Below are 144,179 nucleotides of genomic sequence, written 5' to 3'. Positions count from 1 at the left end.
CGGAGAAGCGCCCCCGCCCCCGCGCCGGGGCTCTCGCCTTTGTTGTGCTGAGCCCGGCACCGGCGAAGGCGCCGCTAAATGAATGGTAAATTGTCTTTAAAAGGCGCTGGCGGGCGATGCCCGGTCCCCGGCGAGCCGGCGGCGGGGGCGGGGGGGCGGCCAATGCCTGGCGCTGGGACACAAGAGGCATATTGGGGAGGTTTCAGACACCTCTTTCCCCATTTAATCCCCTCTCACCCTGTCGTGACCGGTTCCCCGACACAAGGAGTGCCGAGTGAGCCGGACACATAGGGTAGGCAAGGGCGCATGTGTGTAATTAATAAAGTAAATTAAAGGGTTTTAAAAATTAATTCTACTCATTTAGTCACGAATCTGTTAATGAGGCATGGAAAGCCCCCGGGATCGATAGTCGGGAGTAAAACCGAAGTAGGTAAAGGAGGTGCCTGCTGAATGGTACAAGGTTTATAGAGGAAGTATCCGTATCTCAGGCGACATAAATATATATAAAAGGATGTGTATAAATCTTTGCCTGCTCTGGCGGGGTCTGGATTCCATCGGCACGATGGAGGCAGCCGCCGTCTCCCTAGTTTATGGGGCTCCGAACTTTCCCTTCGCCGGTACCGCGGGGCTGCAACCTTTGCTCCTCCGCATCCTCCCAGCCACAGGAGCCTCTGGCTCCTACCATAAATATTAATACTCTGCTCTAGTGCGAGGCATAATTATCTCCCCTTAATTGCAAATTCAACCAAAAATTGAGCCTGCTGTCATTCAGGCACCTCTAAATTATTGTAATTAGGGCTTTTTTTTATGTCAAGTAAATCCCTGGGCTGAATGTTAGTCCTTGTATGCAGTAGTGCAACATGTAAACCATATGCTGTGCCGCTGCTCGGGAAACCCCACCGCCGGGAGAAGCCGCCCCTCGCCCCCGCTCCCGGGAACCGGCTCGGCTCGAGGCAGGGAGTCCGGGCGGAGCGGAGCAGCCCTCGCGGAGTCCCGCGGGGTCTGCCGGCCGCGGCAGCGCCGTCCGGCACCGGGGGCGATGCGGGGGCGATGCTCCGCACCGGCACCCACAGCTGCCGCCCCATTTCGGAACCGGCGTCGCGTCCCCCGCGGCCGCCGGGAAATCCCCTCTCGGAGAACCGACCCGCTCCCGCTGCTCGCCCCGGCCCTTTGTTCAGGGGTCGGAGGGGCCTGGGATGGGCTCTTGGAGCCAGGCAGGACGGGCTGGGCGAGCGCCGGTTCCTCAGTTGGGTGTTGAGCCACCTTCCAGCGCCGGTGTGGGGGCTGCCGTCTGCAGGTGCTGCCCAGACTCGTGTCTGTTCCCATCGTCTTTTGGGAGTGAGAGAACGAGTCGGTCTCCAACACAGACCCCTTGAGTGGCCTGGCCCCCTGTCGCTGAGCCAGAAGCAAGGCTACCGGAGGGCACAGCGCAGCGCCCGGGTTGCAGATAGTGTTCCAGCCACGCCTCTTTCCTCACTCAACCAGCCCTCTGAGCAGTGGGCAGAGCGCTACTCCTGCGGCCTGCAGCCCTTCCCAAGGCACCTGGGTTCTAGGGCCTTCTTCAGCCTCGGGAGATAAGCTTTGTCTTTCTCCCCAGTGCGGTGGTAACTGGGGACTCTATTCCTGACCAAGGACATGCATCATTCTGTGTGAAGCTGGGGTGCTGTGCCGAAAGGAATACCAGGTTTGTTGGGCCAGCAAGACAGACAATAAGAAGGGAGCCCAAATTCCATGCTGAGGACCTTCTGCCAGGATGAAGGGAGCCTAGGTCTCTCTCCCTTATGAGATTTATGCACTTCATGCAGTAATTCTCATACAAAATACATAAGGAACCTTTATGTCAGATGCTGGAGTTGTCCACTTGCATGTGATCTGCTAGTGCTAGTGTTCGCGAGTCTTATATCCTGCCTTCCAAGCTGAAAGGCTGAAAACTAATAATTTGTATGGAAACACAGCATCAAGCTTTCAGAAAACTGCTTAAAACCACAAGTTTTTAAATTAGGGCTCAGGAAATGATGTACCACAGCACTAGGTGCAAGAGCCATGTGAGTACAAAGTGTTGTTAACCAGACAGGAGATGCTGCTGGCTCTGGTTGTGATCTCATGTTTGGTGGCAAGGCTGTGTAAGGAGCTCTTCCTCCCTTATCTCCAGTTTATTCATTCCTGTCCTTGTGCTGCCTGCTGTGCTGGACTTCCAGAGCTATTTGTGTGGCCATGAGCAATGAAGACTGAAGGATTGTTATGGCTATATTTTATTTCCCCCCCAGTTCTAATAACTCGGAATTCTACTGGGAAATTGTGCACCTCCCTTTCCTAGGCACATTCCTAAAATGTGCCTTCATTAGCACAAGTCACTCAGGACTCATCTGCAGCTTCTGATTTTCCAAGCCATGTGATGGAGTGCAGGATAGATGGAATTATAATCAGTGAAAAGTTTACTTTTCGTGATGTGTAGTGTTCTCAGTGGAAGGGTTTTTTCTGAGTAAGAAATTCACACAAGAGAATTCACATCAAAAGAAACAGTGCATCGAATGGAGCATTCAAAAGTAGGAAATGACAGGATGAAGCTTTTCCCTGTGAGTTACTATGGCCTTACTATAAAGGGCTTTTGGTCCATTTAGATTTTGAAATTTTACCTTATCTTTGCTGCAAGACTCTCTCATTTAATGCAGAAGATGCCACCTGCCCTGCAAGTGAGTCCAGACTGAGTTTCAATCTTTGTCCTGCCCTGGCAGGGGCTGCAGTGTTGGGCGGGGAACAGGAGCAGGCAGTGCTTTTCCTGAGGGGAAGCCCCACAGGCAGCAGCTTTGCCTCTGATGAGACAGCTCATCTGTCACCTGAGCTGGCCCCTGCCACAAACTTTTCTGAGATGGTTTTTCTGTCCTGGGCTTAGTTCTGGCCCTTAAGGAGCAGCTGAGACCTGAACTGAAGGGGATCTGATTTGGAAAAAGCTTCTGCTTAAGCCGTTGAGAGCTATGCTGTGAATCCACGAAGTACTACAAAACATGAAAATATCACAAGACTCAGCTCTGAGGGTTTCCAGTTTGAAGATCCAAAACTCAAGGCACTGACATGTCTCACTGTGCCTCACCTGGGGCCTCCCTGACCCTGCCCATGGCCCAGACCCCGTGCCAGCCCAGCCTGTGGCCGTTGGTCCCTGCCCCTGCCCTGCTGGCCCCAAGGGAGCAGCCAGCCCTTACTGCTCCCTAAAGAAAATAATTTGAGAGATCTGATGTTTCAGCTTTAATTTTTTCCTTTCATTTTATGTCTTGCATATACAACTAAGAGAATAATGCCACCTTGCCTCTCAGTGATGTAGTGCAAATACATTAGTATTTCTAAAAAAATGAGCTGGCAAGGTGGGAAGGCCAGAGAAGGCCCCACAGAGAAAGTGGTGGCAAAGTGAGTGCCTGGAAAGCCCCCACTGGAACACAGCTACAGCAGCTTCCATCTTAAGGCAACCACATGGGAGTGAAGAAATGGATACTTCTCATTTCATTCTTTCTTGTTGTCGTGAGCAGCTAAATTTCTTAAAAACAAAAAGGTCTTTTGAAAGTTACCAGACATATTAGCTGCTCTGTAAATAGCAAAATAATGTTATGCTGTGGTATTTTTCAGTCTGTGGCCTGTTACTTGCCTCCTCCCAAAATTTTACTTGCTGGAGTGGTTTACAGTGACAGAGGTGACCCTGTTCTGGCCCTGTTGAAGTCAATGGGAATTTCTCCCTGATTCATGAGTGCTAGTATTTCCCATAGGGCAAAAAAATTTGCATTCCTTTGCCTCCTTAAATTCAGCCAAGGTCAGTGCAGATTTGGTGAATCCTAAGTGTTACAGAAAGCTCTTTCCTTGAGCCTGCAGATACTGCCCCTGTTTGAGGTAAACTGAGTTGTGTTTTAAGTTCCAATTTTAGAAACAAACACAGATGTTAGAATTACCACCTATGAGCAGGAAACCAAGACGGTGTAAATGGGTCAAAATGCTGCCTAGGCTTGAGCCAGAGAAGTGTTTTATTTATGTAACAGAAACCATAGTTTGTTTAGAAGGGAAGTTTTAGATTAAATCATAGTCCTTTAGAAACCGGGATAGTCAGTGACGCCTGTGTTGTTGTTAGTTCTCAGTAATTCTGCAGAGTTAACATCTGCTGTGTATTTTATTTGTACTGTGTATTATTTGCAACAGTGTTAATAACATTGTTTGCAATACTAATAATACCGATTTCTGTGAACTTGTGCTGAACTGTGTGCAAGAAAATTATTTTGGATGGTACTCGTGGGGCCAGTAACATATCACCTGTGAATTTGCAGTTATTAATTAGCAGGCTTGGTTGGAAAGGCCACCATGCAGTTATAATGCCCTCAGCATTAAAGCTCAGCCTGAGCTTTGTCCCGGGGGCAGCATCCCACCCCGATGGGCAGGCGCCACAGCAGGAGGGATCCCGGAGGAGTGGTGGTGGCTCTGCGGTGCCTGAAGTCGGTCTGACAGCATGGAAATGGCACTCAGATGTCTCTGGCCTGCTTGGTAATGGAGGAGGATGTGAGAAGAAAGAGAACGTTTCCAGAAGAAAGAGGACGTTTTTCCGGAGAATATATTTCTGTGCTGATGAAGAATTTCCGCTGAGTACCTTCGCAGCAAAGAAAAGCGGTTAATGAGATGCAGAGCTCCTCTTTGCCCAAGCTCTCACAGTGCGCTCCTTGCCAGGATCCAGCCCTTGCTAGCTGTTCTAACTTAGTCTCAACCCAGATTTTCTTTGTGCCCCCCAAAAAAAAACAATTTTGGGAAGCAAGCCTTGTGCCCCGCAGCTCAGGAGAGGAAGGCAAGAGAGGGACCGTATCCCATGGAAACTGCAGGGGGCACAGTGTCATTACTAGAGGGCCGGGATAATTAGATGCTGTTAACTTGCCTACCCTAGCGACGAGCAGAGTGGGGCAGTGAGTGGCAGAAAACCAAGCCCCGGCTCTGATTACCCAGCCCTGTACAGCTGCCGTGGTGTGATGCGAAGCCAGAGCAGCGCCGAAGCCGCTGCGGACCCGAGGCAGCTCCTTGGCACGGCTGCACAGTGGCAGCGAGGCCTGTCGAGATGCCCCGTGTCACGTCGGGGACACAGCCCGTGTCATCCCGTAACACAGCGCTCGCTCCTGCCTGCAGCAAAAGGGACGCCGTTCAGGAGGATGTGCTCAACACCCAGCACTGAAAATTGAAGGGAATAGGTTTGCCTCACCTTTCCAGAAATGTTAAAAAGCACTGAATATAAAAGAATTCTTGTTAACAGCATGCTTTCTGCTAATACAGAAATTGTTTTATCTTTGAAATATATTTGTTTGGAAGCCGAATACATTCACTCTTACTTTTGGTGTATTTTTCTTGCACGCAGCTGTGAGGGCACAGATCCCTCTCACCTGTTCTGGGTCAGCAGGATGAGGCATTTTCTTTTAGTGTGGGGACATAGATAGGGCCATTCGAATGTATCTTGTGGCTTTTTTTTCCTCTGCAGAAATGCCTTGTATAGCTGACATCACCAGTTCAGCAATCTACAGTGCTGAATAATCGTAAACATGTTTGTCCTACTTATTGCCCTGGAGGATTTTTCCACCTAAGATATTTAAAGGAATATATTGCTGTGACATAGGTCTATTTCAGAAATACCGTCAGATTATAGTACTGTTAAAGTTCATGGATTTAGTAATTGTGTTCCCACAATTAAAACCCAAAAGGTTTTGCCTGTAGATACAGAACTCTTTACCAGCTGAAAATGCTAGAGCTGTCTAAGCAGAAACATTTATTTTATTTCTATAAAAACATCCTCTCATATTAAATATGTATATGTGAAGTGACTGTTTTGTGGTCTTAGAACTGACAAATCAGCTCTAGAAACATTTGTTTCTCTGGTGTGGCATCTCTGTGAAATATAGCTGGGTACATAAGGAATTTGATACCGCTTGAGCACTTGCTCTTTCTATACCCTCGGGATAGTGTTAGATTTTCTAAATTTTCTCCCTCTAATATTTGTCTCAAGGGATCAGAACAAAAAGTACAAGCTGTTTTTTTTTCAAATTATGTCCATGAAAATCACAGTTAAACAAGAGAAAAATACTAACAAATTTAAAAAATATAAGGATTGCTTACTCTTATGTAAACTTAATCTTTAGGAAAACAGAGGAAAAGAAAAAATTATTGGGGAAATAGTGTTTCCAGAGCTTCTAGGAAGTGCTGTTAATAGTTTATTAGAATTTTTTGTAGTAATTCATAGAATTTCAACAAAAGCATTAATATTATTTAGTAATAATTATAGAATTATTAGTAATTATTAATTTTAGTTATTTCCTTGTTTTGTTTTTATCTGATACCAGTGTTATTTGCAGATTACCAGCCAAATAGAGCATTATAATTTATTCAGATACTTTACTACAAAGCTAGTTAATTAAGGAAGTTTATGAAATGTTATCCAAAATACCCTGTTCATAACAGTACAGTGAGTTGGACCATATATCCTCCTAGTAAAAAAAAATGTATCTAGTAGTTCTGCATATATTTAACACTAGAAGGATTCATTTAAGTCATATATTTAGGTGACTGCATTTTTAGCTAGTAAAGGAGTCAAGCAGAGAAGAACCTGCCAACTGCTTTCATAGATGGAATTAGGAAAGGAGTCCAATGGAGAAGAATCTGCTGAGTACTTTTCATACATGGAGTTACTTATAATCCGTTTTCCAGCTCAGCAGGTTCCTGTGATGAAAGGGAATTGATTAGAGAAGATATGGGCGGGGGATTCCTGCAGGTGAGGCACGGCTCAGCTGCAGGGAAGATGAACCTTCCCCACGGTTTCTTCCCTCTGCCATGGCAGCACCACCTTGCCCTGACCTGGCCTGCTCTGCCCTGGTTGTCCTGGAGCAGTCGTGCCAGGCACATCTTGGAGGGACAGCTTTCTTCCCCTCCCTTGACTTCTGGCCTGTCAGCACCTTTCTGCATCTGGGGCTAAGCTCTGCTATTTCTGAGGGGAACCAGAACAAATAATTCTGCCCATCTGCCTTCACCCCTTCCAGCACTTCCTACAGATTTGTGTTTTGCGATTGATCCTGGGTTCCTAATGGAACTTTACTGTGAGTAAATATTCACGTGGTGTATTAGTGCCTGTTACCTTGGGGGATTGTACTTCCACTTTTCCTTGTGCAGGGTGCTTAGACCCCCTCTTCTACCTGAACTCCTGTTCCTCTGAAGATGTATAGGAACTTCATAGCTCAAAGCAGTCTGTACCTCCCTGTTACATTTGGTTAAAGCTGACCAGAGAATCTGCATGAGAACTGGATCATACACATACAGAGACACATGGTGCCTTTGCATCTCGGTTTCCTTAGGAAACGAAGTTAAAAAGAACATCCGTATTTTTCCTAAGATCAGAAGCCAAATTAATACATCTGTGTCCATGGGGAAATCCTTCCTTTGTGACTCCTGTACTTAATAGCAGAAAACTTAAATGCGATACTTGAAGAAAATAATAGCTGGCTTCATGAGAGGCTACAAAACTTACAGGTCTGGCCAGTGTCCATGAAAGAGTTGGGTGGAAAACTTATTCCAGGGTCAGGAAGGAGAACAACTATCCAGCCCAACCTAGGCATGCAGTTAGTTGTTCCTTGGTTCACACTTTTATGACTTGTTTTCCAAATTTTTATCACTTTTGTACAGCTTTCTATAAGGAAGCTGAGAGATTTAGAAAAGTGGGCATCAGAATTGCACATAGTAGTGGTCTTGGGAATGAATTGTACTGTAGCAAAATCAATTCCTTTCACTCAATATTTCCATTTGCACCTTATGCCACAGGCTGGTGTTCTGGATGGCCTTTTCAACTTCCCTCTGAAAAACTGATTTTCAACATAGTCTTCTGTTCTTCCAGCATCCCCTGCATTTCTGATTTCCATTAGACTTTTCTGAAATATCCTGTAGGGCATTTATCAGAGCCTTATGAGCTCTGGTAAATGTCCTGTGTCCATTTATCAGAGCTCATAAGAACAACATGTTCCCTTCACTACTTTCTGCAGACCTTGGTTTTAGTGCCATGCACAAGCTCTTAGTGACCAAGCTCTTATGACATTGAGTAGACCATTGATGAATAGATGCAAAGGCTGAGAACTACTCCCAGGAGAAGCCCATTCAGATATTTTCTAATTAAATGTCATCTTACATTTTGATATTCTTCATTAAGATAGTTTTTAATCTCTATGTGCCTTATTATCTTTATATAAAGTATCACCTATTGTGTGGTTCCAAGTCAGACACCTAGGGGAGATCCAGCTGTACCAGCACAGCCTCCTTCTGCTTTCTACTCAGCTGTCCACTGATGTCAGGCAAAATGGTCCATACCTTCTGAGTAATTTTTCCGTGTTTTAAAACAAGGAGGCACAATTTGGCATTTGCTGTACTTTTAAGGGAACCAGGCTGTCCAGGCAGAGAGGTGAGAAGCTTGGTGTAGGTACAAGGGCTGTGGGTGGGCCTGAAATGCAGAGTGGAGGATGGGGCAGAAAGGGGTCAATCCCAAAGAGAAAGGCTGGAAGTCTGTGTTGATTTTTAAAGCAGGGATGGGATCTATGGTTCCTAAATCTTTTTCAACCACAAAATAGCTGAGTTTTCTGGTGAGTTGTGCCTTATGTTCCCTTCTAGTGCTGGTCCATGCAGATGTAACAACATATTCCTGCTGCCAGCTGCTTTCTCACCTCAGGTGGCAGATGTGTTTGTGGTGAACTTAAGGATGCCAGCCCCAGGGGTGGTGAGCCCTGTGGTTCAGCATCCATCCATCTAATACAATTGCTGCTTTTGGGGGGTTTTGCCTTCAGTAAAATTTCTTCATTTGCCGTAGAGGTGGAATAGCCATTGTTTAATGATTAAAGCAGCCAAATGATGGTCTGGGAAACAGGGGCCTATCCTTGCCACTGCTGCAGGGCTCTACATTTTCCTGATGATATTATTATTTAAGCCAAATCTTCTCTAGGCAATCACTGTTTTCATGTTTGTGAAATAAGACCTGTGGTAATGCAAGATACTCAGAGGTGGAGTTGGTATGATGAGAGCTGTGCTTTGAATCTATGAAGTTCTATATAATGTCCAGTGCTTTGAAAATAGGTCACAGGCATCACAAAATCATTATTTATCTTTTTTTCCCCTAACCTGTCTCCAGTTCATGGTCTATAAAATGGGAGTAATAACCATGTCTCACATCTAATGTAGGAGAAAAATAACACAAAATTAGAGAAATTATACATTTGATGCAGTGATGAATGTCCATAGGGAAATGAGTAATTCCTTTAGGATAGTACAGTTTCAATAGCATGTACAAATAAAGTCTTGAATTATACCTTGAATAACAGGAAGAAAACAGAATTCTGGTCTTGTGTTTGTTAAATTAACACCGTCTTCTCTGCATGGAATAACATAAAGACCTTGTGGTTGAACAGTGTGCAATCATGTAATCAGAGATCATGTATTAAAATCTGATAAACAGATAAGCATCTGGAGGCAAATCAAAGTTGCCCAGATCTTTAGTTCTATTGTTTTCCCAAATCCAGTGTCAGAAATCCACTAAAGTGTTAAATATTTTATTTCAATAGACTGCCTGAAAGATTATTTATCAGAAGAACAATATAAAGAACATCACGAGCTGTTTTGTGTGTCCGTCTCCCCATACTCCCTCCCTGCCTGTTGCCTTATACATGTCGTAAATCCTCTACATTGTTGCTCTCTAAGGAACTGTGCAACTGGTTCATTGTTCGTTTGTCAGTTTGCATATGCAAATGGCACAGCGCCATACATTTCAGCAGCAGAAAAAGCTGTTTCTATAATCAGGAAAACTAGCAATTAATGAGGTGGGAGTACGAGCAGATATTGCTATAGGCAGGAACAGCAGGCTTTTGTGCCGCTCCTCCATGACTTTCTGTGTCTCCGCCTGGGTTTTAAAACTGTTACGTAGTCGAGACAGCTCCTGGTCGTTGTCTTTCCAGTCAGTTCTGCCTTCCAAGGGCTCAGCACTATGTAAACAAGCAATTGAAAACTCATTCCCTCTGAGAATGAATTTGAAGGTGAGGAGACTCGATTAGAAAAAACTGACGTAACTGAATTGCTTTTAGAAATGTCGTTTCCTCAGCAGTGTGTTGCTCCCTGGGCTGCCTTACCACTGAAGGTGGGAAAATAAGAAACTGCAACAATTGAGGCAAACAACGACCAGAGATGAGCATGTGTGTGAGGGCTAGGAGACCCTGCCTGGAGGGACTGTGGACAGGAGATGCTTCATTCTGGACATTTGCTCTGCCATATCTTCTGTGTATACTTCCACATTACCCCTGTATTTATCTAGTAGCACTCTACTCTGGTATAAACTGACATATTTTACAAATGGTTTGGATTGTAGCATGGTATTTAAAAGGAAACACAGATGTTAGAGAGTAATTCAGAGAGGAAATGAAAAGAGGAAGAGCATCTGGAGACTTGAGTCTGGGCTGGAGCTCTGGTTGTTGGTTGATTTAGTACTCTGGGGTCTTTGCAATCAGATCTCTCCTTTCTGCTTTTAAGTAGGTGCTCTGAAGTATTCCCCAGCATACCTGACTTTGTTCTGGGTATGGGACTGTGCACTGTGCGAGTTTGAGGCTCTGGATAAAGCACAGACAGAGGAATTACTTTGATACCAACTCCAGTTGCAATAGTCACAGCCACAAGTTTTAGATCCCTTTCAGATCTTATCAACCTTCTAGTAACACTGGTGTCCACAAACAGTTGTCTGTTTTAGGAAAACTTTGGCAAAGGACAATCACCCAAAGAGAAGAGATTCTGGGGACTCTACCTAAGGGTTTTGTGTTTCAGTCACTGCCCTGAGTCCAGGTAAAGCTAGCAAGCCCACTTCTTTCATAGGTTTAATAGACAGGCATGTGAGCATCTGCACAACAAACTGTTACACCACCTGTGGCGATGATAAATATTTTATACTGTGCAGAATTTGTGTCTTGGTTACAATTGCTTGCATGTTTCTGTTGTGCTTGTGTCTGTTTGCTGAGTTTGTGCAGATGGTATCTGTGCATCTGAACAGGCTTGACAGAAAATTCTTGTGTTATTCATCTTCTCTCAGGCTGAGAAATAGAGAGTTCAGGAACAGTTTTATGTTGGAAATGTAGTGGTGCAATGTTATCATAATTCCCTGGTATTTGTTGGGAGAGGTGTTTCCTTAACATCCCCACAGCCCTGTACTTGCTCTCCCTCAACCTCTCTTTGTCCTCAATGAAATGTGAGATTTAGTGAATTCTAAGGCATATACAAAGCCAGTCTCTTTACTCAGTTAATTTTATTATTTAAATAAATATTTTTATATTTTGTACCCTTCTGTTGACTTTGTCAATGCATAGCCCTGGAAATACTGAGTGATTTATCTTTTACTATCAGGGATGTAGTTTATGTCTCCTAATAAGTAATATAGCTGTTATCTGTGTTTAATGTAGAAATTTCTTTCTTTCCTTGAGCTTTGGTGCTGTATATTATATGCTATCTAAATCTAGTCAGACTTAAAAGCATCATACAAGACATTGGATGGAGATCAACCTTAGGGTCAGTTCTTTGTTATCTTTGGAGTTTGCCTGGAACAGTGTGAAGGAAAAAGTAGAATCAGTGAGATGAGGAAATGCAGGTTTTTTTTCTGCAGACTTTTTTTCCAATTTATATTTAAACTTACCAAAAAGAAAATTCTAAAGACAAAAATTCATTTTTTCTTTCTTTTTTTTTTTGAGATATTTCTTCCTTCCGTTTTATTTTTTGTTGGGGGAATATTTTGTTCTGCTCTGGGGTATTGACCATTTTAATCCTCTAAACATGATATTCAAGCCTCCTGGATGTTTCTGCCAGTGCAGCTAATTCAGGCTCCTAGGACTGCAGTGAGAGAAAAGTATGAGAATACATACAACACTTGTGGAGGCCAAAGGTATTAAGGGGTTCAGAGCCGGGTGGGTCCACTGAGGGCTATTAAACATAATGGCCCAGATGCGACTGTGGTGTTGGTGGAGATGGGGACTCTAAACACAAACTCTTTGGTTAGATCAGAAGATTTTGTAGTGTTATATATGTGGCTTTGGAAATATTTTTATTTAGTGTGTGTCTGTTTTCTAGATAACTAAATCATGTATGAGTGTTGCAAGTCTATCAGGGTTTTTATTTCTCAGAGATAGAAAAGAAAATGTACCCTTTACGTAGCTTCCTTTAAATAATATAACATATAGGAAAGTATAATAGATTCAGCTCTAGGCAGGCTACACAATACTTGTTTTTGAGGCACTTGTTCTGTTCTTTTTGGAAATCCAGTGGAATATTATCAACATGAATAGGATTGAACCATAAATGCTTAAAACTATCAAAGCTAAATATGTGCAATTTAGCTAGCCACAAATTACATACAGTAATGAAAATACCACCAGCAGAACTTGTAAAGGAGTGTACATATGGGTTATGGTGAGCTTCAGCATTTAGAGGAAAAATGATGAAAAGAAAGAAGAAAAGCAAGCTGCTTATGGAAATCATTTTCTGGCTATCCTGGGTCATAAATAATCTGTGCCAAAATGCACAAAAAGCACTAAAAATATTTCTTCAATGCAGGTTTGACTGTTCTAGTATTTAAGTTTGCACAACTGCACAACTGCTGTGTGTGTAAGTTGCCTAATTTTTTAAATTGTTGTTATCCCTTCTGGTGTAATGAAGTCTCTATAGCTAGGACACAGAAAAGTTTGCAGCCTTGAACCTTTTACAGAGTTAAAAATAAACTTCATACATAAAAAAAATCTTAATTTCTTTTTAAAACCAAATGACACCATTGTTGATTTTAAGTGAACAGGAACTTGTAGGTTGTTTTTACCCCACATTCATTGTCTTTTAAAGATAATGCAAGTTTTGATGGTGCCTTTATGCTCCATCATTCTCTTCATATTGTGAAAAATGCTTTCATGTTTCTGATAGGGAAATGATAATTTGCAATCTTGAAGAGATTGTCACATAAAGGAGACTGCATGTACGGAGCTGCATATGCTGCACAGATGAGGTAATGTCTGTGGTGCACACTTGAGATTAACCTGTTTGAAGCACAGAATACCATTTTAATGATGAACTAAAAACCAAAGGGGGGGTGTGTGTGTGAACATATTACTTTGGGCAAAAAGGTTAAGAAGGTTAAACGTGAAAGAAAAACACCATGCTGCAGAAATGAGCTGGAGAATTAATGCATTGTCAGAGGAAGTTTGGAGGAAAAAAAAGTATCTTCCCAAGATGACATATGACTTAATGAGGGGCTGAAGAAATGTAGTGGAGGTGTAGAGGGAAAATAGATAAAAATAATTCCTGTTTCCTCTTACCATCAGACTTCCAGGTGTTACATGTTTTCTTTGCCTCTTGAGTCTAATAAAAGACTTGTGGGAGTCAACGAAAATATTTTTGCCTCTGTATTCTATTTTCCCCAATAATAGATATTCTGAGAAAAAAAAGGAAACACCATGATAGTCTGAAAGCCATTCCTTTAGATGACATAGATTGCAAATTATTTTCTTCAGGACAAGCAGTGCAATCTTGGGTCGTAGTTCAGCTTTTAAACCAGTTTTGATCAATTTTCACAAAACCAAGGCTTTAAGAAAAGTATTGCCAGACAGCTTCAAAATCTACTTACAATTGCAAGTGATATGTTGAAACATAACTTTTTGAAAATAATTGAGATATCATCAGTCCATATACTACCTGAAATAAACTGTTTTATATACAAAGAGGGGGAAGAGCATGTTTCATAAACTACTACACTGAAGCTTTAGAAATGCAGCACAGTATTGAATATCTAGATAGATTTAGTAATTGATGAGGCTTTGTAGCCTAATGATTGAGAGATTTTTCATTTTCCAGATGTTAGGAATTTTAGCCTCTGTTGTGCAAAGAAAGTTCTTGCTTTAATTATTGTATTTCTTTTAAACTGGAATTGTAAGCTGCTTCGCTAACATGCTGCATTTATCGTGACAGTTGTAAGAGTACACCTTCAAAAATGGATTTTGTGTAATTGCAAAAGTGGATAATAACAAATGTCAGCAAAACTTCAATTGTTTGTTGATGTCCCATTGCCATTAGTTACAATAATATACATTATATTTACAGGACAATTATATGAATATAGAAGTCCTTAGATAATTTTTTTATAATTGTAGAATCTAATTTTTGATAAACAAGTGGAAGAAACACCTATAATTAAACAACTGTACATAATGTTCATTAAACAACTGTACATAATGTTAATGGTTTTATGCCAACCAGCAAGAATCTTTCCCCTGGGAAGGCAGCCAGAATACCAGCAGAAGCATGATGAAGGTCAGTGGATTTTAATTCAAGGATTAATGACATGAAGTGTGTCAGGGGGGGTTTAGGCTGGATATCAGGGAAAAAAGGTTCTTCCACTGGAGGGTGGTTGGGCCCTGGAACAGCTCCCCAGGGAAGTGGTCACAGCACCAAGCCTGACAGAGTTCAAAGAAACATTTGGACAATATTCTCAGTCACACGGTGTGACTCTTGGGGATGGTTCTGTGCAGGGCCAGGAGTTGAACTCGATGATCCTGGTGGATCCCTTCCAACTCAGCAGATTCTATGATTCTTTGCTGCTTCCAGTGAAACTGCAGCTGCAAGTGGTGATTTCATTCAGTGCACCTTCCTGTACTGCACCTAGAGGAGTGGAGGGAGGAGTGCATTTGCTTCATATTACATATATTTCCTGGATTTGCTTCATATTACACTGTGGAACAGGGATTGGTGTCCTTGTGTCTCGCAGGCCCGGCACCACCAGCAACGCAGCGGCTGCGCCGTGTTCACTCAAACCACGGAGCGAAGGCTGCCGTGCCATGCCATGCCCATGGGGCTCTCCACACAAAACTGCTACACTTTTGTTGTGCTTAGCCTGTGCAGTGAGCCTGAAGCTTCTGGAAAGTGTTGGATCCACTGTAAATGTGCAATAAATTTAGCACTTGGAAGTATTTTGGGCTTACTGTGGGTGTGTGAATCAGCTGTGCATTGTTAATGTTAAATTGTGCAGCCTGTTAATGGCACATCTGAAGCTTCCAGGCAGTGTCTGACCCATGGTGTGTAAATGTGCAGTCAGAATCACAGGTGGGGTTGGCTTGGGAGGGACCTTTGAAGACCAGCCAGTCCAACCCTGATGTCTTGGGCAGGGTCACCTTTCACTAGGACCAGGCTGCTCAGAGTCCCCTCTGGCCTGGCTTCAACCATTTCCAGGGATGGGGCACCCTCAACTTCTCTGGACAACACGTTCACCTCCCTCACTGTAAAAAATTTATTTTTTATTCCTAATCTAAATGTTCCCTCTTTAGATTAAAGCCCTCACCCTTGGCCCTATCACAGTTGATCTGGACAAAAACTTCAGGAAATGCTTTTCATTTCCAAATGACAAGTAGCTGGAAAAGGGGCCTTGTTTGGGAAAATCTGGGCTAAGGCAGTCTAGTGCAGATTGCTGCAGAGCTGGTCAGTGCCTTCTGACAATCAGGGAGACTTCAGCCTTGTCTTAGGTTTGTTGTTCCTTTAAGAGGGTTGTGTAATGCCAGAAAAAAATTTAAAAAGTGGGGTTTTTTCATTATGGCTTTGCACTGTCTTCCCATAAGCTGTGTATGAGGCAGTGATGGAGTGGAGAATGTGGAGCTTCTGGAGACAAAGTATTTTGGGGAAACAGGTACAGGTGTGCATCCAAGAAAGCAAAGTGTGCTCTGCCTGTTTCAATGAATCAGCTGAAGAATGGATTTTTTTTTTTCTTTTTTTTTAATCTCATTGGAAATAATTTTGCTTTCTAGTCTTGAACTTGGAGGCTATTTTTAATTTTAAGAGGATTTCTCTCTTGATGAGGTGATAACCTAAAACGGCACAGGAGGGTCTAACTCAGCTCTGTTTTACAGTCAAGCCTAGTAATACAAAAAGGAAGCTTGAAAAGAAATTGTTAACTTTACACATCCAAAGTTGTTCACTTTTCTGCATGTGTATTTATGGTTTTGAACATTACACTACAACTTACATGCCAAAGAAATACTTGGATCCCATGCAGTCCTCCAACTGCTTATCTATATCCAGAATGTTGCTGTATATGTAGAAATACACATATTGCATAAAAACCATCTTGGAGAAGAAGCAAGGAAAAACTGCCCAGCAAAGGACAGGAGGGGATCTGAGGATGGACTCCTAAAAACAATGAAGAAAATCATCGAATCATAGAATTGTTTAGGTTGGAAAAGACCTTTTAGATCATTGAGTCCAACCATTAACCCAGCACTGCTAAGTCCACCGCTAAACCATGTCCATAAGTGCCACATCTACATGTCTTTAAATACCTCCAGGGATGGAGAGTTGTAAAAGACTGAACTGTTAAGTGATAATGGCTCAAAACATTCCCCTATTTGTGGAGTGTGTAAGGGTGCTTTGTTGAGATGGAGGTGAGCTTTTGGGCATATAATAGCTACACCTCCGATCTGGTAAAACAGAGGGTGAAAGAATGAGGGCTTTGAGCAAGATAGGAGATGGATCCTGTGGAGACAGATTGTGCCTCTCCTCATGCTAAATTGTCCTCCCTTGCACAAACCACTGGGTTGTGGGGCTGCCCCTTCCTGCCCCTGGGGAAATACTGGGACACTGGCTGTGGCCTGGGGTACTCATCTCTGCTGATGGGCCGTAAAAGACTCCACGGCCGCTGATGCAATGGGCAGCTGTGCTGTCTTAGAAGGTGTCAAGGGCTCCAAGCATCCCATCATCAACACTATTGCATCAAGCTCCCCGCTGGAGGAGGTACCTGGGCATTCCCACCTGAACCTGAGTGGATATAATCTCAGCAGATGGTGTGTTCCAGAGATTTTTCCCCACCACTTCTTCAGGACTTCCTCCTCCACCCGATGGATCTGCTCTGTGACCAGGACTACAAGCAGCCAAATCTTGTTGTGGGGCCTGTGGGTGATGAGATCTTCACTCTGTTCCTGTCTCTCTTCCTTTATTCTGTGCTTCACGCTCTTGTCCCTTCTCTCTCTTTTCCCTTGCACATGTCCTTGGATGATGTTGTTGCACTTTCATGTGGCAATGCTTTTATGTTGTTATATTACTATAGAAAATAATAACCAAAATGGCTACACACCTGCTTTCCTTTGCAACCAAACTGTTCTACAACAAATCCTATGTAGGTATGTTCACAGACACAGATCACTCAGGGTCGTTTCACTCTAATCTGCCCAAAGGGATCTATTAACAAGAACCTGGGTTACCCTCACCTTCTGTGGTGGGATGTAACAGGACTCCATCAATGCCCTGGGCAGCCTGTTCCAATGCTTGATAACCCTGTTGGTGAAGATTTTCTTCCTATTAGCCAATATATAAACTGCCCCTGATGCAACTTCAGGCCATTTCCTCTTGTCCTATCACGTATTACTTGGGAATAGAGACCAACTCCCACATTTTAAGTTGAAGTACCTCAGGAGAACCATGACTAGCACCTGCAGGACTTGTCCCAGTTGTTTATAGAATTTTTCATCTGCCTCTTCAGCCTGGTTGGCAGGTCTGTAACAGACCCCATCATGATACCTGCCAGGTTCTTAATCATAAAGACAATGCCAGTGGTACCAGCATTAAGCTCCAGTCAAAACTGCCCCTAATATACAGGGTTTCCCCACTTTCTCTCCTTCCTTCCATATCCATCCTGAAGAGTTTGGACCCCTCCATTGCAGCTCTCCAGTTGTGTGAGCCATCCCACCACTTCTGTCATGGCAAATATGTCACAGTTTTCCTGCTGAGCAATGGCTTCCAGCTGCTCCTATGCGTTGCACTGGTGCAGATAGATTTGCACTGGTCACAAGGTTGAAGCCTGAACAAAAGCCAGAGGGCAGAAGGAATGTCACCACGTTGGGAAATATGCACTCACAGCTAATACTGTTGCTGCAGATGGATTTTTCAGGCACAATAGCTGGTAGCTGTCCCAGAACCAGCACAATTGGTACTTCTGCCCTAGAAGCAGCTGATTGTGGGTGTTGAAATTGCTGCCTTAAAATCAAGTCAGGCCATGAACACCCCTTTTCTTTGTCCTTACTGTTTCTGTCTAGAGTGACTTCCAGGGCATCTTTAGTAACATTTCCCAGGCGCATCCACCAAAGGTATCTACTTTTTTCATTTTGTTACCACAACAGCTGCATATTTCCCCGTTTGCAGCCCCCACCCTTGCCCTGAGGACATGATAGTAGGCTGTGAACTTCTGGAGTCAAGGATCAGTCCTTTAACTGCCATAAAAAGTAAAAAAAAATCAATCTCAATGAACCTTGGCATATTTTTCTAATTGATGTGAATGAGATGAAAGGGATAGCTGACTTCTGTGACCTCTGGAGGATAATTGTGTATCATGTGTTGCATGAATAAAGAGGTGTGCCATAGCTGCAAAAATGGGAATTGACACCATTCTGCTCTTTAACAACATCCACTGGTGTGTGACATCCAAGAACATTAACAGCTGTCACCCTTCATTTCTCTTCTGCTCACCTCCCACATACTTTGTTCATTTGCATGATGAAACTTGGTGAGTGAAAGAGTTTTATGCTTACAATTATTGAGATTCTTGTTCCAACTTATTTTCATAAATGCAACTGTAATTATTAGTCTGCTGGTACTCTTTCCATCTTCACCAGAGCAAGACAGCAGGAAAGTCAGCAGAACATCTGGGCAGGTTCTTCTGTATCTTGCTGTATTGGAACTTGGAGGAGGAGTCCCTTGACATAAGTCCACATTACAGGTAAGATACTTATCAAAGGAATAGGTTCTTCAGTGGTGCAAACTGACACGTACATTGTTAGGACTAAAATTGCTCTCCCAGGTTTTTTTTCCAATAAAATTATTTTGAGTTGATTTTGTGGTATTTCTTTCTCGGTCAAAAATGAGTAATATTGAAAAGGTTTTGAGAAAAATTGCTTCATATTATACATTTGTGAAAGAAACACTGCATTAAAGCTTTTGTGTCTGGCTGTAAACCAAGCTTCTGTTATGTCTTACTTCCCATGCAAGGTTTCAGAGCAACTAAAGCTGAAGAGCATCATCTTACTACACCATTTCAGTCAACTTAGAGTTGAAATGGTCATGCTTGTGTTTTAAATTATGTATTTAAGCATCTTTTGGAATTGAGAAGGTCTAACACAGACAGAGTGAGCTTGCTTTCCCTTCCCTTGGTTAGGATAGAGAGTTCTCCTGTTGCATTGAGAAGCTGCACGGTACTAATTACACTGTAGGAAAACTAGCACATACTCTGTGTGTGTGCTGGAGCTGGATTTGTTCTGCTCTCATCTGGTCTGTGGGAATTTATTTAACAGTTGAAAGGATGTTTGAGCTGGCTGTTAAGTACTACAGGAGCATTAGGCAAATGGGACTGAAGATTCTGTTCAGGAGAAGGTCTGCTCAAACATCTGTCTTGATAACTAATTATACTCAATATAGTTATAGTCAGTAAACCTTTTGGTGAGAAGTTTGACTCTCCTTTTAAAGCTGCAGTTATGCTGTAAAGCTTTTAGTACAAGAACAGTCATACTTCTTATGCTGGTACAAAGCAGAATAACTTCAATAAGCATCCTAAGGAAATACTGGGACGTGGGCTAACAACGTAAGTACTTTTACCAAGATGTATCTAGATCCATGGTAACAAAGATTGGAAATACGAGTTTATGCTGGCACTGTTAAAACAGCAACACCTTTTAGTTTCACAGGGACTAATTTGTGTGAGTCATGGATGATGAAAAGGTTATGCTTGAAGAACCTGGTTCAATAACTATTGAATTTAGATGCAGACTTTTCTGGGCTTTGGATCAAGTTATAATTTCCAACTCAAGTTATTTGTAAGTTAGAAAATATTTCAAATGCCTCTGGATTTCTTTTGATGTGTTGAATGTGTTCCAAAGTGAATAATGGTTTGAAGGAATAACATGTGCTTGACAGAGGGAACTTCAGAAATAGTACAACTTGCTTTTTACCACGGTAAATCTTTGCTATAGGGAAGTCATAGCTAAAGCCAGACCTGATTGTGACTGCACAGGGGGCAGTGCAAAGGAAGCTGATGAGACCATTTTCTATTACTCTGATTAAAAACCAGACCAGTGCACTCCAGGCTGTGAATTAGTTTGGAAGGTAACATTTTGATTTGTGGAATAAACAAGAAGGGGCTAAAGCAGTTATTGTGAGCAGCTTGCTTGAAAACCACATTAAGCTACACAGGAGGTCTGTTTAAAATTACTTCATTTAGCAAAAAAGCAACAATTACAATTAGAAACAGTTTGGCTGTTAACATCTAAAACTAATTTCCTAGCTGAGACTTCATGGAAATATCTGTATGATATGAAAGACCTAAACCCAAACATTGGTCAAAAAATCCTGAGAATATCTGGAAATATGTTTGTATGTGATCCTTGCCTGGTTTCTCTGAACTATCTAAACTTTTCCACCTTTTATTTTCAGGAGAAACTGTGAAATGTAGCCCTCTGGTTATGCTTGGTTGTGAAATTAGATTTCTAGGAGCTGGCAAGTCCGCTAGCTCTCTTATGAAAACTCTCTTCTTTAGTTGCTCCATGTAATGAGAGAATGTACGTTTGGAAACATAACAACAGTTTTTCCAACCGCTCCTTTCTCCCAGACACAGCCTCTGTATTTATGTGGGCTGTGGCTGCAAAAGCTACGCCTGCCCGGGTGCCCACAAGGTCCAGCAAGCACAATTCTCTCTGAGCAGGGTTTCAGCAGGGTTTCTGTTCTACTCACAGCTTGTGTAACTCATTTACTCCCTGACTTTGGTTACTCTGATCCTATTATGTCCCAGCTGCATTCTTTACACTGTCTGCCTATAAAGCACAGATTAATTTAAGCTGATAATTTTGATCTATAAAGCATTTAACAGCATAATGCTTGGCTGTTTGCAGATCATCTTCAGCCATCACTTTCTGGGTATCTGTGTATGTTTCCCACCCTCTTGCACAATATTAGAGATCTATACTCCTCCTTACCAGGGTGCAACCTGCTTTGTTTCTCACCTGTTTGAAAAAGCTTATTTTTTAGTGTTAATATGTAAAGGAATTTGACTAGTAACAACAGTTCTGTAACTTCTTTCTCCTCTTCTGTGAAGCCATGTTTGTCAAGAATCCAACAAATGCTGTTTCAGTAATAATCTTGGCAGTAAATGCACAGCTGCTCAGTGGTAATGTAGGGCACTGTGCCTTTGGAGAGGGTCTGGGTAATGAGCCCTGTTCACCAGCACAAGAAAATATATGACAGTGATGCCATGAAGATTTTTTGCCTTTTCTTTTATACCCCTGTTACACCTTTTCTACAACTTCTGTATTCTTAGTGCTTTTTGCCTACATTCTTGGACTTATTTGCCAAGCTAAGAGACTAAACATTTTAGAAGCTTCGTAGCTAGGGATCAGTGTGCCTCAGACCCCAAGGTCCTCTCCAGAACACATTCTGTGAACCAAGATAGAACCATCCAGGGGAAGGCTCCTTGGGGAGGGGGGCTCACTTGAGCCTCTCATTGGGGAATCTTTGATAGATATGCTAATTAGTAAGACCTATAATGTTATACCAAATCTTTTGGGGTGTGCATTGGGGTGCATTCCACCTGGATGTGGTGTACCTAAGGATCCTTAAAATAAATACCAAGGTAAAATCCCATTTCCCCTTCTATTTGACTCTTGATTTTAAGACCAGGAAAAGGCATCAACAGCAGCTCATCTCTGGATGGTTTTAAGTACAGAACCCCATTTTGGGAAAGCATTTTGTATTTAAAACATTTGTATTCCAATTCTTCAGAATAACCATACATTTAAAACATGAGCCTTCAACTGCAATGGATATTATCAGACTGAGTGACTTCTAGGATATTAGTTGTGACCTGCTCTTCCACTGCAGCATCATGTAATGAATTGATGAGAGACACTTGATGCACCTTCCCCAAGAGGGCAAGTTAGAGCCCTGCTTGATAACTTAAAGGCTGAACTGAGGGTTCAAAGCAAACCCCCAATACTTGAGAAGGAAGAGCTGCTCCATAGTGGACCTTAACAGAATGAGAGTGTTTTCACACCCATCTTCTCATCTGAAGAGCCTGTTCCTTTTATCAGCTCTCCCTTGCCCAAATGTGCCCATGAAAACAATCGTGTTAGGCCAGACAACTCAGCACTCTGAATGGAGCCACAAGGTGTGCTTGTGGGGACTGTGTCTGATGAAGAGGCTGAGTTAGAACGGTGGGAGATACAGGCTACACAGTGCTTGAGGAAATGTTTCTGTCAGAAGAATATCCCATCCAAACAAAGTGTTTCCACAGACTGGTTTGGGTCACAGAAAAAGCTTATTTTGATGATGGAAATGTTTCACGTGGCCATCTTCCTGCTCAGTCTTTTCTGTATTAGCATACTATCATATGATACAAGTCCAGCAGTTTAATTATGTTTTACAGGGTTATCTCCTTGAAGCTTTTACTGCCTTGCTTTCAAATATGCTGTGGGGTTGGTTTTTTTTTTGTTTTGGGTGGGTTTTTTTGTTTGTTTGTTTTTTAGGGTTGCTATTGTCTACTTTCTAGGCTGATCAGTTCTCTCTGATTTGTTCCACTGCTCTACTTCCAATCCTACATCATAGCACTTCTCCCATTATTTCAGGTGAGAAGGGAACTATTGTAAAATGCTTTTATGGTGTTGTCAACATAATATCTTATGCCTTTCCTTTTGCATTATAATCTTTATGGTCTGAGATTTTTCTCTGCTCCCATATGGGATTGTCCTCCCTGACCCCAGAGCAGATGCAGATGATGCCAAACCCAGGGAGTATGTTCTCTGTAGCTTCTTTGTGTTTTGTTTCTCATTCTCAGCTTTATTTATTTACTGGCCTCAGTACTGTCTCTTCCTTGCTGCTTTAGAAAAGGTTTTTTGGTTTGTGCTCTCCTCTTACCCAAAATCCTTGTTACCACAATCTGTGGAACCCCACTAATGACAGGCCTCCACTCCAGTCTGATGTCACCCCATTCACTGTAACCCTTTGTGCCCAACCCATGAGCCAGTTGCTCACCCCCCACATGATGTGTTTATCCACATGTGAGCTGGACATCTTGTGCAGAAGGACACTGTGAGAGACAGCATGGAAAGCTTTACTGAAATCCAAAAAAAGATCACATCAACTGGCTCCCCTTGATCAGCTAGGTGGGTTACCTTGTCACAAAAGGAAATCACATCTGATTAGCAGGACTTTCCCCTCATGAAGCCATGCTGGCTGTGACCAGTGACTGTATTGTACAGAAAGCACGTTTTTCTCCCTCCAGACCAGGACCTCCAAAAGCACCATTGTACTGCTGGGTCCAGTTTCAAGGTCACAAATGCACTCAGCTTTCTCCCTTCCAACTGACTCAGTGCCATCCCACTCTCCTGCATCCTGGGGTGAAAGAGCAGCCCAGCACAGTGATGCGGCAGCTTGTGGCATGTGAAACACAACTTGCAAACTTCTGCTCCAGAGCACTTCACAGTGTTATCAGATCAAATACTGTAATTCCTTCCACACAGATCTTTGCTGACTGAAGCAGCAGAGCAGTACTAAGCAGCCCAGCATGCATGTCACTGCTTAACTAAAGGCAGATTCTCTCCATTCTACCCTATGAAGAGATGATCATCATTGCACAGTACGACTTGATATTTTAACACCTTAAATACAAAGTCTTTGGTGCAGCTGATGTATCAATAAATTTCTATCTAAGACTTACTTCGGAACTAAGAGAAAAGAGTAAAGCCCTTCAAGGCATAAAATATTTAGTTTTGTTATGCAATTCCACAGTGTGAAGGAAGATAGGGCCCTGACCCAGAGTGTAAAGTTCAGTTTAGCCTGGTTAAAGTAGGCGCTAATCAATCAGACCTACTTGGCAGAAAGGATTCTTATGCATCACTCAAATCCAAGGTGCTGGGATAAACAGGCACATCTCGGGAACACAGGACTTTCTCCTAACCAGAATCAAACATGACCCTGTTATCCTCAGGTGGTGGAAGACAAACTAGAATTGTTGTCAGCCCAGCAACTGGAGCCAGCCCTTCTCTCTGCCCTGGTACGACAAATGCACTCTAGACATTATAGCGACTGAGATATCCTCATAACAAAATAGCTTTATGCATCCACTTAAAAATACATAAAATGGAAAAGAAAGCAGAGTGCTTTGGCCTTGGGCAAGGTGAAATACCAGAAATGCAATGAGTTAAATTACCTTCCAGGCTTGTGTGGAAGTGCTAAACGTCTTCAAAACAGAAGGTTCTTACACAAACACCATTTATTCCAACAGGACATACATTGCTAAATAAAACGAGTCACTACGAATGAATCAGATCAAGTTGGAACAAAGTAGAAGCTTTTTATAAGCTCAAAGCATATTGGGCAATAACTAAAATGCCTACAAATATTAAGAGCACTGGGTAAGAATGAATTTATGCCGCCTTGCAACAAGTATTTTTTGTATCTTAATACCTATGGCCAAATAATTATTTTATTTGATTGTCACTAATGGAGATGAGACAAGAAGCTGTGAAAAGGGAATATGATGAGAAAAGCTAAGATCATGATATTATTTACTTTGGGAAAAAAGAAAAGCAGTATAGTTGCAGTTATAGCAACAACCACAGCCAAGCATTAGCTGTGCTCATTTTGAAACTGCATTTCGTGCAAACAGCAATTATGATAATTATTTTTTATTAGATGGTAAACGAATGGCTAAGAAATTCTCAAAACAGAAATTCAAGAAGCACCATTTTACCTTTTTCTTTTTTTTAAATTAGGCATTACAGAAAATGGAATAGGCCATTCTGCCTTGCTCAAAGCATTTTGATAATTTTGTTAAATAAGAGAAGGAATGTTCAATTTAATATGTGCAAAAGCTAATATTTACATTGTTCACTACATAGAGGCAGGATCACATTAAGAGAAACTGGAAGAGAATAAACTGTTCTTAGGGTCCACTGTAGACAGAACAAATATTAATGAGCTTAAAGCATAGTAATGTAGTCAGGTAAGATTTTAGAAAAAAATCTTCATAATGATAGAGCTAGTGAGGCATGGGAAGAGATAGCACAGGGAAGTCATGGAACTACCCTCCCTGCAAAAGATTAACCTGATTTTCACCAATGTTTATTTACAGCTGAACTGCTCTGGGACACACTACAACTACCTTTTCAAGTCCTCTCCAGACCTGTTTTTTAACAGTTTTAATAAAGCAATTGTTAATGATTTCATCTCACACAAATGGCCTTTGTCACTTGGCATTGTAAGGGATATGCTGATTGCCAGAAACAATTCCTGCCATAGAGACATCAGGACAGACAGAGATGAAACAGATTTCTCCTCTAAGTTTACTGCTCTCTATTTTTGTATTTTTTCCCCCCATTAAATATATGAGTTTGAGAGAAACCAAAAGGACAGCACATAGAGAGAGCAGACACTGGATAAAGGTAGGCTTTGAGACCATCAGAATGCAATCGTCCCACTTCATGCAGGGACTTGCCAACTAGTATTACTTTGGAAAAGAAGTGTGCACAAGGGAAGGAGCTGGAAATTCAGATTATATGTTTAGGTTATATAGTTGACATAGAAAATTATTGTTTCCAAGAATTTTTCATTTTTCTTTTGTTGCTGTTGCAGTCTTGCATTAACAAGCCAGCTTGATCTCCTACGTGGAATATCATCACTGCCTTCAGGAAAGATAACCTTTCCTTACACACTGCTATATACACACTTCTGCTAAAGACAGGGTCCTGCAGCTGCTTGCTGCCCCCCGTGGCTAATGGTCCACGTAACCTGAGCAGCATTCCTTGAGCACCATGCTCACACTAAACCCTCAACAGCTGGAGCAGCTGTGTGAAGTGCAACCCTCGATTACTACAGACATCATTAAGTGAGTAATTAAGAAGCTGAATCTCTCCACTCTCTATCATTTCACCTACTTTTAATAGAATAGCTCCTCAGCCACCTCGTCTTTGGGGTATATCTATCATTAATTCAGTCACGTATTTTACGGGTAATACTGCTGAAAATATTTTTTTGCTACATCTGTGCAATAAATTGAAAAGACCAGAAAGTGACAAATGTATTAAAAGAATTAAAAGTTAAGACAGAATAAAGACAAAAAGACACTTTTCTGCCATTTGCCCACGATGTGCAGCAGAGACTGTCTCACGCACTGAAAGCCCCGACAATCAAAGTCTTGAAATTCTAGACCAAAAATCCCTGCCGCCTTCCCATGAAAGTTTGGACTTACTCCCAAATACTTTTAAAATAATTGTTTTAGCATAAGATCACAGATAGCACAGTTCTGCCAATCCTTCTATTAATTAACTGTTGTGGATGATCTTCCTGTTTTGTTGTTATTACTAGGATTTAGTCCACAGATTTGCCAATTACAAACCTCAGTATTCACTCTCAGAGGCAGTCTCAGCCCAAAACCCCAGAGACTAAATGTTTCAAGCCCCTTAAAATAAGCATGGAAGAAGCATGTTAAAATCTAGTGAAAACCTTCAAGTTTATGTTTTGTCTTACTTTTTTTCCTTTGTTATACAGGCATTTAACATCCAAAATTCACCTGTAAGCAATCAAAACCATAGGTGAAACACAAGAACAAAGGATTTACCTAGTGAGTCATCAAAGTGCTTTATTTTATAAAGCCTTGCTCATGTTTGGAGTGTAATCTAAGCACTAACATACACAATAATGAGTCTTCCTTGCCCCGTCCAAATAAACAGTTTATCAACAAGAATGAGTGACAAAAATGTTACACAGACAAAAGGAATGCTTTGCTGTAAATGTCTAAATGGTTTAAAAATGTACACTCATTGGCCGCAATTAAATATGTACTCCAAGTACCTTATTTTTATTCCAAGGTCTCCCTGTGGCCTCATACCTTCAGAAGCTTCAGAAAACGAAACTTGGGTGAGAATGTAGACAACCAGGGTGTTTAGGGAGAGGACAAAAAAAAAAAATCAAGCCGCAGTACCAACTTATTTAAATACATACAATACAAAAGTATACACATACATTACAGTGCTGCAGACATCACTAAGTCAAACATAACAAAAAATCCTGTGGGAAAGGTCAGGGAAAGGAAAAAAAATTAGTACACAGCAACAGGAATAGTATTGCCTTTGGCCGCTGAAGAGAGTGTAATTAAGGGGTTGCTGTTGTATGGGCTCGTCTGAAGTGAACCACAACACAGGTTATGCACAGTTGCAGCTGAGCAGCACTGACATTAGTTATGGAGAAGGCATGCTGGCACTCCTGATCCCAGTTAGAAATGATGAGAGAGAGGTTTGACTTCTCTTACGTTGCCTACAAAATCTAACAATTTCAATAAAGAAATTTTAAAGGCACAGCTTTAGCACAGTGTATAAGTAGATAAACTTTTAAGCATATGTAAATTTGTCTCTTTCAAGCATGGAGTCTTTCAGGGAAAATACAAGAGGAGAAGGAATACAATGTTTAAAAATTTTAAACAAGTTAAACATGATCAGCACAGTTTCAGGCAATGTACTATACAATCAAAATTGAGTAAATGGTAGGACAGGTCATTTTGATGCTGAAAGACAACCTTGGGAAAAATCCCTCTGAAATATCCTTTCGCATTTTATCGTGAAAGAGTCTATGATGGAGGTGAGCGAGACATTCACTTTAGTACACTACTGCACATTACCTCTTGGAAGATGACAAACATTACTTCATTTGTACTGCAAAATAACTTTACATGTAAACTCAAAAGTCATATATTGTACACGGCTCTGAAATTCAGAAATATCCCTGCTTTCCTAATAATGTAAACAGTAAAATTCAGGGTTCATTTTTCAAGGGATAATCTATAATAAAATACCGCTGTTTTAACAGTACAACATAAGCATTTAAACTTCAAATTCCCAGTAAATTACAAGGGAATGGAATTTCTATCAGTGTGCACATCTTTCAGGATGGGTAGCAGATGGAGCTACTATTGCCCAAAACTATGCGTTTCTTCAGATAAGCTTTTTTTTACACTTGCAACCTTATTAGCTCCTATATTGCAAGAATATAAAACAAATGAAAACTTCAGGTAACAAAGTGAAATAAGCAAAGTTTTCCCTTAATATAAGTTTACCATAGCAAAAATGTACACATAGCATGAATTACGTTAGCTCTTTGTAAGGTAAGAGATGCCAGCTCTCAGACGTCTGAGAGGCTGAACTTCCTGACGCAATGTGCTGAAAAAGAAGACAAAAACGGGAGAGGGAGGAAAGAAAAGGAAAAAACCCAACTGCTAAACCAAATGGGAAAAGCCTCTGGCACCAGATACTTTTTTTAAGGAGTGCCAGTGTGCAGGGTGTAAGTGTAACATTCGCAGTAAGGTCTTCATTATTATCGTCATCATCATCATGAAGAATACTGTCATGTATCTTTTTTCAAAAAATAAACTGATCCACAGTTTACAATTTGATATCAATATTGTAGATTTAACATGCATTTACTCTTCCCCACCCCCACCCCACGCCTCTTTACTCATTTATTCCACTTCAGCTGGTAGCATCAGAGTATTACTGTCACAGTGCACTCTGAGTAAGCTGTTCTATTTATTTAAATTATTTAAAATTTTTTTTTGCACACACAAAAGAGTCAGAAATAGCTAGAACTATGCTGGGAATATCAGGCAGCTGTTAAAGCGAGTACTCCACCCCACTTCAGTCATCTTTGCCAGCAGATGTAAACAAAGGGGTTTCTTTCTGTAAGATGAGCGCTTCTCTGAGTTCCATTTTTTCCCTACACTTGTAGCCACTGCTGCTCTCCCCAGGTCTCGTGTCTGTCCTATGTAACATGATAGGTTACGTCAAGATGTTGGCAATAAAGTCCAAGAAGCGCTTTGAATACTGTTCAGGATTAACAGTTGAAATTTCTGCACCAGCCTATACAGAGAATTGGGAGGAGAGAAGAAAGAAGGAAGAAGCAGTGTTTTATTTCATGCTTTTGTCACTGAGGATGTTACTCAATAAATTTCATATGCAGTTTCAGAAGCAAAGACTGGAAACACAGATTGTAATGGCCCTCAAGCAGAATCTTACTGGTGCCTTTTTAGGCTTCACAGGAGGACACTGATAGCCAGTACTCACCACTGCAACAGCTATCTTCCATTTCTGAAATATGCTCTTTTTACTTTCCATACTTCTCTCTACTTTTATTGTACTTCAGTCCTCTATATGAATTTTTACAGTACAATTAGCCATGCTACCCACTGATTCACCAGCAGATTCTGGTTTCTTGAGCAGCAGTGCCTTCATACAGAGAAGACTGAATTGCCATACTTAGATCTGGCATGTCAACACTTGTGTAACATGTACTGTTATCTGAATGCTAAATAGCCTGGTTTGAAATACATGGTAACACTAACACTTTTTCAACGTTTATGCATTTAAATCTGGACTCACTGAATAAACCATACAATTGTTATCTCAATGAAGTCATTATTTCATTCATATTTTTACTCGAGTTTTTCAGAGCCTTACCCACATTTTTATTTATATTTTTCCTGTTTTACAAAAGAGGAAAGTTGCATGCATGCAATTCATGAATTAACTTCAGTGTCATGTGGCTCAGGATGAGACAGTGAAATAAACAAAATGGATATCTGAAAGTAATGTTCTGTAATAAGTTCTAATCGCAATCAGTTTCAATAATCATAGCTGTTGCTCACAACGTATTTCTATCCATTATTTAAGCCAGAAGTGTGAGTTTTTAAAGTCTGCTACTTTCAAAGTTCAATAATAATTGCCAGATAATGGCTGCATATGGTCTGCATCAACTTTCAGCTGCCCAGAGAGCAGAGAGAGTAATGAAAGCATTGCTTTAGAGAGACAAAAAAATACCTCCTACAGGCCTTTGCAGGTCACATCATTCTCTACTGTAATTAAAAAGCCCTGAGCCCTTTGCATAAAACTTCCCACAATGCCCTGACTCTTTAGATACTTAGACACAGGAGGGATTTTAGCCTCATGAATGAATATGCTCTCTTTAAAAAGTTTATGAAATTTGAACCTTAAATCACCACAGGAGTGATAATGGTAGATATAAATCATAAATCTGGAAGACTGGGCTGTTTCACCATGGTTCTTTGCTGTCTGCTGCTAAGCAGCAATTTCGGTCAAAATTAAATAATGGCAGTCAAACAGAAGCCTTCACTGAACAGTCTCTGAATATTTAATATGTACATTTTATTTTTATGTCTAATTTTGCAAATTGTACTTTTTTTTTCTGAAGAAGTCTTCTAGAGTGAGCCACATTATATGTTGAAGAACTAACTTTCAGCAGGCTGTACCAAATAACGAAACCATCATTAGGACCTGCACCTGAAATTAGATTCATGACAGCTTTCATAGAGCAGTGAACAGCTCTGTTTGCAAGAATAAGGTGCATGTCACAAATTTAGGACAAAATCTTAAAAAGCATCTCACTAGAGCTCTTTGTGGGTGAGAAAGCTGTGCATACAGCTGAAAAAGGAGTTCCACTCTCAGCATGTCATGTGTAGCAGTTACTCTGTACATTTTTATTGCACATTAAACTTGAAAAGAATTCTGATCTACTTCCCCTTTCCCTAGATTTACTGAACTGTCCCGTAAGCAAAATTGCATGAATATAAATGGAGTAAGAGGAAGAAACCAACCCAGATACTTACCCCATGCTTTACTGTCTTTGCAGCATGGGCAGCTTTCTTTTTGGCATCATAATGAGTAAGAATGTCAATAATGGCCATAAAGTACACTTCCTTCCTGGGTGCATCTGCAAAGGCAAACACAGGGCAGTAAGAATGACTTCTGAAAACAACAAGTCCTCCTCCTAACAAAGGAGACTTGGCGAGACACAATCAGCAGCTAAGACAGGTCAATGTCACTCATGATGAAGATCGGTAAAAACCATAGGCTCAAGCTCTCCTTAACTGAGAGTTTAACTGCACTCATATATAACGCAAAACCCCCTAAATGAGTGTAAAAGAAAAAAATAGCATACAGAAATAGGAATTATTGCTCAGTTAAAGTAATGTGGATTACATCTTTCTTTGTGGAAAAATTATGAAGTGTTATATGAAAGGTAATGCTTCTGTGTCAACAAAAAGATCATATTCTCTTTATGAATAAAACCATGTATATATCTGTGTCAGTGCTCATGGAAAAAAACCACGTAACTCTCCTGTCTTAAACAGCCACAGGTAACTAGTTATACTTAGTTTTACACACTAATATCAAACTCAGTTTCAGGCTTCTTACACACTTCTTATGATGACGTTCTTAGCTGGAGCATAGAAATTGGGTATGAGTGCACAAATTTTCAAAAAGCAACCAAAAAAGTGAAATATAATCTGGAATGCTTCTTTTCTCATTCATTTTAGACTGTGTTTAACAGTGTTATCTGCCAGAAAAGACCAATTATAGATACTAGACTTCCTGAAAGGGATTAAAACCCCATGAATTAACTGCTGAAAACTGGTGAACCTGAACAGCTAAGCATTACAGAAATCTTCTCCTTTCTGCTGCACCAAAGAGCAAGTTTCCTTTTCCACAGAGTAAACTTCTATTTTCCAGTTTACATTTGCCTTTATATGGGTGTGAGGGCTTTAGGATTCTGATGCAAGAATCAAACCACCTTTACATAAAAATATTTTTTTTACTGCTTACTTTCATGGGATTTTATTCCATAAACATCAATAGCTGGATCAAATTCCCCTGGAGCCAAAGGCAGTGAGCTGTTCAGTGTATTTCCTGGACTGTCTGGAGGGGTTCCAATGGGGTGGGTCCCATCACTTTCACCTTCCTCTTCTCCATCATTCTCTTCACACTCTATTTCTTCCTGTTCAGCTCTTTCAACATCATGAATTCCAACCAGCAAGCTGTAGTCCATGAGTTTTAACTGAGCAAGGAACTAGAAAGTGATAATAAGCAATCTATCAATATTGCTGAAAAGCATAACCTCCACTTACAAACAGAAGTTACACAAAGGTGTCACCAGTTGAGGAAAACTTCTAAGGCATTTCTGACAGAGAGCAAAAGGGAAGATTAAGTGATAAAGCTGGCAAAGAGATACTTGATTTTATTAAAACGTAGTAACAGCACACAAATGACTTTAAACTTATACTGTAGCCCACTCCTCCAAAATCCTCAGGGAAAAAAAATTGTGTGTAGTGAAGAGCAGTGTGCTTGCAAACCAATGACTGTTACTCCTGTCTTGTGTTTCAGTTAAATTACAGAGTCACAAAATACCATGAGTTGGAAGCGACCCCCAAGGATCATCGAGTCCAACTCTTGGCCCTGCTGCACAGAAACATCCCCAAGAGTCACACCATGTGCTTAAGAATATTGTCCAAATGCTTCTTGAACTCTGTCAGGCTTGGTGCCGTGACCACTCCTCATATGGCTTCCCCTCAAGGCCCTGCACCATCCTCTCAGCCCTCCTCTGGACAGCTTTATATCTTTGTTATGTTGTGGTGCCCAAGACCACACACAGTACTTGAGGTGGGGACTGCTCTGCCACTGCTCAGTGCCCAGACCAGCTTCTGTGCTATCAGGTGCACAGTGTGCTATGATCTGGTGCTGAACGTATCCTCTCAATCCCTTACAAGTCTTATTAAAGAATAATGAAAAAGTGTTCAATTATTCTTGCAGCGGAAAGCTGAGAAGTTTTACACCCTGAAGACATGAGATGATGTTGTATTCTCTTCACAGTGACAGGCTCATGATTTACATCACTTAAGCAAAACATGTATGTGAATGAAAGGGTGGTTTTGAATAAAGAATAAGGATCGGAGATTTTAGAAAATTAAAAGATGAATACACTTGTGTACAAAATTATTTTAGTTGAGGAGAACAGAATGAGGCAGAAAGAGGAGGATGGAAATAAGGAAGGTATAAAAGCAGAAAGATGGGATAAACAGCTCAAGGGGGTGAGGGATAGGCAGGAGAGAGCTGTGCTGCAGCTTAAAAGCAGTACTGTGATTTCAGACTTGTGAAGTCCATGCTTATGGTATGCAGAGAAAGTGGCTGAAAATAAAAATTGCTTCAGTTTTTATAAACTCTAAATGGTTATAAAAAGGAAGTTACAGCAGACCAGGGAAGAAGGCATTTAAGCTAGACTTCGGCACAGAGATAGTGATGGTGATGAAAAAAGTGAGTATAAAATACTAGGTAATGAGAAACTCCAGTTTGTCAAAATCTGATTTTGAGAAAAGAGGTGAGCTGGAGACAGCTGTAAATTCAAGTGCTAGAAGAAATACTGTGAGATTGAGAAGAGGTTTTAAGAAGAAGAAACTGTTTTTTAATGATTTCAATATAATACAACAATAGACTCTTCACAAGACTAGAAGGGATCTAAATTTGAAGAGATGATGCACAACAATATACAAGACAAACAGATGAGACTAGCCAAAGGTGATGGAGTGAAAGAACTCCAGGCATATTATTCACTACTTGCTAAATACAGGGGAAAAAAATCTACCAATAATAATACAGAACAGCATGAAAGAGAGTGGGCTCTTGGGAAAAAATGGCAAGCTACAGATTAGAAGAGAATGGCTCTTGGAAAAAAGTGTGCTGCTGCTAACAAAAAGACTTAGGGAGATCAGCACAAGGAAAAAAAAATCTGATTTTAGATGGAAAAAATATGTAGTCCATGGACACCTGCAATGGAGTAAGGAGATGGGAAAATAGACAAGGGGACACCAAAACAGCAGTAATAATTTGTGTTTTCACACAGAAAGGGGACATATGACTTGATTAGGAGAGAAATATAGAAACGAAACTTACTGAAAAACAAAAACAGATATAAAGCCTTATAACTCAGAATGGTACTCCATAATACGTTTAACTATAAATACTGTCTGATAGGATAATCATATACTAAGTGTTGCTGCATTTCTTTTCATTGTAGTGAAATGTGAGCATTTATACATTGGTTACAAAGTGTGTCTATCGGTTATCTAATAAGGGCAAAAGAACCAGCAGAAGAAAAGCAAGGTTAAAGAACAGCTTGCCATTGTCAAAATCAGGAGCCAGATCACTTCACACCAGTGGTTTACATGGATATTAAACAATTCTCTGTGTAAACTTCAAACCCATAAAAACAGCCTCTCAAGACATAATCTGGAATCTACCGTTATATTCCCAGTCTGGTAAATGATACAGATCATACACTATCCACTTTTTGGGGTAAGAAAGTATCTTCCACATTCCTTCCACACACTTAAGATATCATCTGCAACATACTTACTGTAAAAGCAGTAGTCAGCAACAGCAGTACATGTTAAAAGAGCACAAAATTTTAACCCAAATAAACTTATCTCTAGAGCTGTGATATCAGTAGAGCACAGTATTTTAAATATAAAATAAACACACACTGATATTTCACAAAATATTTACGTTTTCATCATCCTCACCACCATAAATTTCCCATTGTTACTATGATGGGAAATTAGATTTCCTCAGAAGCAAATTACTGGGTAAATTCTAAAGTAACAGTATTTTGTTTTGTGCAACTAATGAGACACAGATCTGAAGAATTCGAAAAGTCAATTCACAGAGCTCTTTTGATATAAATAGCTGAAAGTCTTACTAAGTCACAGACACATTTTCCTACCAAGTCTCTTCCAAGTCTCTGCCTTTTCACTTGAAAACAGATTTTAGGCTTTGAGTATAAAGCTGCAAAATACTCTGTTTAGGAAAAATATTTTCGATTATGCAAACTAAAGGCAAGTTGTGTGAACAAGTTAGTCTGATATTTATTTTATTAGCTGAATAAAATCAGTAAAAATAATACATTAAACTCATACATTAACACTTTTCTTTCAAGTATTTACAATATTCAGCAAATTACAAATTTATATGAAAGACTACATTTAGATAATGAGAATCCAATTGCTGTATTCAGATTACTGAAGCACTCTACTGTTGTGATACTAAGAATGATTTAAAACTGGATTATTAATATGAAACAAAAAGGACATGCACAGCTGTGAGTGGGGGAGAAGCCCCTCCTCTCTTATGGACTACAGTCTGTATTTGGCCTTAGCCCTGGTGGACCTCCACCTGTAAAATACAACCCACAATACTCACCTCTCTCTCAGGGGCATTTGGAAGCACTAGGCTTGTAAAGCATTTAAGTACTAAGCAGTGCCATCATTTTAACATCACATCATCAAGGCAGGAACAATGTATGGCAACCAGCTATGGCAGCAAGCCATTTATCACATCAGCAAAGCAGTGATCAACTCCTGAAAGTTTAAATTGTGTTTCATTTAAAACAGTCAGTGCTTACAGTCTTATAAACAAGAATTTTCATTAATGAATCACAGGTATGATTTCCTGGGATATCTGTAATTTGCCACACGTTTTAATCACATGCAACTGAACAGGCACATTCTTACCTCAACATCCTTTTTGAGTTTCTCAAGGAACATCTTTTTGTTACTCTCATCAATATGAATCTTTTGGCCATCATTAATAAAATCATTGTCTTTGAACGTCGGCAGATCTTTGGCCTGAAACAAATAAAAATTCCTGTAAGAGCAGGATTGCAAAGAGGAGTGTGGTGAAGCCGCTGCCCCGGCGCAGCCCCAGCTGGCAGCAGGGCCTCCAGAGATCCCTGGTACCTGAGAGGGCACCCCCAAGCTGCCTCTCCTTCACGGCATGAAGCTCTCCATAACTGCACCCACGGAGCTCTTTCCTTAGTTTATCCCTCCTGGAAACAGCCTAGAAGATATCTATTTACTGGGCAGCAAATGCAGCTACGACAAAATCTCCAACTCAGTACTGGATTTGCATTGAACACTGATTTGCAACAAGTTTCTTCTAAGATGTCATTTGTCAAAGTGACTGGCAATAAATGAAGTCAAAACACAATCTATACCTCATAAAGAGCCTACATCAGATCTTATAGATTGGATTGCATTTTGCACAACTACTGTGAATGTTTACAAGTGATTAATACCAAATAATTATTGAAAAGCATCAAATGAACATGAATTATGAAATTCTGCTTAAAAGTAGCAAATGCCAGAGAAGACCACTGCCTCTTCAATATGTAATTAAATATTCTTGATGTTGGAGCAACTTGATCATCTTCAATTCCCCCATGAAGTGATTTGCAACAGCACTAAGGAAAGTCAGAGTAACCACTGGATTCAGTACTAACACAGCTCCGATGGGCTCAGTTTTTAAAGGGTAGTGACTGGAAGTTTACTCAAAAAACCACAGTGAACCAACAAACAAAAGAGCAGCTCCTTCAGGGCATTTGGTCGAGCAAACTAGTGGCAATAGTAACTCCTGCAATCAGAGCTTTTAAAAAATTGGCCCATTAAGAGCAATGAACAGCCTTTCTCCCCACCCCAGCTTCAATCAATAGTATGGAAGAACAGGTTTTCTTTACAAAGAAAACGTTAAGGAACAACCAGTGCTGCAATTCCTATGAACTGTCAGTGGCCATGAACTAGTAAGTATCCCGAATAAGTAATTTCCCCTTAATCTGAAAGTCCTTCTGCTAGGAATTAAAGGCAGCTAACATCAGTTTACAGAAATGTCCTCCAGAAGTTCAACTAGTCAGACATTGCTTATAATCTTACTAGAGATGGTATTTTTCATAAAGTTTATTTTCTTCTTATGACATAGTAAGGAAAAGAATCTGAGAGGTTCTTTCCTCTGCTCCAATATATATTGGAAAGTACAGTATTAAAATGCGAGCACCACAGCAGACTCTGAAAGGCCCTTATAGATCTTCACAGTGGCCAAACGTTCTTTTTGCTGTTGGGCTGTGTGCACTGAGGTGGCCAAAATACTCAGTTCCCTGTCTGAATTCATTCTTTGGACCTGGAATTTGTGAATTGCTTGAGATCCCACAATGCTACTCTTGTTTTGAAAAGTGATCCTTTTTTTCCAATAACTGTTCAAAACCACTTAAGAAATTAGTAACATTGTAATAGTTATGAATCATTTATTAAATCAATGGCATCCTAATACCTAAGAAGTTTGGAAAAAAATAAGGTCCTAGTCTGGCTGCTCTGAATTATTATTGTCTTCCATCTAGAACATTCTGATACATTAAAATACCCTCTAATAGAGATCCTCTATTTATATTTGAGACAAAAGGAAAACAAACACCCAAGCAGCTGAGATGGAGCTATAACCATTCATTCATCCCAGACTCCACCTCCATGGAGGAGTAGTTCAGCAGTTCTCTCCTGCTTTACTCAAAAACAATGCTGGACACTTTTAGAAGCTCACAATGAATTGTTTACCACAATATGACTGCACATCACGCATTGATTTTCTTTCTGGCCTACTCAGTAAGAGGTTTAGGACACAAACAAGCAGGGGTAACATCAGATATGCATTCCAGGCTAACAGCCGTAGAGATTATCATACTCAAACTAGCATACTGTCCCACGGACAGGGATAATTCTGCAGAGGCAGGACTGTGGATCCCGGGATGTTGCCAACACCGGAGGATGGAATCCAGTGCGTGGGATGCTTGAGAATGGAGAGGAGATTTGGATGAAATAATTTAAGATGAAGCAATAACAAAAAGAATGCAGGAAACCAAGCTTCCTTCATTTTTAGCCCAAAATCACTAAACATCCCCCCCCGCCCCCCAGCTTATTTTTCCACCGAGTATATCCAAGTTATTGATTAAATTAGGCAGAGGTTAAAGTGAAACAAACCCATTAACACAGGAAAAGAACCCTACTAGTGTCGTTTAAAGCTGGGGGGTGAGCACAGAGGAAGGATGTGCCTGTGGTTAAGGTGCTGAGACGTTTTTTTGCCTCTAGGCTCTGCCTCAGGCTTCCCGCAGAGCACAGCACCAGTCACCGGCGGGGGGTGTGAGGGGAAGCTGCCTCGCCACTGAGAACAGCCCTACAGTAGTAAAAATAAACTTAAATTACAAGCAGTGTCTTTTTTGGAAGATGCTAGGGATGGTAAGCCAGTTGTGCAGGTGCCATACTTCACTTTAACCTTGTCTCTGATCTATTTTTAATAAAAGTGAGCTCGCAAAGCTGACAGTGCTGCAGTTCTTGCCTGCCATCACAAGACCCAAGGGGTACTCCCAAGGACGGTCAGGGCAGTGAGTCAGCACTCCCAAAAAGCCAGACTCTCCACTGCCTTTGTATGCAGGTTCCCCCAGTCCATGGTAATACCTCTGAAGATATTTGTCTGAGGTAATTTTTATTCACCCAAATATCCAGAGTTGTAAAGACTTGGCAAGTGTAGAACCACATAAGCTAAAAGCCAGTTCTGAAGCATGTGAAGAAAAAAGATGAAGTAAAAACAATGGGTCTCATCTAAGAAACTGAAGCTAAAAAGCTCTGTGCCAGTGTGTGGTTGCCCTCACCACATTATTTGCATGATGCCTCCCAGCCTGTTCTCTTCCCTCTTTCCAGGTGTTATTAGACAAAACTTTTTTTTTTTTTTTTTTTGGTGTGCTAGGCAATATTATTCTCCCTATTCCTTTAAAGCTGAATAGTCCTAGGATACTGTTGTAGTCCCATATATTACCAATGACAGCCAGCAGTAGTAGTGATTCTAGTAGTACTTGAACTGAAATTTGTATTAAAATTGATTTGTGAATTTAAGAATCGAAACCTAAGAAATACTCAACTAGGAGGCGCTCTTGTAGTTATGCAAAATTAATAATACATTTATTAATTAAAAATCCTACTATTATTATTTTTATTATTAAAAATCCTACTATGTTCATTTTCTTACACACTGAAATAAACACAAATAGAATCACATTGTGGAAGTTTAAAACATTATCTGAATGAAAAAAATTTGAGACTTTGCTTTAATGAAATAATTGATACGGTTAATTTTTTATGATGTCTCAAATATTTCCAATGAAGCAAAATCCTTGTTGGAAAAAGATTCTCCTAGAATGTAATTCATTATAATGAACATATTACTGTCATTAAAGAACTAAATATTTTAAGAGCTGCACAGGAGATGAGCATCTAACTACTTCCACTAAATTAATAATAGCTTTTCTTTCTGAACCACCTCCACTGTTTTTAATCCCCTACTTAAAGATACAAGAAAGGCATAACAGATTTTATAAATATTAAATATTTATTTATTAAAAAAAGCATGTTATTGGCACACTTCAGGTTTGCATTCCAAATTTTACCATGGTCACAGAGAATTTTAATGGCAGGAAGATTTCACTGCCTTTGAGAGGCTGAAAATCAATAAAGATTTCTTAGTAACTAAGATGACAGAATGTGTAAAGCCTTATTCAAAATAAAAGTATCGGTTAAGAGCTGATACTGTTTTGAGTTAAAAAAATCTTGGAATGTAGGAACCAGCTGAAGCTTTACTTCTAGATGAACATGGAAATAGTTTTTGCATATTTCTTAGCACGTCTCAGTTCAGCATCCTATCCTAATGAGTTGAAATTATTATTATCAATTTTGTTTCCCTAAAAGGATTTTGTGTGCATCGTGACATCAAAAATAATGGTCTTAGCTAACATTAATGCTGACACATTTTGGAAGCAGCTTGCTAAAATAGCTGAAGGTCAGGTAGGTTTCCAAGTAAGTGTTTGATTGAAAAAGGAAAAAGACTAATTGTCCTAACAACCCAGAAGCAATTTCTCATCTAACAAAGGCAAAGTTTAGGTTTTAGGAGAAACATTGCACAACAGCCTTATTTTTTCTTTGGAACTAGTCACAACTCACATTATTTGCACAGCTAACCATGGAAAAATTTGGCTTACAATTTATAACTTTTGAAAACTATGTAAAACATCTGCCAAAAGTGAAGGTCCACACTCTGGACTTCTTTAACAGCAAATGGCCCACATACACTTTAATTTTTTAAAGTACTGGGCTCATCAGCATATATGGAAGGCAGTATTTGGAAAAAAATAAGGTTATAATGCTAAATATAGTTTGCAATAATTTGGAACAGGTGATTTTGAATTGAATCAAAAGTCTGGAATCATTAGATACACAAGATGGAAGAATAACTTCCTTTGGAAGGCTGAATTATGCAGCTTCTTGCCTCCAGTAGTTCTATGAGCTGGGTTCAATTTGTTGTATAAATTGCCTTGCCCTAGACAGTGGTTTCTATACAAACAAGGGTCTGCAGCTCCACTTGACATCACAGTATAAAAGGCAATGGAAATAGAGCTGTAACCCCAAAATAGGGCTTGAGGGGAAACACTGGAATGACTTTAACCAGTACAACAAGTATTTTTGTAGGAGAAAAAAAATTGTCAGGATGCTGTAGAATTAGCTAGGTATTCAAGCCTGCACCAAAATAGAAACTGTCTTTTTCAATGCTCAAGCAAATGCATCCAGAATTACCCCTAGCATTAATGTCTTCCTGCTGCAAAATGAACTTGCAACATATAAAATGCAACACAGAATTCCAGTTATTTTAAAAAATCTTTTAACACATGGAAAACAGACTTCTAAACAAAAATGAAACAAAACACCCCTCACCCCCCAAAACCAATCAGATGCAAACTAGTGATTTGTTTTGAAAAACTGTAATGGGGCTGGGTGTCATGAGAAGGCTAAATGCTGAAACCAAGACCCTGAATGTCTATTCCTGTCTTTGCAGTGTGATGTTTTGAAAGTTATAATCTCTGTACATTGCAACCTCGAGATTTATTTCACAGATAAATCTAAGACATTTCACAAGTCTGTTGTGTGAGATCAGCACATGAAGCTGACTGAAAACACTAATAAGATAAGTAAAAAAATGCTGTTCTGAAATTAGCAATTCTAAACCAGCAGGAAAATATAGCTCAGATTTTGGAATGATCTACCTTGAATTAAGTATTATGTAGTAACACCAAAAGTAAAAAAAAACTGAGTCAAGACTGAGTGATCCTGTTGCTATGCTCTGCTACTAAAGCCCTTCTTCCTTGGGTTATATTTTCCCCTCAGAAATCAGTTAATCACTATATGTTGTAATATATAAAGTAAAACACAAAGCTAATGTCTAGTGACAACTTCCAATCTAATTATCACAGCTAAGTATTCTGCACACAATTTAATTAAGATGTAACATAGCTGTCCACTATGGCAATCTTATTCCAAAAAGAAACTCAAATAGAAAATCCTTTGTTCAATTGTATTTACTACAGTTTTTCTGCATTTATGGTGATTTATGAAACAATGCATGCTAAAGAGGTGGCAATGCAACCAGTTTTAGATAGTTTAAAAACATGTAATAATCTCTGAAATTGCTTGAGTAAGATGAAATGTGGTGGGTATCAGTTCAGTTAGGTTTTATTTTTCTTCTTCAAATTTCTTTCTAAGCTGCTCACTCACAAGCAACAGCTTAGATTCTATCAGTACAAGTAGACTCAGCTGTTACTGCTAATTTGATATTCTGCTGCAAGTACAGCATAATTGTGAGCAGCCAGACCACCAGGGGAGTTCTGCATTATCCTCGTTTCACTTAAGAGGGCAAAATTGTCCAAAGAATGAATAGAAAATGCCCACTATAATAAAAATTTTAAAAAAGTAGTAAAGCCTGAAAAATAAAAAGTAGCAGCTGTTAGAATTTGACAACTGTTGAAACATACTGTTCTTTCAAAATCCAAGGCATCTGTAAGTGCATGTTATGATACATGCTGCCAAGCAAGTAATGACTTCATTATTGAAAGTATCATTTGTAACACAAATAAAAGGAATTGTGTGTTAAGGTGAAATTTGAAGGAATGGTGCTTGTTTCTGCACTGATTATCACGAAATATTGAAATGACAGTTTTCAGAGCTACTCATCAATATGTTAGGATATTAAACAGCTGAAGACAGTCAAACAGGAGGTAAACTGCAAACAGCATGGAAAAGGACCATTCTCAATCAGACTTTTCATCCTAAAAACTGATCTTAAAAAATGTTTGAATACTAACACCTATTTTACACTACCAAACGAAAGTAGAATCATATTTTTTTCTCCATTTTCTTATCCATTAAATATTTTTGCATATTTGTCTCTTGTTTATTAATTAAATAAAACTTTTAGTTTGATAGGAAGAAGACTTGAGAACATAAATTTCACCAAATTTGCCTTTACAAAATAATTTATCTAAGATTTACAGTCTGCATTAGAATGTGACTGAAAGACTAGGTCTTCTGTTTTCTGACTTCTGCAGTTTTAAGAGAAGTAAACATATTATTCTTGATATTCTGAAAACCATTTGATTACTTGAATGTTGTCATTTGAAACTCAATATTAATTACTTAAAAGCCCATTTAAAAACTAGCCATTGCCAGACATTTTAGCCATACATTTAGCACCAAAAGCTTCCTTTCTTTTATTACTCTCTGATGTGAATAACCATACCTTTACCATCATTAATTGAAATTCTATTAATATTAATGTAATTTCAAGATAATAAATTGATGATTTAGCTTGCATCTGGCTAAAAATTAGCTAATAATTTACTACACTAGCCAAGGTTTTCAGATTGTCTGGTTTTGTTTAATCGCTCAGGGCAATTTCTTCTATGAGAGGAGATGCCAAAATCTCTTCAGAGAATTTGCTAAAATGCCTTCCCCCCCCCACCCCCGCCCACCCCCTTTTCAAGTCAGATTTTTCCAGTTGTTTTCAAATCTTAAGATTGATTTGAGATTCTCATAGATAACATCAAAAGGTTTGAAATACTGACATCTACTTAAGAGAAAATGGAAGTAAAAAAACATGCTACAGGGCTCCACTTGCCACTCAGGAATAATGGACCATTTACATATTCAGGTCGAGAGTTCTCAAGGTCCTGAAATCAGTGGCACATGTGCAGAGATACATCTCATGACAGCAGCTCTTTAGCACTGCTCAGTTTCAGAACCAAACTTTTGTTGTCTGTTCATATAAATATACAACACCCTTTTTATTTAAGCCTAAAAACTGTGTGTTAGAAACATTTGAGTAGTTTGAGTAAATCTGTTGTCATGCCTATTGCAGGAGAGTCAGATCATAGTGATGACAAATGTTCTGAACATCTGCAATCCACAGGCAAAATGTATTCTGGCCCTTTCAAATCAAACAGCAGACTCCAAAACTTAAACAAAACCCACGTAATAAGGAAAATACTAATTTTCCCTTGCTTGAATCCCTAAGAGTCTCAATGTGTAAAATGTTGTTCCCTCTATGAACATAGAAGCCTACCCAATAATTCCCTCTCTTAGAAATCTTTGTTCTGAATGCAGGCTTGTCACTTCCCTGCTGCATTGCACTGGGGTTTTGAGGGGAATGATGAGGGACAGAAAGCTGTTCTGAAAGCCTCAGACTGTCTGCTTCAACATCAATAAGCATTGTGCAGTTCCATCCCCAAGAAATCAAACTATTAAAATAGCAAAATAAGAATTAGGGGGGTGAGGTTTTTATGTATATTTTTCAGAGAAGTACTGAAAATCAAAGGGAAGGTTCTAAATGTGAAGTTGATAAGTTATGGTTTCACATAAAATTTAGAGAATAATTGTTGTATGCAGTTATATAAAACTACGTAATTTCATTTCAACTTAGCTATAAGCTAATTCAACAGTAATTTTGCCATGAACTTACACAGGAGCAAAATTAAGGCACTGTTTCTTTGAGGTTCTCACGCAATGTATTAACTACAGTATATGTGCACTATTAATAATCTATTTATTATGAGGCATATTCCTAAGACTGCTCAAAACTACTTCAGTAAACATCTGTATAGTATCAGCTCCTGTATAGCTGACTATACATAATATCATTAAATTTTATGTTACTATTCCAAGCATTAATGCTGCAAGCTGAAGCAGTCCCATCCAAATAATATCCTCCTCGTTTCTGTCAGATTATTTTAATAGTACAGCAGAGGTTTTCAATGACATTAGGTATTGTTTGCAAGACACTGAAGGGTTAATCCCTCCCCTTTAAAAACACTACAGTTGCACCACTAAACAAGAACAAAAACAGATGACAAGGAAAGAATGGAGACCATTCAAGACATGATCTTGAGGGCCTGGTACAGCAAAAGAGAGCTAATGCTGACAATTGTAGCTGCAGATGGCATGTGGGGTGTGGTATTGCCTACTGCTGGAAGAAGAATTTTAAGTGTTCCATCATGCCTTAGGAAAGGTGGAAAAACTTGGCACAGAGTTTTTCGTGCAGCAAGAACTGACAGCTACTGCATGTCCCTTACTTCTTAGTGCAGTTGTGTGATCTGTAGAAGACTCAGAGAGGCAGGTATGGTACAAATACTGCTTAGGAAAAAACCAAATTATCTGAATGCAATTTGGGGACAACATAAAATGAAGTCTCTTAAAAGCTGTTGAATGATCTCATGCTAATTCAGGAGGAATGTGCTTGGACAAATTAAGAAAACAAGGGCCATGGATTGTTAGACCTTACCCAAATTTGAGCTCTAAGAAGTCTTAGATGATGGAGACTATGTTCCACTTCCAATTATCTGCAGAATCTCCAGAGAAACCTCTCCTAAAATGCCATCTGGCTATTTTGCTAAAACCACAAAGAAAACCTGATTTTGAGAACATTAAATTTCCCAAATAAACTGAAGTTGGAGGTGAAGAAAAACAAAGCAACCTATTTCCTTTTAGAGCAAAGTTAGAGCAAAGAACTTTTCAGCCCAGAATTTGGGGGAGACTGTCTCTCATTATAGCTACATGTACATCCGAATCTGTCAGTCATTTGCTCATTTGTATGAACTTTACATACCCAAAGGTTCTCATAATACAAGGTGTGGTTCATCCTCGCATTCAGTTTAGAAGTGGTGTCCCATCACATAATTCCATTAACTGACATAGAGTATTCATAAATCTCAATATTAACAGAGGAAGAGAAAGAAGATGAAGCAGGAGAGAAGGGAACAAAGTTCTGATGTTTTCCTAGCACAGGGCAGGCCCTGAAGAAACTAAGAGAAGAGAAAAGGAAAAGGAGGAGGTAGAGGATTGGCTCACTTACCTCTGAAATTTCAACACCTTTGCAAACCAATATTCAAAGGTCTGCAGGAAATAGAGGAAAGATAAAGGAGGGCTAAGGTAGAACTCAAGAGGGAAGAATATGGCAGAAAAAAAGGAAAGGGACAGAACAGCACTGGTTATGTTTGTTCTGAGTCTAGCTATCAGGTTAATTAATTGAAAAAGAAACAGAAATGCACCATACCTTTTCTTTGTCACTGGCTTCTCGAGCCACAGTAGAGCCCTGAAACAGAAAAAATGGATCTAAAAATGTGCATATGTCAGAAACTAATTTGAAAATGTTATGATAACAGGTCAAAAAGTGGATGAACTGTATCCTTTTGAACTTGAGAAATGTTTTAAAGAAAGGTGATGCAGTAGGTAGAACGACCAGGACTGCTGAACTGCTGCAATCATGTGAAGAAGATGCATCATGAGAGAAGAAAGATGGATTAAATCCTCAAATGCTCTACATCTATTGTCCTCCTAATTCCTGGAGCTTTTCCTCATCTCTCATCCTCATTTTGAATGTATCATGCTGGAAGTTCAGTTTGCTTGGCAGACTTCTCATCTTTTTGTGCCAATTTAGGTGCATGGATATGGAACAGCCTATTCTGTATAACTGTTCGGACATTTGTAATACACATTTGAAAAGGATGTCACACAATATAAACACAAAAAGTATTTAAAAGATCATAAAGTACAAACAAGAACAATGCATCTCACAGCAACGTGTAGTAAAAAGAAGAGACCAACTGTGGATTCACAAGACTTACAGTGCTTGCCAAAGACATTTTGGATTTTTTTAATATTTATTTTATAGATTAAAATTAGTAGGCAATATGGTGCTTTCTGAATAACCTGGAGCTGACAAAAAAAGGACTGTATATGTTTCCTTACAAATTTCTTGGAGCAGGACCACATCTTTAAATACCCAGCATTTGTTTATCACATAATAGCACTGCAAGAAATAGTAACTACAAATATGGTAACTGGACACTGAAAGATTGCTAAATTAGCTCTACTGTTTTTTAGGCGTGCATTGTGTAAAGAAGTGCTGGAGTGGAGTCCTACTAGTTTAAAGAATGTGAGGATACCCAACCACATCCTTTTATAGCATGTTTTACTCTGTTTACAGAAAGAAACTTAGAAAACTCAGAAGGGATGAAGAGAAAAGATGTATGGGACAGTATCCCTTGGTTATTATGTATGGCCCAGCAAGCAGGGAGTTCATTGAATTATTCTCCACTGATAATAAAGCCTGGTAAAAGCCTAACGTTTTAGTTTACTCAGGAGACACTTTTTATATTGTCTTCTGTGCTCCAACAGACTATTAGGCCAGAAAAAAGATCAACTGAAAACCAAACTGAAGGAAAAGGAAAAAAAGAGTCACAATAGTAAAAATTAAGGAGGATGTAAAATTTGACACTTGGCAACAAAATGACATTGAAATCATCATAACAAAATGCATCCATGGCCAAGAAAATACCTTTGAAATCCTATGCTGATCTGTGGTCTTTTTTTCTCATATCTACAGAGGTAGAGACTTGCGCTACAAAGCGAGTTCTAAGCTGGTGTCAAAAATATTCCTGTACAAAAAAGGACTCTGAATCTACAACTGCAGATGCCATAGCAAAGAATATCAAGAAAAAGTAATTTATAATATATGCAGTGTCATTATAAATCTGTTCAGTGAAGGAGTTTGTCTTGAGGAATATGATATTGATGTTAAATTAGAATTGCATGAGAAGTTAAAGCAATGCTGTCCAGCTGGACAAACTGAATAGAGTACAGAAGCATTCACAGAGGTAAATAACAGCAAGAGCTGTTGACACCAATGTTAAGAACATACTGTATATAATTACTGTTTCTTTCTGTTGTGCTTTCATGCCCTTTTTAATGCATCTGGGCGTTGTGATGATCTAAATCACAGTTCTCTCAAATTAAAAGAAACAACTTTCTCTGATAACAACTGCTGCCAATAATACTAAATATCAGAAAGTAAATTGTTGACAATCTGGAAATCAGTTCTTATAAATCAAGTTCAGTCAACTATCCAAGCAATTGCTAAGGAGACTTGACAGTAGAAAAGGATGGTGCACTACATATCATTATAAATCTCTTAATATAGAATGATAAATGAACATCTTAAACCAAGCTTGCAGATGCACTTAGTGGTTCAGCACATAGAAATGAAATGTATTAGAAAGAAGTAGGTTTCTAAGGGGATATTTTACCAAGGAAATTAAAATACAATCCCTTAGGTAGAAAGACTAAGACTACATTTTGGGTATTTGTTGTAAGCACTGTATATTAACTACTGTCAAAATTACAATGAGCAGATAAAGCTTCTGAAACAAAACTAAAACAGATCTTATGATAAAAGCAGATGTTTTGGTTTTTTAAAGACTCTTCTCCTTTTCACTTGAATTATTTTTAAAAAATAACATAAATTATTAAGCTTTTGCAATAGTGATGTACTTTGTTAGTAGCATTTATTGGCTTAAATGATGCTATTTAGTTGTTTTATAAAAGCCCTCTGTAGAATCAACTGTGGCTTTCCATAATGTTGATAAAAACCTATAAGAAGCAGAATTATCATTGTACTAGTGTGAAGGTTTTACCTTTAACCACTAGCAACATTTAGCAAACCTATTGGGCTAAACTGCTGTCCTTAAAAATGCACAAAACAAATAAATTTGTATAATGTCTATGAAACCATCCTTTAGTTTTGATAAACCTAGGTGTAGAATTAAATCAGTTATGCTGGCTCTTGCATAACACAATTTTAAATTAATTAAAATTCTGAGCAATATTCAAGCATCAGCATAATCTAACATTTATAGTAAAGATTTTCAGCTACTTTGTCAGTTATTTAATCAGCAGTTATTTCTCACCTTTAAATCATATTTTCTATAAACAGATAAACGATGGCTGAACACATTTCTTGTAACAACCATATATACTTCAACTCCATCAACAGTAAGCCGGTACATGCCCAAAAACTGGGGAAGAAGTGTATTCCCATGACACTCCACAATAAACTGCAGAATGAAAAGAAAACACAGAAATGAGGATTGACATATATTATATAAATCTATGTTTAGATTTTAGACATAAAATACCACGAAACAACACATTTATTTGCTGAGCATCTGTGTGGTGACAAACCTTCAAAAAAATTATGCAAAACCAAACCCCTTCATCAGGAAGTTATTCTGCTTTTAGGCCAGTTTTTAAAAATGAAAATCTTGAACTGCTTAACTTGTAACTCTTGACTTCCACAGACAATCTCACAGAAAGAGGAGACTCCATTTGACAGACCTTTTAACTCTTATGTTAACACAAAAAGCAAACCTAAGCAGATAGAATATTTGGTACTTATGTCAAAACCCAAATATTTTTTTTTAATATCACACTGCTGTAATTTGTACTGTGTTGTCCCAGACCATATTTAAATTGTATGTTTCTCCATTCTCAGTATTTGTTTATTATGATGAACATTTATGGTGTTGTCACCAGCATGGGGTATTATTTATTATCACCAGCTTTCTGCTAGTTCCTATGCGGTGGTTGCATTTCAGGGTCAATAGAGCTGAGCAATGAAGTGCAAATTCCCTGTATTTTTTTTATTTACAAATCCTTATATTTCCTTAAGGTCACTATATTCCATTACAAATGGGCTATTAACCTTGAAAAAATTTGCCACCTGCAACCTGCTTTTTTTTTTCTAATCACTTGCCTTACAAGTAATTGTTCTATTAGAAAGACCACTGGAGGAAGCAGAAAAAGAGGACACTCACTGATGATGAGAACTATTGAAGGATGAATTTTAATTCCCAGAATAAAAATGCCCATACTATATTAATCCTACTCAACCACATTCACTTATGTATTTTGTGGAACCAAGGAAAAGTTAAGCCACAATGATGCAAACCAGAAAAGGACTCGCCAGCTTTCCTTTCTGTTAGTACCAAGTCTCAAATAGAGGAACTTGGAGAAAATGTAAAAATTCAAGGCCCAAATAGGAAACATGAAATCTAGCCAACAGTCAGCTTTTAAATTTTCATTGAATACTGAAGCTGCTGTTTCTTTTGTGCCAAAGTGACCCAGTTATTAGAAACACAGAAGCATTTTAGAAGCATTTAGAAAAAGTTAACTGAAGAAGCCATTTGAATTGTTTAACAAAGGCAGGTAGTATTTGGTAACAAATACTGTATGTAACAAAGCTCTCGGAATCCTGGAGATTTTGCAATTTTGGGTTCCTCTGCTAATTCTAAGGAATTTTTCTCACTAACTTTAAATGGGAATCTGCACATATCACAGACAGACTTTTTAATTGGCAAAATAAAAATAGAAAGACTTAAGAGTCCTGAAACAATCCTGTCCACCAAGAAACAAAGGAAATGAACAACACAGAAACTGTTGACTGTGAATTGAACCTAATTTTGATTGACACATGAGCCCTGTTGAATCTTGCTGGCACATTTTGGGCTGTAACTCTCCTTTCTGTCTGCACTGGAGCTGCACTGGAGCTGTACTGGAGGTTCAAGCCCTGAAGCAGAGAACAAAGTCATGATGTAGTTGTGCCACTTCACAGCAAAGCACATCTAAGCTCAAACTGCCTCTGAATAGGCAAAATATCTTAAGGCGCTGTAGAGACTCAGTGAATACAAATCAGAATCTTAGGAAGGGAGTATGATTGTAATGCCCCAAAATGCAAACAAAAGCTTGGCAGTAAAAGGCCACAAAAGCAATGTCAGTCGTAAGCGGTGGGCAAAGATTGATCAGTTAGCACCTGATAAGATTTCTGTATTTAAAAGATACGGAAGTTTTAAGTTGGAGTTCTCAAATTGGAAGATTTTCAGTCATAGGGCTGTTAACAACATCATAAAACAGTTATAATACATTACAGGATACACAGCTTATTTTGACCATCATTTCTGTTAAAGATCCAATCATTAAAGTACTAATCCACACTAGCAAAAATACATTGATTTTTTTTATAAACATCAAGTACTTGGCATATATCCTAAATGTAAATACTTTTATAAAGCTTTATAAAAAGTAGGAAGGGTTGTTTCTACAAAAATATTTACTGACTTCTACTTGAAGATGATTATGTTCTACAAGAATGATGAAAATGAATCTAGCTTCTAACAAGAGTTTAGTGTCATAGAATTCATAGCTACTCAACTCTTTAATGGACCCAGCCATTCCTAATCTTACAGCTTTTAACTACAGAATTTGAATTAAAATAAATACTATTGTTCCAATTTTCCATATGAGGATCTGAGATGCAGAACCTTTATCTGAAATCATACAGAGAGTTTGTGCCATGTGAAGGAATGCCAGCTAGGCATCTTGAGTACCAGACTAGTAACCCCCTGCCCTTCCTCTCAGCTGTGACTGCCAAGTATTGACACTTAAACCACCCCTTCAACCCTAGCTGCTGCTAACGCTCAGATTTTAACCTTTCTGGTCCTGAGTGTACCCATCTGTAAAACGGCAATGCCATTAACAGAACATGAGCAACACACCTACTGTAATATCAGAAAATAAATTATTTGGTTAGCAGTACATAACCCCCTCCCAGACTGTTCTGTATTATGCAATGAGGACAAAAAGGCCACTAATGAGAGTTGCCTCAGTACTATTTTTAAGTTAGGGTTTGCCATTTGCTAGCACTGTTGTTTCATTTTCATTGTGTGCAAACAAAACCTTCTGAAAGGGCAGTGTTACCAGAATGCAACACAAGACATGAAAAGCTCTGCTAGTACCACTCCTCTTGATAAAAAGGGACATGGCCGTGTTCTTGCAGACTTCTAAGAGACCCTCTCAAAGCAGGCCAGGTACTGCACAGTTGTTTCCTATTTGCTGCTGACTGGGGACACTTGTGCCATTGCAATTTAAAGAAAAGCCTCTAAAATTATTTCAGTGCTTCCTATGACAGTATTTCTTATCCTGATGGGGGGACAAAGGAAAGAGGGAGGAATGCCACTTGCTTTCAGCATCTACAAGGTTGGTCTAGAACTTCCTACCTTTGAAACTATCAATCCCCCATATCTGCATCACAGAGGAGGCAAAACGTGTCATCTGTTTGGGTGGGAGTCCAGCAGGACTTGCACTGGTGACTGTGGTTGGCAGATTTTCAATTTGTCCATCTTGATATAAAGAAGTGGCAATTTAGTCACCTCAAGGTGCTTTTTAGGAATGATTTCCTGAAGTTTCCCACTCACAGCTGGAAAAAAAGTGAGCCTAGAAAATAAGCCAGTACATGCTTAACAGGACCGCTAAATTTCAGTGAAAGAAAAAGACCTTCACTCCTTTAATTTTTTCTGAAAAGAACGTTTAAACAATTGTACTAAGCAGACTTGCTAAATAAAACTGTAATACTCAGCTAATACATTTAAAAAGTCTTTATATGCAGTAACAAAATCCATCTTTTTTTAAATGAGTGTTGTAATAAACACCCCATAATTTTTTTTATTAATTCAGACAATTTTCATGTTTGTGCACAGCACGAGGACAATATTATCATTAACATAGTAAAGTAACATCAGCATATTGACATGTTTTATCAGCTGTGCAGCACAGGTTTCAAATAAGGAAATTTCTGAGCTCTCTTGAACCCCATGCTTCAAGTTGAAAATTAGGAAGAAATTCTTTATGACCCTATTTTCTCATTAATTTTTGTATAAATACAGTTTCAAGATTCCTTAGTAAGAATGAAATTTTTCCTATCTCATTAGCTTCTTCTTTCCGTATGGCAATGCTAGTAAGGTACATAAAAAGATAACATAATGCATACCATTTATTGGCAAAGAAGTTATACTACTTTTGGCTCTTTTTGGAAAAACAGTAAAATTTCTGTTTCTACCATTTCTCCTCCTCCACTTGGAGATCATCTGTGGAATGATTTGACATCAGTGAAGGTTAAATCTGAATTATATCTATCTTTGTTCTGTGTGAAAAGTCAACATTCCTATTTCTCACAGCCCTATTTTGCAAACATTAATTCAGAAATATACAACATGCTCATTCTCTGTTACCCCTTTATATATTATTTTCACAATTTTCTGTATCATGATTAAGGCAATTGTGCTTGAATTATCAAATGCTTTTACATGCTATACATGCACCTAGATACTTCCATTAAAGAAACTGAATAGCAAGTTACATAAAGATTTAAAACCATTTTGGACATTGTGCAGGCCTAGACACTGATAGTAATTTTTGCACTCAACTTTTTCTTTTATATCCTCTTGTCTGCAATCAGAAATATCCTTCACCAATATATTTTGTGCACAAACATTGGTATGTGGAATCACTCCCCTCCAAAAGGATTGAGAATTTGTTAAGAGTTATAAATATTCCACTTATTGCCATTTTCCTGTACCCTAATAACTGAATATTATGCATTGGGTACTTATGTGATAGGTATTGCAAGGATTAATTAGCCAAACTACATCACACACCAGAAAGTTACAGATTTTCAAGGCGTATAAAGCTGTTTTCTTCAAGTAAGCCATGTAAGAAAGTAATTTAATTTGAAGAAATATTCAATAAATATACAGGTTTTTATATACAAGCTCTGTGATTCACAGCCTTACACTTCACATTGTTTCAGACATGGCCAGTTGTTTTTACTTCGAAGTGCAGTGTAATCTCAATGTTACCACCACAGGTGACTATCCAGGGTGCAGATCTGTTACCAGGAACATTATACTTGTTATTGATGCAATTGAGTCACTGTGTGGACTAATCTCTTCTGAAAAGTGCTGTGCACAGCAGCAATAGCTTATATATACAAAACCCAATAAATACATAGAAAACATGGTGAGGCCTGGTGAAACCCAGGCCTCAACAGAGCCAGTGCAGCCAAGTCCATTCTGCCATTTTGCGTAGTTATTTACCTATGAAATGTTGCATCTTTCAGGGAAGACTTTCAATGTGTTTTTTGGTTACAGTTCCAGTCTGTGTGGTCTCTTTGCATATCACCCCTCTGCAATTCCATCTGACAACCACTCTAATGAGTTTCTCATTTTCGGGGTCATGTCTTCTATGGGAAGAGTGGGCCTCATGGATGCAAGTGAAATGTAGACTGCTTGGATGAGAACACATACATTCTCATCTCTACTTTTTCTGCTTCTCCTGTTTTTTCAGATCAAAGATGCTTTACAAGTCAGTTATCTTTGCACAGGGCAGAGGATGTGTGTTGTGCTGCCTCTTGATTCTTACAAGAACTGCTGAAAGGCTTTTTTCAACTGCATTTCTTTGCAAACTTCCCAAAAATCTTCATCTCTTACTATTTCAGGACATACAGAGTCAGGGTCACCATTACATGGCATATATCCTTCTTCATTCATGTTTGTGTTTAAATAACCTTACATTATAGTGCCTTGCTTTGCCTTTTAACCTTTTCCCTTTTTTGTGATGCATATGGATGCAATTCATGAAGCAAAAGCAGGGATGGGGATTGGGAGGAAGCCACTGAACCTGTGCAAGCATTGATGTGGAGGGAGGATGATACAAACTTAAATGTAGTTCTGCTTCAGCAACCTACCAGCTTGAGCAGCCCATGCCAGTGCAAATTCCTAGGCACCTAGTCCCCACTTTCTTTTCTGGGATATTCTCCAGCCTATGTTGGCACCAATTCTTTGACAAAATTGTTTGTAGTCTACTATGTTTTTCTGTTTCAATATTTATCTATTTATGATTTTAATTTTTCTCCTATGTTCCACACAACAATCTTCTGCTGTTCCTTGTTTCCTGTGCAGCCCTGAACTCTGTTCTTGGTACAATTTCCTCTATTTTCACCTGATTGCCTACATTTTCCCCCCTTTCATTTGCTTTCCTGTTTCTTTCATATTTTTTTCCCCTCCAGCAGCTAAGGTCATATTTTTCTGCTTTTGTTTTGTTTTGTATGCTGCCATTTCCCCTTTTTTGCTCATTCTATTCTTTCCTTCCATTCACTTCCCCATCACTCCACTGTTTGCTGCCTTTAGTAAATGGGCAGTCCCTCTCCTTTACCACTATTCACTATTTCTGCTGTTGCCAGGGAGACAGGCAGTGCAATAGGTGTCAGTTCTGCATACAATTACCTGCGCAGGGAAGAGAACTGTGCCACCAACAGGAACAGCTGCCTATAGAAAACCTAAAGGCTACCTGCACTCATGAGGAGCTTTATGCTGAAGGTTTGTACGCTAACAATTCCCTCTTGTTCATCTGCTTTGAGAAGGCATCTCTTTTCTTTACTAAAGTTACTTGGGTGTCAGCGCTGAGGAATAAGTCATCCCTTTTGAAGTAATTTTAATGAAAAAGAAAGAAAGGGTTTAAAAGGTGTTGGTTTATCCAAGACACTAAAACTGCTTTCATTTATTTTTAAAAATTTCTATCCTGCCTATCATCTGTTCTCAAAGAGCACAGTACTCCTCTTTTAGACCAATTTACACCAATTTAAGATTTAAAACAAGTTTATGTCACTGGAAAGGGCAGGATGTCTTGATTCTGACATTTCAGATACTATAAAATCTACCTTCAGAATTTTACTCAACTGTTACTGATTTCTGCCTTTGAAAATAATATTTGTACTTTAGAAAATACCTACGAATACAGTAACATATACAATACATATTTTATATAAATTTATAAATTTTTTGCACCTGACAATATATGCAAAAGAAACAGATAAACATAACTTGAATATATGATGAAATAGAAAGTTTTCCTTTAGGAAGAAGCAGGCTATTACCCATTCCTTAAACAGGGTGAAATCCTGACAATACACTTATCACAGATGACTTCGCTGAACTCGCCCTTAACAATGTCAAGGGGAGCAGTAGGTTTAACTCCATTTTTCTGGTCCATGCTCTTGGGGTCAGGATCCTAGGTTAAAAACAAAATCGCACTAGATTTGGAGGTATTTCCAATGAATATTTGATTTTGCTCTCAAGTACTATTTAATATAAACATGCTTGATTAATTCACACAATTTTAAATGGCCCAACTAAATCTGTGAGCCCATACAGCAATAGTTTTCCTAATACTTGAAAATCTGACCCATTTGAGCATATCAATGCTTCTACTGCCTTTGATAAGTAAATGACATTCAGCTGAGTAACACCTAAGAGTGATGAGAAGAGTTCTACTAATAACTGACAACATACCAATAACACAAGCAGCCCAAACTGATTGCAAATTATCATTAAAATGTGACTAAAAGGAGTATTTCAAACTATGTATCAAAAAATATTACTGTAGTTAGAACCTGACTAGCATGGAGATTCACTTAAGAACCTAGCATGTCACATATGTATTTGTATTTACCATAACACTTCAAAACCTAACTCTAGGACATTTTGTCTTACAAATGTAGATAGAAGGCTGATCCATGCATGATGGACTTTATAGTCTAGTCATAAACCACAGGATGCTTTGCTGCTTTAAACATGGAGAAAGGCATTATTCCTCCTATTTGCTTAGTGGTTTGTTTTGCTTTTTTTCCCTTTTAACTTTGGGAAAGAAAATAATTATCTTTAGTGTTTCTACTCAATACTAAAAGTGTCAGACTCATCTGATGAGTTGACAGAAAGAGTCAGTGTTTAGACTGAAGTGTTCATCATCTGTCTGAGGTCGTGGGCCTGACTGCCACTAAAAAAAGGCATCATAAACAGGGAAATGAACTAATGCAACTCATCATTTTGGATAGCAAGTATAATTTACAATTGTCAAGATTATTATTTACAATTCAACAATTTTAAGTTGCAATCACTATGTATACATATGTGCTATTTCTATAACTTCTCCTGACACTTCTTCAAGCCCAGCTCACTTTCAGTTATTTACACATTTCTACCATGTAGCCCTAGGCTTGGAAATTATCTTTGATCAGATCGTCTTTGATGATTTAAAAATACCAATCTAGACTTGGGATTTTTAAACTTACAAGTGTCTACAGGCCATGAACTATTCCCACTCCTTTTCTAATCTCCTACATACACAGACTGTATAACTACAACCTCGGTTCCTCCGAGCTCCAAAGAGCTGACAGGTTATTATTACACCTTCACACAGATGGAGAGGGGAAGGACTAAAAGAACTGGATGGGCTTGGGAACTGTACCTCTCCATGATCTCCAGTTACTGATAAAATAACCTTTATTTCTACTTGCCAGTGGCAGTCTACATGTCTTTATCTAACCCTCTGGTGACTTGACAAAAAAAATAACTAGTACTTGGAATTAGATTTTGGAAAAGCTGCTGTGCTACATTTCTCTGCCAATCACACAAACACCCAGATGCTTCATTGGTAGCTCTGTAGTTCAAAAAGGTGCAAGGAAAACAACAGCTTTTTTTGCAAATGCCAGGATGAAAACTGTTTTGGTGAATGAAGGACACATCCAGTCTCACACTTCCGCCTTGTGATGGTCCCCTCTCCAGCATCCTTAGTTTCAAGATAGATGTCTCCTTTGGTGTTTACTGTTAAGCAGTTCAAGCTGTCTTGGAAAATATTTGATAAGGCTTGTTTGGTCCCTAAGCAAGGACAAAGGTTCTTTCAAGGTCTAGAATGATTCTATCGGCCTGGTCCTATTAGCCTTAATAAGGAAACAGGTGAGTAAATATGATGGTTTAAATGAAACTTACACAGTTTCAGCCTGGGGAAGAAACCTGGAATGAATTTGCAGAGGGGAAAAAACAAAACCTGAAAGATCATCTGTCATAAATGGCATGAATTTCACTCACATTTATGTCAGAAGTAATAGAAGATAATTACTGCCTTCTTGGGCAGGTGAAAGAGGGTGCAAGATAATGAAAGTTTACAAGCCACTGTTCTTAATGGACAGATGATCTAACTTCAGTTCCTTTGGGGGAACAAGGGAGAAAAAGCCTAAAATTCACATGGATCACCTCTCTAGACTTCATGCACCTGAAAAAGGCTGTTTTTTCCAGGATGATCCTTGTACTACATAATTGGGTCTGCACACTCCCTTTCTCAGAAGGCCAAACCTTTCAAATACAGCTCTGCTCTCAAAGCAGACTGGCACAGGGTATGCTGCAGAGGCATGCTTCCAGAAGTTCCAAACCATTTCCAATCACACTAGGGCTGTGAAACACACTTAGCTCGGCCAGGAATTTTCACATATGTGGTGAGTGCTGCTGGCAATCAGTGAACTGAAATTGGAGAAAAGCTAGCTATCAGACTTTTCCCTAAAAATCCCATATTTGGTACTCTAGTGTGCTATTATTAACAATCAAGAAAGATACTGGACAGTAAGGTATGAAAATCAATAGAAGGAACTTGACACTTCCTCTATTGGTGGAAAACAGGATGCCAAAATGAAACTGAACTCACGAGAACTTGTTTTATTAACAAAGATTTCTACACGAGTACCAGTGCAGCATCTGAAAAGTCTTGTACTACTGCAACTGTGCCATCCTACAGAACCACAGAGTTACATCCACACCAGTGAAATAGACAGGGTCTTGGCTTGTCTTCAGGCATCAGTTCCAGCTGGAATGGAATAACTCACATCTAAATTATAAAGCTCCCCTCTAAAAAAAGGATGCTTATATTCAAACTCCTAAGTAGAAATATTAACTCACCTTAATTAACGCCTTTGTTCTTGCCCAGAATTATTTGGGAGATAGTGAACTGGCCCAAATCAAAAACACAGTAGGGACCATTAATGAGCTCAAGTGCCAGTGGATGGTGTCTGACATTGCATTGTTTGCTAGCAGAAAGGTAGGCTAAGGCCAGTCTGTGTGGGACAACTTGGTCAAGGGAATTATTAATACCTTCCCACCAGGATAATGGGGGTTTTCTAGACTTTGAAAAGCAAGTGAAGATAAGTTTCACACGCCTGAAAAACATCTAGAGAAATGGGAGGACAAACTGCTGTATCTAGTGATCCCAAGCATTCAATTTCCAGCAGCAACACAGAGGACACTGTGTTAGCTGTCATTACAGCTCGTGGATTTAATGTAGGTCTTGTTCAGTACATTGCTGAATATACTGAAATGAATTTATTTCAATAAAAAGTCCAGCTATTGAACTGTCTTTGTACTTAAGTGCTTCTGTACTTACAGTTTTGTACAGTGCTTTCAAGTTCCGAGACACGAAGAAATACAAGTTGTGTCTTTATGAATCTCTTGGAGGCACCAATGAGAGCTTTTTTACATGAAAGATTTTCCAGTATAAAGTGAAATTAGGTGCCTGGTAGAGGTAAATTTCAGATCATTTTTCCTTGTAACCTAGCCTAATATGAACTCTGATGTTGGAAAGCATTAATGACAAAAGATTCCAAATTATTAAGTTAATTCATGTTAGCACTGTCTTCATTGATAGTCTTGAAAGATTACTGTTTTGAAAAGCAAAACGACTTTTCAGCTGGATTGAGTCTCAAAATCTGTATCATTAATAGCAGCTTCTAATGCCAAACATGAAACAGACTAAAACTTTGATTCTGCTGTACAGCTTCACAGATCAAACCCTTTCAGCTCAAAACTAAAATGATAAGTTTGAAAACTCACTTTAAAAAAAAAACCCAAAATACTATTAGATAATGGTTTAAAAATTTCTTTGGTAAAACTGTCATTAGAAGATGTCTTAAGAATATTTCTGAGAGTAATATTTCTTCACATTAGAAAAAACATATGATGGTCCTACATGTTATTTAAACAGAAGAACACCACAGGAAGAGAGAAGAGTTCACATCTAACTTCCTTGAAGGCTTCTCAAGGTACTCTGGACTTGGAAGGCCTTCAGAGATCTGACTTGGAGATTTATAAAGATGGGTGGCAATACCTTCAGTTCCAAGCACCCTGAAAGAATGCTTCGGCCTCTCGCTTCAGAAGTTAAAAATGGTTTTACAAAAGTAATGTATTAAAAAGAACCTACTACAAACAAGAACATTGCAGAACAAAAAATAAACCACCTAAACAACAATAAAAAAGCCCAACCTCAAAAGTCCTTAAGTCTTTACCTGGAATTCCAACTCACAGAAAGGAGAAGGAAGATGGAAAGAGGGACTAAACCCCCTTCCTATTATGTAGCATATTTTAGGTGATTTTTTAGAGGCTTTTCTGACTTCTCCAGCTTTAGAACTTATTCAAACATGTAGGACTAAGAAAACTAGCACTGATTTTATTAAGGCTTTCTGTAATTCCCAGGTTCTGCTCTCCTCTGTGCCAACCAGACAAACTATACACCAGCACAGTATGGCAGCTATCAAGGCTGATTTGAGGGATCTCCACTGTTCATTTTTAACTTTACTGTTGTGTATGAAAATTCACATTATCAAAACCAATTTTTTTAATAGTAGGAATTTTACATTAATCATATCCAATTTTAATTTCTTATATAATACAACTTTATTCCTTTGAAATCTGTTGTGAAACACACAACATTCACTGACCATATTAGAAAGAAGAGGTCACCTGCAGCATTTATACACATGTACACAGATATCTCCAAGCAAGCCCAGAATAAAGTACCTTCAGGCCTGGGAGTCCACTAGCCAAAAGAAAGACCACCTTCTTAGTAAGGCAAAGGACCTCACAGCCTCCAAGTTATCTTTATCATGTAGACATATCTTTTTATGAAACGCTAGTGCAGATATTTAGAAAAGTCCATCCTTGTGAATTACAGACATACAATAAATTGCTGATGCAAACAGGAAAAAGTCTGAAGTGATTCTTTTTCCATAATTATTAATTTAAAACTTTTAAGACTAAAAGAGATTGGCATTATAATATTTAAGACGACATCCCACACCTTGGTAGAGTTCATATATTACCTGATGGTACTTCTTCAGTATGTTGTGCATTTCTGCTACATCTTCACTTGTTATAGTTTTGATGATATATCTTTTGTCGTAAGATGTATGAAAGCGGGCACCACTGCGTGCTTGGGAATCATTGGCAAGGGGTGCACTTCTTGTCAATGAATTCTGTCAATTGATTTAAAGCAAAAAAAGCATCACGTCAGACAAAAGTATGTAACTTTTAATTAGAGCAAATATAAACAATTTACATTTAATTAAAAATATTTTTCAATACATAAGCACCAAGCTGAATTCCACAAAGCATGTATTCACAGACTACATTATCTTGAGAAAACACTTCAAAAATATTCTGACAAGAAAAGCATATTTGAGGAGGAAGGTATTGCTCATCAGTGGTTCAAAACTCATTCTCAACATTTAATGAGAATTTACTGGACTTTGATACGTATGCATTACCAGCTTTTGGGAATACAACATACACTAACTAAAAATCCAGAAGGAACACTGCGTTACACCACAATAATTATAAATAGAGGATTCATCCATAATTACAGTTTCACTTTAAAACTAGGAGGATTTGCTCTTGAAACAGTGTACATAACCAAGATCTGTTACATAACCAAGACCACAGTTACATTTCTGAGTTCTAGCACCAGAGCTATTCCAGTGATTTCATATATAGAGTTAAGCAAATAGTATTGTACAATACCTCCTTTTGTAAAATAGACCTACCTCCATACTGTCTCAAGAGGGGAAAATTAATTAATGACTGTATAGCATTTAGAAGAAAAACTGCCAGAGATTAGGAACTATTTTTAGAGTGAAGTTTAAAATTACTGGCGCTTGAACAGAAGCAGGAGAAGCCCTCTGCTTTTTTCAGAGAATAAGTAGTATTCAGGTAACATTTCTTTATCTTTATAAAAACAAACAAAAAAATCAGGCTAAGTATAACAACTTGTTTTTGCCTGGAAACATCTTTCTTTACCAGTAAGAACTTACGCCAATTGTTATCTACTTGAATTGCACTTAAAAATAAAAATAAGCAGCAACACACATGAGAAAACAACCATGTTCTTGGACCCCTCGTGTATTTCCATAAATATGGACATACTCTGAAAAGGTTAAACAAGTTAATTATAGACTACTGGAACACTTCTATGTTTATAAAACAAACTTGCAGTAACCATCTGGTATATCCCTACTCACAGCAGAAAACCCCAGCTCCTCCTATCGTCCCTCATTGTACCATGCTGCACAAACAGCTCTTGCTAAACTGAAATACACCTCCCCTCTTTCCACATTCACACAGCATAATGTTCTCCTTGCTAGGTGAAAAGCCATTTTATTTTTAAAGATAATTTAAATAAAATTTTATATATAAATGCAAACATTGCAGATTCCTAAACAGCAAAAGTTCAGCTCCAACAGTTACAGAATTAATGTTTGTGTGGTGTGGTAAGGCACCATGAACTAAGTCACAAAACAGATTTACACTGGAAGAATAATGATGCTTTGAGAGAGTAATTACCAATACATTTCATTTACCACACTCAGGTACCAAGCCAACACAATTTTATTTTTGTAAGACCTATATTTTATTTGGAAGTTTTAACCATTGTTAAACCTGTTCACACACTCTATGGACTTCAGCAGGAGCTGGACATGCAGATTCAACCCCTGCGACAGAAGGTCAGTAATTATTATAAAGTAATAACCTCAACCAAGAAGTTTGGGCAACTATAGCCCCCAGTTTAAGAAGACACTTGAACACATACAATTATGTCTCTGTATTTTGGAGATCCATTGATTTCAACAGGCCTTCAAGCATTGCTAAATTTATCCCAACTGCGGGGTGCTTTCTGAAATCAATTTAACATGAAATAAAACCATTTTCCCACAAGGTTACCGAGTTCAGCAGAAATACTCAGGAGTAGCAGGAATAACAGTAAATCACCTAAAAGCACACAGCTCTACAAGGGCTTATTAGAATGAAAACCTTAATTATGACATGTAGGAGAAATAAATCTTTTGCTCTTCTTCCTGTGTATTTCTAGGCTTGTACAATGAACTAGAATAATTACTAACATCTATGATAAAAACTGACATCTTTCTCCATTATTCTCTCTATTCACTAGTGAAAGAAAGGATGGGGGTGCTTCCCTAAGGTTTATAAATCAACAATTTTCCTAGACTAATCAGAACAGAGCTTTAAGGACACCACTGCAGACACTGCAGTTCCTTCTCTGCACTGGCTTTTGGACAGCAAAACATTTTAACAGATGTAAGTCCTGATACACCATCACCTCACATGATATTGAAGACAGTAGAGAATTTAAGTATTACAGCAGTTTTCTTTGCCTGTTTTCAGATGTTTTCTGTTGAAATTAATTTCCCGCCACTTCACCACTGAAAAGTTTTTATGTACTGAAGTCTATTCAAGGGAACAAGTATCATAAACCAATTAAATTTTCTTAATGCTACACTTGATACCAGTACTCCATTAATTTTCAAATTGAATTGTGGAGTTAGTGGTAGAAACCCTTTCTTAATGCTCTACAGTCAGAACTCAGTTTCTTTTCCAGGCCTATATTTAATAGTTCAAGATGAAGAGCTGATAATAGAAGTTAAAAACCAAAAAAAGAGGATAAATTCAGTTGCCTTCATCACAAATTGGAAATACAATGTAATATAATAATTATTTTTAATTTTTAAAACAGTGAATGCATGGGTAACCATTAGTGTATGTAGTGAATTAAACTACTGCTAAGTTATTAGGCTATAATTCAGTTAGTAATAAGAAAGGCTACTAAGTAATTACTTGTTATTGTTCTCAGCATAAAAGGGTATGTTATTCTGAGGTTAACTATTGCAATAAAGCAGCAACCACAGTCTTCTGAATGTATTTTTCCCACAGAACTTTAGTCTTCAAACTCTAATCCAAATAATATAAACCTTGAAAGCAATTAACCTGGCAAGAGATTTACGTTATTTAGCTATAAAAAGCTACAAAAGAGGGTATTGGCTAGTCTGCCACTGAACATCTGAAGGAGGAGAAGGCGGCAAATGTGAAGGACCTGAACTCAAAGTTTCAAATACTCTTAAGGTGTATTTTAATATGCTTCATGAAAACATTTTCATATTTAAGTGAAATACAGGCCTGGGCTGTACTGGGTATGAAAGAGATGCCAGTTGACTGGACATTAGAAAACATGATGCCCATCTGCAAGAAGATCCAGGGAACTACAGGCCTGTCAGTCTGACCTCGGTGCCAGGGAAGGTCATGGAGCAGATCCTCTTGAGTGGCACCACATGGCACGTGCAGGACAACCAGGGGATGAGGCCCAGTCAGCAGAGGTTTGTGAAAGGTCCTGCTTGACTGACCTGATCTTCTGAGACAGGGTGACCTTCTTAGTGGATGAGTGAAAGGCTGTGGATGTGCCTACCTGGACTTCAGGAAACCCTCTGACATCAATTCCCACAGCATCTCCAGCTCAAGGCTTGGCTGGATGGGTATAAAACTGTCAGGAAGCCAGGCCCAGAGGGTGTTGGTGAATGGAGTTACATCCAGCTGGTGCCCGGTCACCAGTGCTGTTCCCCAGGGCTTGGTGCTGGGACCAGTTCTGTTTAATATCTTCATCAGTGATCCAGATGGGGGGATCAAGGGCACCCTCAGTCAGTTTGCAGACACACTGAGCTGGGTGGGAGTGTTCATCTGCTGGAGGGCAGGAAGGCTCTGCACGGGGATCTGGACAGGCTGGATTGATGGGGAGAGGCCAGAGCTCTGAGGTTCAACAAGGCCAAGTGCCTGTGCCTGCCCTTGGGTCACAACAACCCCTGCAGTGCTACAGGCTGGGGACAGAGTGGATGGAAAGATGCAAGCTGGAAAAGGACCTGGGGGTGCTGGTCAACAGCAGCTGAACATGAGCCAGCGAGTGCCCAGGTGGCCAAGAGGCCAATGGCATCCTGGCCTGGATCAGCAACAGTGTGGCCAGCAGGACCAGGGCAGTGATCGGTCCCCTGTACTTGGCACTGGTGAGGCCACACCTCAAATCCTGGGTCCAGTTCTGGGCCCCTCAATTCAGGAAGAGCACTGAGGTGCTGGAAAGAGTCCAAAGAAGGGCAATGGAGCTGGTGAAAGGTCTGGAGCAGAAGTCTGATGAGGAACAGCTGAGGGAGCTGGGGGGGTTTAGCTTGGAGAAAATGAGGCTCAGGGGTGACCATATCGCTTTCTACAACTGCCTGAAAGAAGGCTGCAACCAGGTGGGACTCAGTCTCTTTTCCCAGGTAAAAAGCAATAGGACAAGAGGAAATGTCCTTAAATTGCACCAAGGGAGGTTTAGATTAAGTATTAGGAAATATTTCTCCACCAGAAGAAATTAATAAAGCCGTATTTTAAATCATCTTGAGAAAACCTTGAAAAGACACTGACTTTTTACAGATGCCTGTTTTTCCAGCAGTAGCTTTTTTCCCCTAATGAAAATTTATTCTGCCTGATTGCTAACTATAATGAAAGTCAATTTGCAAATACAACTATCATACCAAAAATGTCACTAACAAGAGAATATAATATATATCTGGATAATGATGTAGCTGCACTTTACTTTTTCTTAATGTTTTAATGGGTTACAAATAGTGATACATTTATTTTTTAGTAGATGGCTACTGTATTATGAGTTATCTATATCAAGATTAATTAAGAATGCACACAGCTATCATTTTACCATGCATATTAATTTGTCAGAATAAACCAACCAACTTTATGCTAAGCAGCATCTTTCCATACATGCACAGATAACCCAAGTGCCCTCTCTACAATACTTTGACTCTAGTAATAAATTAAGATCAGATGTTTAAACATTAAACATGTTTAAATAAAAACAATTAAATAATTAAATCTAATTAAATAACCTCTTTGATACTTTATTTTTACTAACTCCCCACTCTTGCGATAAGTCTCTCAGTACAATGCACTTTTCAGATACAGAATGTAGTTACTTCGAGCTTTAAAAGCATGTGGAACATTGAAGACATTTAATATTACTGTTTTCTGTGTTTTGTTTTGATACGTGCTCAAGTTTGTTAAATAAGCACAGTTTAAAAAGCAGAAAGATAAATCTAATTATATAATATTGTGCAATTACTGGTAATTGCCACTTTGTATTGATAAATACACAGCTAAGTTTTGTATGTAGATTATTTTATTTGTAATGGTTAATTCTCACTTCTGTGAGCAGAGAAAAGTTCAAATTCCTTCTAAAGTAAAGCTTCCAGGTACCTTGCAAAATACCCTGTCTCTCAACTATACTAGTTACATTTGTTCATAGATAGAAATCAGTCTTCAGTAAAATACATCTACTGTTGCCTGGTGATGACAAAAATGAATCTTTAAGTAGAGAGATGACAAGAATTGGCTTGCACTGGTAAATCATCATTAACAAGTAAGATCAGGAAACAGCTTCACTGAAAGGATCAAACTAGGAGATTTTAGGGGCTTCAAAGAGGAAATTATATAGCTCTTTAAATCCACTGTGATTCTTCCCTTTTGATGTAGGTGAAGCTAACTTACTGTTGGACTCAGACTGTTCAGGCATCTCATGGAGCCAAACACTAACAAGTTAATAATACATATATTGGAATTGAAGAGATTCTTCATTAGAAAATGTTTCTTTTGTAAATTAAGGCACAAAACAGCCAAGAAGGTCCCACACTCAAGCCGCTTTGAAGCGCAGCCATTAGAAAACCTATAACCAGGAAGAAATATCAGAAACACCACATGTGGTATCAAATTTCACTTTTAAGTTAGGCTTTAGATATATTCAGGTAAGTAAAAAAGTTTAACTTATTCTGGGGTTATCTTGTGCAAGTTTTTATGTCAATGAAGTTTATCTTAATGCAGACAATAATAAGAAAGTTATGCAGTAGTGCTCATTAGACAGACTAAAGATACCCATTTATTTGAATTGTACTATCCTGTTGTTCAGACAGCTATTGGACACAATGTATAGACTTTTCTCTTACTGTTGAATGCATTTTTTGAGATGATACATGGTAGAACATTCCTGGGATCCAGACAGCTTTTGCCAGAACACAGATAAATTTCAGTGATGATTTGTAAAAAAAGTAAGAAAGATAAGTTGCACTGTAGACATCTGTGCACAAATTCGTTGGAAGCAAAGCTAATTGAACTAAAGAGACTACTGTAGGGCTTTTCCTCTGCTTCCTTGTGTCCAGCAGTAAACTCAGTTAAGAGAGACCCACTGGGATCCCTGGCAGCAGTATCTCCTTCTTAAGTGCAGCATCTCTAGTGGACTAGGAGGAAATAAATAATGAAACTTAAGCATCTCCCTTTTCCAAAAGGAAAATATAAACGGGGTTGAGGGAGGGGGAAAGGAGAGACATGGAGAGAGAGATCATGGCAAATACCAGATTGAATTCCCTCTGGCTCTGCTTCTTAATTAGGGGAAGACTAAGTGGAATATGAACAGATGGGAAAAGAGCCACTCCTCACTTAGTACAGACATATCTATGAGCCACAAAGCGAGAAGAGAGAGGATATTCTTCAGATGGAGACAAAAAATGCCCAACTCTTACCCTCCAAGAGACACAGGTTTGATGATCTAACAACCTTTGTATCATTACTTTCTGCTACGACACAGCACTTCCCTGCCATGCCAGGAGCCAGCAGAGCATGTGTCTAGCTGTACAATGTTGGAGGCACTAACCCCATTAAGTTAATAAAAATCAGCTGCTTATACAATAGCATTAGCGACCTCAAAATTCAAAGAAACAAGGGTCAGACTGCCCTGTCCTCTTCAGATTTTCCCAGCCTTCCCCAACTCTTCCACAGTGTGCCTTGGTTCTCTGGCACAATTAAAACATCTGTCAGCCACGCATACCCTGTTCCACTTAACAGCTTCACTTAGCAACTCACTGCAAGTCTCCTGCTCCGAGTGTGCATGTTCTGCCAATTCCCGATTCACTTCTCATTTTGTGAAGTTTTAATCTTGTGCCTGCTGGTTTTTTGGTCTCAGGAGAAAGAAAAGGTTTTGTACTTTTAAAGTGTGAATACTTTCATGAGGTCACTTAAAGACTACGCTAAATTACTTGTGTAATTACTTATACAACTGAAGACACATTTAACATGCCAAGCTCACAGATACCTCTACTAGATAAATTTCTCCATACATCCCCCTCTTTCCCAAATAATTTACCTCTGACAAGTCACTGGCTGGAAGCTTAAGTGCCCTTACATAAATGAATATAAAAAATATCACCCATACTGCACTGACTAGCAGGCAACTAGAAATATTAATTTGACCTTCAGTGCTGAGAGGCTGCAAATCACAAAGAATTTGTCCCATGCCACAGAATTAATTTCTGATAGAATAATAGAAGTTAAAAAAAAAAGCTTTAAATATAAATTACTAAAAGCTACACCATTTACTAGTACTTAATTTCCCAGAGAGTTCTTGATTAAAAAAAAAAGTTAATCAGCACACCTAAATTACATGTCATAATTTCACCCAATAACAGCATATTCTTTAGCAAATTACCTGAAAGGTTGTTTAATTTCACTATAGACCCACTCTATCTCCTCTTTCCCAAACTTAGCAATTTGCACAGAGTTTTATTTCCTACAATATGTGTTAGGAAAGAAAAAAAGGTTTTTCCACAGGGGCTTTTAGGACCTGATCCACAATTCTTTGACATTTACAGGAACTTCTTCTGGAGATTTTAACAAAATTTCATAAACTAGAATCCAACACAACTGCTACCCATTGGAAGTTATTTCATTTCACCCAGCAGTTCCTAAACTGAACTCCAATCTCTACTTTTGGATTAGGCATGTTCCAGAAAGGCAGTTCTGATTTTTTCCACTTTCAGAAGACCTAGATTCACCACTGTAGATTTTCTAGTATTCAGCCATTTGTGTTGCTGAAAAGGTGAGTCTAATTTTGAATTTTAATTAGTTCCATTTCTGGTGACTCATATTTATTTTTTTTCTTGAAGTACCTAGTATTCTTTTTCTGCAAAGGTACTCACATACTACTTCCTTCTTAACTCTAATCTTTTCAAGTGCAGCAGGTCAGACCCTTTCACTCCCAAGCACATGGCATTCTCTGTCCTTAAATTCCTTTCACACTTTTTCATTATTTTTTCTACATCCAAATTCCACCTTCCTTTTTAAAAGACTGCTAGCATCAAAACTATGCTTATTAGCTTCAGGTATAAAACAAACAGATGTCAAAAAGAAGTTAGTACTCTTTCTGATCTTATTTTTATGCCTTATAATTTATCTACCCTAGGGTGCAGTTTACTCTTTCTAGTCTGAAGGTCCCACCAGTGTTAAATTCTTTTGTCCTCTTTGACCTCTTGTTCCTTCTCAGAGCTACCACCTCCCTGAACACAGCCCTCATCTCTGTAGTTCTGTACTCCTTTTTTATCCATATAAGTATTCATCTCACTGTATTAAAAAGGATCTCATTTGGACAGGCTCAGAATGCCCGGTGATCAAAGTGGATTTTGTACAAAATCTTTGTCTTTATTCCACTTTGACATTTGAATGGATTTTGCATCCTCTCAAGGTTTCACTACATGAAATGTCAATTGCTCGTTGACAATTAAATTTTGACTGTTGTAATTTAATCATCCATTATTTATATAATTTTTGCGGTTTTTTATTACAAAGCTCTGCAATAATTAGAATTTTAAAAATCTAAGACACAAAACATCAAAGCAAATACTTCGTAAGAACCATCCTCAAGAGTCCTTAGAAACCAGCTAAAACACTACCTAATCCTTTATCATTTGGAAGTCTATTGTTATGTTGCACATTGGTCAATACAAATAGCAACTTACTGTAATTAAATAACAGTAATGACATTACTCATGATGTTAGTTATACCAATAGCAGATATCAAAAAAACTAAGCTAATTTCCAGAGAGGCTTTGATTGTTTCTAAGAGTAATAAGTTAAGCTGTTTGGAGCTATTTTTTCCAGTTGAAACTATTTTTGTGAAGAAGACACATGGAGCAAAGCCCCTGAACTACAGGAAGAACTTGTCCCCCTACTCACACCATAACTGCAAGCTATATTTGTAACTGGCAAAGTATTGCCCCCCTCTTCAAACTGCTGGTGAGGCTCTTCTTCGTCTGCCCACTTTGCTTAAAATGTTCACAGCACGAATTTTTATCTCCACAGTGGGAGGCCAAGGATTAGCCCCAGTCTCCAAGAGGGTAGAGAGATTTAAAGGTCAATTTAATTAGCTCATTCTAATCTCTCGCACGCCTAATGTAAATGTCATTGTTTTCTAACTGCTACTTTAGCAGACAAGATTGTATTTTAGAAACTTTGAACATGTGAACTATGTGTTGGATCTAATACAAATACTCTGTGTAACTAATTTTAAAAAGAAGCCTAATAAAAATTGTCATTGAGTCAGAGCTTTACCTAAGAAAAAGGGCAATAGGAAAATTCTGGTGGTAAAGCATAGAGAACTTTAGAACAACAGTAATCTTTCAAACTGACTGGCTTAACAGCTTTTCATTGATTTAAATCTTCCCCATTTCATGATGTCTGGACAAAGGCAAACAACAGTTTCTGGAGCTGTGATCTCATCCAAAAGCTGTGGAAAACTAAAATGAGCTTCACAAGCTCAACGCACCCTAAAGACAAATCAGATCACATCCCAGACTATTTAAGAGTGCCTCTGGGCAAGCTTTGCATGAACAAATAGGCAAAAACAAGTGCACAGATGATGCTCTGTGATGACTGAAATCATAGGTCAGTGGAAAAGCCTGGCAGTGGCTCATCACTGTTGGAGGATGATGTACACACGGTCTGGCTGTTCTTCTGCCGCAGCAGTTACAGTGGTGCTCTCTGGCCCAGGCACAGCTTCTCAACAAGACAAGCCTGGAGCTCCCCCCAGCCTTTTTTAATCTTTTTTACAAGACCTCAGGAATCATGGATATGGAAATTAGATCTGGATTACTGATTACAAAGGACATCAGAGAGACAGTGTCATACAACTGATATAGATGCTCCAAGGTTATTTGCTGTAAATTGAAACAAGCGGCCCACTTCTGAGATGATTTTCAGGACAGTGTTTTGTCAGTGACTTGTAGAGGGAAGAAAGGCAAAGCACTGGTGTTTCAATGTAACAACAGAAGCACCAAACCCAGAGATGTCTGGCTTGTCATACAGGGACAGGTAGGGAAGACCTTTGGGTCTATTTTGTATTCTGGCACTGTGCATTCTCTCCATTAAGCAGGTTCCTATCTGGAAACACTGTTGTGGAAGCATGACCAGGGAACACTGATCTCTGACACTGGAAGGTGTATAAGGAGTCTGGCATGGAGCAAAGCATACCTGACCTACCAGTAACATGCTACAAGCACATTCAGGAGTAACCTTCCCCTGCCTTTGCCAGAAGTATGGACAATTTTGCATTATGACTTTCTGTCAGCTCATAAGCATGGCTCTCAAAAGGCATATGGTGAATATCATGGGAGCGCCAAAAGATGAGAACAGGATACCACTGGTCTTGTGGTGCACGCAGCAGAAATATAGAGCTTCTCCTACGATCTTGCCAAGATGTGGATGTACACACCCAAACACCTATGAACCTTTTTTTTATAAGAAAACTGTATTCAGGGAGTGATTGCTATGGTGAAAGATGTGAAAAACTTTGACAGAGAAAGGAAAAACAAGAACTTTTTCTTTTTTGCATTGAGCTATCCTTCCAAGAGAAAGGTTATGGGTTCCTTAACATTTTTGAATAAGAGTTAATGAATAAAACATGAGGGTCTTTCCTAAATCAAGTTATCCTATTGAGACCATAGATATGGATTTGGAGCTGTCAGCTTAAGGCATACACTTGCTTTGGGAAGAGTTAGGGCTCCTTTTCTGGGAGTCTTTTCCCTTCAGCCCTGCAAAGCTTGGCTTGATGCCTTCCTTTCAATAGCTGTGTCTGTAAGAACTTGGGGAGCACCTATCAGTTTGTTCTTTTGATGTTGCCAGCACATGCTAAATTACTGTTTTCTAGTTTGAATGCCTGGTTGTGAATGACACTCAGTTTAGGCAAGGAACAGCTGAAAGCAAGGCAAATTAAATGTTTTCTAGGGAAAACTGAGAGAAACCACAAGTTAGAATTTCTGTTGTCATATGTACTAAGGTTAAGTTCCACCACCTCTAAATTATTATTTGGGCTGACATGGCACCAAGTATTAGAACATTGGATTTAGATTGCAAAGGTCATTTTTTATGTGCTGGAAAGACTACAAACAGCACAGTTTTTGTTACTACGGCTGGTTCAACAATTTACTACCACCACTTTCTATATCCATGTCAAGCAAGATGGCAGCAGTTCTGAATGTCTTGGTGTCAATGTCCATTTGGGATCCACAAACTGAATACTCTGCTACAGGAATCTCATCTAACAGATAAGCCCAAGAACTTTTCATGCACTGACAGACTTACCATGCTTAAAATAAAATTACTAGCACTGGTATTTTCTTTACAAGACAGTTGTTGCTCCAATGATTTTTAATGCACTTTATTGAATTAACTGAAGAGATTGTCTCAGGAATAAGCTCCAGCTCCTAACATAGTTGTTGCTGACCTTGCTGTCTGTAGTTTGATGCTAGAGGTGGCTTGTTCTTTCCCAAAGCAAGGGCCAAGAAATAAAAGCATGAATTTCAGTGCAGAAGCACCAGCTGAGAGCTCTGATTAATATTTGTTCGTCTGAAGAATCATCTTGGATTGCAAAGTAGTTTTTAAGTTCTCAAGATGATGGTTTTAGGACTGGGTAAGTCATGTAAAATGAGCCAAAAATATTTAGAGATTGGTAAGAATTTTGATGATCTGAAGCTTAGATACCTCAAAAGAAAATTATATTGAAGGCTGACATCTTAAAAACAAGCCTAGAATTCGCATTGTTTTCCTGATGCCTTGTTATGAGTCCGGACTACAAATCCTTCTGCATAGAGAGCTCTGGGAGATTTTGAAAAGTCTCCTTAACAGCTTTATCAGAAGAAGTGAAAGATACTGAGTTCATATGGTTTGTTTTTAGGGAAATTGCTTAAAAGCAGGAATTGTCATTATTATTTTAGATTTCAATATTTTCTATGGAAAAATGCTTAGAGAAATATCAAGCATAAGTAAATTAAAAAGAACTTACAGACCCATCTGCTAAAAGTTCTTTATGAATTCTTTGTACTGTACAGAGAATCTCTACAAACTGCTCCTGCAGACATGAAAAGTCAGGTCTGAGCCTGTCTCCTATTACACTGAGTACTAAAACTTCAAGGGAAGTCAGTTGTGCTCTCCCTCATCCCCAGTAGAAGGCTCATTAGGTACCCTGGGACATTGGTGCCCTCTGGTATGAGCAATTGTGCTTTATTGGGCAAGAACCCAGTCTTCCTCTTTTGCCTAGCAGAATCCAGATGTAGGATTCAGCAATAACTTTAAGCAAGAACAGATGTGTTGGAACATAGTAAAAAAAGTTTCCCTTCCCAGAGCAACAGCAGTGGAAGCATTTGTAACAGTAGTAGATCCTATTTTTCTACAGATTGTTGGGGGGGTGTTAGGTGAGCTGCCTGTCTGCTAATCTCTTATAATTTTGCAGTTTACAGAAGCTAATCCTCTAATTCTTCTAATAGAACTCTACTCATGGATTTTCTAAGCTAAAAAAATTATGTCAACTGAGTTGAAAAGAAACCCTAAATAAAAACAGCTATCCCATTAATTGGAGGGGGTAGGGGGGAGAAATCTTTTGTAGAATAACTTTTACAATGTCTAAAGCTGAGGGGGAATGCAGAAATTAAAATTAATTTAGTGCTGTAGTGAGGGACTTTACAGTATGTGTTTTCTAATAAATTTTTTTCTTTTCTACTAGAAATAGTTAATGCTCTCAAGTATTGTCCTGTGAATTTTAGACGGATTTTTTCAATTAAACAAGAAAACACTAACAAAAATACATAATTTACCCTACCAAGGCAAAATTGGTCATTACTTAATGCTCTGGCTCTTGGAATTATTTTGGCACTTAAAAAAGGTATCTTCAATCAGAGATCCATATATACTTTTCTTGTAACATCCAACAGTACAAAGCAAAACAATAGTCTCTTTTCCTTTGATAATTTATAGTCTTTGTAAATGGGTAAGATGGTTTCAAAGTTCTTCCATCATTTAAATGCAATTTTAATTCATACTGACTAATCATCACTTGTGTTCCCCTTTTTAAGAAAAAACAGCCAGACCAGTTTTTAATTTGATGCTGTAACAGTTTTAGAAGTTTTTTTTATATAAGAATAAAATTCCGTAACATAGATTAAAGACTTAGTTTATCATAACAAGTTTCTACAGGCAATCTTTGAATAAGACTCAAAGTTTCATTAACTTCATGCTATATTTTCTACACTGCTGTCCATAATAAAGCATGAATCACAAGGAAGTCCACACTCAGTATTAGCAGCCATGTATGTATCTCCATGAAACTTCAATCCCAGTTCAGTACTAAATATCTCTTGGAGATGCCCAACTAGCTATGAAAGATAGAGAGATGCAGGACAGATTATCAAAAACATCTCAAAAAAGGGAGCTGGTTTGTGTCATGTGAAGGAAGGGAGTTCATCCCAGGAACTCTAATTGCCATTGCTAGAAATGGCTTCCTGTAAGGCATGAACCATATACAATTTAAGGAATTCCTTTGACTGTAAAGTCAAGACGACTTGCAGGAAAAACATGTACTTTGGAGATTTAAATCTCTCTTCAGAGAGAAAAGGAGGTCTCTGTAAGTCAAGTCCCATATTTTAATTACTCCACATGCGAACTAAGTCTATGGGTTAAGCAGTCCACAAAACTACTACAGAATGAGAAACACAATGTAAAGAATTCAAATTAGTATAGCTGACTACTTAGAGCATACTCTACCAATTTTTTTCATGAGGTAGGTTTTTGGGTTTTTTTAGTGTTTACTCATAAGGAAAGACTATTTGCCCTCTGGAACAACTCATCAAGGATATCAGCAGAACACTCTGAAAACAAAGGCATTTAAAAAGAATGTTCTTTGAGACTGTGACTGATGTGTCTGACTAATGAACAAGGTAATTGAGTTTATTTATCTTAACCAATCCTTTCTGGCTCAATAATAGGAATGACATTGTTCACAATTGACTAGGACTCCATTCCTGAAAACCATTATATAAGAAAAACTATCCAGAGAAAGTAACTTAATATTTCTTCCATAAGCTTACCTTCACTTCTACACTGCAAAGAACTTTTCAATTTCAGGTTTGATTCTGAGTATAAGACAATCATTTTAACCAATAATAATTGGGATAACTTCCTTGAAGATAAAGATTATCTGAAAATAAGTACATATACTGAAACTCCTTTTGTCAAAATTAGATTCCCTTTTTAAATCACAGAGACTGTAACATTAAAATGAAAGCAACTCCTACTTTTAATAGGGATAATCCCTATCTTGCACATGGGGTGACACAAATTTTCTTTATGTTTAGTTCTGTAAAAATAATTTAATTTTGAAACTGAGTTAAAAATACATTAATACTTTGAGCACTTAATTTATTTTCTTTTTAATCAGATTAGTCCAGTAGAAACAAAATACAGAGTGATAAATTGCTTGGGCTGAGGAGAAAAACAATAGTAAAGGCAAACATTGTCTTCCCTTAGGTTAAAACTAATATTCACTATCTTCTGTTTTTCACTAAATACACTTTAAATACTAAGTGACATAAATGTTTTTTTCTAATACATAATTTTGTTGTATCAAAAACCAGGATGTAGTTACTTGTTCTTATTTTGGATTGTTGATTGGTTACATTACCAAAAACCCACAACACATAGCTACAAAGAAGTATTTTTGGTTTTAATCTGAAAATATGGACCGTTTATCCAGTGACAGTTCTTTAATGCGGTTTTATCATTGTTATCATTAATAAATCCAAACAGCACTGTAACAGTTACAACAGGAATTTCTGTTGCAGAACAACAGTGCAGATGGAAACATTTCACCGTGCTGTGGAATGCAGCATTTTTGATTATGCCAAGTTTGCCAGTTTTAACTCACTATAGCATCTTAAGTCTTCCAACATATTTACTGAACTGTAACTTCCATTGTCTAGTAATGTCAAAAGCCCATGTTCTAAAGATAGCAAGCATAAGTTGACATCACAATTTTAAGAGCAATCACATGTCTTCTTTCTTTGACACGCATCCTTTTCCTTTGTCAAGAAAAATGTAATCTTCATATAAAGGGATCAAGTAACTTCTCAAACAATAGGATCCTGCTTGGTCCATGAGCAGAACTGAACCAGGGATGTAATTTGATATACCTGTTTAAACTGCTGGCCTCAGTCTTGGTGCATTTCCTTTTAAACAGTTCTTCATAAACAGGATAATAAAAAATTGTGGAATACAATCATGACAGCTCCACCAAAATAAACTAACAATCCTCTTCTCCCCCGACTTGCAAAATGTCTTAGCAAGGTTACAGTGGCTGTATGGTGAGGTCCATAACCTAATCTCTATCTATGTCCCTGCACATTTTAACCCACCTACACATTTCTAACACGTTGTTTGATACAGAAAAGGGGAAAATTGGTAAAAAGGATTGTTGAAGGACTCAGATATAGATTTTGGCTGCAACATTTAGCTTGCTCCATTGGCAAGAATGGGAGTGTTACTGTACAAATGCATTTTGTACCATTTGTTTAATTACTTTAAACCATTTCTTAAAAATTCTTTAATGTATCTTAGTGACATTATAAATACAACTGCAGCTCACATCAAAATAGTTTAAAAGACCAAAAGAGCATGAGAAGAAATAGTACTGTGTTACACAGCAAGTATTCTTTAGGACAGGACACCTTGCAGTGTGACTGCAGAAGAAATTATCTCTGGGACTGAAACGCTGTGCATTAGGAACTGTTAATGGAAAAGGGAACTGTCAGTGAGAACTGGCAAATGAGGCTGAAGCAGAGTTCAAGGACTTTCTTTTGCAAAGGCAGAAAGAAACTCTGACTGCATGGAACAACCCTGCCAAATCTAGAGCAATTTCTTGGTTTGCAGTATCTGCTTTACACAAGCAATTTGTTTCCAGATCCTCTTAACAACGGGAAAATAAGACATGATGAAGCAGGATGAAGCTGGCAGGCCATAGGTCACTCTTCTAACCAAAAAGAGCATGAGGGGGGGAAAAAAAGCGAAAAAAAAGCAAAAAAAAAAATCTGTGGTCATTTCAGAAACCACATCTCATACAGACAGACCACTGAAGCAACTGAAGTAAGTGATTCAGCTGAATATAGAATCTCTTGTCAGTAGTGTCCAGACATTATTTTTCCTCCTTATTGCAAGAGATATTACCCTGCAACTTCAATAATGTGGGTTATATGGAGGTACTCTAATGGGAAACACAGAGAACTAAATATGGCAGAAGGAACCAGACGACAGCTTGGGCAGGCCAAGAGGTAAAACAGAAACATTTATTTCACCAGTTTAGTCTTTTTCAAAGAGAACTTACCTGAAAGTCTTGATCATCAATTCCAAATCTTTCTCTTAGATTGCGGAAAACCATTGGACAATATTCCTTAAATTTGAAATGACTTGGCATGTTTTCTCTGAAAGAAGATAAAACCAATTCAATTTCATTATTGTGCATATATAATAAGTAACTCTAGAGAATTTTGTCTCAACGCTGTTCATAGAAAGCTGAGGGTAACAATCCTCTTATAATCTCTTCTAATGCTTTCCTTTTTTCAGTGAGATTGGGTTATTTTGTTTTTCTTCACAATATTTAATGAATGTTTATTAGCTTGCTATAACATCATTATGTTGTAGCTAAGGAACTACAACAATGATGAAATGAACACAAATCGTATTTTGACAATTCTGAAACATGGACTCAAAAGCAGAAGAGAATGCTTTCCCACTGCCCTAAACTTACTTCAAAGGTGGAATATTAGATTGGATTATACAAGAATTACTATACCATCTGTGACACCAAAAAGTAGTAACAGTGCCAAAACCTCAAGAAAATTTGACTTGTTCAATACAGAACTAGTTTTAATATCCTAGTGTTCATTTTAGACTTGTACAAGAGAAAAGTTATTTTGACCTTTGTCACAGAGCAGAAGACACAAAGTAGCAGAATTTTTCTTTTCCACATATATTCTTGAAAAAAATTCAGGTTATACACAAACCAATACTAATAGTTTTATACGTCTGTACATACTGCTCATGGGGCATTTTATTTTTAAGAGACAATAGATATTACATTAAATGACCTTAATACTTTCGAAGCTTCTATATAATTGGTATGATTTTGTATGATGGAAAATAAAAAGCTGAACATTATTCACATTTGATATATCCTTTAGATTCTCATTCTTATTCAAATACTACCCTTAATAAAGGGCACGTGCACATGAATTTATGTTTTTAAAAATTCACAAATAAATGCTTATATCAGCCATAAATAATCACACCAAGAAAGGATCACCTTCAATATCTAAGATACTCATAAGGCAATAATAAACCATATGGAGGAAAAATTCTACCCAGCAGCCTTTGCTGTTGCTTTTTAGAACAGCACAGATGGTTATGTTTATCTCAGGATTAACTTAATCATCAAAACCTCAGTCCCATGCACTGAAAAATAACAGAGTTCATAGTACTTCATAAAAATATCACTGCCACTATCTACTTCTACACAAAATTGTTACTTGTACTTACTTGTTGAAAAGGTGATTGTCCACCTTTATCTTTGAGTAGGCTTTGAAATCATCTGGCATCAACATAACAGGGATTTGAACATGGCTCAGTTCATTGATCTAGAGAAAACAGAATATATTTAGTTGCTGATGTCTCTGCGAAGATGCTACATATGTGTCTTAATTCTGAAAGTCTACTATTTCTTGTGTATATGTTCCAGGAGTGAATGCAAGTAATGAAAGAATGCAAAAGCAGTTTTATTCTTTCCAGATCAAATACTAATCTCAAGAGTGACACTTCAGAAGAAAAGAAACAGCATTCCATATTTATACTTGTTTCAGAAATAAAAAAAGTGCTTGAAAGCACACCTGGAGTGTATTTTTTATGGAAGGTCAACGACAATGTCAGCAAAATGGTCTCCTATACCAACACATTGTTCTTGTTTTGTCAGTCAAGCTGTGCTTTCCAAAGATGATTCACCTTCTTTATTTCCAATGACTGTTTACCCCTGCAACTTATGAAGTAATCTTACACACCTGCATCTTGAACTGTTTATAGAAAACAAAGTGAAATTTCACATCCACATGAATGCACATACTTTCAGCTCAATAAGCAGAGGTTTGTTGCTTACACTACTGCAAAACTCAGACGAGTTTTCATAAGTCACAGTATTCAGGCATTTCTTTGATTGTTCAAGTTGGCCAAACCATTTAAATAGGTACATTTTTGCTTAGAAATAGATGTGCATGCAAGTCCTAAGGTTTTCCTTATTTTCTTACATTTATGTGGACCACCTCCTCTTTCTAGCTTTGAAATGAACATGGTCAGTATTCTCCAGATTAGGATTTTTCCACTTACATTTCTAATTTACTTCTGACCACACTGCTATTATAAAATGTAGACAACTTTACCATGACCTAGTTTGTTGGCACGTTTTTAGTATTGCATGTATTAATCTACCCTTACTTTACTTAAGTTTAACTAAAACATGATAAATATAAGACAGAGAATTCTTAAGCTTGCAATGGTCCTTCCAAACCAGGAATGAGATACTCATTACAACAACAGTCACAAAATACCCATGACACACATTTTATCCATGTTTTTATGGCACTCTACACCCTGGTCATGCATCTCAATTTACCCAGTCAAATCCTTTTGCTCAGACAGAGTACATTTTTTCTCAGCAGTTTTCTACATGGTTTAGAGGGAAGCCCCACTCTCTGTTAATGGAAATGCACACTGGGGCTGGATGTAGCGACAGAGGTGTGCTCCTCTGCTCCCTAGCACTGCTTATCCACTATTTTTCAACTAGGAAGATGTTAATTGCTGATAAATTCTACCCTGCTTAAGAAAAGCTTTTGGAGAAACCATCACTGAAGCAGCTATAGGTTAAAAATACTGGAGGAGAAAAAACTGCACTCCCTGCAAGTACGACCTTTAGCAGAACTGAAGTTAAACAAAATAAGGGAAGAGTGAAGAGTCTTCTAACTCTTAAGCAGAAGAAAGAAACCAATACAGGCAGGCAGGTCAGGTGGTCTCCTTACCTTTCAATACTTTAAAGCCTCAGTACTGTTCCCTGCCATGTCTCAATTTTTATCATTCAGATCCTTGCAACCTACATGAAAACTGCTAAGATCTGTTGAATTTTACAGAACACTTCTTTGGAAAGCCCTGAAAAGTTCTAGACAGAAGCATGGCAGCTATAACCAGAGCAGAGAAAGGAAAGAGAAAGATGTCTGGGATTAGCTCAAAGTGCTCCACTCCTTGGAGTTGTAGGGAGAACACTCTTTCCCCACTCCAAAGGGAGAGAAAGAGGAAACTCCAATAAATTTTTGAAAACACAGCTGTACAAGCCTAACAAATCATGATGACACATCACTAAATATAACAAAATAACAAAACACTGATTGAAAAATCACTACATCCAACATACATGCTCTTTACTGAAGTTGATACCGCCGCACATCAATCTCACCCTGAAGCCACAAGTCTGCAGAACCAGTCTAGCTGCTGTACCAATAAAACTAGGGACATGTAGAAACATTACGGAGATATGAAATTCTGAATTTGTTTTATAGAATTACCATCTCTTTCAGATTGCCAGATCACACAACAAATTTCACACTTGAACGAAGAGTAGCAGAAACCTACATGCATACACAATCCAGATCAAAGGGATCCCAAGAACACCTTCTGCTGAATACTGTCAAAAAATGCTGAATTCAAATATCTTCAACTATCTACAACAACAGAAAGTTCACTTGCAAATTTACATTTTAGATTAACAAAACTGCATTGATCAAATTTTTATGTGTACTCACTTTCTTAATTTGCTGATATAAAGTTTCTCTGCATACATCTATATATTAGCTTTCATGCTGTGGATATTTAAATTTGTGCTGTATGATGGCACAGTTTTACTTGTGCCTGTAGGCCTTATAAGCATCATCTACACAGTGGAATGAAAAAGCCTTGGTATGTGCACACTTCAGGGATTCTTTGATTTTAGGAAAAAATCCCCAAATACTTCTCCTATGAAGTTCCCTACAAGATGTGAATGTATATTCTTCCCCACTCCCCAGTCAAGCAGAAAAATGCACACTAACAGAAGGTTTGACAGTTCGGGTTTTTTTTACAGGAGGAGTGAATTTTTCGGGGTGCTTTTTTAAGATTCATCCAACTCTGAGGTAAGTAGAAGTAATTTCTCTAATATTTTTGGGAATTCCTTTCTAGCAGAATAGGAAAATAAAAAAAGCAGGTGATGAACACACAGCAGAGATGACCTTTGGTATAGCACACCAGCTGAGTAATGGCATATCCCAGCAGTACAGGCCATTAATTAATTTAAACCTTTTAAAATTAATTTATACCTTTCAAGTATAAGGTCTGGTTCTTTGTGCAATAGCACATTTTTGGATAAATTTGATGAGGCCAGACTGGAAAATGCGCACAAGACAGAACGGAATACCCGTGTCATTAGATCTTGGTGGAAACTGGAACCATGTTGTGGGGGGGGAAGACAGAAGAAACAATATCCATGACACCCCCCCCCCCCCCCCCCCCCAGGCTCTTGAAAAGCTAAAAGAAAAGGGGAAAGGTCAGAGGGATCAATTCTCTACTTTGCCATCACTGTGTGAAGAAACAGTCACATCTGAAAGACACAATATGAAATGCAAAGAAAACATTTGGAGTCTGCCAACTTATCTCAAATGAGTATTTTGCTTCTTTTTCTGAGTTTGAAAGTTAAGCACAACAGAAAATGTGTTAAAATGCATGTGATACCTTTGACAAGTATTATGTTACCCATTAAATACAGTTATACTTACTATATATAGCATATTCACTATTTCCCTTAGCAATAGCAAATGAGATGTGCGTGCAAGGATGAAAGTTCAGTACTCCAATTACAACAGAAACTGTGTAACAATAGCTGTAATAATTACCTAAGAAATAAGAAATACCCATTTTCCTCTAAGGAGTGCTTTTGAATGTAATAAAATCATAAGCAAGAAACAATTTCCCCACAAGAGATAATTGCAAAGCATAAATGAAGCAAAAAGAGCTCACTGGACAAACATTCATTTAACTACAATTACTTCTGAGAACCCATATGTACAGCATCTCTATAATAAATGCACATGCATCATACTGAAAAGGAAAATTCTTTTAGTCCTGCAACCTGCATCCTTTAACTGCCTTGAATTATTGTTGCCAATGCAAAATTTTGCTGCAGTTTGTCCTTTTTGAAATGGACAATGCTTGCTGTATCTTTGAGGAATTTAAATCCCATATAATAGCCTTAGAGAATGTACTGTTTTAAATATGAATGACTAAAATTTTAGTTGCACAGTAACCATGCATATTATGTATAAACACTTCGTGCATTAATAACATTTGTAAACTCATGCACTCACAATATTAATAAGCGACCCAGAAATCTTCCTTTAAGTAATTAATTCAGTATCTTCTGTGATATTAGTATAAACACAGGTGGTTATGTGAGTTGGAAACATCTCCCAACAACTTACAAGCTTTAAGACAGAAGAATTTTAAAAGCCTTAGACTGCCATTGCCCCTTTAAACACACATACAAAAAAACCTGTGGCTCAGAGTGGTCGCTCGGTCATGGGAGGCAGCCAAAGCAAAAAGAAGCTTTCAGGCAAAAACCAACTGATTGCAACTCATTTTGCTCCTGCAGGTTTAGGATTGAATTCACACTGTCAGGAAAACAGAGGGTGTAATTAAACTGCAAATAAGGGAATAATAAAAGCCTACTGGACATTGAATAAATAGTAAGACTCAGCTGGTAATGATTCTGAAATTAGCACACAGAGAGGTGTTCCCACAAAGCCATCTTATATTGGTGACATTTCAAATAAGCTTCTCTAATTTATATGATTTGAAATCAAGCAATGAATATATCATAAATTGTTAGGCATTATTAATGGCCCTTATTTAATTCAGATACATTCACCTTAAACACCACATTACTAAGGCAATGCATAATTAAGCATTAGTTTTCATTCTGTCAGAACATAAGCAGCAATAAATTGCTTGTATGCAAAGCAGACAATGAGATATTTAAACAGCATATAATAAAGGCAATTTACAGCATATATTACATGTTTAGCTAGAGGAGTCAGAACAATAATCCTGTTCTCCAACAGATACAAGCTGATGCCTATTGCTATGATCCTATAGCAAGAAACCTATGTAACACATTACAGCTGGTATTACTCATTAAAAAACCCAAATCAACCAACTGACCGACCAACCAACGAAAAACAACCCCATAAAAAACCCAAAGAAGCCATGCACAACATCCAAAATTTAATCTCCCACTGACCACAAATCACACTGAGATTACTTAGCAATGCCTAGCGGTTTCTTTTGAAACCCTCTTATTATTTAAAGCCTCCATCCTCTATGGAGTTTTTCACATTTAATGTTGCAGCTTTAGTATACAGCATAGATACTGTTTGCTTTTAATTTAACATATCAGCCTGCCAGACTCGCTGAAACTATGGAGGGATGAGGTGTTTTCACACCGAACAGCCTGATAAAACGTCTCAATCGCAGTTACAGCTCTTGGCAGTTTCACACACAGGAAAATCCCTGCTGCTCCTGATGCTGGATGTGGCAGAAGTTGTGGAAGCGCTACTTTCTTTTCAGCTGTTTATCTCCCAGCTCTATTTCTGTACTGAAAGCTAATTCACACCAGTCTCATCAGCTGAGACAAACAAGCTACAACTGGTTTGTTACTCTAAGAGAAAGTCAAGTTCATTTTTCACAAATTTGTGTATTTTTAAACACTGATTTTGGAAGAAGTGGGAGTGGTAGAGACTTCTTCGGAAGAAAGAAATTATTGGGGTCTAAAAATAGAACTGAACTTTTAACACCAGCAGCAGTTCTGAGATTTTTATGTTCATGGTTCTACTTTCTGCATCACAGCTTCTTTGGCAAAGAAACTTGCACAGAAATCTGAAGAGAAAAAATATGAAACAATATTTTTGGTTCAGACACAAACTCACCATTTTGAACAGGCCACAGACTTCCTCAATGGCACAGTTAATTCATTTACTGGTAGGTTAATGCTTATGAAAGCAAGTCTATTGGGCTTCTAATGAATTGGTCTTACAAAACAAGGCTGCAGAATAAGAATACAAGGGAGGAAAAGTCTTTGGGGTATAAAATTTTACATTTAGGAGATTATTATTTCTCATTCTTCCAGCACCACCTTGATACTGAACACCCTGCAGATCTTACCAAACAAGAGTATTTTCCTGATCACTAGAGCACAATCACCTAGAAGATAAAGTTTCTTAAACTTACTCATTCTATTGTAAAAAAGCCATTTCCAAAGCTGTTCCTATTTTGTAAGGAGTAGAGGTTTAGGTTAAGCACAACAGGCCGAGTGGTGACAGGCAGCACTATCAGCAGGCATTTACATCCTCTCCTTCCCAGATGTGGAACACACTGAGGTATTGCTACCAGGATAGTAAACGCCTTGTGCTGAAGTATAAACTGCAAGCGAAGTGATTATTTTACAACTCTTTGAAATCTACCTTGAAGGGTCTGAAAAGGGTGGATGAGGTCAGTAGCTAATCAATTTTGTGGAAGACATTTGCCTGTTACAGGGCAAAACCATCATTTGATAAATGTCATTTGACAGTTTAAATTACACTCAAACCCATTCTTGCAAGAGAAATAAAAGGTTAAGCTAAGTTCTGCTGTAGAGAAATAAATCAGTTCAGCAAAATACTCCTTAATTTGTTTTAAATGAGGTTTTCATCGTTTCAATCACACAAAACTTCATCTCTTTCCCCCCACCTCCCCCCGCTACCCTGCAAGGTAAAAACTATACTGGCTTTTTCAATTTTTTTTTTAATTTCACAATGTGCTAGACTTTAGAAGGCATAAAAAAAACTTCTGTATAAGGAATTTCCAGTTACCTATTCAGAGTCAAGTTTTGAAATTAATGCAATTATATGACTAAGAAAAACAGAGGGTAAAGCATTTAACCTTCTCTGAGTCTTTAGAATAATTTCAATTTAAGGTTCACAAAGAAAAAAAAATTCAAAAAAAACAACTTGAACCACCTTGTTGCCAGGTAAAAGGCAGCTACATAAAAGAATCTAAGTTTTACATGTCTTACAGAACAAATGTTTTACAGAACAAATTACCAGAGCAGCTTTGTGTTTTTACAGTTCAGGTGATGCCTGCAATTAGATTTTTGGCTTTCAATGAAATTCAATGATTTAATACTAGAAAAGTAGGCCCAACTGAACCAAAAGTATCCCAAACTGCCTTAAGATATACTTTTCCTAAAGTACTAACCACAGAATATCTGAAATACTCTGCAAAAGTATTAAATACGTATCGTATTTAGCAATACTGAGAAATTAACACCTCAATTACAGCTTTTACTTTTTATCAAAAAGAACAGCAAGACCTTTTTGAAATCTTATGATCTCCATTTGAATTAAAACAAGCAAACAAAAAATTTCACAGCAGACCCCAGATATTTTCATGAGACTTCTTAGCTGCTGTTTTTCACAGCAAAAGGATCTGTTTAGGCAGGGAAGGTCTGTAGTACACGCATCCATATGGAAAACAGGATATTGCGACATACTCAACAAAGCCCTGAACAGGATATTGTGACATACCAAATACAGTCCTAAAACAGGGCAAAAAAAATGGTTTTCAAAGAGCATTCATGTTTGTTTTTAAATTTAGAGGATCAGGATCCAAAAATCCAGACAAAGAGTTTTATAGCTTTGTTATCACTCCTGTTCAGAGAGTTTGGAGTGGCAGGGTTTAAAGAACCTATAACAAAAGCACTGAAATCACATTCCTGTCACAACTGTTTTGAAGCAAGCTTTTAAGTCTTTCAAGTCTCTTGGACATTTGCACAGTCTAGAATATCCAGAACAGCTGCTGTGTACTGTCAGACAAGCGTAAAGTCATATTTCTACAGATTTGGTTAAAGTTACCATGAATCTCCTTACACATTTCAATGAGTGCAAAAATTAACACCTCATAATGTGCCAAATAATCAAAGGCCAAAAATAAATTAAGCAGCTCAGATATAATGTCTGCCATGATAATCCCTCATTCTCCTAAAAGATAGGTCAAATGTCATAATATGTACAAATATATTATGCCCATTAATGAAATGGGAAATAGAATAATAGAAATATGACTTATTTGTAGTGGAGATTTTTGACAAGCTAAACACTTCTAGTAGCAAATAGCACACAAAATAAAATCCAATCTCAAGCCAAAAGAAAATTGTAAAGCACTGTAGGCTCTTCATATTTGGATGAGTTGTGAGGCATGCTTTACACTTGAGCTCATCCTTGTTTGCAAATGCAATTGTTAAGACGACAAGATGGTAAGGGACACAGCTCAGACAATAATTTGCAAGCTATTAGCTAGTGGGCTTGCCACAAAACTGATAAAAGAACATTTTATTTTTTGAGCAAAAATATCAAGTCATTCTCTTGAAACTTATATTTATGCTGGGAAGTTGATGCACTTTCACAATCTTTCATAGCAATAGGCATCCTCAATTACTGTTTGGAATACTGATTTAAAATACACACACTTGTCACAAGGTCTGATAGCCATCTGGTCTCTATTTTTCTAATTAAAAAACAAAATGCTTATCTGGCAACAGATAAACTTTTAGTTCACTTGGCTTTGTCCTAAAAGCTTCACAAGAGAATGACTAAAAAGAAGATGGTAGGAGGCACCAAGTGTTTATTATGACATAGGGAAAGGTTTAAAGAAGATAAGTTCAATTCTATATACAAAGTAAAATATACAACTCACAGACAGATGCGCTGCTAAGTTTTTAAATTGCCTATTTATTGGGGATTCTAGAAGAATTCAACAAGGAAGAACAAAATGAAACAAAATTACACTTATATTCCATGAATCATGTTACTCAGTTGTGGAGGAAAACCAAACTCGCCAACCAACCAGAAAACAAACCTAAAGGAGTCTATTAAATAATGCTCATCTCATAACAGCTTTTAAGACTATATTTTTCAAGTATAATATTTCTGAATACGAAAAATGAGTCCATGAAATTAAACAAAATTCCAGGAAGCAGTTGAACAAACATGGAGATGCTGTAGCCTTACCCGAATGCTGTAACTCAAAAATGAAAATAAAAAAAAAATTCTCTTCAACAAAGAAAGGCAATGTATAATGGGAAAAGAAACCCAAGGAACCATTTTGCATACAATACTTGGCTGCTTAATAAAAAGCAAGGCTTTAAGAGCATCCTGCCTAAGAAAAACAAACTGGGAAGTATGCAGAACAAATGCCATAAACCAACAATTTAAGGCATCAGATGGGCCTCATTATTTTTCACAAGTTATAACAAATGTAGAAAAGGCAATTTTTTGCCTATTTTTACACTGCTATAAGGAAGGTAATGCATTTCACATTATTACTATTATTAGCAGTAGCAAGAGTATTAAAGGAGGAGGAAGACCAATTGTGAAGGAGCTTTAATGTGCTGTCATATTTCCAACCTCACAAATATGTTATTATTTAGAAAACTGTTGACTTGTGAAAAGATGACATTAAAACATGATTCCTTCTGGCCATTTCTGACTATCCATTAGGGGAAGGCTGGAGCTGTGAGGCAAATTTTCTGCAAACAGCAGCAATACTATTTGCATGATAGAAATCTAATTTTAAAAGTTAATTAACTGACCAAGAGTGACACTGGAAGTACATGAAGGTCACACTACCCATATTTCTGCACTCTGTAAAGTGGTGCAGCAGTTGCTCTCGGTAACATGGACCAACATAGTAACTGGAGAGCACAAGGGACAGAACTTGCTCTGCCAGCATGTCTTAGCCTGCAGCTAAACGAGCCTTTTTTTTCCAGCCTCAACCTACATCCTTCAGGAAAAGTAATAACTTCACATGTAAGCACTATGCAAAATACTTTCCTAGGTGTCCAAATGGGTAAGACTTGCATTTCCTCGCTTTAGAGAAATCCCTCCATGCACCTCTGTGATGCACCTCGGTTGCACTGTATTCCTCTCAGATTTACCATAAAATCGTTTACTTCAAAGTAGTGTAATTTCTGAGGTTGGGCTAACAGGTCTGTAGTCACCTGTGAGGGTTTTCAGCTTTCCAGGTTTTATCAGGATGTGTGGTGGTGCATTCTCCTCCACCCCCTTTCCAGGCCACACAGCGATCTGAGAAATGCTCCTTAGGCCTCAGCCTTGAAAACAGCACCTGGGTTCAGCTCTTCCCAAGCTTATCAGAAACAGTCTGCTCCCAGGAACTGCTGATGAGCTCCTGTTTTCCTTAGGAATAGCCTTGGAAATTTTTTTCTTACGTGAATGGCAAAATGTTCCTGTTTTCACACTTTAAAAGAAAGTGCCGACCCAAAGTGCCCAGGATGAAACATTGTTATGGCTAAAGCCCACTCGCTTGCAGCCCTATAAGCAGAGTCCTTTGAGCTCTTCTGGGCTGCAACCAGTGATCTCCCTCTGAGCGGGGCCTCTCAGAGCCAGTGAACTCTCATGTTCGCCAAACTGGGAGGATTGCCAAACAATGAGTCCTGGACTTACAGCCCCATTCCTTGAGGCTCAACCCTTCACCCATCAGGAGATGCAGGGCATTCGAAGCAAGTATTTCACTGACCTCTGAGGGGAATTTTTCACAGGTACCTTATTTGCACTGACTCTCTATATCTGTGTGCATGCACATACGCATATGCTACAGCAAATCCGAGAGAAATGCTGCTTTCTTAGATGTTTAAGTACCTTGGATATTGAAGTGAGTTAGGCCTGTAAGTAAGCCTGACTTACAACTTAACCTTACTTAAATACTGCTAAGTATTGATCTGTTGCTAAGTTGCTATGTATAACTTCAAAGTTACAGTTAGGTTAAATGCTATTAAGTGTTATTCCTCTGTTAAATTGTCATGGTTAAGTTATAAATTAAGTTTAAGTTAGGTATAAATTAAGTGTTGTTCCTTTGTTAAATTATTAGGTTTAAGGTATAAGTTAAAGTACCGTTAAGCTTGAGTGCTGTTAAGGGATATTTTAGGCCATCCTTGCCCTCACTGCTCTTTTATCACAAGCATCTAAACACACACCCCCCTAGATAGTTGTCAGTTCATTTCTGTTTTGACAGCCTGGATTTTGTTTGGTTTTGTTGTTGCTTGTTTTCCCTTGTTGTGCCTTAACTGTCCTGTAAGTGGTAGAGTGAATCTTGCCAATGAACTTTGTCATGCTGTCGCTTAATATTAAATCTGGCTTTTGCTGATACCCTTGCCGATGATTTTTAAAGCGATCTCAAACACTCATTCGTAACAGAGTGCCATCCAGACAGTTATTGCTGCATGAAGCCACTGTACGGGCTTTGTTTACGAAAATGCTGTCAGAGCAAAAGCAGAAGCTCTTGCTAGTCAAGACACTATGACATCGGGAGGAGACATGAAAGGCCTTAAGTCCCAAGGAAACCAAAAAGAGCTCAAGCTGAGTAGCAAGCTCAGAACAGGTATCTGGGATTGTTTAGAGGTTGTTTCAGCACTTTCCTGTCCACCTCGTGGTCACTGACTTCTCCTATGTACAGTTTCTAAACACACATTAATCTCCCCTTCCCACAGACATTAAAATACACATTCATTCAGATATATACTCTGCAGCTCCTGGCTACTGAAGCAATGAGTCGACATACCACCTTTTCAGTGTTTGGGAAAGACCAGTATCCTGGTGGGGTTATAATGAGCTGGGTTTTGCTTCTGCTCTGGATATCCTTTTTCCTCACAGAATCTCAATTTATTTTGGCAGTAATTCGATACACAAAATTTCATTAATTTATTATCATTACTTATGAGATATTAACTGCCCAGATATAACAACTGCAATATTCATTTTGCTGAAGGCCAAGTATTTAAATTACTGCACGTTATTTCAAAACCCCAGAAAGTCTTCCCAGCCCTGCATAGGAGGAGGGATGTAAGGGGACGGTGGAGCAGACCCACCAGGGGCTCATTGGCTCCCTGTTACCCTCCTAGTCCAACTAAATTGGGAGTTGAGATAATTATACAACTCAAGGTAAATATCTTCTTTATCCCTTGGTATGAAATAAAATGTAATTTGTTAAAAGCAACATAATATAATTGCACAACCTTTTTCCTCAGTTTACAGGTCAGAATTTTGTGATCAGAGGATTTCATAAGCTTAGGGGGACAATAGGACATGTTCAATAGGCAAGATGACATAAATCTGCTTTCTATTTATACTTTTTATAGCCCATAAATAAAGAGCAACCCCAGTGGTTTTAGTGCTGTTAATCTGAACATGCACCAGTGCCACAGTACCTCTGAAAGGAGATCAAACAGAAATTGCCTAACTTTGTCATTTAGTAAGCACGGCGACAACAAAACATCACTTCAACTGTAAAGACAAAACCAAACTGTAATGACATGAGGTTTTCTGCAGCAGTTTCTATGATGCTAGCCATGGTAACACTGCTCCAAATCCAGTCAAAAAGCATTTCCCATGATGAGATGGTTGGTGACAGTATTTGATCAGCTGCCACTCATTTCCTCTCCTGAACTCAGGAAACACATTTCCAAGACTCAGAGAGCAGAACCACCCCACAGAAACTCTCTATCACTGACACTTGACTCAGGTTATGTATTGCTAATGAACAGTATGAGAAAAAGTCTAGCTTTCTGATTATTTCCATACGTGAAAATCCAAATTCAAAACATTTAATGATTTAATTTATCCCTTAAGCAAGAATTTCATATACATACATGTATATCTTACATATACACATAGATAATTTAATAAAAAAAGCCCTGAGCTACCAACACACATTTTCAACCATTAATGCTAATCTGAACACAGGAAATTCTCCAATGAAAATTTAAAAAAAAAAAAAAAAAAAAAAACAAAATTAAGAGTTCTGAATAATGCACCCACAGTGAGCACAACATTACATTTTTGAAGAGCTGAAGCCACATGGTATCAAACCAAGCAGTATTTTTGGGACCAGAGGCAGGAGCAGGCTGCCTGCACAGCACAAGGGCCAGTTAATTCAACTCACAGCTGCTTTGCATCACCACACCAGCACAGGCAATCTGGAATGTGCACCCTCATGCCCTCCACGTTCCTCTGTGCACACACACTCATTTTTCCACTTTCAGTCTGAGAAATATTTTCTGAAAAACTGTGTTAAGAAGGAAATACTGCCCTTAGTTTTCATTTAGATATAAAGATCTGAAAAGCATATTTAATTTTTTTTTTTTTTGAAAGAGAAACTCACAGTAAAAGACACTGGCATTTTTCTCAAGAAGACTGAGACCACAAGCAGCCATACCTTTGTAAAATACATCATAAAATGAGAAGTAACAGTAACCTGCACTAATGACAACACAGCCACTGATTTCTGCTATTAATTTCTACAGCAGCAGAAAAGCAAAGGGGCTGTAGGGTCAGGTGTGAGGTGTAGCCCTCTAAGCCATAAGGAGTCAGAGGGAAGCTCACATGCAGCAAGTTAAGGACTGTGCTTGTCACTTTTAATCCATCAAGAAACATGCAAAACCCAGGATGGATTGAAAGTATCTACTTCAAGCTTGTAAGCTCAGGCTTTTATTTCTTGTATTTGATCCCTCCCCATTATTTATGAAAGCATTTATGATTTTGTACAAATTTGACTAAAAATATGCAGTTAATACCGGGGCAATTTCCAGGAAATCTGGAAGAGACACATGTGTTACAAGAAAGCTTTTGAGAAGAAAACAGGCTCAGTGAGCCACAGATGTTCTCAGAAAAACATACAAAGGCCCATGCTTCAAACAAGACAGTGTTGCCACTATCCCCATAAAAGTTACACTTTAGATCTGCCCCATTTTTGCCTGCTTTTGCACCAAAATTTTTCCCCTTCTGACCTAAACAGGTGTGTGGTCAGTTGTGTGACAAAGCAGAGCAAAAACCCAAACTAAACCTGCCAAAAAAAGGATTTTTGTTCATTTGGATGACTTGCCAAACCTGCTAACTGCAAGGTGGCAGGGAAGCAGAGGCAGCAGAGAAAATCTTTCCTTTTGCAATTCCTCAGCTTAAAGTGTTTGGACTATGAGCTAAAGCCCCTCAAGTTGGGAGTGCTGCCTGCAGTCTGAGATGTGATCATTACAAAGTGAATAAAAATTCATCCAAAAAATGTACTTCAATACCTTGTAAAACATATGACAAAATGAAAGATAACAGTAACCAGAACTCATGACTAAACCTCCTGCACACCAATCTATTTTGACATTTGATTTTGCTGCCAACATTTAAGTACTTAGGAAACCCCAAGTTTGCTGAACTGCAAAACCAGCTTTAGGTAACTAACTTGTTTTTCAGGTGCAAACAGAATATTTTCTTGCTTTCTGCTAACAAAGTTGAACAGAGAGGTCATTCAGAGTTGAGAAACCAACTGGGAGTCAAAATAGCAAAAAAAGACTTGGTTTCCTTTTCTGGCCCCCTAATTAACAAGTGTTACAGAAGAAGAGATCTAGTTTTGAAATCTTAAAGCATGTTTGTGAGTTGAACTGATTATAGTCTTCAGATAATACTTCCTTTGTTTAAAAAAAATATTATGATGTCAAGTATAAAACTTGGTTTGATTAACTTATTTTCCAGTTTGTGTATCCAGGATATTTAAGGTTGCTTTATTTAACTTAGGAAAAAGAATGCTGGTTTAGTGCATTGCTTTGCAATTTATCAGATGGAGCTTGACAAAGGGGATTTAAAAAAGGATCTCTCTTAAAAAACAAAACTTTTGCCTGCCAGCCCACTGTCAAGAATCTTCAGAGGAAACTGGCACACAGTGGACTTTCCTACTTAGAAAGATAGTGCTAACTTCATTAAACACAAATACAAAACAGAATTAAAATCATTTACATATCAATATCAATCAGTTGCTTATCAATTTAAGCTTCATTTAAACTTCTGCTTTAGAATTCACTACAGTCTGCTCAGAGCCACTCAAGAAGAGCCTGGTTTGACATGTTTTTTTGTCTCATGCTACCTTTTGGAACCTTAATGGATGAGATTTCTCTGATGCCCAAGTAAACAGAATTTCATCTGTTCACAGCAAGGATATGTACAATTGCTAAGCAGTCATCAAGAAAATAGAATAATCCTCAATTCTTGGCTAAGAACTGCTATGCCTAAGCATCAACAAGACTGAAAAAGTATACATCATTCAAAAGAAAAACATTAGGTTTCTTTTTGTTTTTAAATATTGTCCTTCTTTAATTCAATTCTGTATGACAAGTTTTCAATATTTACATATCTTTCCCAGGTAAATTTACTGTCTGAATATAAAAGATGACTTGTAAAAAAATTTTGCATATTTATCAAATGCAAGACAAATGTATCCTTTCTTGGACAGCCAGATATTAGGGAAAAAAAATCATTTACTCCAATGATTCTGAAGTTCTACAAACCTAGTGTTAAGTTTTTCTTTTTAAAGTTTTTTCTTTTTAAAGTTTGAAGCGACAAATAGTGAAGCACACCATCTCTGCCTAGGCTTACAGAAGCAGTTATGCCAATAAACTCTTTATCAGCCAACAAACTTTGTTTCACAAACTTTAAAACTTGAATTCAAACAGCAGTGAAACCAAAAGCTCTGCTGAACTTTTGGCTAGGAAGATTATCTTTCCAGTTCTCATCTCTGTTTCCCTTAGACTGAAGACATCTTTGCAGCCTTCAAACACAGGAAGGCTGCCAGCACTGTAAGGACATCTTGTCTTCAGGCTCCTTGTATTGTCTCCCTCCCACCTCTACTGTCTAGTAGTAGATAAGCCCAGAAGGCAAGACAGATCAACTAAAGCCAATTTTCAGAGCTGCACTTGGCACAACATGAGGAATATGTCGTTCTTATAGGGTCATAATCCCGGTGGGGGGGAAAAAACACCACTGGAAAATAGAAAAAAAAAAAAAGAAAAAATAAAGGGTAAAAAAAACTGTTTTGGACCACAATGTCTAAATCCAAAGGGATAAAAATGACTCATACAGCCATGGCTAGTTCAAGTGACCTCAAATACTAACACATACCATTAAAGAAAACATTAAATAAATACACATTCTAAAATAACATACCATCTATCTGCCAGTGCTAAGAATAGCCTTGTACTAATCTCTTAAAATACTGAATGATGGATAAACAGACGCTGTCGTACTGCGATCTCTCCAACCACAGCAGTGATTGTGCTTACCAGACGCAGGACTGAGATATAAAAGCAAGCACAAGTATCTTGTTCATGTCTGCCCACTACTTAAGAGGAAAGGTCCTCCGTTTCCTCCAACACAAGGGCTCCTGAACATTACCTGTAGTGCAAATGGGCTCTAGAGGAACCAATGTATAGGCATTCACAAAGAATCAAGGTAATTCATCTCTCTCTGAAGAAGCAGAGGTTTTATTTCTCAGTGTCTTCTTAATGAAACAAAAGATGTCAAAGAGAATACAACTAGCTCAGATGAATCCCACAAGGGAAGCAACCCAATTTCCTCAACAGTTGGGTGGAATTAAGGACTAGTACCAACCAGGAAGGCATTTGAGTTACTTCTTTTGAAGTGTTAGTACACATGAAACATATATACAGAATACTGTATTCTCATATTTCACTTTGGTTTACCATCTGGAAATTTGTTTTATTCAGATTGTAATGCAGTTAGAGCTAGCTCTGCACTTGACAATGTCATCAGTAAACCGGAAAGCAGGCCTAATTTATGCCAGCAAAAAATTGCACCTCTGCCAGTGTAGCTTACTTCACCTCATGTGAGCTGGAAACATCAGTACAAGCTGTTTTGGAATGAGTGCAGTTTCACAAAAAAAATTGAAAACAGAAAACAGCTCTTGTCTATCAACTATGCTTGTCAGAAACCAATTCCCATTGAAAGGATGGCTGGTGCACCCAACCTTACACAGATTTTTGGGTGCCCACTTTAGAGTACTTCTCACCTGGTTTTCAGGAGAGCGCAACAGAAACAGCTCCCACTGACTCGTGTTCAATTTTGGAAAGTCTGTTCTTCCAAGAACTAGACAGACAACATTTCTAACTGAGGTTTGAACAGGAAAAATAAACTTTTGCAGACAAGGCTTAAGTCAGACCTTTCAAACTGAGGTAGCATCAATTGTTGTTGAGATGTCTCTACATTACAGTCAAAATAAAAATCCACTACAGACATAAGTTAGCATTAAATAATTTACTATTGACTATTGGTACTGTACAAGCCATGTTTTTTCTGTAAAATATACAGCTCTTACAGCCTAAGAAAGTAATAAAAGGTCAGTGACATAAAACAGGAACAACTTTAACTTGAGAAAGCATGAATTTTGCTATTTAAAGAATCTCCTGATAGAGCAAATGCTGGAGAGAGTGATATGAAAACAACTATTGTCCAATTTCCCTTTCAGAACTGCTAACTCACAAACTGTCACCAGCTATAAGGTTTTTTTGTTTTTGTTTTTGAAAAAACAAGAACAATTTTTTAAACCAGTATAACTGCAATAACCTCTCTTTCAGCTCCTGACACCATCTCACACACCAGACATTTCAGCTCTATTTTAACAAGTGCTCTGGAGGAAGCAAAACATCCAGAGGACTTAAGGTCCCACTCAGAGATAAGAAATGCATTTGCAGTAAAATTATTGAAATGCTTATGTGGCTCTTTAATAGGATCTATCCCATCTTTATACAATTAGTCATTTTAATATTTTTTTACAGTAGATTCTTTGAGAAGAGGGTGCTTAAAGGAAAGATGTTCCTGAGCTCACAAATTACTGCAAATTTGTTGTTTTATAGAACTTAGGGGAAAATACAAGTATAATTTATCCTTAAAGCATCCACTTCATTGTTAACACTTTAAAAGCATATGGAAAGCATTTGGTGCAAAAAAGAGGAAAATAATATTCAAAACATTAACTAAATTGTTTCAACAAAGAAATTTATGCAACTTGCTTTTTACCTTAATAAGAATTACAGATTGCCTGCTTTCTTTGTGCTACTAATGTATTTGAATAACAGGCTGAATTTGGCCACAAAGTGCTTTTTAACAGTATGCTTAAGTGCCCTGCTTACATTAATGCCTCCGGGCAAGCAGTAAAACCAAAAGCAAATCTGGCCTTCACTAGCTGAGGTGGAGGCACTTCCAAAGCAGCTTACTTGTGTGCTTTTACTAGAAAAATACCCTAACACCGCACTCCCAAAACAACCCCTGAGACACTTCACTAGCATCTACTTACCTGTCAGATTGGTTGCTGTTTCACTTGTTATGAAACACTTCCCATTCATGAGTGTAAATCAAATCCAAGATCCAACCTGCCAGAGCCTGCTCCCAGCTCCCAGCTATACAGTGACCAAGAACAACCTCAAATATTCATACTAAGTTGTTAACACCCTCTTAACCTTCTCTCTTCTTCATCTGATCCAACCAAAATCAGCCTTTAACAACTCCTGATGTACAGGAAATACAGCAAACACCTACATACTTTCTCACTCGCTTCACTTTCCTTCCTCTATCCTCCTTCAACAAACCTTAGTCTTCCCAAGAAGACAAGAAATTACATTGATTGAAGCATTTAACTGTAAGCTGCCTTAAGATTCAATGCAATCATTTAAGTTAGAAGTAGTTTTTGCAACTATTAATTAAGCAGAATTCAACTGACAATGGAAATAACATGAGATGAAGCACAAGACTCAGCTGTACTTACCAACTTACCACGGCAGTGACCTAGTCAACAATAAACTGGGTCCAGAATGATCTTGTCATGGCCAAGTGCTTGAAACAGGCCATAAGATCTACTGTCCTTAGTGCAGAGAAAGGGGTGTTTTAATTTCCCGTGGAGTTGAGGGTGACCAGTTCAGCTCTAGACATCTGCTGCTGTAGAGGCACGGAGGATTTCATTTATCATTCCTTTGCTGCTCTGCTATTCAAATATTTGCAAAGCACCTACTTACCAGGAATTATTATGCAGTATGAACAATTTTTGGAGACCAAGGACAAAGATTGTTGACTCTCATGCAAAATACATTTTACCTCGCAGAGAGTATAAATGCACACAAGCAAACAGCAAAGGGGACATGCAAAGGTGTTAGGAGAAAAAACCCAAACCAGACACGACAAGCAGAAGGCCTGTAAGCAGCTACTCCTTCTGCAAGAACTATACCTCTGCAAGTGCTTTGAACTAACAGTAATGCACACCGCAGGCTGAGGAGGGGGCAGAAAAGGAAAGAAGAGAAAAAAAATACAAAGCTTTAGTTTTGGTTTCTTAAACTTAATTTGATGAGACTTTTATAAATAAGCATGTGTCTTGTCAACACATTTCAACATGAAATATGCAGTGTTATTGACAAAAAATATTTTCCTGGCTCCAAGTCTGAATTATCAGTCATTTATACTGTAACTAGTTTGAGATCTGTTCTCTTTTTAAATAAATATATTATGTTTCCTGAGTATTTTTCTAATGTTTTTAGAGTTGTATTTTACAATTAGCCACAGATTATTAACTGTTTTTTAATAAAAGTACAAGTAGGGAAAAGGAAAAAAAGAAAAGCAGTTGTCTTGGGGTGACCTTATGATGTGTATCCCATATCGCTGCCTATGCCCAGAAATTAATTATTGGCCTTTCTATGCCTCTGAACTGAGCCTGAGAGGGGGAAGAAAAAACTGAGCAAAACTTTCTCAAAGCAGTTTGAAACTTGTTCAAGGTCACATAAAGATAGCAGGTTTTTTTTTTCAGCTGGGGCAGGGGGGAGCGAGGAAGCACCCGGCTGGCAGCTTTTCCAGTCAGCTTTTGGCCAGTTTTTTTGCAGTTCCTTGTTCTCTGGAGAGAGGCTGAGAGCTGAACTTTTCCTTCTCTGGAATTTCGGATTTTCTCCCTTTTCTACTGGACTGCCTGATTGCTGTAACATCAGAGCACATCGGGAGGACTTTTCACCGGGCGCGGAGGGCCTGGCCCCGGCCCAAGCCCCAGCTCCGAGGAGACCAAAGGGAGGACTCGAACACTTTCTCAGGTTTTTCCTCTACAGCGAAAGATTTTACCATTTAACATTATTTTCCTTTCCCGTGTGCTTGTTAAATAAATAGTTTTATCTTCTTCACTTTCCTTCGAGGAAAATTTATTTTTTTCCCGAACCTGGTGGGGGGGAGGGGTGGTTGTGCCTTCTCTCAGAGTATATATATATTTCTAAATTTGGCCAAACCGGAACAAATTTAGTGGCGCCCAACTGTGTGGCTCGAAGGACAGTGAAAAAACTTGTGCTAATTACATTTTGGGTTGAATTTACTTATTCTGTGTTGGAGTAAAGTAGTCACCATGCTGGCTGAGTTCATAATGTCACTCTGGCTCGATGTACTCATGTCTTTCTGGTCCTTAGGCTTCATTGAGGTACTAGTGCTTTTTTGGTCCCTAGGGTTGTTTGCCTATCCACAACTTGCTCCAATCTTGTCCTTGATATGTAAATTTTACAGAGAAGGGAGACGAATCAGGATTTCTATTTTGCTGTGCTCAGTGATAATGATTTATAAGAAGTTGATAGAGGTACAGGCAACTGTTCGACGTGTGTATGATAAGTGGTTTCTCCGTCCTAACCCCAGTCCTAGCTTCAGTAGCCTGTTTTGGGAATTTATTAGTAATTGCACCCAGATTGTTAGAGGAGGAGGAGATGGGGTTTCCCTTGCCTTTAAATTTGATAGGTTATCTTTTGAGAATGTTCAGTATCCCCTGGATGTTAAAGAGACCACCCTCCTGGTATTTAATCTGGTAAGCTTCCTCTATGTGCTCTGTATGTCTCGCAGCTTGTCTAGAATAAGAGCTCAGATTTCCAGGGTGACTGCTGAGACACCTGACCCAGAGGTGGAAAATCCTGAGTGGTGTGGGGAATGGGAGGACATCGGCCAAACCCTAAAGAAATTCTCTGACCCGATAGTTTGGGATTTCCCATCTGAACAAATTCAGAAACCAGCTGAGGTGGGAAAATATCTGAAAGAGAGATACAATGACAATTCTAATGAGAACAAGCTCCTTGCAATATGTTGGGCTTTGGCATATGCCTATCGCACACTGCAGCAGCAAGTAAAGGTAGAGAGGCAAGAAGATCAATCAGCAAAGCCTGCAGACACCCCAGTCACTCAGGCTGCAGATAAACCAGACAGCCAGCCCAAAACAGATGGAGAGTCTAAGCCACTGACAGTGGCTCCTGTCACGAGGAAAAAGCACACAACCAAAACTGATCGCCCAGTGAAAGATGATGATGATGCAGGGGAAGGAACCTCAAAAGATACAGGGGAAGGAACCTCAAAACCACCAGCGGACTCAGGCACAGAAACCATTACTGAGTCCATGTCCATAAAGGACCTTCACAGCCTAAGAAAGGATTACACCCGACGGTCCGATGAATCCATAATAAGTTGGATGGTCCGTATTTGGGATGCGGCAGGTGATGATGTGATGCTGGACGGTGCTGAAGCGAGGCATTTGGGATCCCTGTCACAAGATCCAGTGATCGACCAAGAGATGAAAAGGGAGGCTAACTCTACCAGTCTCTGGAGGCGAGTTTTGACAGGCGTGATGGAAAGATATATGTGTGGAGATGATCTCTACATGCAGCAAACCCCGTGGAAGACCATAGAACAAGGGATCCAGCGCCTGAGAGAACTAGGGGTGGTAGAGGTTGTCTTCACACATGACCCAGGATTGAGGAGTCCAGACAGGGCCAGAGTTATTCCATACATGTGGCGAAAACTCATACAGCTTGGGCCACCAGAATACGCTTCTGCTTTAGCAATAATGAAACCAGACTACGGTGCAAATGAGACTGTGAAAGATATGGCAGTGAAGCTCCGAGCATATGCAGACTCTGTGCATGGCCCAACACATGCAAGAATTGCAGCTGTGGAAACACGTATGCAGAAATTGGAAGATAAGATGGAAAGGAATCACCAGGAGATTAAAGAGTGCCTTCTCCGCGGACGTTCCCCAGAGAGAAGGTACATCCCACGAAGTGAGCTGTGGAATTTCCTGTGTGACAGTGGGGAAAACATGAGGAAGTGGGGTGGACAACCCACTTCTGCTCTGGCAGCACGAGTGAGTGAATTGAAGGAGCGCAAGTCTCAGAAAGGAGGATCTACCAAAAAGGAAGTAGCTCCAGTTGCCTGTAGCCAAATTGCCGGAAATGATGGAAAAGACGACGGCATGTCCAATTCCCATGAAGGAACTTCTAAGATACAGGCCCAGGGAAAGAAGGATAACCAGGCATAGAGGGGCCCTGCCTCTAGCCAGGTAGAGGTCAGGGAAAACCGTGTTTTTTGGACTGTGTGGATTCGTTGGCCTGGTACATCAGAACCACAAAAATATGATGCCTTGGTTGACACTGGTGCGCAGTGTACAATAATTCCATCGCAGCATGTGGGGGTAGAATCTGTTTCTATTTCTGGTGTAACAGGTGGATCACAAAATTTGACCTTGGTGGAAGCTGAGGTGAGCCTGACTGGAAATGAGTGGAAGAGACATCTCATTGTGACTGGCCCAGAGGCCCCGTGCATTTTGGGCATAGACTTCCTCCGGAACGGGTATTTTAGAGACCCAAAGGGACTCAGGTGGGCTTTTGGAATAGCTGCTGTGGAGACAGAGGGCATTAAGCAATTGAACACTTTGCCTGGGCTATCAGAGAACCCGTCTGCAGTCGGCCTTCTGAAGGTGGAAGAACAAAGAGTACCAATTGCTACCTCGACAGTGCATCGCCGACAGTACCGGACAACTCGAGATGCTGTGATTCCCATCCACAAGATGATCCGTGAGCTGGAGAGCCAAGGGGTGGTCAGCAAGACCCACTCACCCTTCAACAGCCCCATCTGGCCTGTGCGCAAATCGGAAGGAGAATGGAGATTGACTGTGGACTATCGTGCCCTGAATGAAGTGACTCCACCGCTGAGCGCTGCTGTGCCGGACATGTTGGAGCTCCAGTACGAGCTGGAGTCCAAAGCAGCGAAGTGGTATGCCACTATTGACATTGCCAATGCATTTTTCTCCATTCCTCTGGCAGCAGAGTGCAGGCCTCAGTTTGCCTTCACCTGGAGGGGCGTGCAGTACACCTGGAACCGACTGCCTCAGGGGTGGAAGCACAGTCCCACCATCTGCCATGGACTGATCCAGACTGCACTAGAAAAGGGTGAGGCTCCAGAACATTTGCAGTACATTGATGACATCATTGTGTGGGGGAACACTGCAACAGAAGTGTTTGAGAAAGGAGAGGAAGTTATCCGGATTCTCCTGGAAGCTGGTTTCGCCATTAAGAAGAGCAAAGTCAAGGGACCTGCCCGAGAGATCCAGTTCCTAGGAGTGAAATGGCAAGATGGACGGCGTCAGATTCCCACTGAGGTCATCAATAAGATCACAGCAATGTCTCCGCCAACCAACAAGAAGGAAACACAAGCTTTCCTAGGCGCTATAGGTTTCTGGAGGATGCACATTCCCGAGTACAGCCAGATTGTGAGTCCTCTCTACCTGGTTACCCGCAAGAAGAACGATTTCCACTGGGGCCCTGAACAGCAACAAGCTTTTGCCCAAATCAAGCAGGAAATCGCTCATGCGGTAGCCCTTGGCCCAGTTAGGACAGGACCCGAAGTGAAGAACGTGCTCTATTCTGCAGCCGGAAGCCATGGCCTGTCCTGGAGCCTCTGGCAGAAGGTGCCTGGTGAGACTCGAGGTCGACCACTGGGATTCTGGAGCCGAAGCTACAGAGGGTCTGAGGCCAACTACACCCCAACAGAAAAGGAGATCTTGGCAGCCTATGAAGGAATCCAAGCTGTCTCAGAGGTAATTGGCACTGAGGCACAACTCCTCCTGGCACCCCGACTACCGGTGCTGGGGTGGATGTTCAAAGCAGAGGTTCCCTCTACCCACCATGCCACCAATGCCACATGGAGCAAATGGATTGCTCTCATCACACAGCGCGCCCGAATCGGAAAACTGAATCGCCCTGGGATTTTGGAAATAATTACCAACTGGCCTGAAGGTGAAAACTTTGGTCTTGCTGATGAAGAACAAGTGACACGCGCTGAAGAAGCTCCACCGTACAACCAACTGCCATCAGAAGACACACGCTACGCTCTTTTCACCGATGGTTCTTGTCGCATCGTAGGGATGAAACGAAAGTGGAAAGCAGCCGTATGGAGCCCCACACGACGGGTTGCAGAAGCTACTGAAGGAGAAGGTGGATCAAGCCAACTCGCTGAACTCAAAGGTGTTCAACTAGCCCTGGACATTGCTGAAAGGGAGAAGTGGCCAAAGCTCTACCTCTACACTGATTCATGGATGGTAGCCAATGCTCTGTGGGGATGGCTGGAAAAGTGGGAAAAAGCTAATTGGCAGCGTAGGGGAAAACCAATCTGGGCTGCTGCAGAGTGGAAAAACATCGCTGCCCGAGTAAGAAAGCTGGTTGTGAGAGTCCGCCATGTAGATGCTCACGTCCCCAAGAGTAGGGCTAATGAGGAACACCAAAACAACAAGCAGGTAGATCAGGCTGCAAAGATAGAAGTGTCACAGGTAGACTTGGACTGGAAACACAAGGGAGAGTTGTTCCTAGCTCGATGGGCCCATGATGCCTCAGGCCATCAGGGCAGAGATGCCACCTATAAGTGGGCACGAGATCGAGGGGTGGATCTAACCATGGACAGTATCTCCCAGGTTATCCATGATTGTGAGACATGCGCTGCGATCAAGCAGGCCAAGCGGGTGAAGCCCCTGTGGTATGGTGGGCGATGGTCCAAATACAAGTATGGGGAGGCCTGGCAGATTGATTACATCACACTGCCTCAAACCCGCCAAGGCAAGCGCTATGTGCTCACAATGGTAGAAGCCACCACAGGATGGCTGGAGACCTACCCTGTGCCTCACGCTACTGCCCGGAACACCATCCTGGGCCTTGAAAAGCAAGTCCTTTGGAGGCATGGCACCCCTGAGAGAATTGAGTCTGACAATGGGACTCATTTTAAGAATAGCCTTATTAATACCTGGGCTAGAGAACATGGCATTGAGTGGGTGTACCACATCCCTTACCATGCACCAGCTGCAGGCAAAGTGGAACGGTGCAATGGATTGTTGAAAACCACTTTGAAGGCACTGGGTGGGGGAACTTTCAAAAATTGGGAACAGAATCTAGCAAAGGCCACCTGGTTAGTTAACACCCGAGGTTCCACCAATAGAGCTGGTCCAGCCCAGTCTGAATCCCTGCATACAGTAGATGGAGATAAGGTCCCAGTAGTGCATGTCAGAGGTCTGTTAGGAAAGACTGTGTGGATAAATTCTGCCTCGAGTACAGACAAACCCATCCGTGGGGTTGTCTTTGCTCAGGGACCTGGTTGCACATGGTGGGTAATGCAGAAAGATGGAACAACACGTTGTGTACCACAGGGAGATCTGATTGTTGTGTGAAAACCACCTGTAGTGTGAAATGCCAGTATACCCCTGCTTGCTGATTGTCACTGTCACTGTTTATACATAGCTGCATATATATATTTACATATGTATTAATGTGTGTGGAGAATTAGAATATCTTAGTTTGGACATTGAGCCAACAATATGGGATAAGGGGTGGAATGTCTTGGGGTGACCTTATGATGTGTATCCCATATCGCTGCCTATGCCCAGAAATTAATTATTGGCCTTTCTATGCCTCTGAACTGAGCCTGAGAGGGGGAAGAAAAAACTGAGCAAAACTTTCTCAAAGCAGTTTGAAACTTGTTCAAGGTCACATAAAGATAGCAGGTTTTTTTTTTCAGCTGGGGCAGGGGGGAGCGAGGAAGCACCCGGCTGGCAGCTTTTCCAGTCAGCTTTTGGCCAGTTTTTTTTGCAGTTCCTTGTTCTCTGGAGAGAGGCTGAGAGCTGAACTTTTCCTTCTCTGGAATTTCGGATTTTCTCCCTTTTCTACTGGACTGCCTGATTGCTGTAACATCAGAGCACATCGGGAGGACTTTTCACCGGGCGCGGAGGGCCTGGCCCCGGCCCAAGCCCCAGCTCCGAGGAGACCAAAGGGAGGACTCGAACACTTTCTCAGGTTTTTCCTCTACAGCGAAAGATTTTACCATTTAACATTATTTTCCTTTCCCGTGTGCTTGTTAAATAAATAGTTTTATCTTCTTCACTTTCCTTCGAGGAAAATTTATTTTTTTCCCGAACCTGGTGGGGGGGAGGGGTGGTTGTGCCTTCTCTCAGAGTATATATATATTTCTAAATTTGGCCAAACCGGAACAGCAGTCATTAGCTAAAATAATCCTAGACTAGAAAGAGCAACTAGCAAATACATTTATACCACCAAAAACTATTTACTCTTTTTTGAAGTCTTAACCATGCCAGACTTTCCACCTCATGTGGAATGAGTCTAATTTTATCAGTATATAATTATTAGCATATGTAATTTCCATGTGAAATCTTTCTATTTCATGCACTAGTTTGCCCCTACTGTCACTGTAGAAAGACTCCTAAACACCTTAAATATAAAATCCTGGGTGCACTATTTAACCTATAACCACATCAACTTTGATTTTGTGAGATTTTTAGTTAGGAAATCTAAGTTACTAAAAAGCAAGAGTGCTGCCATTCAAGGATAAACTATGCTCTTATCATCAGTCACTGCCCAAATTAAAATATTTAGTTGCAGCCGCAGCATTGAGAAATGGTTAATGAACTGGAGGTGCTTAACTATACTTTTGGAAAGCGCTGACAGGCCTTAGATCAACTCTTACAAAAAGCAACACGCCTTTATCCTAAGAGCACAGAGGCAAAAACCTGCTGCCACATTGGTGAGGAGCCATTTAGCAGCATGGTAATGAACAGCACCCTGGAAAGCAGGCTTGTGCTAAAAACATCCACTTTTTTCTTTTTCTGGAAAAATCACAACACGCTCAACCTCCAGAAGTGGTAATCTGCCTAATCAGGAAAGGAAGAATGCAACAACAGTGAAAGTCATAAATACAGTTTCTACATGCAATGCAAATAATTAATTGATTACAGAATGGATTTGCTTTTTGAGAGGACCAGAACAAATCAGGAGGACGCTCTGTTCACAGTAGTCATTCACCTCCCAGTGTTACAGCTCCAGTGAAGATCTCTGCCTTTGGGCAAAGCAGCACTTAAATCCAAGCATCTTCATTTCCTTCTCCCCCCCTCCCTCTCAAATTGTGCCCTACAAGAAGCCTTAGACCAGGTGTGACAAATCTGTGGCTGCAGACATAATCAAGTCGGGCAAGCAGTTATTATGAAAAGTGCGTAGAAGTTTACAGTCACAAGAAAGATTCCTTGCAAACTTCGCAGCAGTCAGGAATGGGGACTCATCTCAATGGCGTCTTTTATAAATGCATGTCAGGATCTCTTCCAAAATAATCTCTTGGTTTTCTGCTGAATCACCAGTAACCAAAGAAAGCAGAACAGATTAAACTAGTTTCACAGCAGGTTTTTTGTGGGTAGCCTTCCTCTCTCTCTGAAATGCCACACCAAGACATTGAATTAATGATAAAACAAGCCAGAGCCTTTAAAACAGAAAGAACAATTCTTTTATCTAGAAGGGAAAAAAAGCCACCATTGTTTGCACAATAGAATGAATGCTGATGTCAATATTCAGTTTCAAGACAACCTAATACTGTGTGGAACCTCCAAGGTAGGACAGATACTTTAAAGACAAGACATTTGAAGTACCTCTGACTGGAGTCTTAGGAGTTCAGACAGATAAGCAGTGCTGAAGAGACCCTTAGTGTTTCTGACTTTGACATAACTACAACCATGAGTGTCTCAGCTAATATGTAGTAGTAGCAGACTGGTGTCTCCTGACACCAGACATTATGCACAGTCATCATGTTATAAGCTGCTGCTTGACTTTCTTTCTCAAAGGCTGTGGATCAAAAATACCTACAATGATATCTGTGGAGCTGCCTCATAAAACCACTGAAAAAAAAAAGACACTCAGTGTTTGTCTTCCCTGTATCCAAGAGAATGAGGGCTAGGTTGCAGAATTGGAACTACAGTAACTTAAAGGAAATAACCCACAGGTTAAGAGGAAGAAATGCCAAGAGCTCTGTAGAAAGAAACTAAATGAAGGAGAGAGAAGCTCAGAGGCAGGAAGGAATAAACAAAAAAAAGACCCTGGCAACTCCCAAGGTATCAGCATGACGTTCAACCTAAACCAGCTATTTTTGGAATTACAAGTTGTTCTGGGCACATCATCTGCCCAACTACCTTTTTAGTTTTGCATGTTTCTAAAATAAACAAATCAACAGAAGGTTACCTGGCCTTTCATACACAGTGATTTGGAAGGGAAACAAAAGACTGAACAATAATATGGGTAAAACAGCAATTCTGCATTGTAAGTTAAGCACTGCAAATTCAACAGTGTTATTCTTGTTCCAATCCTTTCTGCCCCAAATCTTGTTATTGCAAGAAAGAGCTAAGTCAGCTGCTTTCTGAATTAAATTTAACTGCTTTTCTATAACCTGAACAACAAAAATTATAAAGCCTCAGTAACAAGAAATGGCAAAGAGCCTCAAAATGGTATTTCCTTTTTTCCTAAAAAACACTTTTCATACAAATCCTAATGCCAAAGCAGTTTTTTTTGGTGGGGAACTACAAAGAGCCTGACAATCTAGTGCATCCCATCCTTGTGTCTCTCCCTTTGTTGAGTCACAGGAACAGCTACTGTGATTCCTCCTCCTTTCAGTGGTTAACAGGCTGAAATGGCTCATCGATGCATCACATCAGTGCCACAGCCAGTGTGAGAGAGTGGGATGGGGTGATACAGGGCACGATGGCAAGGAGTGAATTAAGCACAATATTACACTGTTGTACATTATTTCACCCTGAGCAAGGCACAGCATGACCCCATGACAGTCCTTCTGTCCATACCAAGGCTTTCCATTAATTTGTGTCAAGTTATAAACTGGATCTAAGCTACTGGTGTCTTGCCTCAGACTGAAGGGGACTTTTCCAGGAGACCAATGGGACATGACCGTGACAGTCTCAACTGCTGGACCACAGATATAAATAAGCAAATGACATAGCATATATTTTGAAGCTCCAGGAGTTTGCTGAGCTTTCAAAGCTTTCAAAGACTGAATTAATAGAACTAATTCTTCTCATATTATCTGGTATTGCTAAGCTAGCAGTAGGTTCCAGCATCTGATTATTCTAGAGTATCTTCAGTCAGCCAAGAAATGCAGAGGTGCTTTTCCTCAATGGTAAAAAAAAAAACCCACAAAAAACCATACAAGCCCTCAATAAAAACCAATGTTTGTAGCAAATCCACTCTACAGACTGCTTAAACAGTGCTCTACATGGAGTCTACAGTTCATCCAATTTTTTACTTCACCTCTTTAGATAATTTCTGCTTCCTTGGACAACAAAAATCCTTATGAGCCATCACATTTATTGGTTGATATTAACTCATGTATTAAGTCCCATAATAAACCTACATACAGCCATAATAAATTTGTATTAGGAAAATCACATTTTGTTAAACAGTTACATCTCACTGCCTGTTTAAAGACAGCTTTAACACCCAACAGTGTGAAACTGCACTCCCCAGTAGTAAGCTACCACTATTTCCCTGAAAAATACAATGAAATCAGGGATTCTCATGAGAAATTATGTATTTAATTATAGCACTCATCTTTCTGCAAGTTTTAAAATTAGTTTAAAAATACAGTGCCCCAACTTGAAAATATAAAATGTATTGAAAGCCCCACAGATCCAATAGATCAATCCAAAGCAGGTCTTCAAGATATGGAAACGCAAGGCAAGTTTTTCAAGTTTCCTCCAGCAGCACTTAAAGAAGCGAGCTGCAAAGCTGAGAATATACATGTAAGTGATTTCAACCTTATCAGACCCAAAAATTGACTTAGGTCTACACAGAGGCAATAGGAACTCACACAGGTATATATTTAAATAGGCCCCACTTGCACAACAGTGAAACCTGGCCCACTTAGAGCCTCACCCAGGCCACAAAACCCATCCCAGAAGCTATAAAGCTCACACTTCTAGGAAGCACAGAACTGTGTGTTGCTCCTGCAGTAGCAACAGATTAGTCCAATTAAGTAACGCCACTGTCAGTGTCTGTAACAGCATTAGGAATCCCCAGTCAAGCAAGGAGAAGTCTTGGAGTTAGATGCCATCTCACATTGATGGTTAAACCTCAAAGCAAAAAGAATTAGGACAGAAACAGAAGGGTTGAGTCTGCCTTCCACTATTGTTATTTCCTTATTTTAGCGCATTGAAAAACCAGTAACACTCCCTCCAACTCAAGAACTCGAAATTATGCAACAATTTTGCTCTCATGATAAATATTTATCACTGCAGACAGACGTAAGAACCTTAGAGTGGACTACTCTAAAAAGTCCTTCTATTCTCACCTAATTCAGGCTTGTTTTGACTTTTCAGTAGGAGTTTCTCATGTATACAAATCACATTACATTTCCTGAAGATCGATGAAAAAGCTAGCATGAATTCAAGACCAGCATTTTTTTCCCAGAATTGCTAGAGAAGATAACAACCTCATTTGTGCAAGTCTGCTGGAGCACACTGGCACACACTGCCAACTCCTGACTTTTACACGTCCCTACTGTGCTTTTTGACAACTACAGGGTGCTGCAGCAAAACATGTACTCTGTCTGAATTAAAGGTTTAAGGATTTTTCCTTAAAAAGGAACAAATGCCAAGCTTTGCTATTTACACCAAAGATTTCAAAGTAACAAATCTATATATCTACAAATTATATATCTACAATAGGAATAGTAAAGTCACACCACAAAATACTCTTCCTCTGTCCTTGCAGAGGTTAGGATTAGAGAAGATGTAGTGCACGTCTGCAGTTTGGCTATATTTTACTCAGCGCACACTTTCAAAACAGTGCCTGATAAACAGGAAACCAAAGATGTAGAAAACCTGTATCTTATAGATTTTAATACATTCATTTTGAAGTGCAGCTTATGAAATTTTGATCAGGCAATATAACAAAATACTGCAGACCTGTTTTTTGTCCCATCTTACCAAATAACTGTTAAATATAATAAAGAGAGCTTCTATAACACCCTCACACACTTTCTCTTTGGTAAAGAAACTAGACACATCAAATGTAAGAAGCTGACTGTTCATTACATGAATCATTTCTTCCACAGGGAGGAAATTCCTTTATTCCTTCCTGAAGCCCCATCACCACTGCAGTTTGGTATCCCAGGCTTTTCAAAGCTCCCCCAAGTCCCACCTCTTTGGTTGAGTTCCCAGCGAGCACAACACCTCAGGGCAGGAGTTGCCGTTCTAGTTATGGGCTATTGGTCTGACCGATCTGTTTTTATTTTAGAGGAGAAAGCACCATTTTCCAAACCACTAAGCTGACTACAGATAAGATTCCCATTCCTCCTACAGTAGTGATGACAAGGAAAATGAAGCAGCTTGTGCAGCTCCTCTAAGGCTGTGGATAAGGGCAGTTTTGGGAGATTAACTCCCACACCACTGAGCACTGCAAGCTGCTGGAATTGTTTTGGAACAGTCAGGACCACTGCCACCTGACTTGCCACTCTCTTACAGCTTGTCTTGGTACAAGAAGAAAGTGAATCATGACGAGGACAATGACAATATCCAGAAATTACCTTAGAAAGAAGCAGTGACTTTTTTTAAAAGCATCAGAGATGAGTGTGGGCTAAAAGAAGCAGACTATGCTGCTCTGATCAGCTTCTGTACGATGCCAGAATGAAAAGGAGCATTTTTCTTCCCTTCTGCACAATCCTGAGCTGTAGAGATCACACAATACCACAAGAATCTCTGTTGTTTCAAGCCAACTATCATCAGCTGACAGTATGATAGAAATCAAAGGATCCATTTAATTGCTAACCACTTGTTGTCAGATCAGCTATAGATGCTGCTGTGACAAGGAAGCATGTAATTTACAAGAGAAAGATACCACAACAGGAATGACTTGATATTTCTTAGGAAGATGATGGTGCTTGTACAGGGTTTTTTCATTGATACTACTGAATTTGTTATTTTTGATATATTCTTCAGCCCCTAAAAACAGAGGTCTATTTTGCTTGCTCTGGTGCTTGATCAAGCCATCACATATTCCAAACACTTCCATGGAAAAATGCAGAACATTACAGGAGCCTTGCCTATTTTTCTTTGAAAGTTTACAGCTCAGCAGCAGCTTACAGCAGCACTCACATACTCCTTATTCCACCTTAGAATATCCACTTACATTCTGCACCTAGATAACTACAGAAACCTCTTTACTGGTTATTTGTATCATATAATGAAACCAACATTTACAGACTGTGATACAAGTGCATGGAAGAGTAGCAATAGCAACAAGAAAGCAAGAGGCTTGAAACTCCTGAGGTCTAGCTGCAGTGAATGATAAACACCATGTTATCTCAGCTGTATCTTAAAGTGTGAGGAAGGTATAAGTATTCACCTCTCAAACAATGAACACCTCCTCCTAAAACACAAACTACCTTACTACTGAGCAAGGTTCTTCTCCAGAAAGCAAATTCACTCCTAAAACATCTACTGCTGGTAATGGGAACAATATCCTTTGTCATTTACTACCCTCTTTTTCAACATGCATTATTTTCCAGTAGAAAAACTTCAGAAAAACAGATTAACATACTGATTTTTCCCCCCCCGACTTCACGCAAAAAGAAAAACTATTAAATGCTTCACTGATAAAACTTCCAAAGTAAGGAGAAAGTTGCACAAATAACCTCATTACTAAGACATACCACTTGGTTAACTAATGTTTTTAAACCCTAAGGAAACAGTAAAAGTAGAAATTGAGTGCTGTTTCTAGCACCAAGAGAGCTAGGCAGCAAGTTTTTCTTAGGCGCTTGCTAAGCAATCTCTATCTCCAAGATGCTTAAAAAACAACTAAAACCACCTTATCATTCATCTAATTCAGAAGTAGCCACAACCAGGTATCAGAACAATTAGCATTCCTTTTATTTCTTTTTAAAATTATAACAGATATTTAGGATAGAGAGCATAAATGCAACCCATTACTAAGATTGCAAACTGACCTGCTCACTAGGGTACATCATATGAGTAAAGACTATTTGACTAAGGAAAGTCTCGGCAGCAAGTTTCTCTGCTGGTAACAGCTCGTTCTTTTCTTTCTGGAGGTGTTTGAAGGAGTACGGAGGGAGTGAGATCCCCTGTTGCACAGATCTGGAATCTTCCACTGAAATCCCATGCACGTTGTCACAGCTGCATCAATTGCTCCTGCAAGAGCCCCTGCTATTTGCTATTTACTTCAGAAACATTATCCTGAAGACAGCATTCATTCTCTGAGCAAGTAGTAACTGATATTCCATTCCATTTCCATTAGACTTCAAGTCTCTACAAGCTATTTAACTCTGAATTTAATATTTCCTGTGTTTAAGTTTCCACAGAAACTTGTGAACAAAGCACTGTATTCTAGAACCCAAGTAACCCATTGAGTAAAGGTTATGCTACAGCTGGCTCACTACTGTTTCCTCTGGGCCTCAATATTTAGGGTTTAAAATGAGATTTCAATGGAAATTATTGTCAGTTTGATTTCTTTCATGAAATCATCAATTGCCTCCCTACACAAGGATGTTTTTTCATTGTCAGAGGATCTGTACTAGCCATTCCCATCTCAGGAGGAACATGGTGTCATTAACTGTCACACACAGTGCTCTGAGGCTGCATAAACACAGGCTTGGCCAGTTTCTGCTCTTTTCTCAGTCACTATAGCAGCAACTGTAGGATCTAGACTAATTTATGTGTAAAAATATTAAAGTGCTGCTCTGTAAGCTGTATTTCTTCTAATTTTCCTGTCCCAAAAGGATGTTTTTCTAAACATTCATCATTTGCAAAAAGCATTTAAAAAGAGAGGCATGATGAAGTTGTTACAGCTGATATTTATGATGCATTTAAAAGTCTGGCAGTATTATTTTAATTGAAATTGTAAGAAAAATGTGAAGATCAAATTCCTTTTAATAGCTCAAAGGCATGCATTATGAACAGTCAGTAACAAAATTAGATTGAAATGTTTTAAGGGCAACCATAGAGAACTGTAATCCTCCATTCCAAAATGGCAACCATAGAGAACTGTAATCCTCCATTCCAAAATGGCAAATTCCAGTGTAAAGTGATTATAATCCTAAGTAGAACCATGGTACAAGTCTGATTTTTTCTACTGACAGGAAATATCCCCATCCCCACAATCCAATCTTGTCAGTTTGGAGTCAGGTGCCATGATAAGAACTGCCCTGCACGGACAACAATTTTGCAGCAAAACTTGGAAGTAAGAGACTATGTTGCTAGTGTCAAGATGTAAGATTTCTATTCAGAAACACCTTTTTAGATTCTAATGCATGTGGATTAAAATGTACAGCTGGTGACAAATGAAGATACTAGCGCCCCCCACATTAACCAGTTTGTACCAGATCTTTCCCTGAGATTAAGTGGCTAAACTCTGCCTTGAGCAGCAGCACAAGGACCTGAGCTGCAGTGGTCCTGCAGCACAAGCACAAGTTCTGCTTTACCTGCAGACCAAGCACCTGTAACTGAGTAACCACTGCAAGAGTGGGAATTCTTCACCTGAGGGAGCAGTTTGACCCTGATGCAGGCTGATAAACCAGCCCTGTGGTCTTTCAGACTTTTAAATAAAAATGCATTATTAACACAAGGAAATGAAAAGTTGCACAGGGTTGTAGAGAACAATGGCTGACAGTTTTGTTAGAGAATTTTGGATTACTTTTTTCTTCTCATTTCTCAATCATGGTGGTGATAAGCAAGTAAGAATTAACTATGTTCATCAACCATGAATAATTAACTATGCTCATAAACCATCTTTACATACTTACGTAGTAATATGAATCCTTTCTGTTCCATGGAAGTATTAAATACTGTTAAGTCCTTGCTTTCAGCAAGAAAAAAAAAGGTTATTTCCTATAAGGAAGAGCAGCTTTTTTTTCTCCCTGTCCCTATATTTGGCTATATAGTGTCTTGCAAATGCAGACCCACAGATAGTGTTTGCTCACTGGTCCATCAAGAACCACCTCTTCTCCCCTGCAAATCAGAGCTTTCTTTTTTTTTTTTTTTGTGGAGGTTGGAGGTTTTGCAAGTTCCTGTATCCACTTTAGTTCACAGTTTAATGTGGTAGCTTCACATACCAGTACCTCTGGCATATCTCTATTATGCCCTTTGGCACCCCTCACTGCTTTCAGCAGCCTCATGTAATGCTGTAGCTACGAGGGCAGAAGGACACCACATCAAGAACTCAGAGCCCTCCAATGTTTTACTGCAAATTGTTCTCCGGAAATCTTTTAGAACCAACATACTCAGGTGATAACTTAGGTGCTCTTAACCTCACTCTTATCCCTCAGTTTTTGTCATAAGTGCTGTCAAGACAAACGTTGAAGATTCACCAGGAGCACTAGGATAGTCCATTCCTAGATAAGGATGGCAGAAGAGGTGCTACTTCCTAATGGTAAGTACTATCAGCATGACAAGGAACCCCAAATGTAAGATAATTTCTGTTTTCTGTATAATAAAGACCACAGAGTTCTTAGCTATCCTTCTGTATATCTACCTACCTCCCTGCCCGCAGAAAGCTGGATTGTAAGTAAAGACACCTGATACTGTATTGCTTTTCCAAGTCCAGGTATCTCTTAACACATTTTTTAACAAACATAGATTTCCCTAACAACTTCAGCAGTCAAAAATAGTAAAATAAAATAGCAGCAAGTTAAATATTTATCTTCCAGAAAGCTATTGTAGGGGAATTAGCACCATGCAGCCCAGTACAAGACTACAGGATGGATAAAAGAAAAGGGAAAAAAAGCAAGTTGATTTTACACCTTCACACTTTCAGATTTCACTTGCTCTCACTCCCACATAACCCAAAGTATGAAGATGTTGTTTCCACCACAAGTTTTGACAGAGGGAAAACAATTAGTTTTGTCCTCCTGAAATTTTTGGGGTCCTCAACTGGTGATAAAAAAATGAATTTTAGGCTCTTTTTTTTGGCATTCTTTAGGAGTCACTGATTAATACTGGGTGGTCCTTTGTCTCAAAATCATTAACTTCAGTCTCATGAGCTTTAGGTCAGGTTGTCTCTCCATTATCAGGTTTTCCTCCCCAGTTAAGAGGGACAGGGAACACACAGCGTGTGCTGCTCCTTCATGACTATTCTCCTGGTGCTGGGATGCAGCATCCTCAGGGCCTTCTTTTTAGCCTTTTGGTCTTGACATAAACAGCACATTCCTCACATTTTACAGCTAGGAATGGTGACCTTGGTTATCAACACAGGCCGTATTTTTAACCCTTTTTTCTGCAGTTTTCTAAGACCCTTACTATGCACACTTCTATTCATATTGCATTTGGATCAATCTTGACATTTCTTCTACAAAACTTCAATTCCACAATTTTTTCAAATGATCACAGAGTTCATGCCTACATATGCTTAAAGGATTAAGTCTCTAAGATATCTTCAGGCTTTTCTGTGGTCTAGTTTTGCTACAAAAAGGAGACAGAAAACACATCATATCTTGTTCTTTCTCCTTTTGCCTCTGCACATAAATCCCCAATAGTATATTAGCACTATTTCAAGCTGAAAAACATGTTTGGGATGTCACAACTAACCATTTGTAGCCCTGAATCTTGTTCAGTAATAAAATAATAAGAGGTCAAAGGAAGAGCCAGTTTCAGAACAGAAGACTACTGTTGCATAAAACAGAATGGGTATAACATGAAGGGATGCATTACCTACATCAAAAACCCTCTGATTTGTATAATACTTATTAATCTTAATGCTTGAGCTTTAACTATTATTTTAATTGATCAGTGACTACATATACTTTCCACTATACTAATTCTATTTTTTATGTTTTGCTGAATAATAGGGTATATGCAAGTACACACGTAAACTTGTATAACAGAGATATAAAGACTTCCTCGGCTTTTTAGAATATTAGAAAACAGCAATTGACAATTGTTTATCATAAAGTAGCTTTTTAATTCAGAATTTGTATAGCTTACTGAAAAGTAACTTTAAAACGGAAACCAGCTAATGATAACTGCTTAAACAATCTTGACCAATGACTTTAGCAAAGCTGCTTTTTTCAAGTTATCTGTGCCTCACTACCCAACCTGGTTAATTTTATTCATTTTCTTTCAAGACATTGGAGGTAGCATATTTCACTCTCATACCTTGGTTTTATTCACACATGGAGCAAGAAAGGAAGACTCTTGTAATTTTAAGTTACCAAGCTAAATAAGCTTAAATAAAAAAACCCTCTTAACACCTACAAGTAGACCTCTGCCAGACAAAGCTAATTTTAACAGTCTAAAGTTTGAATCAAGGTACTTGCTGTAAATGAGCTTTTATTCCAGTTTAGCATTCTGAACTTTAAAAATCTGAAAAAAAGCATACAACACCCTAAAATTTCAAGTACTATAGCACTACTGGCACTAACACTTTTAGCTTTAGAAAAAGAGTAATGGTGTTGCCTATTGTACCAATTAAACACAAAAAACCCAATTTAAAATGGGGTTTTAACCTACTGTGTAAGAGATAACTGCTTGCCTGAGTAACTTACTGGTGCAGAGGCATTAGATGATGCCTTCATTGGCAACTCCCTGTCAAGCTATTTTTAAAACCCTAGACAAAAGCTCTTTTTTGTTATTTTTATTCTTCAACAATACATTTCACCTCCTGAAGTACTAGGACAAATTCTTGTGCCTAGGTGGGGAGAGGTGGTGAGCACTAGGCCTGACGTCGAGAGGCCACCTTCCCAAGGCAGGTGGGAGCCACAGGGGATGTACAGCAGGAATGTACCTTCACATCTCTGCTTTAAATAAAGCAACCACACATCCAAGCCACACTTTGCTTTTGCAGTCCAAATTCTGGGTCCAGACAAAGCTGCTGATAGTCCATTTGGCAGCAGAGTCAGATCTGGGAAGAGAAGGGAGTGCCAGAAATAATTTGTTTACATTGAGTTGAGAAGAAAATCAAGTCCCTTGTGTTCCCAAAGCTATCAGCAAATGGACAGAGCGAGAATCAGAACTCCATCAAGATCAGTTAGTCTTATTGATTTAACTGGAAACTAGATAAAGCCTTAGATATCTGATTTTATAACAATGCTTTTCTACTGTGCTTCAGTCAAACCATGGCTCATTCCACTGGGAAGCCATGGTATACCTTCTCAGAGAAATTACTATTTTTCTGTCCTTTCAGTTCCTACTGTATTTATCTCCAATAATGGTCACTGCATGTCAAATGAGAGTATATATTCATTAGAGAAAATAAGCCATATTTATGCTCTTACCACGTTCTTCATTCTCCTACTCAAAAATGAATTTATTTACATGCTCAAGAACATTTCTTTAATATTAAAAGCTCAGACACTAGTGCTACACTTTAAAGCTGATGGCAACTGTTGCTAGGAAGAAGACCCAGCAGAGCTGGCAATCAAGTGAATACACAACTTCTGCCAAAACACAACCATGGCAAATCCTGGACAAATCAAAAACCATTGCTTGCTGCAGTTTATTCCACTGTTGTTTTGCCATGAGCACTTACTCCTACCATCTGTTTTGTGAATTCATCTCTTGATACATATCTAAAATGGTATAGTTGCAAGAGGTTAAAAGGATTACTGTCTTCCAAAAGTAAGATAAAGTCTCTTTTTTCCCCCCAAGAAAAAAAAATTGCATCCAGTATTCCAAAGATCTAAAGAAAAAAACCAATAGCTTCATATACTATAAACAAAATCCTTACTTGCTCTGGTTACCTACACAAATCCATTACTATTGAATTTTATGGTGCAACAACATTGGTTTGAAGTTAGTAACTCCTGCAAATTTATATAAAAAGTATTATCAGAGAGTTCCAGTTTCTAGGATCATTGCTGGCATCTGTATCCATATAAGAGCAAAGTTAAAATGTCTAGTCCACATGCTTGCATAATAGAGAATAAAAAACCTTGTATGTGTGGAAATTATTATAAAGACTTAATGTTACTGGACCTAACAAGATGCATCAGCATATGAGTAAATCACAGGAGTCAGAACTGTAGCCAAAGTTATTTTATATACTCTGAAGCCTTAAAGAAATTTACATCAAAGAGCATAAACATTATCAGCTAACTAACAGCATAACACATCAGACCTGTACAAGGCAAAGGCGTTGTACAACCATAAACTGCCTTAGAGTATGCATTAAGGGGCAAGACAAAGGGATGAGACTCATGACCCTAAAACACTCTAATTATCCTCAAATGACTCTAAAACATACTCTAAATACCCTCAAATCAAACTACAGATTACAAGTCTAACAATGCAGAGGGTGTTTTTTCAGGACCACTACATGGAACAGTTTTGCACATTTCAATAATACATTGGGATGCCGCTTCATCAAGGAACAGAACCAATGCTGTCCACATCCATGAAGCTTGATGCTGAGGAGCTTGCAGATTCAACTGTTTGAATTCCAAATAAAATAAGAAGTGAGAAACACAGAAGAAAGGGAGAAGCTATCACAGAGATAAACTTAAGTACATTTTTATCCTCTCTCAGGCACAGCAATTAGACTGACAGGCTGCTGAGAATACACAGAAGTTTATTTATAGCTGAGACTGCATATGGTCATATCAACGAGATTTAAGAGGTTTTATATCAAAGTATGTCTAACTTTCAGCAATATCAATTACTAATTTTTCAAGTAATCTTCTCCTGTAAGCTCAGTCTAAGCAATTTAAATTACAGTCTTAGAGAGCACATAAGATCTGCTTAATAAGTGGGCAAGTGAATTTGATCACAAACTATCCAGAAACTACAAGTCCACCAGAACATAATGAATGCAAGGCATTTAAATTCCATGTTGTCATACAAAAGCTTCTTTTTATTAAAATATTCATCTGAATAATAAAAAAACCCCTTTCACATTAACGAGAGTACACTGAACAGAAAGCCTTTAACTACACATCGTGTAGAGAAGCAGGTAAGTAGTCCTTAATTGATTTCCTTTAATGCTTTCATGTTTTATGTCATAAAGTCATTTCAGTAACTGCTCAGATCCTGTTAAAGCCAAAGTAAAAGCATCAAAGCAATTTTACTGTTTTTGTTAGACACTGTAAAGAGATTGCATAGTTTTCACCTCTGACCACTCATTGTAGCTCCTTTTTTCACTTCATCATTACATTTTTTCATTAAGACTCAAAGAGAACAAGTGGCAACCTCAGACTTTGATAAAAGGTCACTTCTCATAATTTTGTACTTTATTCATCTCCTAAAAGTTGTATGAAAAATTAAAGTTACAGCTCAGTCTTATATCTCAACACAAAGTAAATAATGGTATCACTCCATGCAAGACCAGATTTTAGTTATGTTTTCAAAAAATGGTATGAAGTAAAACTAACACATCACAAATACATACATGCTAAAGGAAGCCAGTGGTCCTGGAAGCAAGCACTGCCACTCCTGGATGGTGCAGCATTGAGGTGAAGTTTTGAAACTCATCAACTGTAAAAATCCTGTGTTTAAAAAAACTAATTAACCAAGCTGCCAGCTACATGATTTGAATAAAGAAAGCAATCTTTAATTTTAGCTGACATGGTGTGTTGAGGACAAGGGCAAGATTTACTTCTTATAATAAACTCTTCAGCAGAGCTTTCCCTCCATCTGTCCCTTTAGAAGGGTCATCTCTTCAATTATTTAGATGTGCAACAGAAAGCACCAAGATTAGATAGTGAAGCAAAGACTAAACACAGGTCTTATCAGCTACCTTCCCCATAGTGATGAGCTTTTTCTACAGTGTCTAACAAAACTGACTGAAGTCTTACAGCTTAAACTGAGGAAGAGAACATTAAGCTTGGTCAGAGTAGCGTTCCCACAAAAACTCATACAAGCAACTACAAATCACAACACTTCTCAAACAGTAGTATTTTCATTCAGATTTTAGTAACAAATATGAAACACATAACCAAGCTTCAACTAATTAGCTAGGAACAGCTTTACGGTAAGCAAAAGAAACATTAAAAACAAAGGTAGCATTATTTTTGGACTGGTTTCAAATTCACTACAGTAAAATCATTAGAATTCAATTCAGTTTCTACTGTGCTGTAATATGTTTAGGAATGAACATAGAAAATATGCATTTTTTTGAACTGGAGTAGCAACAATAGCTTGTCATTGACAAAGTGGACATCTATCACCTTGATAGTTTAAAATTCAATTCTTCTCTTGCAATGTAGACATCAAGTCTATAGTACATCACAATGATTTGTGCCCTAAGATTAAATAAAGATTGTTAGCTTTTATCTTCTAAAGTCTCAAATCAGCTGCACGAAGAACCACTTGGTGGTTTTGAACCTGACTTCTACATCTTTCATGGAAAAAGGCAGAAATCACTTCCTGCCCAGTCCTCAGTTTAACTCATGACTTTAGAGACTTCAGATCTCCTTCTATTCAGATCTATTTTCCACGCTGACAACTTTTGATGCTTAGCCAAGTTATCTACACCAAAGCTGTTCCGTATTTTTCATCATCCTTCATGCCCTCAACTGAGCTTTAAGCTCTACTATACCTTTTAGCAGGAAGGGGACCATACAAAGTATTCATAATGCTGATATGAACTGGATTTACACAGTAACACAGCAAGCTTTTCTAGTTTACCCTGTATTCCTCTTCTGGTAACTGACAATTGCTTGTTTGACACCTACTAAATTATAACAGTACTAAGACCTTGCTCCTGCATGGTTATGGCCCGTTTAGCACCCATCATTATATGTAAAGCTCGAGCTGTTCTCCTCAATGCAGCTACCTGTTCTCCTGACAAATGACAGCACTAGAAATTCAGTCATATGACTTCTTCTGTGGTTCTTTTCAGCTTTCAGACCCTTACTATCCCAATTAATTTAGTATCAGCAGCAAGCTTTCCTCTCCACTGATCACCAGGGCTTTTCCAGGTAATTTAGCAAAGTCTTAGATTCCCACAGCAATTTGTTCTGCCTAGAAGTGACTTTCTTTACTGATACAGACAAACATTTACTTCCACCTTATTTTCTTTACAAATTAAGGAATTATTTATCAGCACAAAGACCTTCTCTTCTTATGCTATGGCTTATTAGCTAGTGAGGGACCCTCTCAAAATTAACTTAGAAATTAGAGCCACCTAAATCACAATTATCCACATGGTTATTGACCCTCCATCAGCCTCCATAAAGTTGGAAGACAGGTTTCCTTACAAAAGTCACACTAACTGTAAGAGAGAAGGCAGAGACTATAAGGACAGTAGTGGATAGCTGCATAAACAACACTACTAACTGGACTATGTCAGACATTAGCATCAGAGCCTTACAAGTGCTATAGTCTCCCTTCTGCAAATTTTGGCACCACACCTGCCATTCTCTATAGCACTGGCAACACAGATTTATACAAGAATTTACACATCATCAGCATTCTGCTATTTCAACTTTGAGTATTTAGAACAAGAGTTAATACCACCCTATCCTTGTACTTTGCTGCTCATAATGTTATCAGCTACATCCACAAACTCTTCTCCTGCCTCTATCACATTAGAGCCACCAGTTGAGGAATCCCTCACAAAGAAAAGTTCAGAAATTGAAATCTCCAGTTTCCTCCCCACTGAACAAAGACACAAGTTATTTAACTTCCCTGAAAAAGCTGTATCTACTATATATGCTTCCATCCTCATCATATGTTTACATCTTCATCATCAGCAATTCCTACAGGCAGTGGAACTCTTCTGATCTGTAAGAAGAAAGCATCATTGATGCCTTTTGTTAACCACAAACTTTTCACTGCGTTTCTACATTAAGATTACTAGACTCATAATTTTAACACATTTGAACATTCCTTCTGCTCTTTTGTTTGCTCGTTTTGAAGGCAGCTGTCTCCATGCTAGCCAGGCTTCTTCTGCTCTCCTGTAATTCTGCTAGATAGCACACACTGGCACTCTGTTTCACAATCGATCTCCATGTCATATCTCCACCTCCTTCATTATGCTCCAGGTCACTTTGAGAGATTTAGGTTTTAAGAGCTGTCGGTTACGTTCTTTTTAAGAAGTTCTTTTTTCCTATTTTTTATACCATCTCTTTGAATGAGATGCACCTTGATACACGTATTTGATGATGCACAAAAGACTGGAATGACTTAAATCTTCCTTTAAAGAATGCAAATTAGTCTGTTATCACCTACCATTTCTTTAAGCCATGAGGTGCAGCAATAAGTGTGCAATAACCACAGCTGGGCCACACCACATGTGGTGTACATGTTACACAAGCAGACACTTCCATTGACTCAAGTTAGACTTCAACACCCTTAAAAAACCAAAACCAAACAGGGGCAGGGAGGACAATACAAAAAAAAAAAAAACCAAAAAAACCTAACCAAAAGACAGAGGCATGGATTTGATAAAATTAGATTTATGGCTCTCCTAAATGTCTGCCAGATTGTTTTTTGTTTTGCTTAAAACACAGAGTGGTAGCTGAACTTTAGTTGTTCAGCAGATTATTCTCTCATTGCAAGATAGCAGCACTGGAATAAATCAAGTTTCCACATAAATAATTCTTATGTACTGATAACATTACATTCAAATCATGAAACAAAACTTGTGCTGAACAACAACAGTTAAAAGGCTGTAAGAACTAAACTACAAAGACTGAACAGCATCATTCAGATTTAATTTTGTTCATTTTCCCACCCACAGACTGCAGACTGTGCATCACTTCTTATACAAAAGAGATATGAATAGCTGCAATTTACACCACAACATTAAATTTACATTAGCTATAGAATGGGTTCTCATCAGTTTCCAGAATAATGGTGTTTAGAATGAGGCTAATGCATTTCAAAACAGTTTACCTTGTAGTTCAAGATTGTGAAGGCAGGACCTTGATCCACCCATAAGACAAGATGGAAGTTCAGTATTATTATTTCTTCTGTCTGCCTCCAAAACCTCAGTGTTTAAAACAAGATTTTAGTACTTGGCATATTTCACATCCAACTGGCAGTCACATTTCACTTCCAAATATTCAATATTCCTTCAGAGTAGAACACTTACTTTAAAACACACTGAAATAGGTGTATCTAATGCTCACCACATCATAGCAACTAGCAAGTCACTTAACTACATTTTTTCACTGAGTGACAGAACATAGCTCCCTAGTTTCACCTCCCTTAGATTTAGCCTTAGCCTCAAAAGAATTGAATTTTTTTTAGCTCCTCTGCACAATAAACATTCCCATTTTTGTAAGAATCAACCCTGCACATAATAGCCTCCCTTCACTACAGAGTCTTGGTCCATCTATTCAGCATGAAAAAAAGTATAGTGAAGACAAAGGAGTCTTGCTTAAAGATGAAACATAGTAAGTATTGCTGGACTCTCACCAAACTCTGGGAATTTTAGCAGGAACTTTTGCTACACAAACAACCTTAGTCTGTTCACTTCCAACAATTTGTAAGCTAACCAGTGTAAGTAACAAAAGACTGGAGAAAGAAATGCAGCAATAAATCAGATTTTATTTTTCATAACCAGAAAGTAATTACTTAAAATTCATAGACCTCTATAATATATCACATGTAATGGCACATTAAAACATTTCAAATATTACAGAATTTAACAAAACTGAAGGTATGAAAAGGCATTTCAAAGACACTAAAACCAATCTATATGACATCACTGCAGTTACATCCCAGTAGTATGATATATTAATAATTAGGAACAAAAATCACTTACTCAAGAACCTAAAAAGTTCCTCAAACAATTCAGATGGGTGACTTCTATTTCTCTTACAGATACAGCCTTACTTGAAGATTTCTCATCAACAATTCTCTAAAAGAATTTTACTGAGGCATAGCCATTCATTTTGTAGACTCTTATACAATTATGTTCTTGCATTAATTGTTTAAGATATTTTTCATGAAAAGTATTACCTCACCTTTTACTGCTGACTTCAATTAGATTGACTCCTTGACCTGAAAAACTCATAATGTAAAAAACCAAAAAATTCTAACATACTTCTATGTAGAGAGCTGAACTAATCCAATATATAGCCACCTACTCTGTAGGATCATACCAGTGCTCACACAAATGTTACAGTAATCTACTCCTCCCCTTGTCTCAAACTACTTGTGTTATTGATGTAAAAAGCATTTATAGCCTTTTAACAGGCGTGCTCTTGCAGAACTGAACTTGAGCCTAGCAACTCTTACATATTTATTCTGTGGGGTCTGAAGTGTAACAAACTGCCCATTTCTTCCAAATTAAAAGAATAACCTCATCCTAAAACCACCTTACTTTAACATGATCTTCCTTTCACTGACATATCTGGAAGTATAAGGGATTGTCCCACCGTTCCATTTCTTTGCAACATTTTCAGCTATACTAAAATGTAAAAGCAGTCAGTCCAGCAGGCTCATGTCCAAACTACCACCCTGAAGTCTTGTCAAAGGCCCCATTGACCATGCCACAGTTCTACTATATTAGATTTTATTTTTTGTAACCAGTTAATTATGTCAACTGTAGAACAGATTTCACATAACTAATGCAGTAGTGTTTCTTAGGAGGCTGCAAGGCTGCCAGCACAAATATTTCAAGGCTTTTACAACAGCTAGTTTTTATGGTAGGGCCTTTCACGTGCTGGTGTTTCAATCTTTATTGTGCTTAACATAAAGGAGAGATCTATGTCATGAGGATACTGTAAAGCCACTTTTGAGTATTAAAACAGATTTTAAAATTAAATATTAATTGTTAGAAAAGCGTGCATTAAGAGACAAGCAGACCAAGACTCAGTGGCCACAGTAAATTTAATCAGAACCCACACGCCATTAACAGCTGGAAGAGTTCCAGAAGCAGCCTGGGTCCTTGGCCATCTGCCAAGACCACGGATTGTGTTTTAAGTCCCCTGAAATTACAAGGATTTACTAGAATATGCCATTCTCCACTCTTGGTACTGTATTTACAATTTTCTTTTGTGGCACATATAAAAAGTAGCTGTCTACCTCACCACCAGTACACTTGCATGCTACAGATGTACACAGTCAGACATACTTAATGCCACCTAAATTGCAACTCTGGTACATTTTACAAATGAACTGCAGGAAAGGCACTAGTGACACCTAACATCAACAAACCATAAGCAGCATCTAAGATTTTAATTCAAGTACGAAATTTAATCTATTGAGACAAAAATGAAACCTTTCAAGCATTTAGCAGAGCTATCTACTAGTATGTTAGAGACAAGCATCAAAATTCTTGTCCCAAAAGCTTCATTCAAGTCTACTGCTCATTAGTCATGGCATGCACTAATACATAGCTCTTACAACAGTGTTGTAGAGAGAATCCTGAAAAGAGGAGGAAGTGTTAAAACTAACCACACTACCTGAAAGTCTTTAATATCAAAATGAGAAGTTAGTTTGCCACATACCAAGAAATCTGATGTGTATAATATCTCCCAAGAACATCTGCCATGCAGTCATAATTCTCTCTGGAGACCTTCATATGATAGAGTATTTTACTCAGGTAAGATATCAGAACATCCAGGTTATGAAAAATAGATAAAAATCAAGGTAGGTAGTGATGACTAAACTCTTGCAGAAACAGTGGTAGAAAGGGAAGCAGAAAACACCCCACAAAGCACAATACTGGTTCAGCTGCAGGTCCAGAATACTTTGGAAGTATTTGATGCACATGTCATACATGGAGTCAACTCAGCTCTGAATTCCTCAAGCCCACATCAAGATCTACCATCATTAAAGGAAGAGCTAGAATATTTGCACAAAGTGTGTGCATTACAACTCACACAGACTGGAAGCTGCTCTTGAAAGCACATCAGTCCAAGTATCTAAGTACCACCAGGTACCAGGTTTGACGTACAGAAGCCTAACAGCATAAGAAAGGGAAAATACTCATTGTCAGAATAACTTCCAAACTCAGAAGACTACTCATTGTCAGAATAACTCTTTCAAACTCAGAAAACTACTGTACAATACGATGCAGCACTACAGTGCTAACTTTGCTCATTGCCTTCTCCAATGTAGCTATGGCAGAGTAACCCAGCTTGTCAGCCAGATCTAGCCTCCCACCCCCTGGCATTCAACATGCCTTTTGTTGAGCTCAGCTGGTGACCTACCCAGACAGTAGCCAGCATCAAGACCAGCTCAGGCTGTGGTTTTTCCAGCCTTCTGCTTCCCAGCTAAGCTCAATTACATGATTTGCCACTTGGCAAGTGGGAATAGTCCTGCCTCCTTTTCCCCTTTCTGTGAACAACCCCTTCGATCAGAAAACAAGTTGATTCAGCCCATGAATCCAGCAAAAATAAGAACAAAACAAAAGCCCAAAACACAGACTTTTTGCCAGATTAGTCTCTGGTCTTTTAGCAAGCTGAATTGATTTACTGGATCATCAGACAAATACTAGAGCCAGCATAAACTAAGCAATAGCAACTCAGCCTCCTTTTATTAAAGCCACAGACACAGCTGCGAAGGGCTTGATCAGAGTTATTTATCCCTGTACCTTAAGCCACAGGTAGCACTGCTGCTCTGCTGCAATTCATACTGCTGGGACATAGCCTAATAGAAAGACCACATGAGAAAATACAAATAGGTCACTCAGGAGAGAAACCACTTGAATCTGAAGCATGTCTCTTATTGAAGCGGCAGAGAGAGGAGACCTCAGTCTCTGAAAAAAGGCAAATTAAAACAGCGTGTTGGACCAATAGTAAATGCTGAAGGTCGTTTTTAGTAAGCCAGTTAACTATTAGATGTAAAACACACAGTAGTGCACATTGGCTGCACAAACATATGTAATTTCAATTACAGTTCTCTTTTTTTTCCCATGTAAATACTATACCTGCTTGCCCAAGATACTTGTAGAGTAGCACTGCTGTGAGAGTCTTATAAGTGTACCCAACACGAGTGAAGTTAAAACTGGAAAGGATGAGACTGAAGGGATGCAAGACACCAAAGCCAAGAGTTTGCTCCTATCACAATGGGACAGACTCATTGTTCCTGCATCCTGCCAGGCAGCTCTCCCTGTCCCTTTTGCACTGACTGCAGTACTTGTCAGATCCCGCCAGAAACTAAATACTTAATTTCCTAAAAGTATTTTCTCCATTCTAGAAAACAGTTTGGCCAAAGGCACAATACTTAGAACAGTGGGGGGGGAAAAAAAGGAAAGAATAGAATCAAGACCAACAACTGCTGCTAAAAGGAGGTAAAAGTGAAGCAACATCTCAAAACGAACCACAAGTTATCCCTTCCAAGACTCCTACTAGGAGCATATAGTCAGAGTCCCTAAAGACATACAGATGCAAGCAAGCTAATATAGCACTACCTATCTGGAAAATTGTTATTCAGAGTAAGTAATAAATTGTCCCTCAGGGGAAAAGATTTACTAGAGACACAACCCTAGACTGGAAGGGGACACAGCGATGGAGGCATAAGTGATGTACATTCAAAAATAGAAGGGAAGAGACTCTAGGCATGGAGAAAAGGATATAATTTCTGTAAAGAAGACTTTTCATAGTCTCATATAATGTCAGAAAGGAGTCTCATCAGAGGACTAATCAAAAGAAGTAGAATAATTTTCCCATTTCTTGATGACGAGGCAGGGGAACAGTTTTCTCAAGCTTCCTTATCACTTACTACAAAACTCACAACATTACAGACAGAATACTATGATGGACTAAGTCCAACACATACATTTTTAGGTTCAGCTATAGACTAAAACTGGTGTCAATGTCTCCCACTGGGAGAAACAGAAGCATTTCCAAGATACCAAAAGCTACCATGGATATGGACTATCTGTATTCCAAAGGGATTTTTACAAAATCCCATGCCAGAGACTATACCTTCATTTCCCTTACATTTTAGTTGCCTAGAATTTGCTGCATATACATCTAAAAACATTTCCCCTAAAAGACGGATATTTAAACTGCCAAAATCAGAGTTGTCCTATTTTACTGCTTCTTTTCTTGACATAGAAAGTACAATATTGATTAAGTGTTAAGAGACTTGGTATCTCTTGTTAGAGGACAACAAGCTCAAGAATAGAGGCGCTTATTAGGACAATGCTGTTGGTAAAACCTACAGAAGCAGAAACTTCAAGTAGCAGCTGAGAGAGATTTCACTTTTTCATCTATTGCTCCTCCTCTTGAGGATCACCATTACAACCTTCCAAGTTTCAAAATCACTACCCTCCATGCAGGGAAGAGAAACCAACAGCATACCAAAAAGGATCTGTTTCACGGCTGGCAGAGCCCAAGGCTTAGCCTTACCTCTGCAGCAAGGCATCAAACAGCTCAACTCCCAGCACTCTCTCTTGCCCACTGCTCCCAGCAGTGCTGGCATCCCATTCCTGTCCCTTCTGCTCCTCCCTGCCTGCCTTCACACTGGGTTAGTTTTCAGCAGGCAAGCAGCCGACCTGGCTGACCAGAGACACACACACACTGCTGGCAGCTGGGCTCACCTGTGGAAAGGACAGGTTTTAGGGAGGCCCACACTCACAATGAAGCCATGCTTTTATATTTAACAACTTGGCCAGAAATCAGAAAAACACAACCGAAAACCACGTAATCCCCCAAAGAAAATTCCCCTCTAGTCTGCAAAACACCCTTCCCCTTCCACCTGTGGAGTGTGAAGGTGCAATGCCAGCTTTAGATCCTTGGAAATCTTTAGGAGTGAAGGCATTACAGTGCCGTATTACTGGTGTCAGGTTAAGTTATTTCATACTTCCTGACCTTAAGTACACCTTGGAAGGGGGGGAAACCAATAAATAATTTAAATAGTTCATTAGTAAACCACCATGGAAAATTAACAAGATTAAATGTCTTTGGTTTCATACTGCTGGAGCTAAGTGACAAGGAAAGTGTCACTTAGGTAGAAGATGTTTATACTCACATAGGATATATTTTATATTTACAATAGTCGTGCAACAATTTTGCAGTCATGGCCTGGATAACTGAAGATGACTAACAATGTTGTGGAGTTTCCATTGATGGTTAGCTTAACTCAGATTTGGAGTAATCTTGCGCTATTTTTTATTTCATTCAAATTTTTGGTGGCAGTTATCATTCCAAAACTTCAGACATCCACAGCATGGGCACCTCTCTCTAATCAGTCACCCTGGATGCTTTAAGAGCAGATTTCAGCATCCATGACCTGTGCCAGCTTGACTGGCCCAAAAGCAGAGCTGCAGGCTGGATTTGTTTGACTGCACTTCTATCACTGTTCCATTTACCACGCCCCTCCAAGGTGGCTGCAAAGCTGTCTGCTCACTGGGGGAGCTGTGAAACAGGTACCTTGTGCAACAGTGAGCGCTGCCAACTCCACCAGAAGCCCCAGTCAGATACTCCTGAGCACTTTCCCTTGTGCATTACTTATGCAAATACATGTAAATGCACAGGATCTCAAGGCTTTAGAAAACACTTCAGAAAGCAGTAAGTTAATTAAGCAGGAAATCAGCTTATCTGTCCTGGAAGATACAGTAAAATTCAACAATACCAATCCTTTGGATAGTTCATTTAAAAAAATTTTAAAACTTGCAAGCTCCCCTCAGTTATGAAGTGACAGTGCTGTGACTCACTGCACACTGTTTATTTTATGTTCAAGGAGTCCAAAAGCTGAGCATTTTCACTGCTGGTTTGTCTCACCCCTTTTGTCCACCCCACCTCAAGCTCTGAGACGCTAGATATATCTGAAAACTTAAATAAAACTTAGAAAAACTGCATGTTTTTCAAAGAGCGGTTAAGAAGTCTAGCACAAATTGTAGAGAGATTGATGTATGGCATAACTACATCAACAACTATGCTGTAACAAACTTTAGCATTCCTGGACTAAAACTTCAACAACTGAGAGATAATTTCCATAAACTAAGTACCCTATATGGTTACAGCTCACAGAATAATATTTCAAGTATTTGACATATTAATGACTTGAGGAGAGAGAAAAACACTACTTCCCAAACAATTACTATCAGTCCATATTGCACAGTACAGAAAATCAGGATGCATCAAAAGCATGGAGCCAAGCTCCAGATACACTCCATAGTACCCAGAAAGCTGTGTACTTGCATCCCTCAGCAGAGCTGCCTAGCATGGGAGGTTACACAGCAACTTCTGTGAAAAACTTATATTCAAGTCAAGGGGAAAAGCAGCAAGCATGAATCTGACAAACTAATTCTGAGCTCAGACTTGCCAGCTAGGGAAGCAATGGTAAGTTGCAGAGAAAATGTAGCTCAAGGACCATGCTTTACTATCTTGGCTCTCGGGTGCTTCTTCCACCTACTTGAAGCAATAGTATTAAACTTCATCATCCAAATGATCCACGCCAGCTTGCACCACTATTTGAGTTTGTTTGCAATAGCAGGTGAAGAAAATCAGGGAAACATTTGCAGTAAAACTACTTGTCTTTATGAGTAGCTATACAACTTCATGTTGAGAACTCCACACAACAAAATCTGTGTTCTTCCTTTAATGAAGGGCCTAGGTTTTTTATTTTTTAAATACAGTGCTTTCCATGTCAGAAATTAGTGTGTCCCAAATTAACTCTTTTCAAAGCCTTTGACCAGCAAGTCCAATGTTCGCAGAACATTTCAAACTCCCCCACTCTTTTATTACTTTTATTTTTTTGAGGAATAGGCTATATATTTTTCAAGACTACCAGCGAGATGCAGATGATCCAGATTCCTTTCAGTTTTGCTTATCAAAAGGCCACTATTGGTCAGAATACAAGTCTGACTGAAGAACAAGCAGTCCTGAAATCTCAGTTACCTGCTTATATGTGACACGGATCTCCTGGATGATGTCTTCAATTCAAAAGGGGTCCCATGGCAATACAAACAAAAGCAAGTAGGTTACTTCAGGTGTTACTTTCCACCATCTGAATACAAGGATGTCTATGCCCTTGTGTCCAGGTTTCAGCTGACATCTTTGCCAACTCAACTACATAAAGTAGTACATTAAAATATATCAATGTCACCTTGTAAATAAAAAAACCCACAGGATCTCTTAAGCAATGAATGCAGTTTTAAAGTGAATTTTAGCCTTGCTATTGAGATAATCATATGCACATAGCAACAGCAACTTCAGTGACTGAATTACTGTCTGCCAGCTAGACATATCTCTATATCCCTCATCTGTTTTTCATTTCTGAACTTTTCAGCATTGCACTGCCACAAGAACAGTATGCTATCTTGTGACAAAATCAAACAAGAAGAATGTTTTCATGACCCTAGTAAGTCTTAAGGCACATGGATAAAACAAGCATTTTTACACATCAAATACTATAAGGATGGCTTAGCAACTTCAGCAATACAGACACCCTCCAAACTACCTATCATTACGTACATTCTACTGTAAAACAGAAACGTGGCTTTTCAGGAAGGAGTTTCTACGTTTTGAAGGGCATTTATAATGGGGTAAAGAAGACCTCAGACACATTGCTCCAGAGTAGTTAGCAAGAAGCAGCCCATTGTAAAGGAGTCATCACCCATCAGAACCCAATGAATCTTCAGCTTTCAGGTGACCAGCACATTATGCAGGAGCAACCACTACTTTCAGGCTCTTCCAGTAACTTCTTAGGTGCTTAACCTTTAATTGTGAAGTCAGTCACATTCAGCCAGGAACCTCAGCAAGTCATTCACAGGAAAATGAAAAACTTGACTTAAGTATGAAAGTCTGGGAGATTTCCTAAACAAGACAGGAATATTAAAAATATTCTATTGAATGACATCTTCCAAGGAGAAAGTTGCAATATACTTCTCTGAAAGATTCAACAAGTACAAAAAAAACCATCTGAAGAGTAATTAGCTTGTAAAGTGGACTAAAAGCACCAATACCAACCCCAGGTAACTGTTGTAACATGGGGAAAATAACCTCAAAAGGTGGGAGAGATTGTGGAGAAGGAAGAGAAATCCACCACAGTCACACCAAGAAAAAGGCATAGTGCACTAGCAATACTCAAGATACTCAATATTTCTATACCGTTTTGCTTTGATGTACTGCAACAGAACAAGTAGAGGAGGGACAAGGGGTTTGGGATTCTGTGAGCTCAGAGACATCTGAACCCTATTAACATCCCTGAGCCAACATAGCCTGAAGGACATTGCTCACTCAAATGAAATAACCAGCCACAACTGCCTGCAGCTGTAGGTAGAAAGAGAAAGCAGCATTGTTGAATCAGCTGAAGCCCAAAATAACAGCTGGTAAAGCTGCTGTATCAGGAACAGAATGGGCAAGAGGTTCCAGAATCAGTGGCTGCAGTGCTTTTTGCCTGCAAGTAGGTATGTGGGTTTGTTAACAAGCATTAAGGTTTTGTTTCTGTAAATGACTTTTACCACCTGTCTTCTCTGAGCCTGACAAATATCCAGAAACCTTTTCTTGTTTGGTCCTGTCCACTGTGTAATCATAGGATAAGGCTGGTTAACATACCACACACTGCAAAGTGAATCATGAGTCAGACTGGAAGCACACTAATCTGACAATTCTGCTTAAGACCGAAAAGAATTATTAAACAAGAAAACTTCTTTTCAATTCTCCTCTGCTGCTGAGGGCAGGGGGGAACACACACTGAGAGCAGCAGGGAGACCCTAATTTGCATCAACCCCAAGGCACTGCACAGGAAGTTGGTGTTGAGCATCTGACACTGCATTTCAGTCTGAGTGAGTCATTTCTGAGTCCTCTACCTGCAAGTTTGCAGTGACTGAGACGGTTTGGTACGGACTTTCCAGTAAAGTCAGCTTGTCTGAGACTGCTGTCCTTCCCAGAGAGACAACCAGCTCTTTTGAATAGCCAGCTGAGACAGCATGTGCTGATACGTCCTTCCTCTTCCAGAAGTAAAAATAGATATCCCATTCCTCAACTCAACTGTTTTCTCAATTTTTGGTATTTTGCAACTTGGTCTCCCAAAACTAGCCCTATATTCAGCTCAAAATACAAAAAGTCAGAAAGACCAAAGTGGGAAGCTCAGAGATTAGCAACCTTGCTTTCATTATGTCAATCTTCTGACTTTTGCTCAGCTCCAGGAAACCGTAATACATGAGATTTGCACATTGTAAAGGGCTCAGCAACCACAAATTTTAACAAGTATTTCTCTCTTAGCTCCTCTAGAAAGTTTTGTTATAATCACCCAGAACCCAACCCAAAAGGGCCACACCACACCATAACACCAATAAACACTAACTACAGAAAACTTATATTTCTGAGAGAGAAAAGAAGCATACCGAATAAATAAAAAGTACAGCCAGCAGCACTGACATCATAGCCTGCTGTACCAAAAACACTTTTGGTACCCACATGATCTAGCAAAGGTCTACAAAACAGTGGGCAACATGATTATTGAGGCTTGGCACCACAAGCTAATCAGATATTTCTCAATTTCAGTTCAGTATAGTAAAACTATTAATAAGCCGCTTTCTTTTAACTCATCTTAGGCTAACCAAGTTGGGTATTTTCCTCTCTTCCCCCCCTCCAAAAAAAACCCCAAAAAGTCAGTGACTGCTACAGCCACATACTTGATAGCCTGCAAGAGATTATTTAAGGCAGGATTTTCAAGAATTGATATTGTTCAGAAGTTCTGCCAGATGTTAGCATTTAGCTCTAAAAGAAACCTCAAAAACTCCAGCCCCTACGAAACCATTACTACTTTTCTGAAGACATCTAGTCTCTGGACATGCAAGTTATGAAGTCAGATGGTTCTAAAAACCAAGATGTAGAGATGACCAGAAACCAATGGGTACAATATAGACACTTCTGTCTTTTTCAAAATACACAACTATTTCAAGAGGCTAAAATAGTTGAGAAAGGTCTCCTCATTGAAAGCGCAGAATCCACAGTGAGTTCTCTACTCAAGTGTGGTTTTTTTTACTGTGGACAACAGTTTAACTTGAGGTCACTGCACATGAAACTGAGCTATAGATAGGAGATCAGTCAGAGCCCACACTAGAGCTATACAAGTCCCTCCAACTGTCCTAAGCTACTATTAAAAAATCACCTTAAAGTACACGTACATCAGACTCTTCCCTTTATGCTCCCTGCAGTGTTTGCAGTTCCTCTTTTAAGCTGGGACTGACACTTATGAATATGGCCTTTTGCAGTATACAACCCCTAGCCCATTCACTTTTCAGCACCCGTTTTTCTGTTAGCATATCTCCCCAAATGAACTTGCCACAGGATCAGAGCACTACCAGAGAGCACTACCAGAGAATGGAAACCAGCAGCCCCAGCTTTAATAGGCTTCAGTACTATGGAGGCTGTAGTTTGTCTAATCCTACGCTAGCTTAAACTGGCACTTCCTTACAAAGAAGTTATTTTCCTCTATCTCTTCTGTTTTTGCATCAACTCCACATTCTTTCTGCTGGCACAGCTGTTTGCATAGCTGGGCCATGAACTTCAATTAATTATGGTCCATCTGAAAAACTCCTCAAAATGCATTACTTTTATTGAATTATTACTTTGGAGCTGAGTAATAACTGATAGGGAAAACAGATATGGCTGAACTTGTTAACCAGGAAGACTGGAATGGCAGAGACTTGATTGATAAAATGCAAACACAGGTATAGCAGAGTTGTGTGACAGCATATGACTAAGACATAAGGAGTGAGATGAGGAAAAGTAAAAGACTAAAGACAGTTAGCTCAAGCAGCTGAAAGGTGGTTCTGCAAGTCTCAGTCTCACCAAGGAGCTCCACAGGCTTTCAATAATGGCACATAAGGCAATGTGATTTTTTCAGTTTTGTCTTACAATCTAAAAGGATCATGCATATATTCACAGCTGTGAATATTAGGATTGCCTTGGGAGCTTACAATGCACACAAAAGAGTTAGACTAGACTAATTACCTTGCCTCAGCACACAAGGTAGCTGTTCACCAAGCCTGAGGAAAATCAAGTACTCTAGAAGATGTATGGTCATTAGGTACTTCTACTGCAAACTATTCAACCCCATCCTTTGAAGATAAAGCTAATGTTTTCTTTTCAGTTTGAGATCCATCACTACAGCATTCAGCTACTTCAAACAATTTTCACAACACCCTTATTAAGCAATCTCTCAACACAAAACTGATTAACTTATTATAGAACAACCCAGACTTTACAGGAAGATCATAAGACAGATGATCACGTAGCAAACCGCATGCAAGAAGTCACCATCTCAACAATTCAAAGCTAACCCATTTCACCACGTACCAGGATGCAGACTATGAAAACTAACAAGGTTTGCCATTACCATCCCATAGCAAGGCAGCAATTTCTTGGACTGCTTCAACTATTTTGCTAAGTGCAAACACATGGTTTACCAACAGTAAAAATGAAGAAGAGAAACCAGAACTTGTGTTAGACATTTGTATAGTAACTACCACGTAAAAGAAATGGAAACACACGGAAATATGCCTTGGAAGTAAACATAAAATAATGAGTTCATACTGGAATATGAATATGTACTACTTTCAAACCTTTAAAACCTCATAGTTAACAACCAAGATGACTAACCTCTCAATAAGTCAAGATATCCCTAAGCCAAAATGACTACAACTCCCGAGTGCTTAGTTTTGGCAAGATTACACTGGAGAGCTGTAAATAATGACTAGTTTCACCTTACGCGAAAGTTGTCATGAGGTTGCACAATGTACAGCTAGTGTATGGATCCCTAAGGCACAAGATGTTTTCAAGGAAGAACGGAAAACAGGACTGTAGAGCAGGAACTGAGAAATGGAGTGAGTCAGTTATTGTAAATAAAGTTTGCCACCATGAAACTACAGAAGGAAAATAAACATCTACCGGGCCCTGGCCAATGGGCATAATGCAAGTGTCTGCTTTAATGAGCAAGGAATTCAAAAATAATACCCTAGAGACTCTTAAGGCATCTGGTGCAGGATACTCAAATAAGACAACTAAATTGAACCAGCAAAACAAATTCACGCTGCCTATTTGCTTCACAGAACATTGTCCAGCCCTCTCTGCTGGGGTTAATGAAATTCAGTTTCAAAAACCCACAGGGAAAAAAAATGATCCTAGCCTTTGCAGCACCTTATCTTGTAGATTGGGAGAAACTACAGAAAGCAATTTTGAAACTGCTGTCAGAGCTCTTTCATAGCTCCTCCACTCTCATCTCTAACAGAAGCTATTGTATGTGTCCCTTTCAATAGTTTACAGAAGGACATGAAATATCACTCCCATTTGTATTTCATGGAGGCATGTTTACAACCCTTAACCTAACCATAATATTTACAATTTTTAATTTTTACTAGTCCATCCACTAAGTTGCAAAAGCAGTATCAAATTAATTTCTGCAGTACACAGAGCTTGACACCCAAAAAAGAACCAAGTTTTCAATAAATTGCTCTTCCTGTTCTGCTTCCTTCTATATGCAAACATCTGGGCTGAGTGCCCAACTGACTTTTAAAATAGTTTTAATTGCTTTATTATCTGCTCTAATGTAATCAATGCTTTTTAATACATTGTTTCTTCCGGCTTCTTAGAAAGAGCCTTCTCCCACAGTCCAACATTAAACAATTCATAAGATGTTCTTATTTTCCAAGCTCACTGTTTAAAATCCTGATTAGTACCTTTAGTTTTACTTAGCCTTAGTTTTGAAAAGCCACTTATAACACAGCTGCAGCAGCGATGTCCTGCATTAAATACAAATAGTAAGAACACAGCTGTCAAGTGACAAGCAGCCCTCTCCACCCCAAGACAGTTTCCAACCAACCTGTTGTGCTGACAGCCAGAGCCATGAGTCAACATTATGGTCCCATATCCTCAGGGTGCCACCAGTCACACCATCATTTAAGACTGTATTAAAAATATGGACACAGAAGTTACCAACTCCTCTAACTTATGAAGGCATACCATCAGTACTAAGTGCTGTGGGCTTGTTTTCATCAACTGATCTCACCCTTTGTTTAATGAAAACTAATCATAAACATGTAGTTTTTATTCCAAAGGGCATAACCTAGTTTTCAATTATTTAGGTTTCATCTTTCTGTGGAACAATTCGATAACATTTTTCAGTATAATTTTCCTACATTTACAATGTTTCAGGCTAGAAAGTTCTTAGGAGAGATGCTAGGTAAGTCAGGACTACGAAGTCATCTATGCCACAACCAAGAGTTTCCACTTTACCTAACAAGCTCTCCATTGACATGTTAAAACATAAGGACAGCCATTAATAAGTGAACTACTTGTGTATTGGTCTGGATAAAAGTTTGTAACAGAAAAGATCAGCATACTAGCTAAAAAAAAAAACCCCAAACTGAAAACTGACTAGAACAGACACTTTGTAGCTTTCTGCAGATACAGAAGCATTCTTAATGTGATCAAACATACCTTACTGCATGAGATGGGAGGAAAGATGCATTTACTTGTCATGCTCCTCTCCTCCCCCTCCCCCCCCCCCCCACCCAGTTTCTAACTCTAAAGATGAAGGAATCCAGGAGGTACACTGATAGATAGGAGTCCCACACCTCTCTTCATTATTCTGTCCTGGTGTTGCTCCACTTCTGTTAAAAAGATCAAGCAAGATTACAAGTGAGAGTGCAACAGTAGCATCAAGCTCACAGCGCCTCATGTGAGCAGTTGAAGAAGGTCATGGAGTTTATTACATGTTGAATTCTCTAGACACAGAAAGTACACTCTTTCTGATGTACTCCTCAAAATGCTGGGGAGAAGTAATTTTATCCATGTATTCTTGTTGCTCTGCTTGCTTATTAGGCAGCAAGTGCTAGTGAGAAGTCAGGCACTGTTAAATTTTTGGATCCTCTTGTAATCTTCCAAGAAACAGATGGCGATTACAGATTCCAGGGGCTGGGGTGGGGGGGGCTGTTTGTTTTTGGTTGACTTTTTTTTTTTTTTTTAACTTGTACAGTATGCTCAATAACTTCATTAGGCATTCATGCTCTTCTACTAAATACATTTAAGTTAATGGTTGACACAGTAGGCAAGCTCTCCAGCAGTCTGTTCTTTATCTCAAAACCAGTTACAAAAAATCCCACTTGTATTAGTTTTCTGCCATCTTTCAGGGTGATGTTTTGAAGGGCCTAAACCTACAAATTCCCAGCTTTCCTAACAAGCTCCTAACAGAAGCAGGCAACCAATTCTAATTGCACACGCACCATCATTGTGCCTGGGATGATTATCATAGGATGCAGAAAACACAGAATCTGTGGCTTTCATTTTTAGGCACAGGAAATAAGGATGGAAGAATTACTTCCAAAAGCACTAGGCAACAAGTTACATCCAGCCACCTTCCTTCCCTCTCCTCCTTCCTACGGTTATTGGAAATCCAGCAGCAGTGACAATACAAAGGTAAGAGAGGGGTGTTATTTACCACATCAGTTGTAAATGAAATACAATTACATTAGGTTGTTGAAAATATAGCTTTAAGTCATACTAACCACTGAGTTTAAATATTTATTTCAGTAGCACAGCCAGATTATCTTTGACACAGGGTAAAAGACTGAGATAAAATCAACTGCTAATGATGCAGATGCCTGCGAGATCCAAGCACTGACAATTAGTCTTTGCTGCTACAAGTCATCAGTATTATAATCAGATCTACAAAATGGGACACAGTTGCTTTTCCTTTCAGTTAGCAGCAAGCTTCATTCCACAGCATATGTCAGAACACTGAGAAGTGAATTTATGGCTCTGAATGCGAACACATTTTTTCTTGCTTTGTAAGACATTTGGGCAATGTTCACATGTTTTCCTCTCACATGCCCTTTGAAAATATTACTGAATTTGACTGCATTACCAAGCAGGATTTTGCATTAGGTATCTCTCTACTTCTATGTAAACAGCAACTGAGAGTTGCTTACAGTTTCCTGAATGGGGCGGGGGGGGGGGGGGGGAGGTAATTGATAAGGACCTCGGGTAACAGACATGCCTCTGTAAATTTTTTCCCTCATTAAGTATTCACACCTCTGCTGTCAGCCCTCAGCTTTGTGGCACCAATGTTCAAGTTTTCCCTTTAGACTCATGTTGTCTCCTAGGACAGGAGAGTTAAGAGAACAGTTTTTATATTTTTCCTTAACTTCTTCACACATTTAATTTCAAACTCTGAAAATCCTCCAAAACTCAACAACCAAATATAGTCCTGAGATTAAAAAGTTAATAAACCCACAGAAAAATAATCTTTTTCCTTCATATATTCACTAAGTGTTTCTTTCCAAAACATGCAGCAGTGTCAGAAATGTAGGAACTGCATCTCACGTCACTGTTTCGATATATACATATTCCCCAAGACCGTAAGACTCAGAGACTTCTATTGTCTCATTAATAGATAGGCACTGCAGGTAGTCTTAAATACAATTTTTCAGATGATTACTATGTTCTAAGTTTAATTAGTATCATCATGAACTATGGTCTATGCTCAGTTCCTAGTCTAGCCTTTGCTTATAGATTTCTGTTTATTCTGCTGAGAAACCTAAGGATCCTTAATTCCTGTTCCTAATTAATCCACACACTGTTTGTATTTCTCCCATGAGAAACTCTTATTTGTGATAACAGAGTTAAACCATGCTGCACACTTATTTTCATTTGCTGGACAGTGCCACATGAAGCAGTACAAAATGACAGGAAAGGCATCTAACAGAGGAGCCTGCAACACTTCAATGCTGCCTTTTGGCCAAGAAAAGATGTTTAATTTGAATGTATCAAATTCACTTTTTTTTCCATGCTCTCTCATTCAGAGGGATTTCGCTTCCACAGGGCCTCCAAGCATTACTCATCACCACATTTTGCATGGGGTAAGGAAATGGAATGCTATCTACAGAACACAACAGATATTCACACCTACAACCATCTCCTTCATGTGAAAACGAAGCCTCTTTTCTCCGAGCCTGTTGCGTTGCTGGCATTGTTTTTCAAGCCTCTCCAATGAAAGGATTTCAGTTCACAATTTTGAATCTTCTGCGCACGAACCAACACACTTTATTACATTTTCTAGTGGGAACAGCTATGCACACTACAGCAGATGGTTTGCAGGATGGTGATCACATACAGTGTTGTGTTTGTCACTATTTACTTGGTTATTATTTGTACTGAAGAGGTCTTTCCTCTAGAAGTAATGGTATTTCCAGTGTGAACTCACATAGCAATGAGCCGTTGCAACAGGAAGATCTCTGTTTTCATCAGTGATCTTCCTCTGTCCTCAGGGAGACAGTGAACAGCTAGCACATGCTGCCATTCAGTACAAGTCACTCACCCTGCAATTACCAGCTTGCTTGCTTTCATTAAAGAGGCCTGTTTGGGAATTTTTCTATGAATAACACTAGCCACTAAAGAAGGAGCAAAAGAAATTTGTGTATTTATGCCCAATTCAGGCAAACAGAATATCATTTTTATATATTATAAATACATTATATTATATATATAATATCGACAATTAAAGATATTCCTGCTTTGTAGATAAACAACTACTGTCTTATCAGTTCATGACATAGGATGTCACTGCTCACAACTGACCTACAGAAAACTTGAAATCTTTTGTTATCATTTCCTACGGCTCACAGAGCTACCTTAAGCAGACTACTCAACTTCACTGGAGCTTCTCCTCTGTCTTGTATGTACAGCCCAAGCAATTCCCCGTGATCCTCACTTCAGGTACTGTCCTGTTCAACACAGCTCTAACAGAGCTCAGTCTTGATGTACAGACTCCAGGCTTTGGGCAAAAACCACTGAAACATCCACAGAGGGAAAAAACCTCATGAGATATGGATGTGTAGGAAACAAAAGGAGCAGCGAGTTAATACTATAGGCTGCTCTGCCGGTTTCATGTGGCTGTTACAAAATTTGTAGTCTAATCTCAAATTGCACATTGACTTTCTTACAGGCTCGTTACACAGCAGCAGATGTAACCCGTGCAAACCCGACACAGGCGTACAGGCTTCGCTCCGCCAGCAGAAGGGAATACGTTTTTTGCTCAACTGCCCTGATACCCGATTTTTGGCGATCTTTGGGCTCTACACTTTTAACCTGCCACGGTGGCTATTTAAAGATGCAAAGCTGCGACCTGAGCCTCATAATGCTCAAACCATGTGACATCTTTACCAGGCTCCTAATTTTAACGCAGACCAGCGCCCGGCCGGGGGTTCTCCCGGAGCCCGGGCCGCCCGTCCCCGCAGGGTGATGGAGCACTTCGCAAATGGTGCAGTTCTGCCGCCTTACCACACCAAGCCCTTCCTCCTCCCCTCCCCCGCGCACACCAGAGCAGCGGACACTTGCCGAAACAAACTGCACGGACACTGGACGAACTTGGCCAGTTCCCATCGATAACCGGGATTTTTCCCAACTACAGCACATCCATGCGCCGCCCGCGCGCGGCCGGCGGCAGGAGCGGAGCTGCTCGGGCTCCGCTCACAGCACCGTCCCCTCCCGCTCGCTGCCACCGAGCGGAACCGCGGGGCGAAAGGGCGGACACGGGCTACCGCAGGCACTCGGCACGGCCCCGCGCATCACCCGCGCCCGGGCAGGGCACTGCAGCCGCTCCCCGCCGCACTCGGTAAGGCGCTCCGGCCCCGCCGTGGCGAGAGGCGGCAGCCGGCGGGGGGCTCCTGGCGGCACGTGCCTGCCGCGGTGCCGCCCGTGCCCCTAGAGCCCCCGGGTGCGATGCCCCAGCGAGGCGGGCGGTCTTGTGTGCGTCGAACCGCGGCGCTTACCGAGTGGTTGACCCCCCACATGAGGACGCTGAGCAGCGGGTCGCTAGCCCGGAACAACTTCACTTTTTGCGCCACGAAGTGCTTTTTCTTGGTCTTGGTTTTACTCGCCATGACGGGCACGATGCTGCTGGGGGCCGCCATGGCGCTGCCGGCGGCAGAGGTGGAAGGGGCTGGTGTGGGGCAGAGCGGCGGGCGGGCAGGACCGAAGGACAGGGGCGGTCGGCGATCAGCGCCGCAGCCCCGCGGGCAGGCGGTCAGCGGGCCGGCAGCCACGGCACGCCGAACGCATCCCGGCCTGGCGGCTGAAATGGCCCCGCTCGGCGCGGCGGCCCCGCCCCGCCCCCCCCGCGGGGAGCGGCCGCCGCCCGCCCGCCACGCACAGCGCGCCCGCCCCGCCCCCGCGGGAGCCGCGGAGCGTCGGCTCTGCCGCCCCACTGCGCATGTTCCCCGCGCGCGGCGCCTGCGCGGCCGCGGGCGGTGAGGGAGTGGGGCCGCCCGCGCCTCCCTCCCTTCAGGGAGAGCGGCCTGCGGAGATGGGTTGCGGCTCAGTGCCGCCCGGGGGAGGTGGTGGTTCTCGTCCGCTGCCGTCCGCTCCTCACACCCATCTCCAGTTCTCTGGGAAACCAGGCCTGTCGTCGCCCTAGTCTTTAGCTAGCTAGTCCCTCACACCGTAACTTCATGCGGTTTGTGTGATAGTTACTCCGGTTTCCAGTTCCCTCTCTGTAAAGGGACCTGTAGGAATGAGTGGGATCTCTGCGGCAGGGCTTTACCAGCTGCTCCCGCCCCAGCTCGGCTCCCCGAGCAGAGCGGTTCCTCACAGCCGGCGTGCAGTTAATACAGAAAGCTTGGTCCTATGCAGGAGTATTGCACCCCTGTGACCTCACTGTCCCGTTATACCCACAGCAGAATCTTTCTTAACAGCCTCCACGGCCACAGAGGATGTGGGCAGTGACAGGCGACATCCTGCAAAGGCATATCTGCTCAGCTCAGAAATACCAAACACCACATACACTTTGCTCCGCTGTATAATGAGGAACCCCCATGACACCCCTGCCGTCACTGTTCAGGGTCAGTACCCACGGCTTACACAGAGCATATATCTCCTGTGCCTTTACAATAAGTCATCCATCCGCTTCTGAATAATATCAACTGACCTCTCTGCTGTAGATCTTGCTTTGTTCATCAGTTGATACTTCAGCAAGGTAACCAGATCCTTAGGCAGAAACAAGAGCAGGGCTGCTCCATGAGGTGGACAAACCCGCAGTGAGGGTCATCCCAGTGCTACCAGTGCCCTCAGTGACAAGGCATGGTCCCAAAGGGCCCACACTCAGTGAGCAGGGTGCTGGCAACAGCACACGTCTTATCAGCAGTCCCAGAGAAGCTGAGGTGATGAACCAGGTCCCTCCAGGAAGGCACAATGTAGGCACAGGGTCTATCCAGGGCCAGAAACAGAGGTGCAGGCAAGCCACCTACAAGAGAGGTCCAAGGTATAGCCAGAATACAGAGCTGGAGAAAGGTATTCCTGCAACATAGCTCAGGCAAAGACCTAAACTGTGCCCTACCTGAGCTTAAGTGGAGGTCCTGGGCAGAAGGTGTTCGCAGGTGTGGCTGTTCAGGGCAACTAAGGTCAATACATGAGTCTGGGACCCCAACACAGGCTTACATAAATTTAAAAATGTGTTGCACGTCTCTATTTTTCTTTTGTCATTGTGATCTCAATGGCAAAGTTATCTATCATGCTGGAATCTAAACCAGTAATGTTTAATCTCCCTCCTGCATAGAAACAGTTACTGGGATTTATTATATCGTCCCTTCATCTTACAGAGAGTAGGACAAAAGAGAGATGTATTTAATTTTCTGTCTTTTTTTTTTTTTAGCAGAATTACTTTGGAGTTACAAAGATACTAAACTGTAATTTTTTTCTCGAAAATAGATTCGACAACAAAAAAATCCGTTATATTCTGCTGCAGTCAATGGAAGCAGCTGAGTAGTCAGCACCTTTGAATAAAAGCAGGTCACTTAGATGCCTAAATATAGATTTGAAGTCAGACTTTCGGAAGAGTTCAGTACCCACTTTATTCTTTACATTATGCTTAGAACATGACAGCTGAGCATCGTGCAATGCTGCACACATCAACATGACTAACATCTGCCACATATGTGTCTTTCATCATCTTTGCAGAGTAAATAGTGAAGCATTTTGGTTTATAAATAATAAATAGCAAACATTTTAGTAGGTTTTTTATAGGGAAGGCTGAGGAAAGAAGTTGCTCTTTTTTCCAGAAGACTTTCTTGTCATCTTGGCCTAGATTCCAAAGAGCTCTTCCCTGCAAATATGAGTTCTCACTAAAGAAGGTTGTTTTATCAGAAGAACAAAAGATGTTGCCCATAACAATTACAGCAGAATTTAAAAAATTCCAGGGTCTAGGCTATCTACATGACAAAGTCTGAGGCAAAGATTTGTCCTCTTCAGTTTTAAGTACCATAAACAAAGATGGTTGCCTGTGCTTGCCTTTCCTGTAGGAACCACTGTGGGCACAGGTTTTCCACTGAATCCATGACATAGATGCAGCTGGAAACAGGGGTCACTTGAAGAGACAAAACTTGCTTGCACTTGCAGCCTACACTCCTCTTGGGATGTCTCTTTCCCTCAATTGTAATCCTATCTCTTAAAATAGAACAGAGGCTGAGGTACTCCAGCCAGTGCCCAAAGTAAAAATTTTTCTAGTCCACTTCTTGCAGCCTAGACTTCCCTTTCAAACCCCATTTAACTCACCTTCAGCTGGAGCTCCAGGGCTCCCTCTCCCCCGGTTCTACCACTAACCCTGAGGGCAAACCTACCACTAACCCTGAGGGCAAACGTCATTTTATGCTGAGTCACAATGCAGTGTCCCCAGCCATTGCCCACACCAAAACATTGTCACAGCCACATTCTTCTCACAGTCTACCCCTTCCTTTGACGTATTCCCTTTTAAGCCCCCTCCATCTGCAGCTCTAGGCTCTCTCTGTTCAAATGCCCACCTTAACATTAACACAGATCTTTAGACCAGGACCCCCAGCCAGTACCCTCAGTAAGATATTGTCCCTGCCCCATTTTCTCTAACCCACACCTTTTTTTTTTTTAAGAGCTCCTTTCTAGCTCCATTCCAGCTGCAGCTCCAGGTCCTCCGTGTCTCTCAGCTCTAACCTTAAGCCTCAAACAAACCATATGCTGGGCTTCGGATGTGGTGCCAGTGCCCACACCAGGAAGTTCTTGCTGCCAAGTTCTTCTGGTAGCCTACACTTTCCTGGGACTGTCACTTTCTAGCCCTGAGCCGGCTGCAGCTGTTCTCTCTTTCATTCTGTCAAACATAACCTCAAACCTCACCCTACACCTAGAAGTTAGGTTGAGCCTTGGACCAGGCCCCTCAGCCATTGCTTCTACCTACAAGTTTTTGCAGGCAAGCTATCCCTGTGGCCCAAGCTTTTCCCTATCAGCTGCTCTCACCAAGCCTCCCTCCACCTGGAGCTCTAGGCTCTCTTTGGCTCCCAGCACCAGCCCTAACCCTCACACAAGCTGTATGGTGGGCTTCAGACCAGGACTGCTAGGCACCAGTCACAACAAAAAGTTCTTGCAACGAAGTTCTTCCTGCACCCCAGGTGTCCTAGGCCTGTTCTAACTGCAGCACTACACTCTCTTGTGTTTTCAGAAATAACCCCAGCTGTAACTCCAGCCACAAGAGTAGGCTGAGCCTCAGACCAGGCAGCCCTGCCAAGCTCTCCTTGAACTTAGACTTCCCCTTAAAAGCCCCTCTCTAACTCCCCTCCTGCTGGACTGTTAGGCTCTCTCTTTCTCCCAGCCTTAACTCTAACCCTGATGTAAACATAATCAAATGCTGTCATGCCCCTCCTCCCACCCCCCCTTTTAATTCCCAAGACAAAGCAGTCTCCCAGCTAACTTCTCTTTGCAGCCCACCTCCTTTCTAAGACAACTCTCAGTGCAGCTCTAGGCTCTCTTTCTTTGCATGGCAAGGTTTTGGTAGTGTGGGGGGCTATAGGGGTGGCTTCTGTGAGAAGATGTCAACCCAAGCTGGAGCAGTCTGCTCCTGAAGGATGTGCATCCTGCAGAAATGGCCCATGCTAAAGCAGTTCATGAAGAACTATAGCCTGCAGGAAGGACTCATGTTGCAGAAGTTCACGGAGAACTGTCTCTTGTAGGAGGGACCTCACACTTGATACCTATATAACTTCGGTCAAAGTAACAAAGTGCTTATATAGCTTGAGTTACAAGATATCTATGTAACCTTAATATCAATATAACCTAAATCATGACTTTTTATCAATAAAACCTGAAGAATATCAATATAACCTGAAGCAAAGCCTTCTATACTTATATAGCTTGAATCGTAGCTTTTACTTATGTAGCCTGAATCATAACTTCTATACTTATAACCTGATGCTTATATAACCTGAA

At 39.4% G+C, this 144,179-nt stretch overlaps 1 protein-coding gene and 1 long non-coding RNA gene across 2 annotated transcripts; both read right to left on the bottom strand.

The window, feature by feature from the left end:
* Positions 1 to 4,556: 4,556 nt before the first annotated feature.
* On the bottom strand, positions 4,557 to 13,698 carry LOC116440534. Its single transcript, XR_004238663.1, has 2 exons — positions 13,365 to 13,698; positions 4,557 to 4,621 (listed from the first exon to the last, which is right to left on the bottom strand). It is a non-coding gene; the product is annotated as an uncharacterized LOC116440534 (long non-coding RNA).
* Positions 13,699 to 26,572: 12,874 nt separating this feature from the next.
* On the bottom strand, positions 26,573 to 140,061 carry PIP4K2A (phosphatidylinositol-5-phosphate 4-kinase type 2 alpha). The gene is made up of 10 exons (XM_032101360.1): positions 139,727 to 140,061; positions 77,536 to 77,633; positions 76,325 to 76,421; positions 59,793 to 59,945; positions 47,893 to 48,039; positions 45,201 to 45,239; positions 35,468 to 35,581; positions 31,731 to 31,974; positions 30,734 to 30,837; positions 26,573 to 28,970 (listed from the first exon to the last, which is right to left on the bottom strand). Exons 1-10 carry the CDS (start codon positions 139,865 to 139,867, stop codon positions 28,890 to 28,892), a joined length of 1,218 nt encoding a protein of 405 aa, XP_031957251.1. The 5' UTR covers positions 139,868 to 140,061; the 3' UTR covers positions 26,573 to 28,889.
* Between the last annotated feature and the right edge of the window lie 4,118 nt (positions 140,062 to 144,179).

This window comes from Corvus moneduloides, chromosome 1 (assembly GCF_009650955.1).
Source record: "Corvus moneduloides isolate bCorMon1 chromosome 1, bCorMon1.pri, whole genome shotgun sequence".
In the NCBI taxonomy this organism is placed as follows: domain Eukaryota; kingdom Metazoa; phylum Chordata; class Aves; order Passeriformes; family Corvidae; genus Corvus; species Corvus moneduloides.
The sequence above is the reverse complement of the archived record's forward strand: the minus strand, read 5'-3'. Positions and strand labels throughout refer to the sequence as shown.

Bases quoted from the DNA above. Each gene is read 5' to 3' on its own strand.
- PIP4K2A (XM_032101360.1), bottom strand. From the start codon at position 139,867: ATGGCGGCCCCCAGCAGCATCGTGCCCGTCATGGCGAGTAAAACCAAG. The intron at 35,582-45,200 runs GTATGGTGCATT...TATTTGTTTCAG, and splicing joins AAGCCAGTGACAAAGAAAAG to GCCAAAGATCTGCCGACGTT. The intron at 28,971-30,733 runs GTAAGTATCTGG...TTCTCTGTATAG, and splicing joins CAAAGACAGTAAAGCATGGG to GCTGGTGCAGAAATTTCAAC.